Source organism: Gobius niger, assembly GCF_951799975.1.
Source record: "Gobius niger genome assembly, chromosome: 17".
Taxonomy (NCBI): domain Eukaryota; kingdom Metazoa; phylum Chordata; class Actinopteri; order Gobiiformes; family Gobiidae; genus Gobius; species Gobius niger.
This window is the reverse complement of record NC_136868.1, coordinates 21778591-21922769: the sequence shown is the minus strand read 5'-3', so window position 1 is coordinate 21922769 and position 144179 is coordinate 21778591. Positions and strand designations below refer to the sequence as shown.

Sequence of the window (144179 nt, the reverse complement as noted above, 5' to 3'; positions counted from 1 at the left end):
CTTCCATGTTCTGGAGCTTGTGCTGTCATTGCAGCTTGTCAAGCTTTGTCTGCAGTCCGCCTCACCTCAGTCCGCAGAAGTTTGTTTAAATCCATATTTACCCCTGTTTTGTTTTTATCACATCTACGAGGCCAAACGGGACACATGGCTCTCGTGCCCGTCGCCACTTGTGAGAACCTCAATGACCACGGCACAGGTGGGGACGGCCAGCGCGGGGTCGGCCAGGCTTGTTCTTTTCCTCCTCTGAAGCCAGGAGGGCAGAAGTGTTCATTGTATTTTAACCGAGCAGCGATGTTTGCGTTTCACATTCACACACTCTCCGGGATCCGCTTGTTTGAGTGGACGAGTTAAGTTGTTTACAGAGGCTACAGCGACGCACCGCACTTTTCACTCATACGACTCAAGGGTGTCTGGGTAATGTAGTCTCTGCTCACGGTGGGACGAAGTAGGAAGCGTGCATTGTGAAGGGCGCTCTGAAAAGCGGCAGAACAGCCAAAAGATTAAAACAGATGTGCAAATGAACGCACCGGTACGCTAAAGGCACGTTCTTGGTGCACGGAGAGGTGGCGGTACGCTCAAGAGCTATTTTTGGAAGTGGCGGTACTGCGTACCGGCGCGTACCGGCCCACTTAAAGCACTGGGTGAGAGGCTCCGTCAGCAGGGAAAACCTTCCAAACAATTGACCCTGGAGCGTCCTCGAGACCACTGTGATGGAAAGCAAAGGTGCTATGTGGACCACTGCGCCACTACAAAGTCAAACACATAAAAGTTGCACATTGCAGCTTTAAGGCGGGTGGTAAGGGGTTAAACATGTTATATTAATCCTTCATCTCTAAACATCACTTTTTTTTGCCTATAAATTGTGCTCCACAAATAAAACTTGTCTTATCTAAAAGCTAGATCATAAGTGGTAGTAGCTATATGGATTCATCGCTTTAAAGGCACTATAGACGGAACAATAGCATGGCCTTTCCAAGATACGTGAAAGACAGATGAAGCACCAAGCGGCATCAAGAAGAGAGGGGATGGGGGCCGTGGAGGCGTATGATGCGGATCAAAGTGGAGGTGATGCCCAGGGAAGGCAGGGCTGAAAGAAAGGAAAAGGAGGAGGAAAACACCGTGTTTGTGTGCACAGAGCCACAGAAGGAGAAAGGGCCACGATCAAAGGAGCGCTAAGACAGAGGGGGGAGGCAGCGCAGCCCAAGCCAAGAGGCCTCCTCCGTCTGCCAGGCAACTTTTATTGTTCTCTGCACTATCTTTACGGGAATGCTTTTGTTTTATGAGCTCTTTGGCCATTTTTCTTTCTTCCTCTCTTCCTTGGCAGATGCATGCGCGCACACACCCACACGCAAACAAACTGCAGCCACCTTTCATATAAGCCATCACATCTGCCAGGCGGGGGATATCCAACAGCAGTCATATAGTCTTTGTGTTAGCCCCCGGTCCTGGTGAGGAGGGTGATGCCATACTGCCCCGAGCATTACCTCATTTGCCTTGTTCGCCTCGCTAATGAACGCGCACCGACCGCGACCAAAAACCACAGGAACAGCGGGAATGTTAAAATCCACACAGCTCCGGCGCAGCAGATGATGATGTTATTTACATAAAGCCTCCTTGATTATCTGTGTGCCTGCACGCACTTTTATGTGTGGTGGGAAAATAAAGGCACCGAGGAAGAATTTCATGTACTGCTTTGTCCATTGACAGCTAATGAGGTGCAGCCATTGTACCTTGACTTTGATGGTTTGGGGTGAGCGCATCAAAGAGGTCGGTATGTTTGCCATAATGTAAAAAAGAACATTGTGTGACTTTAAAGTTAGTAAGGATGATACGTGTAAATGCAGTTTATCTAATTGGCTGTATTTGCCAGGAAAAAAAATGCATCAGGTCTGGAGATATTTGCATTGAACCCTAGCAATTACACAGCAAAGGGTTGTTTCGACAAGGCCACTGACGACCAACCGACTACATTGCATCCTTGCATGAAAATATTTTTTGGGTAACCTCTGCACACGACAGATTTGTATGTTTTTTAGAATGATTGCGTTGTTTGATGCATCAGTGAGTCTGTGACTTGTGCATTTCTTCGTGAAACGGTTGAATAAAGCTGAATTTTCAAAATATAAAGTTCAGTTTTCTAAGGAGTTAACGGGGACTCGCTCATAGTACGTTATGGTTGCACACATTTGTGGAATGTTTACCTGAAATAATAAACATCATGAACTATGGGAGACTTGGTTATTTTTAAGCAAAATCTTACTAATTATGTTGAAATGTGTTGAATGGGTTGTCTAATCTGTAGGTCAAGTCATTAAGGTTGCAGGCCTTGTGCTTATGCCATGGGGCCTGGTTAAATAGACACATGAACACCATATGCAAAATCATAGAGAGATAGAACATCCAAACGTACCGGGTCAAATCGTCTTTGTTATGCCTGATCCTGTCTGACCTCGGAGGCAGAGCAGGGAAGGGCCTGGCTGCAACTTGGATGGGACACAGTCTGGGAACATCAGGAAGCCTGGGTGACTGTAGTGAATGAGTGGTTGGTGCTGGTCGGAGGGGCCAATGGCGCAGACTGGTAGCCTCACTTCCGTCAGTCTACCCCAGGGCAGCTGTGGCTACAGTAGTAGCTTACCACCACGAAGGATGGAATTAATGAATAACGCAATTTAAATCATCTTTGAGTTTCCAGAAAAGCGCTGTATAATAATAATCATCATAATAATAATAATGTAAAGGTTTTACATGCACAGCCGACAGTGCGGTGGTGGTATATGAAAAAAATATATCATTATTGTTAGTATTAACATCAGCACAAAGTTGTTGTAGAATGAATTCCAGTGGAGACCAGACATAATGGTATCTCATTCATAAGAATTACAGAAACTTAGAATCACCTAGATTTAAATATTAAAAAAGGAAAACCTAAAACTCTAAACGAATGCATTTCACTACAGCTCTTGAAGCTGAAGTTACCGTGTGTCACATTGTTGCAGTATAAGGTAAGACTTAAACCTCTGATTAACTGCAGGGCGTCTCGTTCTCCTGTGGCTCTTCTCCTCTTCTTTATCCCGGCGCTGTGAAGTGAACTGTACTCCCTCTCCTTCCAAGAACAAGTTCAGACCCTACACCTGACCTGCGAGCCCTGCCCCAGGACACCGATCTGTCTCATCACTTCAACTGCAGCCATTCATCTATGTCAGGCCGTGTACTCTGGTCTTTTTAGCTCCACACGTAAGACAGCACTACACCGTCAGCTTGAATTATCTGAAAATGTTGGAAGCTATGGATAAATGTATTTAGATTGAAACCAATCCTGGCGGACATACAATTTTCCTGCTTTGTGTGGCTGTAGAAAATACTATGCTGCATTCCAAGAGCTTGAAATTGTTATTGGACTGTAATGCCATCATTGGAATGCTGTGATCAGTGTTCAATTCATTCAAAGTCATCTCTTAACTGGGTTTTTAATATGCTCAGTTACAGGGAGTACATGCATGATATAAATAGAACTGGGATGTAGAGTTAGAATACACAGTTGCATTATCTGAGTCATGTGAGCTCTGCAACTGCTGAAGATCTGGTTCCTTAAACTTTATACTTGTAGGTTGGTAGTCCAGAGCCTCTACATGAGGATGACATTTCTGCCCGGCAACCGAACACCTTGTCACGTTCACCGCTAGACAGGAACAAACATAACTCACGGAGGGCGCAGAGGGGCCAACCTTGGAGCACGGAGGTTAGAAGGCCTCCACAAGCTGCTGAGCTCCCTTTTACACTGCTTATGAATGATGCATGTCCGCCTGGAGAGGGGTGGAGAGAGACAGCAGCCACACTGGCAAATGAGCATTGATCAAGAGGGCTACAATTACAGCGACCTCAGCCGCTCAGCGCTCTGCGAGCCTCCAGGTGTGGAGGAAGTGGCCTTAACCGGATGGAAACTTTTTGATTAGTGGCATGGTTTGTGCAAGACGATTTTAATAAAACATGTGTTGTCAGAAGTCGGGGCATTGTTGTGGATATGCAGAACATGCTTGTCTATTATTTTATTATTTTATATTATGAAAACCTTCCAAAATTCTAGATTTAATGGTCACAAAGCACTTGAAGTATGTGTTATTATTAGTTTTATAGATGCATCAACTATGCCTATAACTGAAAGGTGCATTATGCAACATTTATGGGGATGCTCCAGGATCAGTTGTTTGGAAGGTTGTCACTGCTGACGGACCCTCTCACCAGAAAACCTACAAATCAATTGATCCTGGATCATCCTAGAGACCACCGTGATCGAACGTAAAGGTGCCATGCTGACCATTCATACAGCTGCTGGGTTACTACAAGGTCAAATACACACACATATTTTTTTTTCACATAAAAAGTTGCATAATGCGCCTTTAAAATTACATATTATGTTTATAATGTTTATAATGAGATGTGAGGCCAAGAAGAGGACATTGGCAGCCATTTTGGTTTATTGGTAGGGATATTGCATGTTAAAGAACACACACACGAGACTCATGCATGTAAACACACCTCGCCGGACTAGCCAATCAGTCAACAGTGGCTCCATTCATAGCACCAGATAGAGTTAATTATAGGAAGCCCGAAGACTGAGCCTTTAGGAAAGTGTGAATACATTATTAATACTATCATTATTCATAGTTCTAATGGGATAAAAATAATAAACCTATTTGAAACAAACGCAACCTTGAACACGTGTTATCTTGCATGTGGCGCAGCTTTTGCGCAGCTTTTACGCTGTGTGCCTGCGCGTCGTTTATTAAAATACTGAGGCGTGGTTTATTACAAGCAGCACTGAGAGCGCTGCTCTTCTTTGGCAGCCTTCACATTATTTTCCTCCTTTACATTGCGCTGCTGTGTGTTCTTCCTTTAGATTCCATGTATCATTTGTTCGTCAAATTGAAAACAAAAACGAATTACCTAGAAAAGTCTGCTTGAATGTAATGAAATCAAATCACTCCAAATGGCTTAATTTTCTTTGTATCGAAAGCTTAAATGCTTAAATTGAAATATGTTGAAAGCACAGGCTGAGGGCGAGATTATGTCATCGATTATGATTTATTCGTTTGCAAGTTGAGGTGTAGCTTCTCGCCTCACGGAGAAGTACAAGTGCTGCTTTAGCAATAACCCCGGGGTTGTGTTCTGGTACAGTGGTCACCGGTCTAATGACAATAACAAGATAAATAAAGTTTATTATAAATGTCCTGTGTGTGTATGGCACATAGGCACAACTACTTTGGCACAGTAGATCAGTGTGCACACGTCTGATGCCAAAACAGCTTCAACAGTTCTCTATAAACACACACACCTTCAAGTGCCACAACACCAGGGAGCTGCACCCCTGTGATAAATGTTGACAGATCACATGATTCCACTTTGGCAAAGTCCTGAAGAAGAGTCCTATATTTCCCAAGTGTAGCGGCGACGCTGAGGTCCCTCGTATCCGAGTCCACCTGTAGTTCTGATCGTATCGAAAACTGTGTGTCCAGTGGTACCAGAGACAGCCTGGTAGCTGCACTGCACCACACATTAGCCACTGCTCCAAAATGTGTCAAACGTCAAAGCGACTTATGACAAAAAAGTTTAGCAAAGGTTCAGCAGCTGAAACACAAGATCGGGCCCAAAATCTATTTCATTTATTCACTATCACTTTAACCTTGATTGAGAAATACTATAAACTTTACTTACACATTGATCTACTAACAAACTGTGTTGCATTCTAATCTTACTCGTATGTTGCAATAAAGATGAGCCATCCCAGTTCAAGGAGAATGGATAGGAGCTCTAAAGAGCGCATGTTAATGAAGAGCTGACTCAATCAGTGTGGTATTTATTTAAAATCAATATTAATAATGACGTGATTAGCTCCACAATTAAGCCATTAAACCTCAACAACACAAAGTCTAACTGCACTGAGATGTTTGGCCACAGGCAAAATGCCACGGTGTCACATTCATGAACGGTAATCACAGAGACAGGCTCATAATCACACATACTTTACCTCCAACTGCCGCACTGTGCTCCCACAGTTACTGCCAAAAAACAGCACAGGATTTTAGAGCGTAGACAAAGCATTTAAAGCAATGTCCTATTTCACCCATAGCATGATTTAATTACACTGTCCAATTTGTTAGTGGTACAGTCAGCATGTAACGAGAAAATGACTCTGTCGCCTTTAGCAAAATGTCCATTGGTTTGTTTCAAATATAGACATTTCCTGTCTTTGAGTAATCAGTGTTACAAGAAAGAAACAGTTTCAAGTTGTCACAACCAATTCCATGCAGGCCAAAGTCACGTTAAGTTCGGGCCACAGAATGAAAATCACTGAAAGATTAGTTGGGTTTGGGTCAAAACAGTGGGTGGAGAGTTTTTGCTCAAGTGGAGGGGTTCACATATATTGGGGTCGTGTTCATGAGTGAGAAACGGATGGAGCATGAGATCTATAGACGGATCGGTGTGGCGGCAGTGAGGCGGGTCGCTGTATCGGACTGTTGTGGTGAAGATGGAGCTGAGTCGGGGGGCAAAGCTCACGATTTACCGATCGATCTACGTTCCCACTCTCATGAGATCTGGGTAGTGACCAAAAGGACGCGATCGCGGAAATGAGTTTCCTTCGCAAGGTGGCTGGGCGCACCCTTCGAGATCAGGTGAGGAGCTCAGTCACCCGGGAGGAGCTCGGAGTAGAGTTGCTGCTCCCCCACGTCAAAAGAAGCCAGCTGAGGTGGCTAGGGCATCTGTTCCGGATACCTCCTGGTACCCTCCCTCAGGAGGTGCTCCAGACATGTCCTACTGGGACAAGGCCTCATGGAAGGCCCAGGGCACACTGGTGGGACTATGCCGCCGAGCTCGCCTGGTGTTGCCTCGGGGTCCCGCCAGAACAGCTGGAGGGGTACGTGGATCGGGAAGTCTGGGCATCTCTGCTCAGACTGCTGCCTCCGCGACCCGGCCCCGGATGAAGTGGAAGAAAATGGATGGATGGAGTTTGTGTATGTGCATATTTATTTATTTATTTATTTATGAGGGACAATACAATCAACATAGTTACAATTAATATTTGCAGCTGATGCCATGCATGAAGAGCTTTTAGCTAGTGCTAATTCGCAGCTCATGTCCCTGGTCATATATGACAAACATGCATATACGTAAATGTGTATAATAGATTTTAAAAACAAATGTACGTCATAATATGATCTCGGTCTTCACATTTTGTTCACTCGTACATGTGCAATGCATGTGTCCAGGTTTTTTGGGACTTAAAGTCACTGCTTGAAAAAAAAAAAGGAGGGGGGAAAAGGAGATAAAAAGTCATGCCACTGAGTTTACCCCACTTCAGAAAAAGCTAAAGAAACTATACTTCACATGATGTTGAGCTGCATGGACAGTACAAAGTGAGCAGGAGCATTTCAATAATTCATTACAATGAAAACACTCATATCATACCTTACTACAGTACTCTAAAATTTCTAAAACAATATTGCAATTCTTCTATGATTTACAACTACAATAAGCTCTCTGCCGTCAGCCTCCATTCTTAAGAGTCGCTGCTTTTCTCTGCTGCAAGAAATGCCTGCACAATATATCCTTCACAAGGCACTTTAACATGGGCGTTTTTGGTCTAACGGCTCTAGGACACTATAATAATGCCTAAAAACGGCCCTGTGAGTAGGTGACAGGGATAAGCCGGGCTATACGCGAGCGAGAGAGCGAGGTGCGAGATAAAAGGAAACGATGGGAGGAATGTTAGGGGAAGAAGAAAGGTGATACACTGGGCCTGGGAGCCGACAGATTGATGGATGACTTCTCTGCGGATGGAATAGAACCAACGCTAGCTACAAAAACACTTCCACATATGCACAACACCGGTTACATGCAATATCTACACAGACACCCAAATCCACATGAAAACAATTACGCTGACACCCCAATCTCAAAGTGGCGCACAGATAGAGACGCTTTAACCTCTAGCACTTCATAGTTTTTCGTTCACACTCCCGTTATTAATGTACGGCATGCTTTCTGCTGAAGAGAGCTGACTAATAACTGTAAACAAGAAGCGCCACAGGGCCTATCATGCGGCTCCGGTAATGGTTATTGCCATCATCATTCATTGTGTGATTATCTAGGTCTGGTGATAGTGTCTGAATGAACACCACACTAGGAATTAATGGAATTTCTTCGATTCATTTATTTATGTATTTTACAAGGCGTCACAGAGTTCAAGTTCAAAAGCAGATTGGCATCACAAAAGCAATGTTCAAACCAGTGTTATGGGGGAGAATGGACCATGCAGACAGAGAATAAGAAGGCGAAATAGCACAATGGCAACATGCACTGGAGGGACTGGGAAATGCTGTCGTTTAAAGTAGGTTGAAAAGGGCTATCAAGCTACGGCTACACGGGGAGAACCGCTGCACCAACGTGCCACCGCGAGGAGCCACTATCGGGTAGTACCTTCCCGGATCCAACTCCCCGAGACCCACACACGCACGCATGCAAATGGGATAACGCGGGAGATACTGCATGTTTTAATGGTTTAAGGCGGTCTGGTGACTCCTGGTGATGTAACAACCCCTAGTGGTGTGCCAAATGAAGAAAAAAAAAGTGCAAAATGTAGTCTACATTTAATTTGTATTTTATTTGTAAAATGCACTGTTGAGTTGCTATATTAGTGTTGTTGAGGTGTAGCTCAAAAAGTGCCTTAAACACCTCTGGCAAACTGCTCCGCCTTAGGGCCTGCTGCACAGATCGAGCTGCGTTGTCAGGCCACACATGATTGACTGCCCGAGTGACTGACAGAATTATCAGCCAATCAGTATTCGACGTGCAATGACAGTGTGTCCCCCAGGCCCTGCTGTGTCTCAGCAGCTACCTCTGTTGTTTCGCCTGAGAAAACCACTAATAGCGCATGAGCAAGATGTTCCAGCCAATCAGAAGGGCAGACTCAACTAAACCAGATACGCTATTCCTCTTGTGAAATGTCCGAACCATGGATCTGGTCTGAACGAGGCAAAATGAAGTGGACTTATTTATCACGGATATTTGGCGCCCCTTCCTCATGAAGAGCTTCAATAGCAAAACAGCGGCACACTGACACTGGGCTCCTCCTGCGTCAGGAATTTGGGCGGGGAACAAGTATGGGACTGCGAGTGCCAAAAGGGCTCCCCACATAGCACCAAACTGTAAGTCTAGTATCTTTTTATGACTTTGGATTTTGTGTTTGGGTTGATCTCTGTTCACGAGTGACAGACGGATGGAGCGTGAGATCGATAGACGGATCGACGGCGTCAGCAGTGACGCAGTCGCTGTATCAGACTGTTGTTGAAGAAGGAGCTGAGTCGAGGGGGCAAAGCTCTCGATTTACCGATTGATCTTTGTTCCCACCCTCACCTACGGTCAAGAGATCTGGGTAATGACCGAAAGTACAAGATACAAGAGAGAGATACAAGCGGCCGAAATTAGCTTCCTTCGCAGCTCGAAGTAGAGTCGCTGCTCCTTCACGTCGTTAGGAGCCAGCTGAGGTGGCTAGGACTGTTTCTGCGGCCTCCTGCTCACCTCCTGTGGGAGGTGTTCCAGGCATTGGGACGAGGCCTCGTGGAAGGCCCAGGGCGCGCTAGTGGAACTATGTTTCTGAGCTGGCCTGGTGTTGCCTCGGGGTCCCCCAGAACAGCTGGAGGAGGTGTGCGTGGATTGGGAAGACACGCCACTGCCTCGAGCCATTCATTATGGAAAATCATAAGGTTAGTACCGCACTTTCTTCCTCCGCATTTGTCTCACGCTAAGCCTTGATAAAAAATAAATTAAAAAAAGATCTATATAATCTACAATTATAAAATCTACATTGAAAACAGTACAGTGTACATTAACATATATTAAAGGCAACCAGCGTAACATTTTGGATTTTACTGTTGTCATCAGTACAAAACATGCTCCTAGTGACCAGCTCAACACAGAAAATACTATTACGACAGTGGGTTATCACAGAATGGATTTGTAGGAGAACCTAACCTGTTTAAATCTCAAATTCTGCAGTCAACATCTCCATGGAGACGAGCTGGAGACGTCCAAACTCCCCGTAAAGTTACAGTCATGTCTTAGGAGAGGAGCTGCTCACAGCAAAAGCACATATTTGTTTGTATTTCAGCTTTATTTATTGGGTAAAAATCTATGCTGTGTGGCTTTCAGGTCTCACCACCACATCGTCCCCAAAAAATTCCAGTTTGTTTGGCACGATAAATCTGTAACAAGAAGCCACTTTTCTGAACGCAAGCGGAAGGCTCCCATCTGTTGATGTGTTGTAGAACACGACGGAGCGAAGTGAGCAAGCTGAGTTGAGCAAACTCACAGAGCAGGGACTTGAGGGTAGGAAATCCCTGTCTGCAGCTAGACTCAACAAGGAGCAACTGGAAGTGCATGTCGGAGATATTGGTTGAACAAGGACGCGCCGTGTTAAGAAAGCTGTTTCCTGGTTATTTTTAAAGAATTTGGGTTAGCTGCACTTCAGGGATTATGCTCTTTGTGCAACATGTATTTAGATAAAAACAAGCCTTTCAATATGTTTCAGGTGTCGGTGAGTTTTCTCTTTCATCAGCCCAAGAGTGCAGTGTATGAAAACATGGCACACACACATATACTGGACGTGTTCTGGGTGAGAATGGACCTTGCAGACACAGAAGAAAGAAAAAAAAAGGTGTGGCGCAATAGCACAACGTCAACATGCACTGGAGGGACTGAAAAAATTAAATATATGCAGTAGATATATAATTTTTTACGTATATGTGTTTGTATATGTGATATGAACGCCGACTGTAACAAGTGAATTTCTCCTTTGTGAGATCAATAAAGGTTTATCTTATCTTATCTTATCTTATCTTATCTTATACAAAAAGTATGTATTTAAAAAGTGGTTAAGTGGCGCCCTTGGACATAAAATATTTATAACATTATTGCAATTTATGCTATTGTTGGAAAGCAGACATCATTGTGGTCTGAATGTGAAACGTCTAAAAGCATAAAAGCAAGTGTGAAAGGAAAATACCACTTACAGAAGACTGATGATTGCATTAAATCAAATAGCAACCTTATCTCTAAATTCTCCATACAATCCTTTTATTAGACATATAGACTGGACTGACTATTGATGTCTCGGTATTTCAGAAGACCTCGATCCTCTAAAGCTTAAGACAATTCAACCTCAAAAGACTCACAGAAACAGAGTGGCGTTGGAAGGTTTTATTGGACATGAATCGTAACTGGGGCTCAGACCTGCCTGGCCTTAGCCATCCATAAACTCCGGTTAATTATCATTTCCCTACATGTACGTCTGGGCTTGATCTCAGTGGCTGCGTCTACATCTACCTACCATTCCGTGAGCGGGGAGGCGGGTTTTGTCGGAGACGTCAAGCATTTGCGCCGATTTGCGGGTTTTGGCGGCAGATACGAAAGTAATGGAAGCTCTTCAATCCGTCCTGGCTCGGCTCTCAAATATCCAGAAATTAAAATTGAAGCCTTGGAATGTGCAAGAAATGTCCCCAAGAGTTAATGACTGCTTCACTCACTCGTGCGCATTACATACGTCACGACCAAACGCTAGCGAAAATCAGATCCAATCGTTTCAAAGGAGTTCACCCCTCCCACCTGATCACGGAGCTCAATTAAGTAAGTACGAAGGTCTAGTAAAAACAGGCTAGCTCAGACCCCGCCGGAAGATTGAATTTACGATATGAAATACTTGGCGATGATGAACGTTAGACAGAATCTTCCCCCAGAGTCCGGACACTGGTGGTGGTAGATGATGAAACCCAGGGCGGCCAGTTGACAACGACGAGCAGAGTTGAGGAGAGGCCAGGCGGAGGAGGGGCGGAGGAGGGTTGCAGCACAGCCGGGAAACGACCGAGCGATGGACGAGGGAGCTTAAGAAGGGGATCCTGGGCGATGAATGGCTGAAGCAGGAATGTGCAGCTGCGGTGATTGGCTGATGCGAAGGTGCGGCTTGAGACGGGACTGTGATTGGATGATTGGTGAAGAGCTGCCGGTGATGAGACGATGAATGAATGTTGCAAGTAGGTCTTCCAGGTCGAATTTGCACATAATGGATAGGTCAGGGCTGGTGTTTGAGCGTGGAAGAGGGAGATGAACTGCTCTGATGAAACAAAACCCCATTCTAGACATAATGTTGATGTAGATGACACAGCACCATGGCTAACGGCACAAAAAAAGTAGATTTTGCATGACAGAGGACGGTTTAACAGTGCTTGTGGCCCATTGCACCGGCACTGAAAAGGCCTGGAGTACGGCGCATATCTATAAAGGGATTATGCGAATGCGGAATGAACCACCTGCCAAAAGTACTTTAGAAGGCAAATCAATAAAAGAGCAAGTTTGCACTGACACCGCCATGTCGTGGACGATGATAAGACATCTCCACATGAAGCTTTGGCACCTGTCCCGGAGTATTTGTTAAAGCGAATGATAAGCCGGCGCACACAGACCTTTCGCACCATATGGACAGCTTATTGCATCAGTGCTCTTTGATTCCTGGCTCCACATAAAAAAAATAGACAGGGATGTGCAATCTTTTACATCAGCTTTATTTGAGCCGTGGAGCAGACTGGCGCTGTTCTCACCACGACCACTGTGAAAAGGCCTCAAGCAAAAATGAGATTTGGGCTTTCAAGACAATAAGACATCAAGGCATTGTTAAATGGAGCCAATTTAGATATCAGGTTAGAAAGTGGCAATGGTGTTAAGTATCATGACACTAAACCAAAGAAAAATAAAGCATATTCGCATTCATAAGCAATAGTGAAGAGCTAACCCATTCAGGCACAACGCATCTGAACAAAAAGGAATGAAGCGCTTGCTTTTATAATGACTTATACTTACCTGTCTTGAGCCTTGTTCAGTGATTCATGTCTAGTCTAAAATGATGAGTGCAGATATTTTCCTCAATTGAGTGAAAGATGACTGCAGACTCACCCAAGTATCACTTATCTCTGCTAACAACATTATGAAACCGCTCACAGCTGGTCCTTTCAAGCAAGTGATATTACAAAGATCAAACCTGTCATCGGCATTTGTCAAACTGATAGATAGCCTGCCTCCGCCCAATAGCTGTTTGTGTTAAATGATAAAAAATTCTCACCTGTATCTACAACTGCTACCTACGTGATTTCTTGATCTCCGCTCCTCATAGCTGACTCAGTTGTAATGGATTAAAGAGCCAAGTGGAACAGAAGTCACACTTAGTCAAAATGATGAATAAGTCTGCTTTGGACTTGACATAAACACACAAGACGAAATTAATTGTTTATTTGAGCAGGTCCCTGGGCGACACAGCAAACAGCATGAAGAATGCAATTGTTCCTGCTTAATGTTCACACATTTATGCTTCCATGTTGTTCCGGTGTGTGTGTGTGTGTGTGTGTGTGTGTGTGTGTGTGTGTGTGTGTGTGTGTGTGTGTGTGTGTGTGTGTGTGTGTGTGTGTGTGTGTGTGTGTGTGCAGTAGGAATGGCTTCTGTTGTAGCCTCACACATACTTACACAAAGTGTTTGTAAAATCTGGCTTTGGGCAACACAAGCTTGATTTAAAATGTGCTGTAATTGTCCAATGTGAGCCTAACCCACGTTTTAGTTTTCTGTTGCCTTTTACAAACATGCTCATACAGATAGAATCCAGACGGCTCAGGTGAGGGCCGTGGCTTGAGGGCTATTTGTCTCGAGGACGGCAGGGTCTGTGACCAGTGGTGACACGCGTAACAGGCACTCCACCACGACATTGTGTTTCACTTTTCCCTGTGTAGCTAGGTTTCTTGTTATGAGGGATATACAGTGAAAATACCACCTTTAAAAATGTTAAAATTATGTATTTCCCTCCCCCTACGTGCAATGTTCTAAGGTGTAGAATGAGCTCAGACTTATTCACCACAACTGCTTCTAAAATCCTGCACTGTCACACAAAAAGTTGTTACTTCAGGTCCGAATTGGCATCATGCACGAGCTTAATATAGAAGGTGCAATTAAATATATGACCTGAGGTGGCAGTAGTGAGTATAAAATGGCCAACTTGCATCTTGCCCCTTTAATTTCTCAATAAACTTTGAGTTGTTAGCCTCAATTTTGCCGTGACATGCAGAGGTTGTTTTGTATAGCCCAATATCACAGCAGGAGTTAGCTGGAAAAGAGTTATTTCGCTTTTTTCTTATATGCCTTTGTGAATAATTGTGGTGAACTCATTGAGACATCTACACACCTTTATGTGTTTGTTTGATTGATCGCTGAGCTCCATTGAAGATCATCCTATCCGTCACTTGTACATGCGTACACGTCTATGTACACACTACTGCACACAAGAGCCAGGCAGGCAGGGGCCCCGCAAACCGAGCATTAGCCACCTGTGGGTTAGCTGAGCGCTGTGTAAATACCCAGGGGAGAGCGGGATGAGCCACAGAGCCTTGTCAGACTTAATCTAGAGAGACACCTAATCCCCACTATTCCCCACGGAGCCTTCCCTTCTGTAAGACCTGGAGTGGTCTGCTACCTGAGGGAAGATCTAAGAATTTCAGATTAAAAAGTCATGAAGATTAAGATTGCTGAGCGTGCTCCTGTGCCTTGAATACAAGTCTAATAGCAGTAACAAACATAGTGAATTTATCCATTGTGACGTCAATAAAGTGTCTTATCTCTAATCTGTTCCATTGTCTATTTTCATTTTTGTTTAGTTATTATTGTGAAATGAAGACATATGCTGTTGTATTTTACAGTGCTGTAATTTCCGGATTAAAAGCCGCTACTTTTTTCACCTGTTCTGAACCATGCGGCCGATAAAACGATGTGGCTAATTTACACATTTTTACGCCGTAGAGTTTAAATCTTATGCCCGAGCCTGACCAGAAAATCCTCCCTGTCCTCCCAGATATCAGATAGAGGAGTTGTACTTCAGCCCTTTTTCCTACTTCGACCGCTCCCAGAGTGTGTTGGTCACGTTTCTAAAGCATGGCGAGGCTAGCGCTTTGACACCGACGTTACATCAAGACCATCGCTTTATGCCCTTTATCTCAGAACTGTTTTTTATCACTCCGTTGGCTTAAAAGGTAGTTTGGCATCCATTTAGTGTTTTGAAAATGCAGCGTGATGTTTGTGAAAAACGACCAAGGAGGAGATGAGAATGAAGTGGCAAAGAGGAGGAACACTTGCCTTGCTCATAACCTGTCCCGAACTGTGCCTCTTGGCCATGCCCGGGTGCAGTGTGTGTGTGTGTGCTCTCATGTTACAACATGGACACACACCTGCAGCTTGTAAACAAGTGCGGCCTATATATGTACTTTATCTTTTTGAATTTTCAATTTAGTGCAGTTTTTATTCAGGTGCGCTCAATAGTCCGGAATTTACAGTACCTTTTTGTGCCTTTTTAAAACATGGACATAGCACCATGACATTGCTACAAATTAGGCGGCTGCATATATGAAAAAAAAACACCTAACCCCAAAAAAATTGCTACAAAAGGTTTTTCAATGGTTTTCTGTAGTATCAGGTGTGCTTATTAACATACTAAAAGTCTACCAAAATCTGACCACTGGAAAGGTCTAATTTTCAAGATGGCGTCCAAGAGGGTGGCGAGATCCTTAAAATGCCCATTACTCCTTTATTATTCATCCTAGACAAGTCCTTTTGGAGTCTAACCCCATGTTTTGGGTGTTTAGGAATCCAATGGGCTTGTTCAAATTGTGGTGACATGATCACATAATTATGATATACAAATCGTGGACAAAGACTCTATATATTAACATTAGCGAGTTGTCATGGCAACGGCACACATTTTCAATGCAACCTTTGCTTCCCAGAGGCTTAGAGGGGCCTGGATGGGCTCGTTTTAAAGCCCCGACCCTCTTCTTCCCAACGCAATAAAAGGTACGTCATTTACTCACGGAGATATTCACTAAAGTCTGCGAGGTGAGCGACCACGTCGGCCCTGACATGGTAGATCTGGAAGGTTAAAACCCTTCCAGGTCCACCATGTCAGGGCCGACGTGGCCTCTCTGTTATCTGAGCATTTTATCAATTAGCATATTTACATTATAGTGAAAGGATTCCAATTACAAAGTGATTACAAATCTTAATTAGAAGAAATACCTTTGATTTACAAATAGTCATTGTCACACTGTTCCTCCCATAAAGGTGGATTATGTGGAGGATTGGCACAATTTTCCACTTGACGTGGTCCACACGCAGGTGTGTATGGTAGTTCACATCCTCTGCAACTACACCGTGGTGGTCGGCAGGTAGTTGTGCATAAATATCTCATTCTTCTGGAACTCTATAACTCCGGGAAGTTATGTCACAACCTGTGAAAGCGTGAATAAACAGTAACTGAGAACACAAGTCACACCCAAAACTTGTTTCATCTCGTTGATATTTTATACTTTAGGAAGTGTGGATTTGTCCAAATGAAAATAGAAGTCCCCGTTTTTCATCTCAGCCTAGTAGAGAAGAAGAATATGTAAGTCTGTATCTTGGTCTATCAAGATCCTGGGCTGATGTTGGGACACCTTGATTGCAGCCTTCACAACGTCCATGTCTGCATCTCCTGTGCTGATAACATTGCAGTTGTTCTTCTGCAGTTCCTCAGTCACAAGACCAATAAGTTCTTGTTTGTTACATGGTCTGCAAAGAAAATCTTCTTTTCCCACAAATTCAATTTTGCACTGAAGGATCTTCGCTGTAGCCATGACAAACTACAGTTGCTTTACCATAATGACGTATCAAGCAAAGAATGTCATAAATGTCATTTGCTCAGAGTGTATTACCAGATTATGGTGTGGATGGGAAAGGCGAGTGACATGAATGTAGTGGATGGGGATGGAAACCTGGTCTCACCATACCCTCATACTCACTTCGTAAAGAGAGTCTTCTTCTTGTGGATTTTCCCAATTGTGCTCCGTTTTCAGGAGGGAGGGGTGAACTCCTTTTAAAGTTTTAAATGATTGGATCTGATTTTACCCAATCGCTAGCGTTTAGTCGTGAAGTAATGAGTGAAGCAAAGCTATCAAATGCTTGACGTCACCTACAACATCTGCCTCCCCCGCCCGCTGAATGGTAGGTTGAAATTTAACCGATGCAACGCGGCCACTGAAATCAGACCCAGACGTTCATGTAGGGAAATTATAATTGACTGGAGATGGCTAAGGACAGGCCAGTTTGTGCCAGTTCTGACTGATGAAACTGCTGCCCTGAAAAGTCTCCTGTAGATGGTCCACTGTAATTGCACAACTACCTGCCGAACACCACGGTGTCGTTGCAGAGGATGTGAACTACCATACACACCTGCGTGTGGACCGCGTGAAGTGGAAAACTGTGCCAATCCACATTTACCACCTTTATGGGAGGAACAGTGTGACAATGACTATTTGTAAATCTGGTGTAAATCAAAGGTATTTCTTCTAATTAAGATTTGTAATCACTTTGTAATTGGAATCCTTTCACTATAATGTAAATATGCTAATTGATAAAATGCTCAGATAACAGAGAGGCCACGTCGGCCCTGACATGGTAGATCTGGAAGGGTTTTAACCTTCCAGATCTACCATGTCAGGGCCGACGTGGTCGCTCACCTCGCAGACTTTAGTGAATATCTCCGTGAGTAAATGACGTACCTTTTATTGCGTTGGGAAGAAGAGGGTCGGGGCTTTAAAATGAGCCCATCCATGCCCCTCTAAGCCTCTGGGAAGCAAAGGTTGCATTGAAAATGTGTGCCGTTGCCATGACAACTCACTAATGTTAATATATAGAGTCTTTGTCCACGATTTGTATATCATAATTATGTGATCATGTCACCACAATTTGAACAAGCCCATTGGATTCCTAAACACCCAAAACATGGGGTTAGACTCCAAAAGGACTTGTCTAGGATAAATAATAAAGGAGTAATGGGCATTTTAAGGATCTCGCCACCCTCTTGGACGCCATCTTGAAAATTAGACCTTTCCAGTGGTCAGATTTTGGTAGACTTTTAGTATGTTAATAAGCACACCTGATACTACAGAAAACCATTGAAAAACCTTTTGTAGCAATTTTTTTGGGGTCAAACCATATATGCAGCCGGCTAAATAGCATGTGATCCACATATTATGTTCAATATTAATATTGTATTTCTATGTATCGATTATACCTTTGTCCTGGAATTGTTAAAAGACGGAGGAGACTTTGAATATCAAGGGCAGAAGAGTTTTATTTATCATCAGTACGGGACCCAAAGACAGGAACACTCAACACATCATGCCTTGTATTGAACAATGACATTTGGTGACATATAAATGGCTGTATGCTTCCACTGTAGAGGTGCGTCTTATATAACAAAATATATCATTTCACACGTTTGTTATTTTCCTACTGACAGCTGCGAGAGGGCGCTCTAGGCTTGTGTATCAGTATCAGCAACTCCTGTACCACCAAGCGAGAAACTTGCGGGGGACCGGCAAAAAGCCAAGGTTACTCTTACTGCAATGAAGAAAACAAACAAAAAAGCTGATCGCGGGCTAAAAGCTAGCCGTTAGAAGAAAGAGTTTGCAAATGAGAGCTTGAACAATGTGCTGCCGGGAGAGGCTTGTCAATGGAGCAGTTACGCCTCGATGCCCAGGTAGTTGCCAAGGCTGGTGCAACTTATACTCCAGAGCAACTTATACTCCAGAGCGACTTATAGTCCGGAAAATACGGTAATTATTTTGTGAGAGAGTGGTCAGTCAGTCTACTCCAGGGCAGCTGTGGCTACTGAGGAAGCTAACCACCACTGACTATGAAGCTTTCCTTTATTTAGGTTTACTAAGGTTTTGTGGTGCAATAAAAAGAGCATTTACCTCTGAACTAGAAGTCTTGCATGTGTAATGACAGTTGGCTTCTTCATCTGGCTTATTCAAACCAACCAACCAAATAGATCCACTTGAGTGATTTAATAAGCAACATTTTTGGTGATTAAAAACAGTAATGGGCCCATGTTTTTGACAGTGTGAGCAAACCTCAGCCCCAATGAATGTTACTAATGGCGTAACCGCACTTCAAAAGACTCTTCAGAGGTGATTGAGGGATGGTAGGTAAAAAGCAACAATGAATTAGTGGTTTTATATGGCTTTCACAGGTTGAGAGCTAATGAATAATCATGTGATCCATTAATCCCCGTCTCTTTCACAGCCGCGTTACCGCAGAGAGCCACTTGAGTTTACATTGCTCCATCAGAAGGACAATGGTACAAATCAACTCAAACTAAACATTGGACCTCTTGAATAAGAAGCCATTGTAAGTCTAGGGCTTTGTGGGTTATGGCCATGAGCCAATGGCCAACGTCACCATGTGATTCACCACTATCTCACCTCTATCAGGATTTTTAAGGCTCGCAAGGTCTGGATAAATCTGGACAACCTTTATTATTATATGCAGCTATCGGACAATAGAGTTGTTACACTTACATTCATCTATCTCACAAATTCATCCGTTTTCTGGCTTTAAAGACACAGAAAATTAACCCTTGCTTAAACTCAGTAATCAAGATTTGAGTGGATTACAAGGAAAACTGTCAATACCAAACACAGAGCAGAGGATACACAGGTTTTTGTGTGGAACAAAAAGGAAAAGAGCATTGACATGTGACCCGTCTCTGACCCTATTAGGTTTCCTTTAGTCCAGAGCCAGATGAAACAAAATAAAGACCGACCAGTAGTTAACACAATTTGTATTTGGTCAATTTGTAATGGTTAAATAGCCTATAGTATTTTATGTTTCTTTCCCACAAGAACGGCTGAAGGACAAGCAAGGTTGTTTTGTCGGGAAACACGAATGAATGCACCTGTTGTTGTGAAATACAAAAGATTAGTGTGTTTTTCTTTCTGGATTGTGCTTACTATCCCAGATGGGAATTTTTGCACATACTAGATATGTTTACAGGGATGCTTTCCAATATTTGTTTATTATTAAAAACCATGCTCTCACAGATGTGACCCAGAATCATGCGAGGATAAATAGTATTGAATGTTACAGGGTTGCAATAAAAATACATGGGTACACAGGGCTAGTACACAGCCCGATATCACAATCCCTGAGTAAAATCTATAGTCGGAGGTGAATCTTTGGGATCCGTTCATTGCAAAAGGCCATTCAAAAGACTGCCTCTGTTTATGCTGATTTTTTTTTAAGACACCAACCAGAAACTTCGAACCTTTAACCCAACCTGACAAGAACTTTGTGCCACTGTTAATGAAGAGGCTACAACTACTCTGCGAAATGATGCTATGTGCTAAAAGCTAAAAGCTGTTCTGCTTTTCTGCTGTTTCTTGAGTTTGTTAAGGTTAAATCTGTGAAAGATGGTTCTTTTAATAAGACAGAAGGTTTGTTTACCTGCTTTTCTACTTTCGATCACCAGGTGACGCTTCTGAGGAAGATCACAGGAAGTGATCGAAACTAGTGAAGCTGGTAAACAAACCTTCAGTCTTACTAAAAGAACCTTTCATGAACCTTTTCCAATGACGATCTGGTTCTTTTCGCAATTGTAAAAAGGTAAGAAAAATATGTCTCAAATTATTGAAATTGTATGTCTCACAAACACTTCCTTGAGGGGCTGGAGTTGACCACAGTTTGGTGACTGCAGGTGGAATCAGAGGGAGGGAAGGCAGAGAAGGGAAGAATCATGAACGTGTTATTGTGCAGATGACGATAAAATGTGGCCATAGTCATATCTTAATAATAACGTTATTAATGGAAAAATTGTAATTGTAACGTATTTAAATACAAGTACTTCAGTTCTAAATGTACAGATGACGCTGAATAAACACCTTGTTTTACAGCTGATGTTGACAGTAAAGGGCTGTCATTGTACCCGTTATGCCCTGCATGTGTCCCCGCCTCACACAGGGAGACAGCCATTTGTGTCAGGCCCATAATAATAATAACAATACACCCGTCACAGGTGGGGACGCCTAATGAGAGCACATACAGGCTGCGCACTGTGGAGACATGCATGATTTATGCTCATGGTCAGGGATTAGGATTAGACCATTATCACTTACTCCATGCCGTTAATGTGCTGTCCATCTTCATTGCACGGTCTGTATGCAACAATAACATATTTAATGACACAAATCCAAGTTAGTAAATTACATGTCCAGATTTAGTCAATTAAAATGTCATCATAATAAAATCAGATAAACAAGAGTTTGTTCCATGCCAGGTCCACCTGACTGGAGAACATATTTAGCAGGCTGGTAGGATACTAATAAACTGATAAACCCCCAAAATAAAGGAATTACTATTATTGATTCACATTAAAAAAGTAGTACTGTGATCCGACGATTTGTGTTTTGGTGATTTGATGAATTTACAAATTCTCTTTTGCCAAATATCTTTCTTGATTCTCCTAATTGGAATGTGTGCTTTCAATGCAGCCCTGTGTCACTCCCACTACAAAATTAAAACAGCATCAGTGTCTGGATGCAAATCGCCCGAGCCCCCCCCCCCCCTTGGCCCTCTGTGGTAAATACTTGAATGAGGTCCCAGTGTAAGCCGTGTGCTGCGCTCCCTTCCAAGTGATGCGCACTCATATGCAAAATGCCAGCCATCTTCTCCGTAGAGACAAAAAGGACGGGACAAAGCAAATGTCACACACAACCGGGACTTTGGGGGTGGAGGGGGAAGCTCAGGTCTGCTGAGGGCTTTGGTGTCCCATGTGTGCCCATGCTTACGTGTGTTTGCCTATGTCATTTGAAGCTTCACTTGGGTCGCTTTAACTCTCTTAGCCAGACATCCAAAGGCACAGACAGGTCTCACAAGATTTGATACTTAAAGCTATGGGGTGGAGGGGGGGGGGGGTGGTGACTGTTGGGGGGTCCTAAGCCGTTTAATGACACCGGGCACCAGAAGCCCCACAGATGGCTAATCTAACCATTGTCTTCGCCTTTACCCATGCTCCTATCTCCACCGGCCTCCCGTGCAGCGTGCTACTGTTTGCCCATTTTCTTACCCATGCTAATCCCGTTTAGCCACAGTTTCTGAACTCTCAATGGCCTCCTGTTCCTATCTCTTTCTCCTTTCTCCGGCACATCTTTTGTTTTTATATTCAAATCTAAAACTGAGCTTCATCTCGCACGGCTCAGGGAACGCAAAAGTAAGAGTTTTTCTCTTCGGAAGTAAGTTGCTTGAGGTGTTTCACAATCCTTCCAGCGATCTTATCCCTCGCTGGTTTGGAGTCACAGGAATACCCCGAAATGTTTGTTTTTAGGTAGTTTGTTAGTAGTCTGTCCTATGTTTGACCTTTGGGGTTTTCACTTTTTCATTGTTTTCTCCGTTGTTTGGTCAGTGATCCCATTGGTTTTTTTTTCCCCCCTGAAAGATGGTCCAAGAATGTATATTAATACGGTGTACTTTACAGTCTGCATTTGAAAAATCCGTCAATGTTTCTTGGGCTTCTTGTCAGGAACAGAGAGCGAGACCTCTCCTTTGATCTCGAAGGTATATGTAACTTTTTATTCATGGTCCGAACTGCCTTCTAACTCTCCTAAAGCTTTTCAACAACATCCCAGTTCTTAAGCACGTTCCAATAACACCCCGCCTGCAAGTTTGCAATCAATACGAACAGCTTTTAATTGAATGCTCCTCGAATATCTGCTTCTACGTTATACTGAAGGACTTATACTATACTTATACTATACTGAAGGAGATATTCCATTAGAAATAATTCAGTCATAGGGCCTGAAGCTGGGACCTTGCTTTGGGAGCTACGGTGCCAACATGTTTTTTTTTTTTTTTGACATTCGGCAACATTTTATCGGCAAATCATTGCGTGACACCAATAACAAGTTGCGTTCCAAAACAACAAGTCAGTTCAGCAGAAAATCAGTGTCTAAAACACAAGGTTGGGGCACGAGGGGGAACTGTAAGTATGGAAGGGGGTTGGAGGGGGGACCATGGAATTTTTCAGCCCTCCTATTGAGACCGAGTTCATGCCCGGGCTAATTAGCGATTATGCTTCTTAGTTCTTGCATTCACTAATATGGAGCCATGATGGATACGCTGCTGACATGTCCGGGCCTCCTGACGGTTGCTCCCGGGGTCTTCCCTCTTCTCCTTTTTTCGTCGCATCATCTGTCATCCCGAAAATCTGTCTGTGGCAATCTGGGGGCCCTTGTCTGCCTCGCTAATACTCCCAGAATTCCTCTCTCTATCCTGTCCCATGGATGGCATTGTCGGAAGAGTATAAAGGTTGGTTCGCTTTAGAGAGGGGTGGTTAGAAGTTGAAGGTGCATCATTTGAGTTGTATTATCAATAACTACATTTAGATTACACTTTTTGGGGGGGGGGGGTCAAAGAAGGAATAGCGTGTGTGAGCTTCCAATTGAACAATTAGGTGGAAAAGAGGACCGTTTTTAGACTGTTTTGGTCCTCCTTTCACAAACATTAGCTTTCTTTGCCCTCTGCCAAAGCTCAAATGTCACAAAGCAAGCCTCGTGAGGATAAGTGGATTGGGGCTTTGCGTCTTTTCACTTTTGTTCCCCCCCCAATATATGAAAGGCATTTTTTCCCCTTTCCTCCTCGGTGTTTATGCTGATTTGAATAACTGGATAAAGGGTGCGCCATGGAGAATAGGAGAAAAAACAGCCGGTGTCCCTCTTTCATCACTCGCGCTGTAAAGGACATTGTTACTGTCCGACATCAGCGCCACCTTGCCCCAGAGAAACACTGAAGAGAACCCCGTGATTACAGGCGACAGAAGAATGCGCTCAACACCTTTTGTTTTGTGTTTCGTGTTATCTCTTTCTTTCTCCTCCTATGTGCTCACTTTTTTTTATTGAAAGGGACTAATTCACAAATGGGGGATTGGTGTCTATCTGTCGCACCCAGGTATTGGCACGTCACGACTTCAAAGGTTACCGGAGAGCTTTGAAGTGAGGCCGGCCGGGGGAAAAGGTGGCTGTTTTGTTTCGGAGATTTTTTTTTTTCTTCTTTCTTTTCTTCATCTCGTAATAATTGTTTGGTGACAGTGACTTAACACCCTGTCGAATGAAGCGCTGACATTCTGCGGACGCAACAATCAGCGCGGCCCGACAAAAGACACGGATCCAGTGACAGCCTGGATACCGCGGGGGCGACTCTTTTTCTGTTTCCAAAAGTCGCCACTGAAGGAACCATTTTGTACTAATACTTGTGTCTTATAACGTCCTCTCCTGGCGAATTGCTATGAGGAATTGATTGAAAAATTGCTCAAAAAGTCTAAAAACACAACAGCTAATACTTTACTTTGTTACTGAAAGCTGAAAAAAGTGTTACTGCAATCACCTCCAATGTCTTCTTTCCAGCGCAACCCAATGGAGCTTGGTTCCAAAGTAATAAACTCTCCGGTGGCTAATATTTAAATTGATTTAAAGCTGCACCTGTAATTGCTTCATTTATGTAGTGCACTAATGCAGTGGCCTGGGACACCTTCTGCGCTGATGGCCTATCATTTCCCCCTCAAAGTCTTATGAAAGCAGTTGGAGTAATTAGGAAAATGTGTCCTGCTCTGCTGCTGTGTGTCCATCTTGTATTTTATTAGTGCTTAAAAATTCAGGATGTCCTCGGGCAGCTTGGTCGTTACCAGCAGCCCGGAGAGAAGAGATGTCCAAACACTCACACACACACACACACACACACACACACATATACAAATCTATGTGACTTCTCAGCCTCAGCCACACAAATATAATAATATGGGCTAATGCGTCTGACCTTAAGCCAAGCGCAAACACCGTCTTGAAACCATAACTTCATATCTAAATGGGTATCACTGTTATAGCAACTGAATAAGGCTTCTTTTTGCCTAACATGAAATAATTGTGAATATTTACAAATTAATTTCTACACAATTGAATGTTAATAATTTGACCTTACAGATTGTATTGTATGCTTTTATGATTTGAATGATCAGAGAGTTCTGCTTTTGTTATTTCCCACACAACCGGCTCAGGGTTTTAGGCAGAGGAGAGCAAACTAAAGCCCAGGGGCAACTTTTATTTCCGTCTTTAAAGCATTTGAGACTGAACACTTACGGTATGTACTATGGGTGGGCCCAGATACAATCACACATCATGAGAACGAGACGAGATTCTGACATCATTTTCAGTTTCCTTTTTATGGAGACATTGTATTGTTTCAAACATATATAGAGATATTTTTTTGGTAACACTTTATAATAACTACACCTTAGCCTTAATAAATTATGAGTTAACACTTAATTCATCATGAATAATTCATTAGTTAACACTACTACTACTACTTCAAAGCTTGATAACTACTTATACCATGGTCTGGGTGAATACTCGAGTTTGATTGGCTGGTGGGTGCTAACAAGCTAACTTCACGGAGTAACTCCGCTGCGCGTCGTGGTGTTCTTAACTCCGCGTCGTGGTGTTCTTAACTCCGCGTCGTGGTGTTCTTAACTCCGCGTCGTGCATTATAACCATCTAATGCACGGCTCCGAGTTGTTTAATCCTTACTTAACTACTACATTTAATGCCTAACTCATAATGAATCGTTTTTCATACTTGACTTATTCCTTTGTTAAGTAGTTAATAAGTGTTAGTCACACTTAACTAATGCGTCATTCATTATTAATTAACTGTTAACTCATCATTTATAAATGCTAAATAATGCGTAGTTTTTATAAAGAAAAAACTAAAAAGGATGGAAATGGCAGATTTTACCAAAATCATGATTCATGCAGGCTCTATTTGTGTGCATAGTATAATCGAACAAGGCTAATACATGTGGCTTTTTTGACAGAAGGTGTATTCTGATCAAATTTCCTTTTGTAATAATGAATAATTAAACAGAATTTGAAGCTTAAAAGGAGGAGACAGGCTATCTAAGCAGTCTGTGTCAGATACTGACGCAGGAGGCTTTAAACAGAGAGTGAGTCTTAGACTGACCTCCATCTTCCTCAAATGGCCGCTGTTAACTTTCCTTTATATTCCGCGTGCTGTACTTTCGGCCTTCCCCATGCTGTCCATGCAGGTGTGACATCCTCATTGTTTTGCTTCTTCCGTGCACAGTACAGTGCACGTGTACAATCGCAAAATAAGAGACAGATCGACCCCGACTCGCCGCGGCGTGAAAGCGGTAAATTGTAGGTTCCAACAGCGGCGCCTTTAGTTCGAAATGAAAGAGAAAGTAACGAGGCACCGGTGTGTATCTGAGACTGTGTATCTGAGGCTGTGTATCTGAGTATCTGAGGCTGTGTATCTGAGGCTGTGTATCTGAGGCTGTGTATCTGAGGCTGTGTATCTGAGGCTGTGTATCTGCCGCGGCTCCAGTCTGCAGGTTGAAACACTGTCCCCTGCGCCTGAACACGAAAACTTATCTAAGTGTTATCTTTTTTTTTAAGTGCTAATCAATATATTAAGAACATACTGTTAGAGAACTATTGCCTAAATATTCCCTTAAACCCTCTAATCAGTCTACAATTAGTAGGTCTATCTATATTGCAGCCCATTAAAAATAAATAAATAAATGAATAAAAATATCGCAAGATTACTTTACACCATGACGAGAAATCTCGTGGTAAGTTTATCTCGCGAGATTTCGAGACGCGAGATCTCGGCCCTTCCGTGCACACCAAATGCATCAACTTGCGCTTCTAGCTGGTCACGTGAACACATTGTAATCGGTCGCTGCATGTGTTGCATGTGTTCTGCTGCTGTACGAATGAGACAAAAAACCTGAGCACAAAGTTGGGAATAAAATGAATGAAGAAGCTGTTCCTGAGTTTCGAAGTTAGTTCGAAGTTAATGCGTTAAAATGATTTGAAAAGGATGTATTCCATTGAGCGGTTTTAAAAGTGATGAGTCCCTGTCTGCTATCGGGTATCGAATGTAGACACCTGTAAAAGATAATGCCCGTCGATGGTCGGCGGGGATCCACAGTTTGATTTCCAAGTGAGGCAGTGTGAGGTGCTCTGGCACAAAGAAAAGTTCTGTTCTCCTCTGATGAGCCAGCACTAACAGCCAGCCCGCTCACTGAATCACTCCCCTGTAAATGTCCTTCACCGCGGGCTTTATACTGCAACGTGCTCCCCTCGCCCAGACTCCAGGCACTGTAAACGCCGGCCAGGGTCAGAGTAATTGAAATCATTAATCGTGTTTTATTCCACTTTGGGGCAGAGTGATCCCCGATTGGAAAGAGGTGGGTAATGGGTTTGGATAATGTAGCACACTTTGACAGATGGAAATGAGATGATATTGAGTAACAGGTTTTTTGAATGGTTTTGAATATGTAAACAAACAACCCGTCACAATGGTCATCGAAATTGACAGAATAAAATTTGCCCTGATGCTTTATATCAATCAAAAAAGCTGAAAAAGCTGCAAAAGCTGGCTTCCTATGCGTATTCATTGACAGATATTACATGCCCACGTGTACTGTTGAAAGTGCTCAAGATGACGCTGTAATCCAAATATGGTGGAGACAACTGCAGCTAAATGAAGCCTAGCCGTTAATTCAACCTGGTAGACTAATTTCAGCATCACCTACCTCCAGCCAATGATCACCTCCAAGTGGGCCACACCTCCACCTCAGCCGTCAGCGTAAGCGCCCCACCTCCTTGGCAGCCCATCATCGCCCTCGGGCCCGCTTTTAAGCCCCAGCAATCATGGTTTGTTCGCTTCCCAGCTGCGCTGCGACCCACCTCCACCCCCTCTCCCAGTGTCCAGGTTCCGGGGGAAGACAGCCCTAACTCCAAGCCGTTCATCCACACTGGCTTTCATACATACATCGATGTCTGCCGCCGGGGTCTGATCGCCAAGACATATATACAATATACATGTCATTAATTCTTGGTAAAGCCTGTCTGTCCAGGTTGAAATGCACATGGACACGTGTTACTAAACCTTAGGGCCGTTTTTCTCAACATTAGGTTTTGTTCCACTCATGCAACAACACCAAACTTTCCAGTCTTGGACATAACAATGTTTGGAAACTTTTTTTTTATCCCAAATCCACTCGGAAAATTCTGTGTAACTAATAAAACCATAGCGTTAAACCTGGGTCAATCCATTATTTAGAGGACAGAAGACTTGTAATACATTTTTTCCCCCTCATATTTCAGCAATGTATCAGTAATCAGTAATGTTCAACAAAAGTTTCAAATTGATATCTCTAAATGATATGTTTTGCAACTGGGACACGCTTGAGACGAAGAATTGCAAAAATTAGACTCGGCTTGCTGAAACAAATGAAATACACATGCAGAAGTTAAAATCATTAGATTGTTGAGCACTTTGCTGTTAACTGCTTGTAAAGGCAAGTGTGTACAGGTCATGACGCCCTAGGTGCCAAAACTTCCTGCTGACTCCTATAATAGCTGGATGCTTCCCCTGACTTTCTTAGTACTGCTAACCCATCTCTGCTCCCCCACCGCCAGAGATGCGCTGTTTGAGCCTTATAAACATGCTCTAAATCGTGGTTAATATTTCTTTTGCTTTCTTTAACCTTGGCAGACTCTTGTGATTAGCATTCCTTGCGTATTCCCAATTGACTGCTGCTTCACATTAATTCCAGAGCATGGCCAGTGTACTAATAATTTTAAAAATGCAGCAAGCTGAACCAGAATACGCTTGAAATTGGCATGAAATTTGCAGGAGGCTGCTTCTTAGCTTTGAATTCTCTGTTATATTTTGCCAGCTTTGGGTGTGTTTTGACTTGTGCAGGGGGAGAGGTAGAGAGTATGACTGGAGCTGATCTAAAACAGGTTTATAGCTTCGGGACAGGGCAGAGATGGTAAAGGGAGCCAAAGCTGACTGGCACGGTTAAGGCAGACCGTAAAATGGAGTTGTAATGCGCGTATTGTTCTGTGTTGGTTTACAAGCAAACACAGCATTACTAATATGTGCATGGAAATTATAGACAAGAATTAGGTTGGAGCGCACGTCAAAACCCACTCCACAGAGTTCTCTTTTCACAATGTGCCGCTGAAAGAAAATTGCGATGTGCTTGCTCCAAGAAATTATATAGTGGTTGTAATTCTGATTTAATCTTTAATATTTAATTTCGACTCCCAACACTTGAACAAGGTCAGCATTTTGTTGTTGGAAGTATAAAGTGCAATGAATAGACGTGTATTGTTGTACCACAGAATGAGAGCTAATAGTAAGCTCAAGGTAAGGTAAGGTTTTGTGAAATGCATTTTCCAACAACTTCTTTCACATTTTGCTGAGAGCCCGGGGATTGACATATTTCATTACATTTTGCCCATGATTAAAAGCAAATCATACTCCATCACTTAATCATAATGTGTCGCGAAAATAGCTTCTCACTTTCAGATTCCAGCAACACAAAATGTTTTTTGCCAAAATTAATTTTCTGTGCCTTTGTTGATGAATACAAATGATCCTAAGCATGTGTTTGAGAAGCAATTTCATCTCGCGCAAGGTTAAATTGTTTCATGCATAACACTGATGAACCCCATCAGATGGTAATGAATGTCCTACAAAGCAATCCATAGCCTTTCTTACCTGCAACAATTATCCTGCTAAGGTCTTTGGGAAAGGTGTGTGAACCCATTTTGTGGCCTGATTGAAAGCTATTCATCATCGTGGGCAACCTTGGCTCCGCACCTCACATGGTATGTTTTGCACCTCCACAGGAATGGCCCCACGACGAAACAGAATGTAAAACGGTAATGGGGGCATCGGCGGCCAGGCATTTAAAGTGCTTTTAGTTGTAAATAAGAATGTTCTTTTCTAATCTCAAAGTTGAATGAATGTTTGTGAGTAAAAGAAAACATAAAAGTGTGTTCTGGCTCAATATGGATGAGTAGCTACAGTGGTACAGCTATGGTATCTACAATGGTACCTACAATGGTACTTCACCGTTAGTTACAGTGATACATCTAAGGTATCTATAATGGTACCTATAATACTACTTCACCGTTAGTTACAGTGATACATCTATGGTATCTATAATGGTACCTATAATATTACTTCACCGTTAGTTACAGTGATACATCTAAGGTATCTATAATGGTACCTATAATAGTACTTCACCGTTAGTTACAGTGATACATCTAAGGTATCTATAATGGTACCTATAATAGTACTTCACCGTTAGTTACAGTGATACATCTAAGGTATCTATAATGGTACCTATAATAGTACTTCACCGTTAGTTACAGTGATACATCTAAGGTATCTATAATGGTACCTATAATGGTAATTCACAGTTAGTTAGTTACAGTGGTACTTCTATGGTACCTATCATGGTACCTATCAGGGTACCTACAGTGGGGGAAAAAGTTTGGTACTTATAATGGTTCTTCACAGTTAGTTACAGTGGTATACATATATGGTATCTATAATGGTATCTATAATGGTATCTATAATGGTACGTCACAGTGAGTTATAATGTTACATCTATGGTATCTATAATGGTATCTATAATGGTACCTATAATGGTACGTCACAGTGAGTTATAATGTTACATCTATGGTATCTATAATGGTACCATAAAACTAAACCACTGTAGATGGGCTGTAATGTAAAGGGTTATTACCCTATAGACCCTATAAGACCCAACTATAAGACCCATAGTTGCCAGAATGTGCTTCAACCACTCGTAACACATACACTCCCATTAATGATGGAAAGAAGTATAAATAAGTGGCTACTGTTGCAGGTATGCCTTGAAGCTGAATCGATAACATAATGATAAAATAATCACCTACACACAACTACACACAGATGGAACATATGGTGCATTTATCACCATTTCTGGGAGTGTAGACTTGGAAAAGCTAGATAATTCCATAAGGAGAGAGCAGCAGTGATGAAGGCCTTGTCCCTCTAGGTCTGGCCAAGGGGGACAGGTTGTTGGCATCAGTGTGGGTCAGAGTGTGATGCTGGAGAAGACTGCAGCAGTAGATGTTAGCCAGGCTGGAGAGACCAACGCAATGCCAAGAAACTTTATGTCAGCCTGAAATTACTTATTCATTATCCAACCTCAGAAGTGGTCAGCTACGTCAGTGGTCAAAGCTGCCCCAGGGCTGACTGACAGAGACTCATTCATTCATTCATTTCACTAATACGAGGAGGGTATCATAACAGAATAGTGAGACTGTTAGATGACCACTCAACAGGTTTCCTTATGAGAACAACAAGGTTTATTCTAAGAGTTAAACCTTTACAAGTAATTCATTGAGGATTAGGTTGGTGGCAACAGTAATGACAAAGACACTTGAGAACAGAAGCACTGCACAGCTTTGTTTGAATGGCAGTGAAATCCATTTTCCAGGCGATTTGAGCAAACATGACCGCTCTTTGACCCTCGGAGCAGGGGGCAGATGGTCATGAAGATTAAAACAAAGGCTCCAGACGAGGGAGGGGGCAGGCGCGCAGCAGATCAAAAACAATAATAGAGAAATTATGGTCTATTTTAAAGTTCGCCTGAGCATGTAAGTGAGATATATTACCATAATCATTGCTTGTCTTCGCAATCGATTCCAACCTGCCTCCGCTGTCCTCTAAGCCCTTTTAGAAATACAGCTCTCTCTCCAAGGTGAATCACTGGGTAACTGTGTGTGTGTGTGTGTTTGCGTTGGATGGCTATGACCGTATGCCTTGTGTGAAAGTAAGCAGGGAATGTGCCCGGGCAAAGCCAATAAAGTCTGGCAGTAATCACTGGTCCAGAGAGAGGATGCATGTCCAGCGGCATCAGACAGCTCTGCCAGCAAACCAGTAACACATCACGATAGTACACGAAACTGTGAATTAATAGTGCAAAAAGTGTGGAACGCACATTAAAAGTGTCGGGAGCAATAAGGTAGGATTTTGATTAAGCTCACAGACATGTAGATTTGGAGAGTTTAGATGTGGATTAAAATAACACCGGATGATTCAAGCGTAAACATCAAAATGATAGTATTTTTGGCCATGTACCAAAGCAAGAAATCATACGTCTGGTTTGTTTAGTGGATATCGTTTTTGCTATATGCCAACGTTTTCTCTTTCCCACTCCCTCCCTTTCTTTTTTTTTGTGATTAGTAAGTATAATGTGGAAAAAAGACACTTGCTGATGCACTTTTCAACACTTAATACACTGTTATTATGGAGAGTTCAGTGAGTCCACATCTCATCCTCATTGAGAATGTTCGGGAAGTGCTGGAGAAGACTCTGCGCAGTGGTCACACACTCTCCCATCGTCAATAGATCTTGGTGAAAAATGAACGCAACACTGGTGACGTCACAGAAGCTTATTCGAGCAATGATGAAAGCTGAAGGCGGTTCAACGAAAAATATCAGAGCATTTGACATTTCTTTCAGTCAGGCAGTGTATCACAACATAATAATGATGATTTAGTACAGATCAGAGTTTGTCACACAGCCAGCGAATTATAAATGACAGTAAATATACAGCATTTCCCCAGCTAAATGCCTCTTTGCACCCTGCTCCATGCCCGTGCGTGTCATGTATCTATCTGGGTGGCGGTGTGTTATCGCATCACCTGGGCCCAATGGTGCGTGTGTTGTGGGAGGCTGTTCTTGTATTGTTGTTGTCGAGCATGTCAGGAATTCTGAGACCTGCTGCTTATCTTCTTCACCGCCAATGTACGGCACGGGTAGTTAGAGCTCGCGTCAACACAGCGCAACCGCATATTCAAATGATTAACGTGATCTCAAATCTGCTTCACTTGACATGTCCTTTTTCAGACTAATAGAAATAATAATGATTTAATGCTTTATGCCCCCCTCCTGGAACCGCCACCTTAACGTGGTGGAGGGGTTTGAGCGCCCGAATGATCCTAGGAGCTCTGTTGTCGGGGGCTTCGTGCCCCTGGTAGGGTCTCCCATGGCAAACAGGTCCTCTAGGTGACGGGTCAGACAAAGAGCGGTTCAGAAGCCCCTTATGAGAGACCAACAGGCCCGGTTAACCGTGAGGCCGTCCTCCCATGGACCCACCACCTGCAGGAGGAGCCATAAGGGGCTGGTGCAATGTGATTTGGGCGGCTCCAACTTCTGCCCCCACGACCCGGCAACGGAAAAGTGGAAGAAAATGGATGGATGGATGGATGGATGGATGGATGGACGGACGGACGGACGGATGGATGGATGGATGGATGGATGGATGGATGGATGCTTTATGCCCATTTCCTTAAAAAGTTGCAGGTAGTTCGCTCGCATTAACCCTTGATGTTGTTTTCAATATCATGCAGTGTTGCCCTAAAGTGGCAACAACAAAAAAATCCTGTAAACAAACTTTCAGGTCTCGGGGGGTTCTGGTATTCAGGAGACATTGTGTTTTGTGATATTGATGAATGATCACACCTGTCATAGGCAAAGGTTTTTGTCATGTGTTTTTTGTCATTGTTACGTGCAGTGGGAGGGGTCATCACCTCCAATATTGTTTGCCTAAAAATGTTGCTAAAAATAACCTTTGGCAACATAAATGCACAGTCCTAGGGTTTATTGGTTCTTTTTGTCAAGAAAATACTGTAAGTATGAAAAATAGGTGCATATGGACAAAACTAGTTAAGTTTAGGTTTAAGTGAACAAGGCGTATGATCAAATATGGTGCCTGTTTTTCATGCTGTAATTTCACTTATTTCACTATATTCTCCAAAAACAACACAGAGATCATCACTTAGCAAAATTATTCACCAATAAAGTGTGTGAGTTTCATCAACTTACCTTAGTTTTCAAGTTATGTAAAGAAATGTACCATGAATTTCGCCAGACTCGGGTCGTTTTCAGACTTCAGAGAAAAACAGGAAGTAGAGAGCGCGACAGGTCTCTGCTGATTGGTCAAATGTAGCAGAGGCGGGATCTGCGATGTAGGGTGATCTCTTCTGATTGGCTGAATGAGGAATACATGCTTCTTTACCTTACACTGATGTGCAGCAGGGAGGCCATGTGCAAAGTGTGAGGAAATTACCAATCACCAACAGTTCCCCCAACTCATTTCTGGCTCTCACAATACCTTCTGCAATTGTTATACAGCACTGATTTAGCCGACCCTACACTGACATAACAGCGCATGTGGATCTTTGAGTGTCACATATTTCTGCTTTTACAACTATCGGCAATTACGGTGATAGAAATGTACTGCTATGAAATAAATCGTTCTCCTCTCTATTCCTTCGGTCGGCCATAAAACTGAATATTACTATCGAAACCGTACTTGCAATTGGAATGGTCTGGAGCTTAAATAAATGTAGGTTTCAGTCCGTGCTTTCAAACTATGCTGTAATTGCACTGTTTGAATGAGCTTTACTTAACTTCCCTCAATGTAATACAATGGTCCAGTGATCTGTAGAAAATTGCCTTTACTAACTAAGCTTCTATGAAATGATTACTGCTCGTTATTGTCTACATTTGCACCAGAATGACTGTCTGCTAAATTAAGGCTGATGCATATCTCTGTTAATGACCAGTAAGCGAGCGCTGTGTGTTTTAGGCTCGTCCCGCTATAGAGCAATTGAACAAAATGCTCGACATTATGGCGCAACGGGCCACTGTGCGTATTAAACACACGAGCGCCTAATTTGTTTGTCTAGTTAAATGAAAAGATGGCTTCGCTCCTCACCAGCTGTCCTATGTGTTTTGCTTTCGCATCTCTATGAAAAAATAGGACACGGTTTACCCAAGATGCAACGCGATGAACCTCGCGTGACCCTGTTTGCCATGATAGCGACGTCTGCGGCGGGCGGGGCTGCCCCAACGCCTGCAGGGTTTTCGTCCAATCGGGGCGAGGACGCCGACCGACGTCATCAGAGGACAAAAAAACAACACGGTCCGGCTGTGAAATCGGACACTCGCGATTCATTCAAGTTTGCGTTCATGCCGGGTCAGATGTTTTAGAGTTTTCCACGACCGCATTTGTTCCGCGACGTCGCAGCCAATTTGCGAAGTTTACAGGCCATTGACGATGCGTGCGATTGAAGCCAAGTTTGTAAAGAGCTGACACTTAGTTCAACATTTTACAAAACTTGCCAGAGATCAGAGCCTTGCAGCTGTGAAACCAAAAAAAGAGAATGCAGCCCATTAAGTGCCGCCCCCCGTTGCCTCACCTTTGTCAGGCTGCCACCCAATATTAGGGGTCTGCACTTCCGCAGTGTTGGAGAGGTTAAGGGCTAAGGCAAGTCACATGGCACATACTGAACACAGAGGTTGATACAGGAAATCAGCTACAGCTTTTCTTTTCTAAGATGTTTGGCTCTGTCTGTAAAGTCAAGCGGCCTGTTACTGTATGTGATATTGTTTGTTAAGTGTTATCAGGCATTTGTGGAACTATCTCTGCCTGGGGCTTATCAACTGGTGAAGCTTTGGGACCATCAATGTATCATGACATCCTGGGACCCAAATAAAAAAATCAGCTTCAACAATAAAAACATTTTGCAGTTTGATCCTGTATTTAATATCCAACTATTCCCTGATAGACACTTGTTTCAAACAGTGTTAATTTCGTCGACTAAAATATTTAGTCTTAATTTTAGTCAAAGTGATATTTTTGACGACTAAAATTGGACTAAATAAAAATGAAAAGGAGAGACTAAAATCATCCAAACTTCTATTGACCGTCTGAAAGAGCCTCATATCATGTCAATTCTCTGTCAAAGGATCAGCTCTGAGCTTTGTTCATGTGGAGCAGCTCCATGAAGTCGAGGACCTGGATTAAAAATGATTATAATGAATATTATAAATGCAGAGTCGACTAAATTAGTCTTAAATTTAGTCCACTAAATTGACATGCAATTTTAGTCGACTAAAACTAGACTAAAATTGAAAAGATTTTTTTCGACTAAATCTCGACTAAAATTAAATTACATTTTAGTCAAAAGACTAAGACTAAAACTAAATTAAAATATGTTGTCAAAATTAACACTGGTTTCAAACATCCCTCTGATGGTTGACTATCAGAACTAATTATCAACTGTCATTTTTAGCAAAGAACTGCGGCCCACCGAATATGACTGTTCTAGGCTGTGTTAGTAATTTTATATGATTACAAGCAAAATGGTCATATGAGCGATCGACAATGCCCATTGCAAATGTCAACCAAATCTCACAAATGATTCAGGTAGGTGCCGCCGACAACAAGCTTCAGTCGTGCTAATTTTGCCCCCACTTTTGAGGTTCCCCAGCCATGACGCACATCCTGAATATCAAGGACAGTGAGATGCACAGCCTTGCCTTCAACGTCCAGGAAGCAATCACAGCGGGCTGCCAGCGCTCTGATTAAGACTGATAAATATCGATGAGCGCCTAATGAGATGTCACCCCGGAACAAGGCCCTTCCGTTTGGGCCGCTTGAAAACGACAGCGATGGAGAGGAAAAATGACCTTGACCTGGCAATGTCTGCATCGACTATACAGGTACGGTCTGTATGATATTCATTATCATAAACTGGAGCGAAAGACAGATGGATTATACGCACAGCGGAGAACTAGAGGTGACAGATGCTACGTATTTCCCCCTCCTACAGTCCGCCTACTACTGCTGAATCAAAATGAACCATATTGGGTTTGGAGAACCTCAGGGAAAGGTTTTCTGCTGGTTCCAGAGTCAGGACTAAACATGTTTTTTAGAGGTCATACCGCCTTTGCGATGCCCAATCCCGTCAGACCTTGGAAGCTAAGCAGGGAAGGGCCTGGTCGGTACTTGGATGGGAGACTGTTTGGTAACACCAGGAAGCCTAGCGAATGTAGTGAGTGAGTGAGTGGTTGGTGGTGGTCGGAGGGGCCGATGGCGCAGACTGGTTGCCTCGCTTCCGTCAGTCTACCCCAGGGCAGCTGTGGCTACAATAGTAGCTTACCACCACCGGGTATGGAGTGAATGAATAATGCAATGTAAAGCGTCTTTGAGTGTCCAGAAAAGCGCTATATAAAACCGATGCATTATTATTATTATTATTATTATGGTTTATTTCAGTTTTACGCCGCTAAAATATAGAACAGACTTCCCTGAAGATCTGAGACAAGATTCAACTCTGGCCATGTTCAAATCTAAGCTATTATGTTATGTATGTTATCTGCTCTCCTCACTTTAATTGATTCATTTATGTTTTATGGATTTTTTTAATCTGCCTTCGTGTATTTTATGTGACGCACTGTGAAGCACTTTGAACATGAATTGTGCTCTTTATATTAAATTGCCCTGCCTTTCTACGATTTGTTTTTTAGGATCTGAATCTGTTTATTCAGAGAGTCTCCCCTCACTTACCTGGGCTACTTTAAGTGGTGCGTATACACAGGCACAAACCCCTTGACAGGTTTCTCTGCAGAGGAGAGGAGACCTGATTGAGGAGCAATGTACTGCACGACTTGGCCTAAAGATGCTAGAGTGCTAAAAAAAATAATAATAATAATTGGGTTCTCTTTAATAGGACTATGTAGATATGCTAACAGCACAAGGGACTGCAACTTTTACTACATCTGAACCTCTAGTGCTACCTCTGCTCACATTAAACAGAATTTCTTTTTTCACCCAAAACATTCCTGTCCTCTGTACTTTTCCTCAAGTTATCCTGACAAAAATATTATGTATATTCTGCGGTTTGGCCAAGGAGTTTGGTCAGCGCAAGGTCGTGAGATCGATTCTTGTTACTTAAAATATGCTGATTGTCTCCCCCCCCATTTCATCCTGCACACAATCCTGCCCTTTTGCTTTGTGTTTGTAGATAACTAGTATTTATTTTCAAATGTCTAGGAGGATGCGACCTTAGCATGAGGTCACACCAAAGCCAGTTTACAATCTCAACAGAGCAGCGACGTCACGTAGATTCCTGCCCCGGTCTTCATTATCCCCTATTTACAGTAAATCAAGGCTTTATCTTGATAACCCCGTACTCATACCTGATGTCTACCACCCTGTGACTCATTCTTCTCCGCTGATACTGTCCAGATCTGAACATGAACTCCGCCTCACCCCATGCAGCGGTCCTCCCAGCGCGGTCCTGTAGAGTACTGTCCCCCTGGCAGAGCCGACCAGCCGACAGAATGAGCCTGCAGCTGCGCCCAAACACCCAACAATAGGCAGCTTGTTCTGTGGCAGAGAAAGGCCCTGGTCCCCTCTTTTTCATGAGACGGGGGGCCCATGTGAGCGGGTGGTCAAATATTTCCAGGCTCTTGAATGGGATAATCCTCTGCGATGTCCCATTGACTAGTTTGTCGTGCTCTCATGGGCTCGGCAGTAATGTGTATTTTACAATTTGCTCTGCTTTTGGAGGAGATTACTGTAAACATCCATACTTTTGAATAATATGAAGGCATGATTTTAAATGACTGGCACACAGCAGTAAAATGCGCTCTGGTTGACTGTTGGTTAAAAACAATGATATGGGAGTTTAGAGTACTAGTAATAGCATTGGAAATCTAAATTAAACCGAAATTATGACATGTATTACAGCCTGTGAATTTTAAATTATTTGAGAAAGATCGACCCTTGAGATCCCTATGTAAAAACCAACACCAATACTTTTGTTCAACACACAAAAGGCGTTCTTCAGAGTGTGCAGGAGCCTTAAAGTGATAGTCTGTAAGTTTGTAAAGTGAGGAAAGATAAAGTGAAATTTGAAAGTGAACAATCAAATGCACCTGAGGCACCAAGAGCCCCACACACCTGCAGCACAGTGGAGGCGTCACAAGAGGCGGAAACAAGGCAGGGACAAAGGAGAACGCAGTCCCTACTATTGTTTTGGCTAATGGACGTTCACTGGAGAATGAAACAGATTAACTTCTAAGCTCTTCCCAGAAGATGGTGAAAGACTGTTGTGGAGCGGAGGGAGCTGTGCAGGAGGTAGAAGATGGAGGAGGTAGAGGAGCAGACCAGTGCAGGACACCACGCTCTGAAACAGGGACAAACCCAGGAGGTGCTGCACCGTTTCAGAGGATCAGAGGAGGACTGAAGGCAGCCAGCCAGGTTTCCTCCGAGTACTATGCGGTTTCCCCTCTACCTCCAAAAACATGCCGGTCAGGTTAGCCCACAGTGGCTCAGTTGCAGCGGCTCAGGACTAACACCTGAACACAATTTCGTTGTACAATGACAAATAAAGCACTTACTTTCTTTAAAAGGTTAGCAAAATTAGGAAAGTAGAAACTTAATTTTCAAAAGTAAATGATCAAGCTCCTCCCCCTCCCTCCTGATTGGACCTGACAGGCTAGTTTACAGAAAAAAGCTCATCTCATTGGTCGACGCGGGAGGATACATGCATCTGATTAGTTGCTGAGATCCGGGAAAGAGGGACTTGACAAAATGTATATATATATATATATATATATATAATCATTTACTTAACATCACAATGTAAGACCTGGTCGGCGATTTTGCACATTTTATGAGATTTGTAAATACATTTAGACTTCCAGACTATCACTTTAACGTGGCTAACCATCAATAGTACTTCCACTACACCCGCTGTCTCTAGCAAATAAGAAATGTTGTAGCAGCAGTACCAAATTCAGCAGCTCTGATAGCCCATTAACTATTTTCTCCCCCATTCGGTGCTTGCTGAAAGTCATTTTCTAAAGACAAGATATAAAGATGCACACGCACACACACACACATGTTGCACACTTCTCTGTTGAAAAAAAAAAAAAAACATCGCCAATTAGTAAGTTGTGAGCGGCGAGTGGTAATTAGGCTTTCCTGTGTACAAGCTTTAAGCCCAGGCAGGTCCGAAAGCTAAACGTCGCGCTTTCTTGTCCCGCAATTATGTCAGGTCTCTGTGTCGCCGTACAGACGTGACCAATTAGCTGTGCCGGGGCGCCAATGTGAAAGACAGGGATTATGGCAGAGGAATGAGACAAGGCCAGCAGAGGAGTGAGCGTGGGGGCAAGTCGGAGCAGCTCTGGTCCAGTGGGAAAAGCAGCAGGAGAGGAGACACTCACAGCTTGAAGAAGAAGAAGAAGAAGAAGAAGAAGAAGAAGAAGAAGAAGAAGAAGAAGAAGAAGAAGAAGAAGAAGAAGAAGAAGAAGAAGAAGAAGAAGAAGAAGAAGAAGAAGAGTTGTGTGCATGTGCTTTTGAGCTGCATGATGAGCCATAAATAATGTGTGTTTGATGTTCAGTCTTCAGGCCAGATCAAATGATTGAAGACAATAGGGGAACTGTCAGTATGAGCTTTCACATTTTTGATCCGTCTGTCATGTGCGGAGAAGCATCCCCTTACACAAATGGAAGCCACCAAATATAGTTAAATAATGTTCAAGTGTGAAGGTAGAGTATTATTATCAGTGTTTGCATGTTTGTGCAAATGGTAAAAAAGAAAATGCTCGGAATGACTGCTGAAAACGTTAGCACTTACTTGTTAGCGAGCATGGTGGGTTTGTTAAATTTAAAAAAAAAAAAAATAGAAGAATAATAAGGTGCAAGAAAGCTAGGATACAGAATAGCAAGAGAGAAAGACCAACACAAGCAAAAAAGAGCATTTTAATTTATCTTTCAACTTGCAAGCTGGCGTTTTTGATGTGAAGTTGACCATGAATTTAGCTTGGTTTAAATCTTCCCCGATGCCTGTGTCCGAGCAGCTCCAATAACCCAGCAGAATTTATCCACACAGGGGCACATTAAAAATAGATGAACTGTGGGCAACTCCTCCCAAGGATCAATATCCACTCATCAGCCGCCTGTAGCTACAAGGATGAGTGCTAACATTCCCAAAAATATATTTACACTTTCAGTGTCCCCAGGCCTCTCTAAGACAGCTCAACCTGTCTGAAGCTACAATGTCGAATCGGAAAACCTTGTTAAAAATGATCTATTTCTAACTGTAAGAGAGCTATATCGAAAAAAACATCACTTTAAACAGAATTTGTTTCTACCGCCATTGATTGAAATGGTTTTTTTTTCACCGAGAAAGGGGCAAGGACTCAGGACAGCCGGGATGTTGCTCCCATCTGTCGACCTTAAAAATCATCACTTTTGAGATGTTATTTTAGCCTGTGAAAGTAGCATCTGAGCTAAAATGCTAAATTTTAACCAACAAGGTTAAAGGATCAGGCCGCCGTTTTTCCATACTGAGATATGGTCTTACCTGAGCTTAGACGAGTAGATACGTACCTGCCTGGTCTGTGTGCGTGCCCGTGGAAGAGCGTGGTCGCTTCTAACTTCACCCCTGTTTGGAGCTATTGGATTATTCTGGGAGAGGCCAAATGCTAACAACATCTTTGGTCGTTTTGCGTGACTGAGCGCACACACAAAGACCCGACAGGCACGCATCAACTCATCTAAGCTCAGGTGAGAACATATCTCAGTATGGAAAAATGGTGGCCTGTTCCTTTAAGTCTAGTGCTGAAGCCACCACTAAACCTCTGTTAATGTGTAAATGATAGAGAGACCATAGACCTATATGAATAAATGTTCAGAAATCAACAAGCCATACTTTTATCTGGACCAGATATATATGCAAAATCCGGATTGAACCTTCAATGACGAATTCCCCGAATCCAATTGCTGTGTTCGAGTTAACTTTTGCATGCCCTAAATGTTCAGAATTTTGTCCAGGAACTGTGTGTAATTTGTTGAAACTTAAATCAGCTTTTTGTTACGTAGCCATACTCCTGTTCCAAACCAAAAGCCAAAATAGCCAATTCCAAATAAGGTAACAACCCCCTTGCCAAACCATGACCATTTAGACAAATTGTGTTTCGTAAGAGTTCCTCAAAATGGCAGCAATAACAAGAAAATGTCATGACTGAAACTCATCCATAGGCCCATAGTGGCTTAATTGTCACTTCTACAGATCCTCACTATTTTCAGCTCTGTTTCCTCCAGCTCTGCCTCCAGTATAGTTTAAAAATAACTTTTATTAACCATACAGCATTGCTTGCACGCTCCTCTTCACCCCTATTCCAAACTCTCTCCAAGGCTCTGAACTATTGACCACAGTACTTTAAATTCTCCACCATTTCCTATTTATTCCACTTGGGTCCATCTCATCCACATATTCTGTCCCTCTTTTTTTAACCTTTACTTATACAGGGATTTCGGTTTCATTTTTTACTGTGCACCCTGCACAATACCATCTGCAAACATCGAAGTTCATGGAGAGTTATGCATACAAAAATCACCATGTTGATATACTCTGGGGAGGTATGTTTGTGAAGGCTCTCAGTCATCCAGGAATTATTCATTGTAGACAGTCAGTCAGCTTTAAATACCAACTGTCGACTGAGTTGAGCTTCAGCTGCCCTGGGTTAAACTGACGGATGTGAGGCTGCCAATCAGCGCCAATGGCGTCTCTGACCACCAGCCACCACGTTCATTCAGGTGTGGTGGGTGAAGTGTCTTGTCCAAGGACACAATGACAATCTACACCTGCGGGATTCAGCAACCTCCATGTTATAAGACGCCTCTCAGTAGGCTGTGTTCACGTTGTACAATTTGATTATATTGTTATCTCAGATGGAAGGCAAGGGCAAGAAATTTGACCAATGTTGTACCTCATCAGTATGTGGTTGTGATTGGATTCACCAATGCGCTGTATTATTTTTATGGAATGTTCTACTGACCAAAATCACGCTCTTGTTTTTTAATGTTGTCACCACTTTTGGACACCTTTCAGAAAAAAATATTAGGCAACACAACAGCCCGCAAGTTCCATGTGTAGGTACAGGTAGCAAGAAAGTAATTAAACAATGTGTAATTACAGGCACTTACACAGTACAGTGTACGATTTACTGATGTCTGTGTACGTCACAAAGGGCTTGTGTAGTTACACATAAGGCATAGTGTTATTTGGTCATTCGCCCTAATTTATGAAACGCCTTGTATAAAGCTGGCATTTCTACAGTATATGACGGCCAAAACACCTGCAACGACATGCTATACCCTTTGTTGCACTTTGCACTCCTTCATTAAGTCTTGCACTTTAATGTGTAATTACCTGTACTTACATGTGTAATTACTTCCTTGTTCCCTGTACCTACACATAGAAGTCGTGGGCTGTAATTCAAAGCGTTACCAAATATTGCACCTTGGTTTATAGTTATGTGCTGACAAAGAAGACAATGAACTTCAAGACACTTTTTTTTTGTTTCATGTGGATTCTCCCAGTAATAACAGAGATATTAGACTATTAGCAGTTTGACTGTAACCATAGTTACCACCATGGACTTTCATTTGCCCACTGCCTCAGTTTTAAACATCGGGTTCTTCAGAATGTTGTGACATTCATGTGAACACAACCTATTATGTTTGATACAGAGACAATGGCTATGACTTTGACCAAGGTTTATGCAGGGGCTTTCTGTTGCCATGGTAACTCTGTACTTTCTAAATCCCATAGTGTACATCTCCCATCATAAATGTGCAAAGAAGTAGTCAAGGCCAGTTCATATTTCTTCAATAATTTAATTGCAAAAGGGTTATTTAAAAATATTTCGTAATTAAAGTGACTTTTTCTGTACCATAATATACATCTGGACCACTGCACTGCTATTACAGATTTTGGTTTCGATTTTTGTCTCTACATGTGCAACAAACGGGGTAAACAAGCTATGAAAATTGACTAAAACACTGGGCTTGTTAGGAACAGAAAACATCCAGCTACTGTAAAAGCATTGAGGAAACGTAGCGGGAGGGTTAAGTGAAGTCATAGCAACGGCATGCCGGATGATTCAAAACACGGGCAGATATAAATAAAGGAATGTTCGAACAAGTTTGTATTGGCACAGAAAGACGTGTTTGGCTAGACCCGGTGATAGCAATTCTCAAACTTTTGACACCACCTCAGGAAACATTTGGATCTCCAAGTATAATCTTGAATGATTGACAAACTCAGATCCAGGGGGAATGAGGATTTTTACTGACATTCATTTTCAAGAACTAAACCTATAGTGGAAGTCTAAACCAAGATCCAGGTTTTAATCAAAAGAACTGTTATAGCCCTATCTTGTTCCCAAAGTACCAGTTCCAGAATATCCCAGGTCAAGCTTTAAAATGAATAGGAACTCTATAAATATAAGCCAGACCTTTAAGAAGCCTGTGTCCACTTTAGAACCTGGGCCAGAGCTTGAGAACCACCGACAGCTTCTAAAAACAAATTGCTTTCTCCCTGTCGGTGCTAAAGTTAAATTTTAAACACTCCCGCGGACGTGTTAGGCGCTCTCACTCCCAAGATGAATTGTTTGCTGTTGATGTGTTGGCAGCATAATCATTTAAAGATGTGCGCCGGTGCCAGTTGAGCTCATCCCTCACGCTCGGCTGGGTTTTTTGGGGGGGGGGGAGTGGAGGCGAAAACAACAGCCGACCATGTGCACTTCATCAATAGTTCAGCAGGGACTCCAAAGTGCTGCCGTTTTTCATAGGCACCTTTACCATATGATCCTGCTTAGCCCCTCTGTGGAGCCATCTTTGTTTCATCGGCTCCGTGATGCATGGTCGGCAGCGGCGGGCGGCTCATGGGTTGCTCCGGGAGTCAGTGGGGAAAGTTGTGTGGTTAATACAGGATGACGTTTCTTGTTATGCTATAGATGTGATGAATGTGGATAAAGCACAATATTTCCCTCATTCGGGCAGAGCTTTGTGCACTCGGTATCAGATTCCATCATTTGTATTTGGATATCCAACCCCCAAAGATCGAAAAGACGAGCTCGAACATTCAACGCCAGAGACTGCATTTTACACACCGCTCAAATAGTCTAGACCTGGATGGATCTTGCCGTCATTTCGGAATGCATACAAATGCCTCGTGCCTCGTAGTTGACTTTCACTGAAAAAAGTACCATGTTGATTTAACACAATTTAATTGTGGACATTGGTTCCACACGTGTAGTTTGTGTAGATGCTACATGATGCAAATTGTGTTGCATCAACATGAAGTAATTCTGAAGAATTGACACTATAGATTTATGTTCAGTATGCAGAACTAAAATGTGTTAAAACTACTCAATTTCAGATGGTTAAATCATGTTACCCTTACATAATTCTAATCATGTTGTTCTTACTTGATATTAATCATGTTGTTCTTACTTGATATTAATCATGTGACTTTTACATGATTCTAATCATGTTGTTCTTACTTGATATTAATCATGTTGTTCTTACTTGATATTAATCATGTGACTTTTACATGATTCTAATCATGTGACTTTAACAAGATACCTCAAATCTATCACACATCCTGTATTCTCATTAACCTTAACTGAAGTAAAATACAATTTACAATAAATTAAGGATGACAATGCAAATGAAATGCATACAAAATGAGAAACAATTTCAATACTTTTTTCAACTTTATTTGATATAAATGTGAAAGAAACATAGTGCCAACAATTGAGCATAAAACTGCACTTATGTACGCTGTAAAATCAGTGTCAGTGAACACACAAAAACACGTTTGCTGTGGGAAGTTGAACGGGAAGCTCTGAAAGGTCCTTGCTGTAGTGACTTTTCCATCAGTTGAAGATAGATTGAAAACGCGTTTGTCTTACCATATGCTATATTGTCCCATTATTCCCCCTTTTGCTATTTTTATTTCTCTATTCAAAATATATAGGAGCCAACAGCATAAACCAGGTTCAGTGAGCCCTGCTGAACACTATGGGGGAAGCCACACAGACTTAGTTCATTGCTATAATACAGTCATGTTTGGAGTCAGGCTGAAGCTAAGCCCCACCCCCTCAGTCCATAAAACACAACTCCCACAAATGCATCAAAAGATACAAATAATATAAAATATAAAACAATGTATAAACTATTACTACGTTTTTGTAGATAAACATTCTGACCATATCCATGAGTGCTTTAGGAATTTAGATTCAAACTTTATTTTTTTTAATAGATGTACCATAGATTTCTCCCTCATCTCCTCACTGTCAAGAACAAGCCAGTCAAGACTTAGTCAAATAACTGTTTTCAGTAAACAATCATTCAATGCACAATTAGTCCCACATGGACAAAGCTCAGACCTGTTGTTTTGAGTGAATTTAAATCATATGAAGTCCACATAATTTTAGTCCCTTTTACTTTTTACTTTTTGAGTCATTTTTGGTCTTATTTTAGTCAGCAAGAATATTACTGACAAATAAAATAGAATTTTAGAAGACAAAATTAACACTGAAGCATTGGCCAAAGTTTAAATGCTATACAATGTTACCAACAACGCAGTACTGAACCACAGCTAATATATCCCTCCAGGAGCCCAAAAAGACAAATGTTCATTTACGTTTTCAGGGCTCAAGTTTTTCTGGACAGCAGAGTTGGCTCCAACTCCATGACGAGTTTATTCTCACTTCAAGGGCCTCGTTGTCCGGGTCATGGAGGACGACTTCACCTCAACACATCAGAATAGTCCAACTTTGGATCTTGCCTGGTGGATCCTCACAGTGGTGGCCTGTTCTGAGCTTCATGTCCATGTTCTAGTGGGAATAAAAATAAAAATAATCAAAATAAAACATGTTGATTTACAATGTTAGAAATTCATAATATATCTTGCATAAACATTGGACAATAATCCGTCTTGGGCCATTTTAATTGGTCATTAATTAATCTCTCGTTGATGTGAGCTTGCATCATGTTGGGACCATCAACCATAATAGACGGTTTAGTTTACATATGAAATGCAAAGTGAAACTGCGTGCTGCTCCACAGTGATGTAGCTTTAGAGCAGTGCTGCTCTAAGTTTGTGACATAAAATAATTTTCTGCTAAAATGTCGACAGAACAAAAGAACACGAGCGGGTTTTGAGGTAGCCTTATAACTACGCAATAAAACAGCACAACAGATCACTGAAATCCACTGACTCCACTAAGTACTTACAGGCATTTTAGCAGCTCGGACTTCGAGCTTTATTCCATGCAGGCTGGAGAGCTTCCTGGACACGTTCAGAAGATTTGAAATCCAATAGTCCCGTTGTGACAGGACTCTTGTTGTACACTTGAACTCTGCATTTATCTGCAAATATACAATATCACACATTTCAACAGCTGAAATTACAATAAGAAGAATAAAAAAGCTTCCAAACATGTACCTGAAATGCACTGCACATGTATCCCATCGCTGAGCGCCTCAGTGGCCGAGCTGCTTCACAGAGAGCAGGTGAGAAGAGGCTGCAGCCCTTCCTCGTTCTCTATAATGAAGATATTTCACAGCCATGAAGGGGATACAGAACACAGAACTATTTCAAAAGGGGTTTTCGTTGACTGGCTGATGTTAAAATTCTCAAAGGACATGTAGCAGTGATCAACTCCAAATGAATCACTAAATATATATTTTCTAAAATGTAAAGCTTAGAATTGTGGAAACTATTACACAATATTGCATAATATTGTTCCAGCACCATGGGCTGACTCTACAAACTACAGCACAATAAATCAAAACGTAAATTATAGCATACAATGGACTAAATATTAAAAATATTGCTATTTATACTTACATAAATGAGGGCATGGCCTGACTCCATCTCCAGTCATCACATGTTGTATCAAACTACAATCAAATAAAAACAAACTTGAGGACAAAACATGACAAATGTAGAGGTTATTGCTTATTCCAACCATACTCCTATACCACATTTTATAAACATGAGATTACAAAGTGCAGTGAAAATAATGAAGTAAAAGCTGGAGGAAGCTGCGGATCGTCAGGTTCAGACTGCAGCCTCCAAAAACCAACCCAGGATAAAGCTCAAGACAATTAATGGTAAAACCACAAATATTTCTTACCACAAAACGTGAGGGAGAGCCATGTTAAGTCAACTTGAGTTAAGCCGCGTGTCACAATCTGCAACAACAAAACTGTCATCGTTCACATAGCAAGTGGCCCTTATCAAACTTTAGATATTGTTTTTAACTTGTGTCGTGACAGGACCGCTTTGCACCAGACACGTAATAGATTTCCATTCTTTCCCAAACTCAGTTCGATATGTAGGAAAGCTAACAAGCTAACATAGCAAAGGACACCAGGAGTAAAGGACTTGACTAAAAAGCGCTTCAAATCCTCTTCGTCCTGATGCATGTCTTTGCGTGGCTGGAGCGAAGCCGCGGCGCGAGCGTCCAGTCGGAGCGGGAGAGATGCAGCACGGGGCTCCGCCCGGAGCGGGGAGGCAACGCGGGGCTGCCCCCGGAGCGGGGATGCAGCACGGGGCGGAGAGCGGGGATGCAGTACGGGGCTCCACCCGGAGCGGGGATGCAGCACGGGGCTCCGCCCGGAGCGGGGATGCAGCACGGGGCTCCGCCCGGAGCGGGGATGCAGCACGGGGCTCCGCCCGGAGCGGGGATGCAGCACGGGGCTCCGCCCGGAGCGTGGAGGCAACGCGGGGCTGCAGTATGGGGCGGCTGGGCAAGCGCGGAGCGGGCAGGGAAAGTGAGAGCCAGCAGGAAGGGGGAAACGCTTTTAAAAACAGTGACAATACGTTCTTGTAAACGCGTGTAAACTCCACAGAGGCAAAGCCAGCGCTCTGTCTAGCTAACATTAGCACTGCTGAAACAGCGGCAGAAAAAGATGTTGCCCCCCCCCCCAAAAAAAAAAAAACGTTGGTCACTGAGACACTAATGTAACAGGCCATTTCCACAATTATGGATATACTTTAAGTACATGTACACTCAGCGGTCAGTGTATCTGTAAGGAGTAACTTTTTAAAAAAGGGTAATGACCACAAACGAAGAAAATGTTAATATGAAATTTTCATTTCAAAATTTTCAGCAATGGCGTATGATGAGTATCATTGGCAGAAGCCATTTTTTCCGGCCGAACGCTTCTTTGACATTAATAATAATAATACAAAAAACACAACATTCCTTTATCTACTAAAAACAAAATTATGTAGCTCTCATAAATGTGTACTTACCAACTTTTGATGGTTATTATTCCTATTTTTTGCTGCTGCTGATTGTCAAGACCGCAGTCTCCGGCTGTCTTCTTCCCATGATGCATTGCAAAAGCCCGCCTCTGTAGTCTTCGGCGGGAAAATGAATTGCGTTACTGTAACATGGACTGTTCATGTTGAGCTCACACGTATCTAAGGTGTATGCGCATTTTATCGCCCTTTGTGTCGGTTCAACACAAAACTAACGTGCTGAAACACAGAACACGTTACAATAGAGTAGACGCAGCAAAATAAAATTTTGTCAATTTAACAGACGGCCTTTCCCATTTCTTTCAGTGTTGGACTGTATACTGATCACGCAGCAGTCTGAGCAGAGACACAGTGATTGCCATGCCAGACAGGAAATTAAGAGAGATAATGATAGGTCAGCCTGTCATTCCGCGTGTCTCTACAGAGCTGGATCCTGACAATGCCTGATCCGTTTCCGCTGTAATCGACCTGACAGGCAGAGACCAAAAGGTTTTCTCCAGGATCCTCCTGGCGAGGCGGAGGAAAGGCGTGGGCCCTGTGACGGAGCTCTGCCTCTGGGCCCTGCTCCCCGTGATTGGCAGGTAAGCTGACAGGTCTGACACAGCACTATGTCAGGGTTTTACAAGACTTTAACAGCTATGGTATGTTAAGACAAGCCGGCAATGTGAGGAATTATGGGAAATATTAGACACGGGGGACACATGATGAATTGCTTGACACGTGTTGAGGCGCCTGAAAGACGATTAGTGAAGACCCGGTGCTTTTGGATATGTTATCGCTATGTTCGGATTAAGGAGGTTTCACTCTGGTTTCAGGAGTCTCTTGGCTGTGTTATGTGCATTCCACCCCAACCCAAACATGTCACAACACCTGTTTTGTCAAAACACAGAATTTCTTTTGTTATTTATCATATTTTTGTTACAAAACATTTACAGGCTGTTTAGAACAACAACAAAAATACAATATCCAATTTATATGTCATTTCTTTAGTTTAATGAGAATCTTCTTGAAATTCCTCTCACTTCTGATTGTTCCACAGTCCCAAATGGCCAGAGGACCACCTGGTTTTGGTGCAGGGGGAGAATGGGTGGGGGAGGTACAAATAAATACATAGGGCAGGAAATTAAAACAAAATTTTTGATTATTCTAAATCCAGGTAATAGTAAGTAGAAAGTAAGGTGTCTGTCATGGTTTCTCTCAGTTTCAGTATGATGCATACATATAATTATATATGTGTGGAAGTCCAACGTTTTTTTTTTTCTCTTAATTCAATAAAAAAGTTTAACAGTTGTCCACAGAATATAGCATAACTTTTGCTCCATGTCACGGTTCAGTTCATGCGGTAACTCTCCACATTGGCAAATAGCGGAAGCTGTATTGTACAGTATAATTGTGTGCCACTAACGCACTCTCAAACCCACGCTTTCACCATTGGTCATTCACTCTCACATGTGCACACTGGGTACAAAACACACACAAAAGGCCAAGTGGTCGGTCACTGTGGTACACAGTCTCTTGTATCATCAGCACATCAAGTGTCCATCAGGGGTTGACTGGGCTTGTTTTGAAGTCATTCATCTCCCAGTTGTGAAAAAAAACGCAAACACAAATGTGTGGACAAATGAAAAGGTGTGATGTTATGAACAGATGACTCCAATGAGGACCTGAGTCAGGTCTTGATGCAGAGGTCATGGTGCAAAGGTCATGTGAGATGTAGCAGCCAAAACAGTCTCCAAAAGTGTGGCCACCATTGTTCACCTGCATCCTCGCCCAGACCGGCTTAAGTTCCTCCTCCCAGCAAGTGCCCTTTTGGATAACACACCTTCAATATGAAGATGGAAAATATCACATACTATGTGCATTTAGAAAAGAAAAAACACCTATCTGGGAAAATGTTGTCCTTTGTGGCTCAAAACACCTCTCCTTTCATTTCCACTGAATGCATGTTATTTTTTTTATAAAGCAGTGTATTGTCTGCCATGTTGACATCTACCACAGATGGGTTTGGATCAGAAGGTTAAGGCCAACCACATGAAACACATGCAAATCCATTAGACACTGGAGGTGATGGTGTGGCATGGGGAAGGTATATTTATCTTAAAAGCAAAACACACAAGTTCTTGATGAATGGAGGGAAAAAAAGTCAATAAAAATAGAAAAAAGCTGAAGCGGTGATGAGAAGGAGAAAAAGACTAGTCAGAGGCACTGCACGCCTGCTTCATTGTGTCTAATTGGAAGAGATGGGTCAGGCAGCTGGGGTTTCCCATGGCTCTCTCTGGCACAGTTCTGCCCCTTGTGTCCGTCTGTCTTTTGACTGCATCAGTCTGTGTGTCCCAGCGCTGCTCACACTTGCACAGGAAGTGTTTGGTTCATCTGTAGTCTCATGTCCTGAATGCTACCAAGAATCTTCTTCTGGTGTCCAGCTAGTGTCACTCCTATCCGCAACAAGTCCCTGCGAGACAAGAGAGAACAGGTGGCTTAGTCAACAAGCTAAGTGACGAAATCACGTTCACCTAGGCAAACATACAGAGGAACACGCGGAAATGGGTGCACATAAAACCCCAGCTATAAAACACACTTCTTGTGGGTAAGTCAACAGACCAGGGACACCGAATATGTTCGTCGCTAGGCAGTTGCCAAAGAGGTTTAATGGATTATATAATGATTAACAGAGCTGTTTGCCACTGTGTAGTATTTGAGCGATACCCCCTTTTTAGTTGCTTGATTTTTAAGTGCAAGAGTCAAGATTTCATGCACATTTAAACCATAATAGTCGGCTAGAAATCTGCGTGTGGGAAAAGAGCAAAACCGTCGACAGACTGTTAACCGTAAAATGTCTTGGGAGAGCGCACCTACGTTGGGAGTCATTAGACAGACTGCACAATCTAATCATCAAGGCTTTGTTTGGTTTAACACCGTGCTTTTCCGCGCACTTGTTTGATTTCCCCAGTTGATAGCTGCGCGCAAAAAAAAAAAGAAGAAGAAAAAAAAAAAAGCGTCTGGCGTCTAGGCCCTGCGATTAACTGATTGCTGGTGCCTTGCCACAGTCTGCGTCCTTCCCATTCACCCACACACGCACACACACACACACACACATACCCTGTACAATCTAATATTACAAATGACTGCCATAGACTGCTTCTCTGTCCGTGTGGGCACTTAACACGCGGGCAAACACAGACCGGCGCAATTCGAGCAAACATTCTCAATCTGCATATTCGCCCTCTCCAAAAAAAAAAAAGCCGCCGATAAATAACAATAAATTGTGTTTTTCTTTTTTAAGCGTGGCCCATCAGTGCGGCAATGGAGGATGAAATGATAATAAATGGGGACTATTAGAGGAATTACTGGCCATTAAGGGGAGCAGAGAGCCACAGTACAGCACACCTGTCAGCCCGCTCAAATTGAAACAAATGACCCTCGCCTCCACCGCCTATTATGCAGCTAACGAGGAAGATTTATTTATCATTATCGTCCTAATTCTTTCATTTGATCATCTCCGGCCCGCAATTTACCCCCCCCGAAGATTCCATTACATCATTTCCTGTTTGTAAAACACGCGGAAGGGGAAAAAAAAACAAAAAACGGCGAAGGTCGAGCACTGACCGCGGTGGAGGAACCCGGCGCGACGATTAGCCGTGATTACCGACTTGTTAGCGCGTACAAGCAGGTGATGTTTAGCGTCATCCTTATTGTGCAATCCCCCATTCCGGTCGCATGCGGGGAATATGATTAGCATGCTACTTGGCGTTTCCACTCTTGTTTTTCTTGGCTGCCAGAGTCGTGTTATTGGAGTTCTTTACAACCTCGTCTGAATAAACATTCGCCGGGTAATGCTCTGTGTAATTACTATGCAAAACCGTTCAATTAAATAACAAGAGATGCTACTGTGCTGCGCGGAAATCATATCGCGCAAACAAATAAAACCTTTTTTGATTGGCCTTTATCCCCCCATAATTGGGGTCACCAAGGCAATTGATCTTTGCCCTAACGGTTGAGTTTTTTGTTTTTTTTTATTGGCAGATGCCCTCCCAGACGCAAGCCTTTTCCTTAAGAAGTGAATTGCAGGCCCTCGTGGCTAGATTCCCTGTATATTAAAATCCCATCACGCTTAATTTAGCCATACACTTTTCTAATTCCCACAAGGTCAATCTATATAAGGCTAATTTGACTCTATCACTCCGGGCCTGATTGCGACTTCGCCCGCTGCGCCCCCCCCCCGCCCCCCTTCTCTCAGACTCACTCTGCTGTCATCTGGGCCACCAGGTCGAAAGACGCAAATCCGGCGTTGACGAAGTTGTCACGGTAGCGGCTCATCTTGATGGCGTCCAGCCAGTCCCCCACAGTGGTGAAAGTGGTATAGTCGGGCACACAGCGGTCAAGCAAGGGCTGAGAGACCCTACAATCGATAAGGGGATTGGGGGGGGGGGGAGGGGAGGGGGAGAAAGAGATAGAGAGGGTTAGGGTCTCGTGTGTCTGCCAGGCCAACCTCGCACCCAAAAAAAACGCCCCAGCTGAGTGCCACCTCTCCCCTTTCCTCTCCCCCTCCCTCCTCTCCTCGTCTCCCCGTGGAAGGAGCTGTGTGCAAGTGGGCAGAGCAGGACGGGGGGGGGCGGGGTCACTGTGGGGACTGGCTGGAGGCTTGGCTGGGTCCCCGTGAAGTGCATCAATTCAGACAGAACGCCAGTTTTGAATTTGACATTCAAGCTTTCACCCAACATCAACATAATGTGTGGTGTTTTAAAAGAGAAAGCAGTTCTCTTTATGGCGGCGGAATGGGACACCATTATGTGTCACATCCTCACAGAGATGGAGAGACATTTGGAAAAAAAAAAATGCTTTATAGAAATGTGAAAATATCTCTGCAGCGTAAACACAGATGCCTGTGTGTGGCTGCCTTATGTGCGGGGAAAATGTTGACTCAGCGACTGTGGAATGATCGCAACAAATGGGCTGAGTCCCCAAGTGTCCACACTCGTCTGTGATTCATGCAATGGTGATCGTGCACTTACTTATATATAGCTGCATACATAAAGACATGCAATCACTATCTAACGTGTTTGGCTTTTTGCACACCTGTTGACAAGCCAAAAGACCTTTCCATAAAACCCTGCTTTGATCAGATAGCGAGGCCACCATGCAAGTTTTAATAAGTCTGCGCTGCACGCAAGAGCAAAAGCGAGTGGGCGAACGTCTTGGAGGCATGCTGGTGACCGGGAGGTGTCTACTGAAGCAGGCAGGAGAAAGAGCACACTGTCTCTCCGCCGTGCTCTGCTGATCCTGTCATCCTTTTTTTTGATGGCATTAGATTCATTAACAATTTAAAGAGAAAAGACGAGGGTAAAAAAGAAAAATCCAGAAAGAGCCCGGAGTTAATAAGTCTGATACAGAGGCTCCATTGAGCAGTGTAGATGGAGTGATTTTTAATATGGGCCCGCGCTGGGGAGACCGAGGCCCCGGGGCTGTTGTTAGCGCACAACTCTGGCTTCTCTTAATAGAGCATTGTTAGGCATCTTTCTATAAAGTTGACTTCAAAAGGGTCCAGACAGTTGCTGGCCACATGTGAGCCTCGAGCGGGAGAGCAGCAGGGAGCGGCGCAGGAAAATGAGGAGAGGCTGCTAGTGTCTGGATTCAAGGTCAAAGCTACTTACTTTTTTTTCCCCTTTATACGACTTAAGTGAATATAGCTTGAATGCATATCTATAGAACTGCAAAAATGATTCATAGTGCTATAGCCTAGCAAACAAAAGAATGCGTAATGATGTGATGCTATCGGCTCTTTTACAGCATGAGCAGTAAAACGAGGAAAAAAGCCAAACCTGGGGCATAAACCTCGCCAAAGACACTATGCATACTTCGCACAAGCAAACACTGTAAATGCTCAACCCCCAAGACTACTAATTCAGGGGCCCATACTATATCAATAGAAATCTAAGTACAGTAGTTATGGAACGCATTACGTAATTTACTGACCCATTTGCCAACAAAACTATGTGAACTTTTTAAAGCTTTCTTAGTCAACTTGCCTTGTCCACACCTCACTGAGGACACGTATGCCGCACTTGCGCACGCACACGCTCCAATGGCAGCCAGGACTTTTCAGCAGGAGGCCATCTCTCTACTGGCCCGTTTAAAATCTTGTTAGAGGCTAATTAAAAGGCGCTGCCGTCTCTTTTTTGCGTCGCCTTAATCGAACTAATTAACTGCAAGCCTAATCTTCTAAGAACGTCACTCCACCGGCCAACCGAGACCCTCGCTTGCCTCCTGAGCCTACGCCAGGATTGTCTGGAGCCCTCCCCGAAGACACAAAAGACCCCGATGGCACGATGGGTAGGTAGGTCAACAGCCTCTAAATCCGTCTGCAACCTCGCCACTTTCCCTGTTCATTAGAAGACACTCGCGCGGAGGAAGATAAGGGCAACATTTAGATGTTATACAGAAGCAATAGGGCACAGCAGCTCCGGCTAAGTACTCCTGTCTACAGCGGAACATTATGAACGCCAAACAAGCAGAACCAGTTGCAAGAAACCGTTTAATTCTGGCCGTTTTCTGTACAAACCAGCATTGACGCAGAGTCAGCAAAAAGAGTCTGTTGTAATTTCTCCATCTGTGAGATCAATAAAGTACCATCTTATCTTATCTTATCTTATCTTGTACTGTACAACATCCTCAATGCTGTTTCTTGAAACTTTCAAGTTATGCACCGATCCAGCTTTTTTGCTTCTGATACCGATACTGGGGATTTGAGTATCTGCCGATATCCGATTTTAACCAATACCGAGAGATTTTTAAGTGGTTTTCGCTGAGTGAAAAAAGTCTCTTATCTCCATTGTGAGATCAATAAAGTCTGATCTTTTCTTGTCATGATGTTACAGATCAAATAGGGTGGGGGTGTCCAAACCTTTTTCACTGAGGGACAAGTACAGAAAAATATACAAATATACAAACAACTGGCCTCTATTCAAGTTAGCAAATTCAATAAAACGTTATCCATGCTTTTTAATTGAATATGCTTAAAGTAAAGTCTTCATCACAGCTTTCTATTAATGGATTTTCATTGGACACCCCTGAATCAGCCAATCAATGACATCTATTAATACACTAATGTAAAAACATCTAACAAGGATCACTGGACTTTCAACATTATCCTAGGTTATTTTATATTAATATAAACAGCTCACATATAGTGATCTGACCCAGTCTCGATTAGTTGCCGCTAGCTTTAGCATGCTGTCGGTAACCGCGGCATTTTATGCGGCGATCAAAAATAAGTTTGCGGTGGCTAAAAGTAACTCAGTGATTGAATTCTCCAGCTCCTTCGCTTAAAAATGATACAGCATGCTCATATTCACTTAGATTTGGGTGGAAGTTGTGTTTTAAAGGCTGCGAGAGCCAAAACTAGTATCGGTTCAGTATCAGATATTGATAGCTCATACCCGATATCATATTTTTTTCAGTATCGGCTCCAAAATCCGATGCCAGTATCAGTATCGGTGCATCCCTGCAAACAAATCCACCTGATTTTGGAAATGCTTTAACTTTTAACTGTCTTGCCTCCGCCACAAATTGCATTTTTATTAAAACTGGAGGTAATTGCACTTCATGTTGTTTTCTATCCAACCACAGCACCTTTACAACGGCCTCTGGGGATTCTAAGACAAACAGCGATGCACCTGAAAAGATCTGGTAATTGTCTAGTCTAATGAAACACGGCGGTTGTTAAGCTTTATTATTCATGGTCTATATTGAGATCTTTTTTTTTTTGGAGGGGGGGGGGGGTCTCTTACCCAGTTGACTGTGTGCTGTTGGTGACCACTTTGAGGCTGGCTGCGTTGCGAATGAGTTTATCCAGTGTGGCCACGATCTGGGTGAACTTGGGCCGTAAGTTCCTTTCTTTGACCCAGCAGTCCAACATGAGCTGGTGCAGCGCCGTGGGGCAGTCCATAGGAGGAGGCAGTCGATAGTCCTGCTCCACTGCATTTATCACCTGGGAGGGAGGACAGGTATCACAATCAATTCCAACGGCTGGGAATAGCGGGGGACAAGGACAAGACCGCATGGTACAGAAAGCAAAGTAGTAGGCAAACAGGCTATGGGCAAGAAAGTGTGAATATCAATGAATCCCCTTTGTTAGCTTCGAGGAAATGCTTCTTGTCTATTTCTGCAGATTAAAGTCAAGGCAGTGCCGCTATTTCTAACTGGTTGGGCTAGTGATTAATCTGCCGGGATATGTTAATTTCCTAGAAGATGTACACACACTATGCAAGAAAAAGTTACTTGCATTAAAAATATTTGACCTTAACTTCTTAACCCCCTCCTGAACTGAGCATGTTTTTCTCCAGTTTGGCTTTACCCAAGTCTAAAAGCTAGCTGAACTAGGGAAAATTCAGACGGGGTAAGAGGTTAATTTGAATACTTTTTGACTTGAATGAAGTGCTTTAATTTGAAGCGCAATGATATGTTTTTTTTTCTCAAGTTAAGGTGAGACACTGCAGGTGAATAGGGAAAAAATGTATATTTACAGATATCAATTTGAAACTTTTGCTGTAGATCACTGGCATAAATGTGAGAAAAAAATACATTGCAAGTTTTTTTTTTTATGTCATTTTATCTTTTCATATAAGAACAAGGTGTTTTATGCCTAAAAATGCCCCAAATTTCCCATCTTTTCAGCAACGAAATCTGAATAATGGATTGAGCTACATCCAAATTTATGGTTTCATTTTATCGATAAATGAGTTGCCAAGACTTTTTCAGAGGGGATTTTGGATTTCTTGTTTTAAAATAAGCTGTTTTTTTAGTGGAAAAATGTGTAAAAACGTAATATTCGCCTTTTTTTTTTGACATTCACAACTCAATAAATAGGGCTAGGGATTAAATAATAAAAAATCCCTCTGAAAAAATCTTCCAAATATTGTTCAGTCCAAGGCTGGAAAATGTGAAGTCTTTAGGTCCTACTGACGTGGACATAGTGTCGCCACAATGACAGAAAAATGTGTTTGGAGAAAAAGGCCTTTGAAATTGCATTCTCCCATATAAGTCTATGGGGGAACATTGAATCAGCGCAATATTTAAACATGTTATTGTGAAGATTAAGCATATTTTCTGTTTCTGGGTGAAAGCTTATATGTTCAGAGACCAATTAGGCCCAAAACCTGAAAACTGAAAAAATTTAGTTTTGCCTGTAGAGTCTCAATGATACTGGCAGATTTGTTTTTACTCAACTCAAATCAAAGGCACTTATGTCTTGATGCCTTTTTTTGTTTTTTGCCGTGTAGACACTTACATCTTGATTGCTCATGTCCCAGTACGGCCGCTCCCCGTACGACATGACCTCCCACATGACGATCCCGTAGCTCCACACGTCGCTGGCCGAGGTGAACTTCCTGTAGGCGATGGCCTCGGGGGCGGTCCAGCGGATGGGGATCTTGCCTCCCTGGGGATATGCGAATGAGTAGGTGAGCATGAAATACTGGAGGGATGGAAGCACGGACACGGGTCACACACACATACGAGAGGGGAAGAGAGAGGGTGAGTCAAGGAGAAACACAAGGGTCCACTCACAAGGTTAGTACGGTTACAAAACATGGTATGAGCGTATGAACAAATACATGGACTACAGCGTCTCTGCGTACAAATAGCACAGTGTGTTTCTGTTTTTTTCGCTCTCTCTAACAAAAGCTCCGTAGTTCCACGAATGCAGCGCCCGGCTTACCAGTGAGCTCGTGTACGTGGGGTCCGTCGGGTCGTCCTCCAGGAAGCGCGACAGGCCGAAGTCGGACACTTTGCACACCAGGTTGCTGTTGACCAGGATGTTGCGGGCGGCCAGGTCTCTGTGCACGTAATTCATGTCCGACAGGTACTTCATGCCTGCTGCTATTCCCCGCAGCATACCCACGAGCTGGATCACCGTGAACTGACCATCGTTCAACTGGGGGGAAGAGGACAAAATCATGTTAGGAATTACGTCTCTTTTTCTTTTTGGTGTGACGACAGGATTCAGAACAGCAATTGAACCACTTAACCTCCACCCACACAAGCACATTTTCTACAGTTATTATCCAGGTGTCCAGGCATTGCCCTAATCTAAAAGCCAAAGTCGAATTAGAGATGAAAACGAGATGTAAATGAGGATGAAAAAGCTACCAAAACGGCAACAAAGACGGCAAAAAAAAGGGATAAAAAAGTTACCCCCCCAAAAAACACAAAATAAAGGAACGATAAAGTGACGACAGCGCAGCAACAGTGCATGGAAACACAAGGAAAAGTCTTCGATCAGTCAGTGTTGTAGGTCTTAGCTTTTAAATGAGGTGTTACACTGGCCTGCAGGCTGAAAGAAGTTTTTAGATCTGGGTAAAGCCAAACTGGAAGGAAAATGTGCTCGGTTACAGTGAGTGTTAGTAAGAGGCTAACATCTTAACCCCCACTTGAACCGGGCATATTTATATACTACAGTTCGGCTTTACCCAAATCTAAAAGCTTCTTGAAAAAAGTGTCAAAATAGTAACAAAAAAGCAACAAAAAAGTGACAATAACGTGACAAAAACATGACAAAAAAGCATCAAAAAACTGTCAAAAAGCGACAAAAAAGTGACAAAAAAACAAACAAAAAAATGACAAAAAAGTGACAAAAAAGGGACAAAGAAGTGACATAAAATCGAAGGAAAAAAAAGTGACGGCAATGTGTGGAAAGAAATTAATTTAGACTTAGGATTTTGCGTAAGCGACATAGGTTTGACAAAAAAGCGTCAAAAAAGTGACAAAAAGCGACAAAAAAGTGACAAAAAAAGCAAAAAAACAAACAAAAAAATTACAAAAAAGTGACAAAAATGTGACAAAGAAGTGACATAAAATCGAAGGGAAAAAAAATCAAAGAAATTGAAAGAAATTAATTTAGACTTTTGAGTTTCCCTAATAAAAAATTACAGTGAATATCAGTATAAGTATGCAAATAATCCTTTCCCATCTTTTTTCCTGTTGAGAGCAAGAACAAGTAACGTGAAGTGCCCGAATGCACAAATTGCTTTATTCTAAATGTTCACTCACCCTCAAGAAAGAGTCAAGCGCTCCGTTCTCCATGAACTCCGTCACGATCATGACCGGCCTGCTCTTGGTCACCACCCCCTCCAGGCGGATGATGTTGGGATGGTCAAACTGGCCCATGATGGAGGCCTCGGACAGGAAGTCCCTCCTCTGCCGGTCGGTGTAGCCCACTTTCAGAGTCTTGATGGCTACGATGATCTCCCTTCGGCCCGGCAGCTTGAGGCGACCGCGGCACACTTCGCCAAACTCCCCTGTGAGACGAGCCCAACGTGGGGGACAGGCCGAGGAGCAATGGACGGACAGACAGAAAATAGAGAGAGAGAAAAGGGGGAGAGGGAGAGAAGCCATGATGGGAAAAAAAAGTGGAGGAGAGTGGGGGGAGGGGGAGGGAGGGGGAGAGAGGGGACAGTTAACTGGTTAGAACCAAGGAGCAAGGGAAGGGCTTAGCATAGGTGGGGTGGCATTTTACTTTATTTAAGGGGGTATAGAGGAAGGGCTGCGAAATAAAGCCAGGACTCTATAGGCCACTGTCAAGGAGATGATGGTGCTTGAGTGGGGGTGGGGTGGGGGAGAGACATACTGTGCATTTGGTGCTGTTAGGCAATGATAAAACACAAAAAAGGCTGGCATGAGGCGTAATGATGGCAGGTGGGAGGATTTAGTGGCGAAAAGCATGGGCGAAGCTAATGACAATGTCTTAAAACAAAAACAAAAAGGAAAGAAAGAAGCAGAAGAAGAAGAAGAAGAAGAAGAAGAAGGGGGGGGAGAGAGGAGCGACTATGCTTCAGGGTGGCCGGAGTAGCGAGCGCATGAGGAGGAGAGAGGAGGAGAGAGCAGCTTGGGCGTCCTGGGAGTCGAGGAGGACATTTTGCCTTTAGAGTCTACCACCAAGCGTGTGCAAAAAGTGCAAAAAAAAGAGAGTAGCAGCGGATTTTTGGGGGGGAGGAAATTGTGATGAAGTGATGATGGAGGGATTGATTGATTAAAGGAGGGGCAGAGCAGAGGGAGGGGGGACACGGGGAAGGGGGGAGGGGGAAGGGGGGAGGACAGGGGGTTGAGGACTTGTCACTTTTTAAGGCGATTGCTGGGAAGCAACGGTTTTCAAGTAGCAGTAGTAGCCTCAGCAGCAGAAGAGACGGGAGGTTGTTGTAGTAGAAGTAGTAGTAGCAGTAGCTTTGGTAGTAGTAGTAGCAGAAGCAGCAGCAGGAGCAGGAGGTTCCCGTCTCTGCCTTCACAACGGCCTCAGATACATTTCTAACAACTCAACGTGACCTTTCCTGCAGCCCATGAGCAGAAATATTATTCAGTAATTGTATACATTTGATATATTTAGTTCTGTATACCAAAAGATCAATCAATCACTACAATCAAATTAACTTTAAAAAGGGACACACCCACATTGTGCACAAAATCAAAGTACTTCAAGTGTTCCCAGTTTGCCACTACTTAGTGGGCAGGGCCAGAGTTCAATCCTGGAAGAGTGTGTATTCCATCTGTTAAAATGGATTGTGTGAGTATTGAGAATAGTCTTGTATTTTCTCCTGTATTTCAACTTTTTTTTCCCTTTATATGGCATTATCTTACATTCATTATTTAACCTCTTAACCCCCACCTGAACCGAGCCCATTTTCTCCAGTTCGGCTTTACCCAAATCTAAATGTCAAAATAGCAAGAAGAAAAAAAATGGGGATAAAAATACAACAAAATAAGCGACAAAAAACACTATTAAAAAGTGATGAAAAAGCACCAAAAAAAAGAGCCACAAAAAAGCAAGAAAGAAGCAACAATAATCGCAACAAAAACGCAATAAAAAACGCGACTAAAAAGCATCAAAAAGCAAGGAGAAAAAGTGATGAAGAAAGCAAAAAAAAGTCTACAAAAAACACGACAAAAAAGAGTCAGATGTGACAAAAAACACTATTAAAAAGTGATGAAAAAGCAAAAAAAAAGAGCCACAAAAAAGTAAGAAAGAAGCAACAATAATCGCAACAAAATCGCAATAAAAACACGACTAAAAAGCATCAAAAAGCAAGGAGAAAAAGCGATGAAGAAAGCAAAAAAAAAGTTGACAAAAACACGACAAAAAAAGAGTCAGATGTGACAAAAACGCCTTTAGATTTGGAGAAAATGCACTCGATTCAGGCGGGGGTACGAGGTTAAAAACAAACATACAATAGGAACACAGATGTATGTTTATTTTTCTTTGCATTGCAGTGAGAAGCTCGTCATTTCATCCTTGGGAAATGACTTTCTTTGTGCTGCCACAAACATTCCACACAGTCCACTTCTCAGTGTTTGTGTCATGAATCTATTCTCTAAATCGATCTGCATACAAACTGTAACTGCTCATTCCAGGATTGAACTCCACTTTAGGGACAGATATAATAATAAAAAAACAGTGTTCCACACAAAAGGAAAAGTTCTACTTACTATGCAAACTGCATAGCATCAAAGGGGTGCTACCACTGGGAGTCAAGCTAACTCAAAAGCTACACAATTTAGCACTCTAATCACAGAACAGTGTCTATTCAAAGGGGGTGCCTAGCAGGGGACAGGTGAAGGGATAGAAGGAAGGGGGGGGGGGGCGGAGATGAGCACGAGCGATGAATTGAATCAAAGTACCGCTTGGTGTGAAGTCCTCTAACGGAATGGCCTGGAGGTGACTAGCAGCCTTCCCCCTGTAGCTCAGGAGCTTGGGTGGGTTACCTGCGCCGATGACCTCCTCGATCTTCACGCAGGAAACATCGATCTCTTTGGCAAACTCGCGCACTGCCTCGTTGGGGTCCTCATAGGTGAAGGGGTCAATGTAGACTTTCATGCCCGGCGTTACTATGGGGGATTCAGTAGCGAGAATTGGGGAAAGTGAATCGATGCGGCCAGAGTAAACTTGATGATCTAACACCAGATATACATCCCAGTTAACATTGTGCGGCAACATTTCCATACAGTTAAAGTCATGAACAGACAATGTCAAGAGGAGGAAAGAAACAGGTACTAACAAAGGCATCCATACTATCGATAGCATCAGTAGTGTTAGTGTTATAAGAAGTATTAGTATTAGTAGCAGTGTTAGTCAAGTAGAAGTTTCCGATTTCGCCTTCCCTCTCTTTACATTGCTGTAGATACAATATAATTAGTGGCATGCACAATGGTAAAGTCCATGCTTGCAGATTATCAAGGCGCCTTTTTCAGCTGAGAGACTTACTATATTGCTGCAGTTTCTCTGTGTACTCTGACTCGGAGCCATTCCTCTGCTTCCTGTAGAGACGTTTGGAAACACAGACTGAGTGACTTTGACTCCACACAGCATGGTGCAAATAAATTTTGAAGACAAAAAAAGACAAAAAGTTGAAGGCTCATCGCCGCATTAACGGAACACAATGTGCCCTGTGCGCGGCGGGTACGTTTCTAGCGCCGTATCAGTGCCCGGCTGCTGAATCATTTATTTAAAGAGACCAAGTGAAATAACAAAGTCAAAGCCATTCTGAGATGAGGTAAAGCAGCACAATGCAGCACAATACGGCATTCTCAGGTCCTCAATAATCATATTCAGTGCGATGAAAAAAAAAAATCGATCAGATCGCGTCCCATTCTCGCATACGGACCGGGCAAGAGTGTGCGGCAACAGTGATATGGGGGGCGGGTTGTAGAAATTACATGTTAATGCGCCGCCTTTGTTGTCTAACCACTATCCAGGGCAATAATACCCGACGGTGCATTTGCATCTCATCTCAAATTCTAATTTAAGTTTCCGGAAAAAAAGAAAAAAAAATATGCCGAATCTGTGTTTTTGTGTTATTGCTGCTTCCTCTATGGCAGTCCAAGAGCGAGCACAGGCTTACGGGACCCGGAGAGAGACACAAGAAATGTAAGGGAAGAGGAAGCAAATTATTATTCAGCGTAGCATGACCGCTGCCCACGCTTGTCAGCCACTGTCTGAACCGGCTCTTGGATGGGACCCAGTGGGCGCTATTGTATATGCATAAGGTGGACGCACACACTAACGCACACACACACAGACACTGCTTGACAATTGAAGGCTATAGCGAAAAAAAAAAAAAAAAAGGAAGTTATTAGCTGATGCGATGTCATTTTTGGAGTTGGGATTTTCTGTCAATTGGCGCGGCGGACAGGGCGGCATCTGGGGTTTCTTTGTGGTCAGGGAAACAGTTGATTGTGAGCACAGGGACATAAGGGCGAGGCTATCAGGCCCAAACATCTGCTCCACCAAGCTGCGACCGCACGGCGAGGGATAAATATTTCTTGGCCCAAGGATGACAACTATTCAAAGATTCAAAGAGCTAATCTGGCATTTAGCGCATTCGCGGAAGACACTGCGGTCCGCCGAGGCATTTTTTGTATGGCGGCTGTAGGACAAATAAACATGACATTTAAATAATCAGGAAATGTTCTTTCTCGCTTTTGCCTGCTCGAAAATCTCATATGTGTTTCCCTGTGGATGGTGTATTTTCGTACCTGAGGCAAACAATGGCAATGACCACCACAGCAATGATAAAGACAAAAGTCGCCGTAATTGATCCGACAATGAGCGGCCACAGCTCTTGCCATGTCTTTGGTGGATCCGCTGAAAAGAGAAGAGAAGGTTGTTTAGAATGAAAAAGGTAATCGCAAAGTAATCGTGGATAAGTAGGCGATAACAAATTTGAAGTTCGATATATTGAGGCAGGAAAGTATCGCGATAAACTATATTATTGACTCTAACGATACTAGATACTGTCAACTCTAAGGCATGAAAATGACAGAAAATACCACACAAGCTGCAATAAACATGAAATAAACTGTAGGAGAAATAGGGGGGAAATGCTAGTAGATGTACAGACGATAAACATCGAGCCCAGAAATATATCGTTTATCTGTTATTTATCAAAAGATGAGTCGATATAGTAATCATCGCATCAGCCCTATGGAGAAGTAGAGGATACTTTGGCCTTATGACGGCGTTAAGCACTTTTTTCTATTCGGTATCATTTCCAAATGTACAAATAGAGATAATTATTCCACTTTTTCCTCCAAACTGTTTCACTCTCTTTGCCTGGCCGCCTATTCCAGAAAATACACTTGCATAATTGAAACCATTGCGCTGCTGAGGCTCCGTATCTGAGTCCTCATCTATTTTAAAATTAATAGATAGATATCTGCTCTTAAATAATGCAATTCGCAAGATGTCTTTGCATAGTAATGAATACAGATAATGAGCTAAACTCAACCTGATCAGAATATTTTCACAACCTTTTTTTTTTTGGGTGGGGGGGGGGGCCAAGCTGTTTTATGATAAAAGGCGCAAAAGTGCGTCTTTGCAAATCCCAAATATCCGGGTATGAATAATGCATACTTTGGAGGTTGGTGCTGAAGTCGGCCGGGATGCTGTATCGGCCGTAGCCTGCCACCGTTCGGGCCCGGACTTGGACCACATAGGGGGTGCCCGCTTTGAGGCCCTCGATGCGGGCGTTGCTCCTCTGCGCGGTCATGGTGTGGGCGATCGCTTCACCTTGATCCTAGGAAAACGCAGAGAGAGAGAGAGAGTGGATGAAAACGCGACATGGGATTGGAGTCTGTGTGCAAGTATTCGTAGAGCTGGTCTTTCCGCAACTAGAGCAGCGACTATACTTTTGTAAGACACAGAGTCCACAGTGCGGATAAGAGGTAAGAAACAAAGGTAGCATTATCAATGGACAAAGCATAATGAAAACATAAAACAGCCAGGGAAGATAGGGTAGCGGAACAGCTAATTAGGGGAATGCGATCACACAAGAGCACAAGAAGAAAAATGCGGGGAATTTCGGCGGGTTTTATCAGCAGAGGCATTGTTTCCGCGCTCTCGGAACAACATAAATAAAACGCGGAGCGAGATCAAATTAGCCAACGACAACAACAACAACAACAACAGCGCTGCGGCTTACCTTTTCATGGTACTTAATCTCATAGTCCAGAATGATCCCGTTGGGCTTCTCTGGGGGCAACCAGGACAGACTCATGGTGCTCGCTGTGGCCGCCATCAGGTGGACTGTGGGTACTGCGGAGGGCGCTGCACGGGACAAAACACAACATCTCGGTCAGAACGCGTTTCCCATGGCGCGGCAGCCCATTCATATTCGATGGCCATTGTCTATATGCATGCGAGCCCAAATCCAGTTTTTGAAGCGATTCCTTGAAAGGATCTATGTCCGATGGTTAGTATGCAGAACCATTCCCCCCACTAATGCTCAGACTGTCCCCTCCCGGAGTCCTTGGGGAGGGAGGGAGGGAGGGAGGGAGGGAGGGAGGGATGTCTAATTCTCCCGCGACGCGAGAATAGAACGGCAAAAGTGACAAACAATCTGCGATACATTCGTTTTTTCCTACAGCCGCGGGCTATACCGCACGCATATAGCAGCAGCAGCTCCAAAATATTCTACTGTGGTATATGAAATAACACAGGCGCTGTAGCTGTACCGCAACACCTACCTATAGGATTTTTGCTCAAAAATGTGCGCGTACTGCATTGAAGTAATTCACAGGATGTACTTGTAAAGACCATGATCTGTGGGCAAACAATTAAACATGATCCTCCCTCAAATTACACAGAGCCTGTTCACTAAAGATGAGATTGGAAGATTATCCCGCTAAAGGTCTGTAAGAAGTCGCCTAATATGCTGCCCGCCCTTGGGTCTTACTTTTCATGACTCAAATATTGCTTATAGGTTTGTTTTGCCTTTTAAAAGGAAATAAATCCGACATTAGTAGTGGTATTGACAACAAATAATAGCAGCAGAAGTATAGTGTAGTTTTAGGCAACTGTACATGCTTGAATAACTTCTTCCACCTTGGTTGCTTGGTGTCATGTCGCCTACTTCTTTACTCTCAACTGTCCAGTGGTGTCTTTACTACTCTTGCTTTCTTTCAAAGTCAGCTTTTCATCTCTCCTCCAGGCCCCCCATCTCCACGAGCCCCCTCCCCACCCCCCCCACCCCTCTCACTCTCACTAGTTTTGTTAAAAGCTTTTTAATCCCCAGTTTTTCCAGTCCTTTTGATCCTCCCTTTGCGTTCCCTTTCCCTGCCTCTCCGCTGCTTAAGTTTGTGGCTCGGCACCCTTCTATCCCGCTCCCTCGGCTTTCGCTGCGCCCCTCATTCTCCCCCCGCTAGACAATGCTCCCCGGGACAAATCCCCTGGTTACTCGAGCCAGGGGATTAGGGGGTTCCTCTGCTGGGACGAGAACTTGTGTTAGCTGTGGTAGGTGGGCCTTGAAGCTTATCACCCCCGTTGTATTTATTTTGCTTCTTAAAAGGTGAGTTTGCATGTCGGAGATGGTCTGCGGACTACAATCACGGGGATAATCTGATCACAGCTGATGCTCCTTTGGCCCCTTCCTCCCAAAGCTAGTTTTTTTTTTTTTTTCAGTGACCTCTCAAGCAGGGATTCTCGGGCTTTTCACACCATGTGCCACCCCGGGAAAAAAAAAAAAAAGCTTTTCAAGTGTAATCTTTATTGGGCGGGTATGAGCCTAAAACTTGACCAAGTCTTTATTTAGAACAAAATGGCAAACAAACAAACTTAAAGGGAGACATTGCATTGGGCCTGTCTCTCTCGAAACATATAAACTTTTACCCGGAAACAAAGAACTCTTCACTATGAGGTGTTTGACTATTGCACTGATTCAATAGAATTGCATGGGAAAATGTAAATTCAAGGGTCATTTTCTCAAAAATACATTTTTCTCAAATAGATTTGCATATTCCCCGTTTAGCAGTGCCTACATACATCAAATTGAACAATATTTTGGAATAAAACTCGATTTACTGAGCAATGAACACCCCAAAACAAGGTGAAATGTGATATTTCTTTGAATAATAGCTAAGCTTGTTCAAATACAAGATATCCAAAACTCCATCTGAGCAATCTTTGTAGCTGTTATAAATCAACAAAATAAAACTATGAATACAAACCCAACTCCATCCATTATCATGATATTTGTTCTTATTCGGTTGTCAAGAATATTGGCAACTTTGGCCTTATTTTGAAACAACAAATTAAAGGAAACTTATAATATTATAGCAAAAGTCTCAAATTGATCTCTCTCAAATGAAATATTTCCCCCCATTCACCTGCAGATTCTCGCCTTAAAGGGACTAGATGCAAGTTCGCCATTTTATACTCACTACTGCCAACTCAGGCCATATGTGTAACTGCACCTTCTATATTAAGCTCGTGCATGACGGCAATTCGGGCCCAAGTGACACATTTTTGAGTGACCGTACAGGATTTTAGAGGCAGTTGTGGTGAACAGGTCTGGGCTCATTCTACACATTAGGACATGGCTGGAACATGTAGGGGGAGGAAAATACATCATTTTAACATTTTTAAACTCCCTATAGTCCCTTTAAATGTGACTCAGGTCTGAATGAGAACGAAACCGAGACTAATGAGGGTCTTTAACCAAACTAGGACTAGAGCAGGTTTCAATCAGGTCTATTCAGAACTAACCTATAGAGCTAAAAACCAGGACTAATCCAGTTACAAATAAACCCACGAGTACCACCAGTGGTCCCTGATCGAGAACCACTGACCTATCGCGCACGCATAGCTCGCTGTCAGCCTCACTGCCAGTCCGCATGAAGCACAAAAGCCCGCAGACCCACATCCTGAGTCCACTATGGGGTCCTAACAGAAGGCGTTTGAAAGAGGCGAGAAGACAGAGAGGGTAAAGGTGAGGCGGACCGGGCCGAGAGGAGACAAGAGAAATGATGGGGGGGGGGGGGGGGGGTTGGTGCAATAGATAATCCTGGTTGTGTGTGTGTGCGTGTGTGCGAGGCAGGCCCAAGAACAAATTTAACTTAGTGACTAAACACATCCATCACAATGTAAGAAACCAGGGAGACCGCCTCAAAAGAACAAAGCCTGTTAAAGTGGGCTGAACAACACCGCAGGCCTTATCTGCTTAAGTGATATTGTATGGAGTCTGCAGCCGTACGGGGTGTTTTGGATCTCTGTTGAGGTGGTTTGGACTCATACAGATAACACCCTTTTCCTAATGTACTTTTTTTACACTACACAGTTGACTTTTACTGCAAACAAACCTCCAAACTGCATCTTACACTACAAAAAGTAAATCTCAAGCATTGGCTTAAATGACTTGAATTGAGGAAATGTATCTTGTTTTGAGCGGTTTTCACTCATTTAGACACTTTTCCTGATCGGAACGAGTTTACTTTGCTTGTTTGAGGACATTTCAGACCAGTTTTAGGGTAAATCTCGCTTGAAATAAGAAAGTAAAATTGCCAATGAGATAAGACCAATTTTCTTACCCCATTGGCAAAGAAAATGACCTGAAATAAGGATGAAATGTATCGAAACGAGTCAGAAACATCTCAGAACAAGTGAAATAATCCAGGACAAATGCCCAAGAACTTGTTAACTAGTCAAAACAACTAAAATTTGGATTATTATGCTCAAATTGAGATGTTTATACTGATCTGGTTAAATACTTTTTGCAGTGTACCTTTCTGTTGAGTATTATGTGCCTTTCTACTTCATTATATCACACATATATCATATATATATCATATTGTTTATGGTTTTGGAACATCAGTTCATTCGGGTCATTTGAAGAATTGGAGAATTGGAGTATTAGAGGTCTGAAAATGCCTTGAGCGATGATTAATGTGTTTAAGTTTGGCAAACACATAAAGACTTGAATTGCATTTTCCAATAATTGGCCTCGTTGCAATAGTTGGTAGCGGTGGGTTGCGGTTAGTGGGCAGCTCTTGGAAGCTTCCTGTATTTGAAGCTAACTATTGGTATTTTCAGTATTGTGTTGGTACCGCAGTGCAGTGTAGGCGTGTGAAAAAAAAGAGTTTTTCGAAGCTCATTCAGAAGAATTTTCTCTATCCATATTCAAAGAGAAACATGAAACACTCTCAACCCACACAGACCAAAACAATGGCCACCGCTTTTCTTTAAGACCTACATACTTTTGATCGCATTGTCCTTGATAATCTCGCGCTCCCGTTTCGCCGCCAGGGAACCTTACCAGCCTGATTGGTCGTGATGTTGACGGTGGAGAACTGCGGCGTGTAGGGACTCTTGTTGGAGACGCCGTTCACCGCCTGGATCTCGAAGCTGTACTGGGTGTGGGCTTGGAGATTGCGGACGGTCACGCGGCGCTGGGTGAGCCCGAGGTGGCGAGGCGAGATGTCCACGTTGTCGTCACAGCGGGTGCACATCCCCCGCTCGGGCAGGCACTTCTTGCAGATGAGATTGTAGAAAATGTCGTCGCGGCCGCCCAAATCGCGCGGGTCGCTCCATTCCAGCACCAGAGAGGTTTCGTTGACGCTGGAGATGACACTGCGCGGCTGGGACGGAACGGCTGTAATTGGAACGAGATTGAATGTAAAATGGCCTTGTACGATAAATGTAAATAACTATGCTTCGGCGATAATAGAGGGATGTGCCAGTTTACATGTAATTATCTAGGCATTCAGTGTCTACGGCTGTCAACATAATACAAGAAATATCGCACACTGACGCGCTAATGCATCTTTTATGCGTTCACTTTTCAGCTTTTCAGATGAGAGCATGAGTTAGAATTTGAATGCCATTGTATGCAGGAAGTTCTCGGGCACAGAGTGACAAACTACTGGCGGAGCTAGGCTAAGTTTTATCCAATTAAAACGGCCTTATCTCCGGATAACCTGCTACAGACACACAAAAAATCCTTTCGAATATTCAATAGTATTTCTGCCTATACACTAAATGTCTTTGAAAAAATGAAAAGTTGCAGAAAAAACGAAGATATTTGAATTACGAAAGAGATAGGCATTCTGGTAGAAGGCAGTTGGGGAAAGGGGTGTAGGTTGATAAGGCTGAAAGGATACCGCTGGGAAAGCTAGCAGATTTGTTTGCTATCTCCACAGCACGGTGAGAACAAACCCCTGAAGGCTGATAAAAGGCTACGGCGGCTACAACTCAAAGAGGGAAGTCTGGCAGGACATGGTTTACTGTAGGAGTTAATTTTTTATGGCAGTCAATGTTGACTCGGGCTTGAGTTGTTAGAGGGCATCATTTCGAAAGAAGAAGGAGAAGTGCATGTAAATGAATTCTTACTGGTGCAGGGAGATTCGGGCGGGTCGGCGTCTGAGCGGTAGTAGCCGTTCCGACAGGAGCATATGCTGGCTGCTCCTGAGGTGGCACGGCTGTTGGCAGGACACGGAAGGCAGAAGCCATCCCCCTGTTTGGATTTGAAGGTTCCAGGACTGCAGGCTAGAGAATGAGATGGAGGGGGAAAAAAAAGCAATAGTGTGAGCTTTCAATGTGTCTCTGAACCAGATGATATGGGCACAGACTGGCATGAGATTTTCACAATGGACGCTCTCAGTTTCTCCGTTTAACACCTGGAAATGAATTCTTCCTTTGTCCACAACCTTTACACATGACTATATACACCGTTCGGCCAATTTTAGTCTGAAAACTTTAGCGCACAAGCTGGGGATGTGTGCACATGCAAATGATGTGTTTTTTCCATCTCCACATGCTCCCTGTGCACTCTCTGCTTCGCACTAATGGCCTGAGCGCTGTGTGCAGAAGTAAAGGGGCTTTAAAGCAGCCTGTCGCTGTTTGCATAAACCAATGCTCATGTGAAACGACTGTCAGCCCACATCATCAGCACAACCTTCAGAGCCACAAGGCTGGCATGAGGCTTTCATCTGGATTCTGCTTTAAGGAAATACATATAAATAAATATACAGCTGCCAAATCAGACACATAAAGACTAATGATCTATGCATATTTATAAACTACACCATTTAAACGTATTTTTCCACATTTCTGCTATTTACTAAGATTATTTTTTTTGCTTGCATGCAACACACAATTATTGTGAGAAGTTGCGGTACTACTAGGTCAAAACCATGGGGTCTCTAACCTTTTTTCTCCCCTATGTTATTTTTCCTCCCTTTTTAAGGTAACAGATTCTGTCCAAAGTGTGAAAGGAAAACTCTATCCAAGCCACTCCTGATTTGTTGACCTACTGGCACATTTAGCCGTGTTTGTCCTTGTGAGTGATATATATTCTCTCTGGTTAAAACGGGTTGGAGGTCACATCCACAGCAGACGGCTTCTGGCTTCTGCTGTTTTCTCCTTTTTTTTCTAAGTTCAATATTAGCACTAGCGCGGTGGCTGACAGCAACGTGTACATTAGCGCGGAGAGTGTTTGCTCGGGCACCATTAATCAGACCCATCCACACCACTGGCTAACAGGAAGGGCGGCTTTATAGACAGATAAGATATCCTTCGGCCTTTAACAGGTGGGAGAATCGCCCCCTTCTCTGCCACAGAGACGTATGGGTTCATTTGAGTTCGTGTCACCGGGGTAAACGGCGAGCTCTGTTTTTGGACGTTTGGCCTTAGTGGAAGACATTGAATAAACTGTTGGGCCATATAGTAGCTGTTTATTTCAGGGACTTGCTTATAAATCACATTGGGCCAGCTACATAGATACAGACGGCATCTTTGGAATTGCCCATATATGGTCACGTTCGAAGCAGGCAGAGGAGGATGACAAAGAAGAGGGGAAAAAAGTAAACTTTCTCCCATTACTCCACCATTACTTAAATAAATGTTTAATTATAAATACATGTTTCAACTACATTAAGACACACGGACATGAGAAAGGAGCGAAGAAGTTCAAAGGTTAAAAAAAACGGACAATGCTAACCAGGAAGCTACAATAGCTGCATGCGACACATGTTAGCGTTAGCAACGGGTGACGTTTCTCGCTTCTACTGAACAATTCCCTGTGAAAATTAATCCACATGGACCCGATTTTGGCTTGACTTTCTTTGTGTGCGATAAATATGTTTATAGTCCGCCAGAAACCGGCTAAAAGGAGTGAAAAATTGTGATTTCCATGAGAGGTTTTCTTCCCGCTTTCTTGTATGACTTGTTGCCATCTGTATCCATACACTGTAATCTATTTTAAGAGCAGTACTAAGTAACTCATGCCCCTACAGGCCATGGGCGGCACTGCAGGTGTCGGAACATGTTGCGTTTTTTTTTTTTTTACTCATTAATTGTCTGTGAGAGTAAATACTACGCTGACAGAAAAGACAAAGGGAGAGAGGGATATTGTACATGCAATTACACAATGGAGATATTTTTTTCACTCAAACTTGGCTGTAAATACTGTTTAAGTGGCGCTAGCCCGCAGTTAGCTTTGCCTGTTAGGTTAGCTTCTTCTTCGTGATTCTTTTAGTATGTATTGTGCCTCCACCTCGGTGGCAGAGAAAGTTGCAATTGTGGTTTCCTGGCCAGAGACACCAGGGGGAGATGAAAGACCCCCCAATCATTAACACTTGTATTACCCCAGTAATATAATTAATGTAGTAAGACAAATGCCATAACAAACACAATGCTTTTGAGATGGAAAACAAACAAAACATCACTCCAGGTATGTTTTTATAATATGGACCTAGTCTATTTTTCTCATTAACTTGGTATCCTCTTTGTTTATTAAGGTAGCGTGTTTTCAGTTTTCTCCTTATGTTACTTGCAGGCGTAACATTAAGGGCCATTACGTTATTGGTGGTTACAGGGTCATTCTACTGCTTTCAGGAACCCCCATAGAGGAACCACTGCCTTTTGAGGGGAGCGTAAAAAAAAAGAAAACAAGAGTCTAAAGTTAAGGCAGGAAGAGGTGGAAAAGGTGGGGGCACGCAAAATGCTAATCCTGCCCCGACCCGCCGCTCCCTCCCCCCGCTCCTCCGTGTCTTCTCCTCTCATGCAGAACATAGAGCTTAAGGAACTGATTAGAATGTATGCTGAAATTGGAAAAGTGTGGAGCAGGGAGGAAAGTCGAGAACATTGGGGCGAAAATGTGCCGCGGTAACGGGTATAAGAGGAAGAATGGTGGCGGTGGTGGTGGGGGGATAACAGGCTCGTCAATTAATATTAATGCAGCCATCCTTACAGTAACTGTGGTGGCGTATTAATGAGAGCAACAGCCTTGAGACATAAGGGAGCGGATGGTGGAGGCAACGCGAAGAGGGGAGGCTGCAATATGCAAAAACAAGGGCGGTAAAGTATAAAAATCTTAGGCATGACTGTGTTATTTATGCTCATGTAGGGTCAATTACACGCGGTGGGCGGTACAAATAACTTGTTTTAGGTGATTCTTTAATGATGACGGCATTTACCACTGACCTATTGAACATCCTTTGATTGCTGTAATAATGGCTGGATAAACTAGGAAAGACAACTAATTGTGATTTTCCTGTCAATCATTTTAATTGCGAATGGATTTGTGATTTGCGTTTTAAATCGAGGTTTAACGGTGCGCATTTTAGACATGTCTAGAGTTCTGAAGGACTGGAATCTGAATTGCATATTGAATAAGTAATGCAAGAAGCATATCAGAAGAGGTTTTTAGACACAGGGCTAGCAGGTTTTATACACAGGAAGTCTCCATGGAGATAGTTGTTTGTTTGGAGAACATCGTAATACAGTACCAAAACAAGTCTGATGTGATCCATGACAAAGATGTTTGCAGAATATGTTTAGCATTGAATGAACCTTTCCTACCACCTATAGTATATTTTAGGATATTACAAAATGTCTTCTCAGAGATTAAAAAAGCCCTAGTTTGTTTTAGAAGAACCAAGTATATTTATCTCAAGAGGTTCCAGTCGAGCCTTGATTAGAGTGCGTTTTATCTGGCGACGGTCATCAGGGCTTTCACCTTGAGCTGTCACTGGCCAAACAAATGACTTTTCAATCGTGTACGCCGTGGTCCTACACTCTTTCACTAAAACACACATCCTGACCGGCCACGGTTCCACCTGCCATTAGACTTATCATCACAAGTCGACCAGATTTCTTTCAAGCAATTTTCTCACGCAAAAGGAATTTATTTTCCTCATCTCAGCCTTGATTCTTTCATCTAATCCCTGTTGGGCCTCATCAGTCTTTTGATTTCCCCCCAGCTAGACATGTAGCATCTTCAGACTTTTTTTCAATTAATTTAATTGATCTCACTGTTTCGAAAAGCGCGTTGAAAATATCGCAATTTTTTTCTCATCGCATCTTGCTTGTTTTTCTAATATCATGTACCCTGCCGACAGTGCAATCCATCCGGGCGATCAATAATCCCCCCCTTCCCCTTTTCTCTCGCCTGTCTTCGTTCCATCTGCACCCAGCGCCTAATTTTACGCCCCCCTGACCCCACACACTCACCCTCTCCCCCCTCGCTGTCACCGCAAACCATTTAAGCCGAGACCTCGCTGTTTAAATTCACCTTGCTCTCAACCTCCGTGAACCCGTCATGTTTTCCCATCTAACCTGAAGCCGTCACGGACCCTCCCAGCGGTGGCTCTCATAAACACAAACCTGCCCGTATTGCCCTTTCCATTTATTTAGCTGGACTAGCTGCCAGGCACACAACAGGTTCAGAAGTGGGAAGATAGGAATGCTGCCAGGTCACCGGGTATTTCACCACGTTGTTACTGGTTTTGTGTGTCAAAGAAAACGGGGGGGGGGGGGGGGGACTCTGTGGCTTGTGACAATGTGTAAGCTGAGGTTTCAAGCGATGGAGGAGATGGACAAAATAATACAGTTACGCCTACAAGTTAGCCATGCAGTTTGCAAGGGTTCAGTTACAGCCCAGGGATCAAGTGTCCTCCACAGTGACTTCACAACTCATTGTTATTCTCTGCTGTCAAGCACAAGTGTACATGAAACGTAAATGCCGTTTTTCAGCTGTAAAATGACAGATTATTGACTGGGCTAAAGCCTAAACAAAAATGGTAATAGTGTGTCTGCTAAAACTTACCTTGACACTGGGTCTCCTTCATGGCAGGTTCAAACCCAGCTGAACAGGTGCATGCCCCCACTGGGACCATCCATTCTCCATCCCCGTTGCAGTACAGCTTGAGTGGTACGGAGACCTCCAAGGCATTTGGAACACACGTACCAGGAGCAATCACCAAAGAGGTGGCCTCGGCTCCCGTCGCCGTCTCCGGGAAAACGGCAAAGTTGGCAATGGTGGTGGAGCACTTCTTATAAAACACCCTGACCGAGATCAAGGACATGCAAGCACCAAGGTCCTGGAAGGCCAAGTAGAAGCCAGCTTTAGATAACGGTCCAAAACTTCGGACTTTCGTGTTCACGCGGCCAGATTCAAGCATTGTAAAGCTCTCATCCGGTGCAATGGTGTCCACTTTGACATAAGGGTTTTCCATCCAGAAGGGGCTGGTGGCTGTGGCAGAGTCTGAGTCGGATTCATAATAGAAGAGGTTGAAGGTCTCTTTGCAGGAGCCGGGGATGTTGGGAATGCTGTTACAGTCACGCACAGTGAACTTCATCTCCACATACACGCGCAGCACATCCTTCCGAGGGATGAAGTCACTCCGCAGCCAGTTATTCTGGTTGAGCTCACGTACATTACACACTTGGTATGTCCGGATGGGGTTCATGGCATCATCGTAGCCGCTGACCTCTTCCCACTGCGAAGAGAGTAACCACAATCAGTAACCTATTCTGACACGCAAAAGAAAACATTTCCAACCCAATACATGTCTAAGTCTGCAATGCTTGTGTTTATCTGTGGTACATCTTGTGCTCAAATTGTATGCACATTACATAATGCAAGAATGTTAAGTAACATGACAGAGGTTGTGACCTGGGGGCAACAACAGTGAAAGAATGTCCTTCTTCTTTCTCCTTGTAAGTAATATCAGATTTGTTCCCTCTCTTGTGCCATTCTACGCCTTTCATCTTGCATGATTGTGGTGAAAAATTGGGAGTGAGGCCAAGGAATTCATCACAATTACAGCAAACTGTCACCATAACATGTTTGCCGTATCTGCGTGGAATTAGCAGATTCACTGCTTCACAAGCAATTACGCATGAGCTGCAGAGCAATGATCACAGCATATTTTAATGAAAGAAGGAAAGGATCCGGTTAACCTTCATGTTTCATGTTTCTCTTTGGTTTTGCTTCTTTTAGCGCAACTACAAAACCCAGGGGATGAATGACAAAGATAAAATTGGGTGTATTTACCAAAAATGATTGCTAGCTTGGTTAGATGGGTGTAAACAATGAAAATTGAAAAAGGTTCAGCAAGCATTATTGCATTAATGCACCTCGCATATTCCTTTAATTTGAGATGCTTCTTCATGTTCCTTTCTTTACCGGAGGCCTTTCCTGACACAATGATTTCCTTGAGCTTCAGAGGTCTACCTATCCTTGATAACAAAATAACGCACAGGTCTTAACAGTTATTCCAATTCAGCTGTGTAAAATGTCTGCAGTTGTCCACTTGGGGATAAAACTTTGTCTTACAGGACATTTTTGCTACACAGAAAAACACAGTTAGTTGTTTTGCTCCGAGCCGTGGGCATCTTAATTAGGCCGGCGATATGGATGTGGCTGAGACAAGGCCATTCATCCAAGACCCTGGAGGCCACAAGGGAGAGAGGGAGAGGCAGGGCTGGCCCCGACAAGAGGCTGAGGGAAGGAGGAAGAAGCAACCACGGGGAATCGATAATCACCAGCCGGGTCAATGCGATAGCTAAAAGCATGGAGTGTCAATGGCTATTTAGTTTGCAGTCATAAATCACCTACTGCAAAAGAGCAATATGGCTATGAATATATGCAGAGCGTATAGCGTGGGTTGTCTGTTGTCGATGTGTTGTTGATGGTGAACTCTAGCAAGAGCTACTCAAGCAACTGTCTGCTTATACACCCTCAATGAATTAAACAGGTCATCTGAGAAAGGTCAAGTTTCTAGTCATTGATTTCTTTGCAGCTAAAATCATTATGCACGATTTGCAGTTTTCTAAATGTTGCCAATCAGTGTTTTCTCCTTAATTGTCTTCAAATGGGATAATCCGGTACATTCTCTCACCTAGATTATGATTATTAATACAAATTAGCAACAATCCTTGAATAATGCCATTCCCTGTAATGTGGATTCTTCAACAACAAAGGACCTCGTTTCCTAGTTATCCAGAGTGCTGTGGATTTCTCGAGATTTTTCTTTCTTTTTTTAATTCATGCAGTCCTTATATTTGAAGAGTTTAGTAGTGCTGGGCTAGTGCATGTCTATGGTAACTAGTAGCCTGCATTAAAAACAGTCTGACCCAAGCACAGTGCACCTGAGGCAAATCACTTACGACACCAGACTACCCATTTAAATGTCTGTGTTGACTGAATCATTTTTACAGTATAACCAATTTGCATTTCAAATAACTTATGTTTGAGCAGCATCAGCTTCCTGGTTGTAAGCTACACAGTAGTTTGTTTACCTGCGGCCGACATTACTACACACGGAATTCACAAAGGAGCTTTCTACAAATCAGATATGGCGACGTTTGGAGGACTACCTGATGATTCCGAAGAGGTTTTTAATGCAGGCTACTAGTTACCATAGACATGCGCTAGCCTGGCACTAGCCTAGCACCACTAACCTGGACTGCATGAATTAAAAAACATATTTATCTCCGGAAATCAACAACACTCTGGATGACTAAAATATCCCTTTAATCAAACGTGTAAAGTGTATTTTTGTTCAGCTGTTTCAAATTTAGAATTATTGCTTCTAGCGTTCCTAGTCATGTAAGATTTTTAAGCAAATTTAAGGCGAGACACTGCAGGTGAATAGGGAAAAAATGTATATTTACAGATATCAATTTGAAACTTTTGCTGTAGATCACTGGCATAAATGTGAGAAAAAAATACATTGCAAGTTTTCTGTCATTTTATCTCTTCATATAAGAACAAGGTGTTTTATGCCTAAAAATGCTCCAAATTTCCCATCTTTTCGGCGACGAAATCTGAATAACGGATAGAGCTACATTCAGATTTATGGTTTCATTTTATTGATAAATGAGTTGCCAAGACTTTTTCAGAGGAGATTTTGTATATCTTGTTTAGTTTTAAAATAAGCTGTTTTTTAGTGGAAAAATTGGTAAAAAATGTAATTTTCGCCTTATTTTTTGACATTCAAAACTCAATAAATGGGGCTTAGGGATTAAATAATAAAAAATCCCTCTGAAAAAATCTTCCAAATATTGTTCAGTCCAAGGCTGGAAAATTTGAAGTCTTTAGGTCCTACTGACGTGGAAGTAGTGTTGCCACAATGACAGAAAAATGTGTTTTGAGAAAAAGGCCCTTGAAATTGCATTGTCCCATATAAGTCTATGGGGGAACATTGAATCAGCGCAATATTTAAACATGTTATTGTGAAATTTAGGCATATTATCTGTTTCCGGGTGAAAGCTTATATGTTCAGAGACCAATTTGGCCCAAAACCTGAAAACTGAAAAAAATGAGTTTTGCCTATAGTGTCTAGTAGTGTAGCATATATAGAAGAAGACTGACAATATTGATTCGTCAAAGACAAGTCTCCTTTTGGTGTATCCCTGCATTTATCCAGGCTTTGGACTGACACCGTGTGGCGTTTGCACTGTTGTGACACATTGCCACTGAATTTACTACTTCTGTCTGAGCACATTGTAAAAAAAATGGTGCACAAAAGGGGCTTAAGCTCTGGCTGTTGCATATTCAACCACAATGAATAAACAAGACCAACTGGCTGTCTTTGAGAAGCGGGGAAACGTGGAGTGTGCTGCGCGCTCCACTGTATGCATATGTCTTCAAAAGGAGCATCTGTTGCTACTTTGGCTGACAGAAGCAGGGAGGGTTTTGTCTTCACGGGACTGGTGGGATCAGAGTTGAATGGCATGGCGGCTTAAACAGGATGGAAGGGCAAAGGAAGATGGACAGATAGGAGGAGGGAAGGGTTAGGAGGCCGTGAAAGGATGTTGCGAAGGGGGTGTAGCACCTCCGATTGTCCCCTCCCCTGGTCTCTGGTGTGTCTGGCTTCATTAGGGCTTAGTTACTCTGAATTAAAGCAAGGGTTAAATAAAGAGGTTGGGTGATTTGGAAGAGCTGGGGTGCAATCCTATTTGGGTGCAATGAGGTAAAAAAAAAAGAAAAAAACAATGCAGAAAAATATAGTGCTCCATCTTTCAAACAAGGCCCAAGTCAGAAGGCCCGCACAAAAGCGGAGAGGAGGAGCGCCTTCCTCATTTGAAGTACTGTCTAGGAAGGGGGTCAAGGCTCTTTAATGTTCCTCTATGGCCCTTTTGTCGGAACCACATGGGAACGCAAGACTGGCCTGTCACTGGCACTTTGTGTGAGCTGGATTTGGATGTCTGTCTACGCAAGAGGTCAAGGCAAAGAGATATTTTAGAGTTTAAATAGTCGGTTCATGGGGACCTTTTCATGTCGTTTCAGTGTCCTAGAGGTAGAGAAACATCTGTGCACTGGGCGGGCCTTGAAATCGGATTGGAGTGTATCGTTTTTCAAGTCTCAAAAGGCACAGCTTGTCGAGTAGAAAAAAGCAAGTAAACGAGTGTCGACTTAGGGCAAGTTTAGATCCGGACGATTGACGAAAAACTTACCCCTGTCTCTGGGTGCGCCGTCCACGCTAATTCCGTCGTGGCCCACTTTGTGTCCATGAGCGTTTCTGTAACAAAAAGGAAGCGAAACAAAACAATTAGGAACAAAGCAGCAGACGCGATCAATACAACTTTCGATAATTTTACAACCTCCGACGCCATAAAACAGTCATAAACAAGATTCTTTGCTTTGATGTGCGTTTATGGCAAGCGGTTTCATCATGTCTTCTTGTTGCGCAGCTGCTTGGATTCCAGAAGGTTTATTGTGACGTTTTATCACCACTTCTTGTCTGGATAATTAGTCTCAATTAGACGCGTTTTTCAAGGAAACCAGGGCGAGTCGTGCGACGGGAAAGGGTTCCCACTGCCTCATGTGTACGCACTCAGAGAGCTGCACACACAGGTTGTAAAACTCAGCGAGATATACAACCCAACATAAGGCTTGAACGGATACGGGGTAATAAAAGTTAGTTGGCACAAAGGGGGAGCTCTTGACCGTTGCAGCGGTTGACACACTGGCTTAACTTTAAAACCACACATAGCGTTTACCTATGCCCCCCTTTTCACACTTTCTACCCTGCGAAAAAAAGGGGCATTTTGTCATTATCTGTACTTTCCACAAAAAATGGACTTCTTTGAAAAGAATTCAGGCAACACTATAAACGTTCGAGTCTTTTACTACCTGGCGCTCTAGGCACAGCAAGCCGCCGCCGTTATTATCTCTACCACGGCGCTGTAGTACAAGACAGTAAAAAGATGATGAAACAGTGGAGCTTGAAACTGAGACCAAACTATCTGTGGGCGTGAAGCAAAATCAGGATTATACCGTTTCTTCTGATCATTTACTTGGGTTGACTTGGGTTAATGGGATTAGCCACGGCGCGTTAGTGTTTGTTACAATTCTCCCATGTCATTTTGATGATTCCTGCAACAAGAAATGTGGCAAAATAGGGTTGAATGGCGTCTTGCACATCATGCAGGAACTTTTGAATATTCTCGCAAAGATCCTTTATAAATTGTTGATTTATAGAGTGTGCGTTCGCCAGAGTTGGGCCATTCAGATATGCAGGTGTGCAATGATAGAGAGGGGCAGTGCTGTTGCAAAAATGAAAACTTTTAGGGTGCTCTTTTTCTGGGGAAGGGACTAAAAAACTCAACTGCACACAAGCAGATTTTAAATGCTGCTCTGGCTTGTTCGCCTCAGGGCAAAAAGGTCTGGAAGCTTCACAGAGCCTGTTCGCGCAATAACACAATGAGAAGTGTCTTTTGGGAGTGGCTCTCGAGGCTTAAGTGAATAGCATGTTGCAGTAGCAAGGGTCAGATTCTGCTCCGAGCCCTTTTCCGCTAACAATTCTACTGCTTGTCTCAAGTGCACAGTAATAATAATCTTTATTTTTTTCTGTATTTGACACTTAGGAGCAAAATTACACCTTTCTCAAGAATGCTACTTTGATATGCATTAGGCAAAAGAAGTCCTGTTGTGAGTATGAATTTACAACCCCATTCTCCTCTTTCCATTGCGCCTCGCACTTCATATAAAAGACAGAAAATGATAGCAGTCGCTGCAAAACGGTATTTATATTTACCAATTGCATACTGTTGAAAAGAGAACCCTTTTTTCTAATATCAGTGCTTTTAAGGAGTGCCATGGTGCTGTAACGAGACCCAATTTCAAATCCGGACCTATCTCTTACACGGATCCTACTCTCAATCTCAACTAAATCGTCAGCAATCACCTCTTTTCCTTTAAAGCTGTATTTTACACTTGAGCAAATACAGCTACTCTTTTCATCTCCGAAATGGTGTCAGCGTGCGTTAGCAGCGGGACCTCCCCTGATTCGTGTTGCGAGCGTGATTTGGGACCTGTTACTGCCAGACACAAGCATAAGCCAGAGTGGTGAAAATGATACACCTCGGCTGCCGTGCTGTTTATTATTATGGCTAGACTCTATGTTCGACCGGCTTGTCATTACGTCTGACCTTGCACAGTGAAACAACAATAAAAACCGGCAACAACCTGTGCCACAGTTTGCCCAGAGTTGTGCTTGTGCAGCAGTATATAGACAGCCCTCTCCCTTCTGGACGCGTCGCCATTGTCTTTAACCTTGGAGAGAAAAAGTGTGCCCATGCATTGGCGCTAAAGCCGCGCATTGTCGTCAAAAGTGGAGCGACGATCCTGAGTCAATGAGGCAGAGGCTGACCTGAGCCTAACCCGGACCGCTCCCCTTTTGTCGCCCCGTGTGCAGCTTTAGGCTTGTTTATTTGTGAGTGTGGACAGCATGGACAAGGCAATAAGGGCGCAACACAAAACTCAAACGCAGAAGCTAAAGCAGAGGCTGTATACTAAATGTACCTCTGCCAGTACAAATAAATAAAGAGCTGTTGTATTTACTGAAAACAATTATTCTCACAATAAAATGCTGCTGATGCTAGTGTTATTGCTGTGCACAAAGTTTTCTGCAAATGCACTTCTATAAACCACTAGAAAGTGCTACATTTATGACTGGTACTATTTAGCATTTGTCACCCAGAGTTTATCTACATGACTTGAAAACATATTCTGTCCATTAACATTCAACAAATGACTCTGATCTATAGGCGTTGTATTGTCCTTTTGACCTCTACGTGCAGTTGCTAGCATCAAATCCAGTTTGCACACAGGTCTGTGTGTGCCAAGCCAATATTACCAATTATATAAATGCTCATAGATCACAGAGAGACAAAGAGGAAAGAAAACAATGGTATTCTAAAAGGTTAATGGATTACAAACGCAAACTAAATAGAACAGAAACCGGATGAACGAGTTAAATGATGCTCTGGCTTGGATTGAATGTGAAACTTTCCCTTCTGGATTTAACTAAAGACATAACCCCATCTGTAAAGATTGTAGGTTGAAGGGGAACATGGCCTAAATGGAGTAAATCAAGCAAATGAACATGCAAATTGGCGTCTGGATTAAAAGCACAGGGTGGAAGTGAAGCGTACGGATGTAGGAGGAGGCATTGGATGAGGATTCACAAATGCACCAAGCTGTTTAATCCAGCTTTCCTTACACGCTTCTACAATCTTCCATTTTCCCTCCATTTCATTCCAGTATGCTCCCCTCTCTCACTACCTTCCTCCTCTAAGGAAGCCATACAGGTCTGACCTCTTTTCAACCGCCATTCCCCTTTTTATCCGTTGCCAATTTTTTCCATATCTGAGGCTTCCCCGCTGCGCCGTGATGGATGTCGCTTGCAACGTGCGACATGAGTGTTTCTCAGCGTCCCCGCCGCTCACAAACACTATTCAATTAGCGATCCGCTGTTTGAATAACCTGCGGATTGCTTTCGTAAAGTGTTATTTATGAAAGAGGTCGCATGCACTTGGGATTAGCATAACAAACGCCAGGAGGGGAGAAGTGGCGGTGACATTTGATTTGTGCGTGCGGAAAAATAAGAAAGAAATACGTGGAGAGATACCGTGCAAGCAAATACATGCCTGCATGCACACGCACACGCATGCACGCACACACACACACACACACACACACACACACACACACACACACACGCACACACACACGCAAACCAAGCCCTATATCTAATCCCGTAATGACAGGGCAGGCCTAATAACAGGGGAGGGCATTGGAGCTTTTGGGCCCATAGCCGCATCCAACACACATGAGCACACAGCAGAGTTGCAAGCCTCTTAACATATTTCTTTGTTCCAGTGGTACTTTAAAAAAAAAAGAAAGGAAAATAACTTGTGAGTGAGGAGAATGCTTGCCTTTTCCCACCCTAAAGGCCGTTGGTCCAAAAACAGTTGAGGCGTTTCATTTGGATTCTACAAGTTAGCGTGGCCTCTCTCTCTGATGACAACAGGAGATAGGCCCGATCCCCTCGGCAGAACAGCGAGATGTGTCTCGACAAACTCTCCCCAAAAAACACAGACCAAGAGAGCAGCTTTTAGAGAAAATCTTGTTGTCACTGTGATGGATACCTATCCGCTTATTGACCTGCTCGGAGAGTTAGCCTTTGATGCTAGCGCGCTAACTCCTGCACAATGATTCACGGTGACAGGAGAATTTCTTGCTTCCAGACATCGAATAAATAATGACAAATACCCCCTCCAAAAGCCCATAATGACTGCTTTCCACCAACATATAAGCTGCTGCACTCTTTTTTTTTTTCTTTTTCTTTTTGCTTTATAGGGTTGGCCTATAGTCAGAACAGCCAAGCATACGGCAGCCGATGGGGCAGCCACTCCATTAAACTCTATGGTTGCCAAACACTTGAGCTTCTATTTAGCCACAGAAACGGTGAAATGTGTCAACAGAGAGCTGAGGACCCCACGCTCGACTTATTAGTGCTATTAGCCCGGTTGCATTGTGGGACTATCTTTGTTGGCCCCTGCTTTTGTCACCGAAGGCACAAAAAAGGGGAAGAGGGACAGAGGAGGAGAGATGTCATTCAAATTCAAATAGTTGGTGCAGCCCTTTTGCCTTCCGTCGGGGGGGGGGGGCCGGAGCGCCACGATAGGAGACCCCCAACCCCTTCTTCTTCTTCTTCTTCTTCTTTTTGTATACCAACGCACACGCATAACACACAGCCACGGTAATTGGTTGCCACGACATGAACGGGCCAAGAAGGTGATTCCTCTGTGGAATTCCTAAGCTTCCATTGACAACCCAAAAAAAAAAAAAAAAAATCTCCACCCCCAAGCAAACACACACACACATGCACACACACTCTTGCACTCCGGCCGTACCACTCACTGTCACTCAGGACACAATGCCTGTCAAACAATAAGTGCATCTAACAGGGTTATGACGTCTGCGGCCGGCAAACGAGCGCTCTTTTCCGCCCTTTGGACCCTTCTCTTGTCTCGCCATCGCCTCCGCTGACTGCTGCGCTTGTCCACGCTGTACTTTTGCGTCGGTGTAATGAACGTCGCCCGGCGCATTTTGTCACCACTGGCTGCCGTGGCCTCAATTATTTTCTACTCATCAAGAAATACCTCCGGGCCGAATACTATTTCTGTGGCACACATTTTCTCTTCCCATTGTCTACACTTTCTCTCAGCGCTGTTGGGGTTTTTTTTGTGCCAAAAGGAGCAGCTCTTACTCAACAATGATTCACACAGTCTGACGATAAGGAAAAGCGGGTCTTTGCGTCGCATCCCCAAGTAACTCGCATTGTCCTCATTTGTAAATAGTCATATAATGTATATCGTAAATACTCATTTGGATCCAACTTGTGCTTTGTTTAGCAATCACTGAATAGTTTCTTTCAAACAAAACTCATTTGGAGAGTAGATTTTGGCTCATCTAATCCCCATCTGTTGACGCGCCGAAAACACAATGGCAAACGGATTCGGAGAAAATGAAAGTGTACGTGTGGCCATTTTGGGAATATTGCTTTTAAAAGGCTTACGAGCCCTTAAAAGTCTAGTCTAGTTCCTGTGCCGTTGAGGGAATGGGCCCCTCTGTCTTGACCCCTCCCTCTGTAGTGCACTCCTCCCTATCCTCTTCTCTCACTAACTCCACTAATTACAAAGCACTGAGCTTTGACGCACAGGTAGGCCTCGGGGCCAGCTGTCGACAGAACCAGGTGTGCCTATCTGTGTGTGCTGTTTAGATGCGCATTTTTTCGTGAATCAGCTCTTAATGGTGACTATGGGTCACTGCTGTAGCGTGAGTCACCCCCTGTACGGCAGCAATAGAAAGTGGTTGCAACCGGACTTCTGCTTTGTTTAATTTTGCTCAGTACATCGCTGCCCTGTCTTTGACCTCTGCGGTTCTTTCATTCATCTTTTGCCAAATCTATTTTATGCCCAGCCCTTTGTGCGTGTGTCAATATGTCCATTTAGCTCCTTCTATTCATCAGATTTTCTAGTTAGCCCTCGCTTGGTCCAGGCCTGCAAGCATTTAGTTTGCATTGTCCCCGGAGTTCATTGACCGGCTCGTTGCTGGCCTGCTATTGACTGAAAAAAAAAGTCAAAACGCCATGATCAACAGTAGTCACGACGCACGCACACACAAAGGCGAAAGGCAGGGCTTCCACCATTACTCCTCGTTTAATTGGCTAATCGCTCTGGGGGAGATTTTGATTTTCTTTCCCATTGCAACTGGTTTTTAATATATACTGCCACTGTGCAAACACTGGTGCAGGTGCCCAACAAGGTTCACCAACCAATCCTAGTACTTGGTGGAGAATTGCATTTTGTTTTCAGTTTCATTCAAACTATTTCAACTATAGGGATTTTTAACACAGGCCATAAGTGCAACTGCAGGTGTCGTAGCAAGTTACGATTTTTTAACTTATTAATTGTCTTGAAGAGTAAATACTACGCTGACAGGAAAGGCGAAGGGACAGAGGGATATTGTACATCCAATTATACAATGGAAATCATTTTTTTCACTCAAACTTGGCTGTAAATACTGTTTAAAGTGACGTTAGCCCACAGTTAGCTTTGCCCGTTAGCATGTTAGCTTCTTCTTCGTGATTCCATTAGTGTGTATTGCTTGCTCCGGTCCGGTGGCAGTCAAGTTGCAAACATGGTTTTCTGGCCAGAGACACCAGGGGGAGAAGACCGTCCAGTCATCCCATAAACACTTGTAGTACCCCCACAGGGACTACGGAAAGGATTTATTTAGGTAAACACGTTACTTAGTACTGCTTTAACAGAAGTACCGGATCTACAATCAATCGGGTCTAGAATGGGACTATAGTGAGTCTAAACTGAGTGAAGGGCAAAACCAGGTCTAAAATATGACTAAACTATGAGTTATAAACAAGAACTGACCACGTCTGAATCAAACTATAGAAATAGTGTTTGAAAGTTTGGTTCAAATGCTACTTCTTGTGGTACTCAGGTTTCTAGAGTACCACCTGAAGCATCTTTCGACCCAAGGTTTTGTTTTTTTTCTTCAAACTAATTCAACTCCAGAGGTGCTATTTACCAGTTGTCATTGGAAACAGTCGAGAAACTATACCCGTATGACATCTCTAAATCATACTGTGCCGAGGTTTCTTAGGATCGTTCGGTTGTTTGCTGCAGCCGAGGGGGCAATCATAACAGATAAAGGAGATTGCCTTAACAACAGGTTCAAACTCAAAGCTCTCTGACAACTTGACTCCCGTGGATTACTTGAGTTACAACTCTGAACCCACAACCTTTCTTAGCTTTTCCGTACAGTGAGTGCTGTACTTTACACATCGCTCTGGGGCTGGAATGCCAAAAGCTCTTTGTTCAGGTTGCATTCCATATTCTCTTTTGTCGTTACATCTTGTTGCCCTTTCTACTTACCAAGAGTGTACTTGTTACTTTAACGAGCCGCTCTTCAAGGAACCGCTTCCATTTTGGCTTTAAATTGCACTTTAGAAACCCCGGTCATTCAGAATAAGCGACTGTCTACGTACTCGGATTGTTTAAACATTCGAGCGTGCCCCACATTCGTCAGACCCAGAGTTATAATCATTTTTGAATTGATTGACTCTTTCCTCATTGAAGATAACAAATGTTCTTGATTTTGGTCAGCTCTGTAGGCGTTTTAAAAACCACCGAGAACGGGCGCCGGACCAGACTTTCGGCGGCGTGTTTATTTCACTCACAGTGGAAACTATTGCCTCAACGTTTCGCTTTAAATGAAGCGTGTCTGACGTTCTGAGCTATTCAGGAAAACCCCATGCATTTTGCGTTTTACATGCCATTTTTCATTCAGATGTGTTTCTAAATATGCAAAAAGGAAAAGAGAGGAGGGAAGAAAAAAAAGTGCGGAGCGAATATATCATCGTATGCCGCTCGCGTGTGCGTATGCGTGAGACGCCGAGATGCCAGCTTCAGATTCCCCCATAAATGACTCAGCCGACTGCGACTGAAAAATGCAAACAAGCGATGGAAGGTTCAGGTTCACCGTTGCGCCGCGCTCCTGCATATGGAAATAGGCAGGAGTTTTTTTTTGCTATGTCTATTGCTATGGGTATTTGTATTAGAAGCGCAAATGGGAAGCCAGGCGTAGTAATCGGGCTGTCTATGTTGTTGGGTTGTGTTTTTTTGCGCGTATACTGCAGTTTGTATTGCAACAGCTGTTCATTTGATTCCGCCTCACCTCATGCTTCCGTGGAGGCAGCAATACCACGGTGCCTGTCAGGTTTATAAATGCAAAACAGCGCAACAGCAAACGGAGCAACCGCCGAGTCATTTCTGATTTGGGGGGGTATTTGGGAGAGAGTTATATAGGACCCCGTGGTGATTAAGGATGTGCCCGTTTGCAATCTTCATAATTAACGTTGTACGGCTTTGCTGGATGAAAGAAGCAGTATCAGATTTCATAAAAGAAAGTTATGCCAAACCTTTCCTTTTGTCAGCTATATAATTATCTTCTTTTTGGTAAGTAAAGCGTATGTGTGCGCGACTGTGCCTGATTCATAATTCAAAGTCGTACCACAATAAAACTTAAGCATTGTATTGAGCGTTTATCGAGATGAAACCCCGGGGTTAGCGGAGGAATTTAAAATTAAAAAAAAGCAGACAAACAGATTGATTCCCAGCGTCGGGCGTGGTTGGCTCGTGACGTGGGCAGTGCATTTACAGCAGCGGTCTCCATAGATTTCCAGCAAAGGGAAGAAAGAGGAGAGGGGACAGAGCGATAGGACAGAATGCATTGAATGGATATAGACAAAAGAAGGACCAAAGGGACGAATACGGGGATAGAAAAGCCACGGGAACAAAGGAGAGGTCAAGGATGGAGAGCTGTATGTGTTTTTCCATGCAAACACATTCTCATCTTTCACCCTCATCGTTCACGGCACTAGAAATAGGAAGACGCTTGGATGGAGTCTTGAACAACTCGGCAATACCTTTTTTGAACTTTTATTCACAGCAACTCGACAGCCCTGATAGCAGAGAGTGACGACAGCAGTCACGCAGCCAAAATACCGTTTTTAAAAATGCGACGTCTTCGGGGAGCCAAGATGACTACATTTTCAAGAAGACACGGCCTTCCGAAAAGTGTGCACAAAATGTCAGTGCTCGGGGAAATTGGTGATTATGTGTAGCCGGCACAAACATTGAGACACTTTGCTCAATGGGAGGTGGACCATTGTGCTGCCGGCTGCTGCTGCTGCTGCTGCTGTGGCTTGTGCAGAGAGAGCGCTTACCTCACTTCTCTAATAGCAGGTTTTCAGACCATTGTGTGCGCCGGCAATGGCTGACTCAACACACGGCAGCCAGTCACATGGGAAACCTACTGTATACTTACATAATGCACACCCATCACGATAAGTATTATTTAAACACACAAAAACATAAGCAAAAGGGGGGCTGGGAAATGACTCAGAAGTTCACACATACACAAATAAAACGTGTTTGTTCACAAGGGGGAGCGGCCTATGAAAGAAAGGGAGCGGGCACTGAATGAAACCCATGGCTTTTTGAATGGGTAAGCTGCATTAGAAAGGGGCTTAGTAGCCAGCTTTCTGTTTGAATAGGCTCGCACTCCGCAAACACACAGTCAATCTAGCAGTATTCTCCCATGAACCCCTATCTCTGTAATACAGTCGCCCAATTAAAACAACATGCGGTTTAATGGACTTGGCTTTAAAGGGGTGGAAATGGAGACGGAGCACTTTGAGATTAGGTCTGTTTGAAGAAGAAAACAGATCATGTTTTAATGCAATATGTGGATGGACAACACGTTCGTTAACATGAATCAAACGTGATGCTGCCAGTAATTAAAACGGTTCTTTCACTCTGCATTGTGGATTGTGTGTGGGGTGACTGGACTGTATCCTGGTTTGGGCCTTGAGCGGGCCAGTGCGGGATACGGTGGTCAGCAAAGACTGGGCGCAAGATTTGAGCAAGTAAAGCCATACTCAGTTTTAAAGGTGCATTGTGGAACTTTTAACGTGGGGAAAAAAAGCATTTCATTAAAGACGTATGAAGGTTTTTAACTAAATGAATATGACTCACTTTATAACCAAAAGATGTTGCTTTTACTGCTTTTTGGTCCATGTAACAACCTGTAGCTGTTGTCTCAGTAAGAGAACTTAACATTACAATAAAAAACATTCAAATTAACTCATCATTTTGACTGTGTTTTTTTTTTAACACCTGCATTTTTGTCGATTTTTTTAAGCTGTTCAAATCCATTTTTAATCACTTTTTGATGAATCGTTACGTCCCTACTTTTGATGAATACCTTTCAGTGACCCAGCGACTGTATGAGTCGTCCGCATGGCGCCTTTACTTTCCATCTCAGTGGCCTCTATGACGCTCCAGGATGATTCATTTTTACAGTTTCTGATTTTCACTGCTGACGGACCCTCTCACCAGCAAACTTACAAACCAATTGATCCCGGAGCGTTGTAGAGACCACCTTATTCATTAGTTCAGCAGTTCATTAGTTCAACTTTCTTTCTGCCCAACTACTAACATATTTACTAAACACTTAAAATGTGTGTATTTAGTTATATTATTAATGTTGCAAGTACCTGCTGACCTCACCGATAGCTCAAAAGAACAAAACTGTCCTCCACATCTTTAAAACCCATAATACATCACCGGACCATTTCTGAGCAGTTCTGTGCACTGAGAGTGTTCATCGCGGCGCCATCAATTTGCAATAGTCTGTGTGCCGTTAGCCAAAAGAGACATGTCATTCTGACTGCATTCCAGGTCCCTCACTCCTCCTCACTGTCTTTTCCTTACATTACAGACATGAGTCCTAATTCTCAAAATGTCAATGCTGAGGCGCACAAAATAATAATGCATATGTCCACTTTACAGGATGCTTGATAGGAAACACACTATATAATTTGAGAATATTAATTGATTTTTCCGATGAGCGACAGTGAGCAGAGAAGCAACACAACGTCTCAACGAAGGAATAAAGGAAGGAAAGCCAGGAAAAAAAAAAAGTTTAATAAGGACCAAACTTGAATCGGAGCAAATAATCCCGTATGTTCCAGGCTTTTAATTACGGCACTTGTTTTTGCGCAGACCTGCATGCTTAAACATACTTGCTAAACCAAGACTTTCCTTACACCTGACCAGTGAGTTATAAAGACATTGCGGGGGTAATTATGAAGTCAATTATCTCCAGCGGTCATGTTCATTTTCGCAGGTATGCCCTCATTTACCTGAGAGGAGGATAACGGGAGGCGTCTCCGAAGGAAGACAAAACGGCATATGGGGAATAGCGCGGGATGGGTAATTACGTCCTACCTCCTCCGCTAACCTCTGTTTAAAGAATAAGGAGGACCAGGTGACTGCGAATCCCCCGCGGGCAAAGGCAGACCGCTTCACATCAGCCTGTCAGGAATGCACAGGGCTTGTTGCACTTTACCTGCTTGCCTGGTCATTAGCCATTGTGGCCTAAGACGAGCTAAGAACAAAAGGGGGAGGCTATAGGGCAACTTTGGAGCCTGGAATGCAACCGGGTCAGAAAGTGTTTTTTTTTTTTTTTTTCTCGGCACGCCCCATTCGTCAACCGCCACGCAAATCACACAGGGATCGCACACAGCAAATATGTCCGCCTTTGTAAGGTGACACGGAAAGCAGGAAGGAGTGGCGTATTTTGAAAAACAATTAAAAATCGGAACATGAGATTCTACAGGACGCCAAGAATAAATGGATAGAGACAAAAAGCCTGCATACCAGCTGTCATTATATCAAACACACAGCGCGATGGGGAGATTAGCCACTTTTGTTGTTTGGCTTTTATTCGCCGAAATTACATGGCAACACAATGACATATAAATTGTACAGTGGCCGCTCCCATTCCTGTCAAATGTATCCCCTTTGCTTTAGCTTTGGATTAAAGATGCTACTTATTTGTTCTTCTTTGCACGGGAAAGATCTGAATTTGTATGATTTTTTTTGCATATGTGTTAAGGCGAGACACTGCAGGTGAATAGGGGAAAAAAATATATTTACAGATATCAATTTGAAACTTTTGCTGTAGATCACTGGCCTAAATGTGAGAAAAAAATACATTGCAAGTTTTCTGTCATTTTATCTTTTCATATAAGAACAAGGTGTTTTATGCTTAAAAATGCCCCAAATTTCCCATCTTTTCGGCGACGAAATCTGAATAGTGGATGGTTTCATTTTATTGACGAATCAGTTGCCAAGACTTTCTAAGAGGGGATTTTGATTTTCTTGTTTAGTTTTAAAACAAGCTGTTTTTTAGTGGAAAATTTTGTAAAAATGTAATTTTCGCCTTATTTTTTGACATTCAAAACTCAATAAATGGGGCTTAGGGATTAAATAATAAAAAATCCCTCTGAAAAAATCTTCCAAATATTGTTCAGTCCCAGGCTGGAAAATGTGAAGTCTTTAGGTCCGACTGACGTGGACATAGTGTCGCCACAATGACAGAACAATGTGTTTTGAGAAAAAGGTCCTTGAAATTGCATTCTCCCATATAAGTCTATGGGGGAACATTGAATCAGTGCAATATTTAAACATGTTGTTGTGAAGATTAGGCATATGTTCTGTTTCTGGGTGAAAGCTTATATGTTCAGAGACCAATTTGGCCCAAAACCTGAAAACTGAAAAAAAATTAGTTTTGCCTGTAGTGTCTCCCCTTAATACGGGGATATTGTTATTATTACCACCAGATCCAACAGAGGGAGGTGTTTTCCTGTGCCGGTAGTTTGAATGAAAAAAAAAAAAGGGTAATTACAAATCATTATCATTCAACATTTGTCCTGCTCCCGCATACTTCTCCACACAAAATCGACCCGGACCAGCATTCCTAATCGGCACCAAGTTAATTAATCTCACACTTGGCTGCGGTAATAACTTGACTTGTTAGACCTCCTCTGTGCAAATGGACTTTGCCTCTTTAGCGGCTGAAAGCAACAGTAATGAAGCAGCAGGCACAGGGGGGGGGAGCGGAGCCATCCATAAAAAGTGACATTGTCTGTGCCCGGATGAATATGCACCTTGTACATTTACAAGATGGGGCTGGCAAAAACTCAAATGAGCCTAATTCGGTATTGAAAGGTCGGAACGCCATGTGGGAAGTGCATTTGCTTGAGTAACTCTTTGAAGTAAGTAAGAGTAGTTTTATCTCATAGCACTAATTTCATTCTGAGGTATCAACACTCTTCCATACCTCAGTAAAAAAGGCTTAAGTTTGTTTCCACTGGGGGTCAATCTAGAGACAAATGCTTAATGTTGACTTGGAAAATAATTAAAGTGATAGTCAGTGAGTTTGCAAAGTGAGTAGAGATAGGGTGAAATTTTAAAGTAAACTTTTCTTTAACCACAAAGCCCTTCTTAGTTTGCAAAATGAGGAGAGCAGGAACAGAATTTTTTAAAAGTAAACGATCAAGCTCCTCCCCCCTCCCTCCTGATTGGACCTGACAGGCTAGTTCACAGGAAAAGCTCGTCTCATTGGTCAACACGGGAGGATGCCAGACTCTGATTATTTGCTGAGATCTGGGAAGGACGGACTTCACAACAACAACAACAAAAAAATCTGTTATTACTTACTTTACAACAAAATGCAAGGCCAGGTGGTCGATTCTGCACATTTGATACAAAAAAAAAGACTTCCAGACTATCACTTTAAAGTTTGCGTTTCTTGTAGCTTTTCTTGAACAATGTTTCTGCTTTTAATGTTGTGCTGATTGGAAATATCTACATTTTCATCTGTCAGTTTGTGTTACTATTCTATTTTACGCTTACGTAGTCACTTAACAATCTTTTACTCATTCAAAAGTAACGCTACTCTCACTGAAATATTTCTACCCACCGTTGGTTTGAACAAAGAAATTTAATGAAAACAGACTAAGTGAGTTGTACTGTTTTACAAATTTCTCTTAGTCAAACAAGAGTATTTGTTGATCGTCTTATCAGCTTTGGCTGCTTCCTGTTGCCTTCGCCAGTGGTAAAGCAGATAAACACCGCTTTCAGACAGTATGGAGACAGAATGAACTTCACAAGAGAAAAATACAGTAACCTTGATCCAAGAAGTGGTTGTCGTAGTGGCAGAAAGGATGATTCTAATCTTTATGTACAATAAATACAATAAAACCCGTGTGTGTTGTTCAGACAGAGCTCTATAGCCAATCTCACACTGTAAATCAATTACCTTTCTCCAGCTCACAACTGGTCAGTCCAACAGGCCAGGGATCAGGGTTGCCCCCCAGCCTTATTAAATATTAATGCGCGTGACCTATGGAGACCCCCGCGCGATACATGGTCGCAGCACACTGTCCCAGCTCCTGCAATTAAAGGAAATTGACGGATGGACGGACAGACACTCTCGGCTGCTAAGGTCCATATGGCGGGAGGCTTTCACGGGCCCACTTCAATTACATAAAGACCTCTGTGCATTGGCATAACACACACAGGGCCCCAGACAGCAACAGCAGAGACAGAAGGAATAAATCATGGCGCGGTTAGCAGCGCTGGCCGACACACAAATGCACCATTACCGCCGCGCGCACACTCTCACACACAACAGCGTACACATGTGGACTTTTATCTTTATATCTAGCCCACAGAGAAGCCTGGGCCAGTTTTATTCCCCTAAGTAGAATGTCTCACTAACCTTAATCAGTATGTTTACATGCGGAGTATATTTGGACTATACTCAAGGCTTGACTAATCCTTTGCACAAAAAAAACATATTCTGCTTTGGGTGCAAAAACAAGAAAAGGAAAACAAACTATTAAGCCGTGTTGGTGTGCAGTTTACGCCAAACGTCAGCTGACAAGTAGACTATCCAAATGACCTGCATGTATTTGGTGACACATATCTGAATTGTTGATATCTAGTCATCTGTTGCTTCATTGTCCCCATGTCATTCTTGCGGGACACGTAGGAGGACTATGGGCCAACCCTGGCTAATGTTTTATTCACTCTCTTCATTGATGTGTAACTAATGCCGGCAGTTAGAAGGGAGCAGGGTGTCACCAATTACCCCCTCCTTCACCACAACCACCTCCACACATCCAGGAGCTCTGGCCACGCCGCCGCCGGGCACCTATTGATTTATGTCCTGACAAGGTGTGCTGCTGCCCCGGTACATCTGCACATGCATTCGCTCCTTATGAGACTGGGAGTTATGGGTCTGAGCAGTCTCGCATCTGTGTTGAGACAAAGGACACCACATGGGCATTTCACCAGGGCTTCAAGAGTACGGGCGAGGTGACAAATTAGCACTAGCGAACTCCAGCGGTGTTTACATGCGTTTGTAGGTGGGCTCCCGGATTTCACACTTTGGGGTTAGACTATGCTACTACACGGGAACTTCAACACCTAGCTTTCGAAATGGAGAAATTGCACACGGCATACGATGTTGATTAAGCATAGCAACAGGTTAGGAAATGTTGCACGAGTTAAAGTAACAGGAAAGGAACTGGCACTCAGAGCACCGTACACCCAGACACACATTCAAATACCGGGACTGTGTAAACATGGGAAATGAGGTGGGTTAAGGACACAACATAAGTAAGCACTGGTGGGAGTACCCTGCCCCCTTGCCGTTTGAAGTTGCTAAGACAAAAATTGATGATCGAAGGGAAATAAATCGAAGGCACTGAGGTTTGTTTGCACGGATCTTTTTAAGGGTCAGTGGTTAAAAAGGTCAGACAGTGAGAAGTCAATAGTAGATCTATAGATTAACCACGGTTCATTTCACTTGCAATGTAAATTAGAATTCATAACGGCGCAACCAAAGCAACGTGAATGATTTTGAGGAATGTGTGAATGATTTTTTCTTTTAAGAAAGAAAATAGAAGGGATAATGTTTAACTTTTCCAAGACTGACTCAAAGTTCTCACCCTCCACCTGGCTTATTCTGATCCTTGTGACATAGCTCGCAGCCAACGTAGTTAAAAAATAACAATCCCAATGTTTATGCCTAAACTCAACCATTAGCAAACGGATCGGTTTCGGGCCCGTGGCAAGGAAGTCTGGGGAAGAAAAACAACAACTTTTCATCTGGAAGATCCAAAAATACTAGATACGCCCCATATATCCTTAGCGTTGAAATACATCCCATAAAAAATTGCCCCTGACCTCCAGGAGCCAGGTGGTCCGGGCGAGCAGGTGGGGTCAGTAATGCTGTAGCCAGGATTAATTCTGACCTGGTTACTCCTTAGCCCTGACCCTGAAACAGCACAAGTGTGTAGGAATACAACGAATCCCCACGGGCTTCGGCATTGGTGAATCTGACTCTGGATCAGTGTTTATGGGATTCAAAACTGCACTCGCACAAGGCCACGGGGATGAGCAGCGCGGCCCTGAACAGTGACTTCATGAGCGAGTGGGTGTTTGCTCACTGGTTGGTAGTTAAAAAAGAAACCTTCTAACTTTTTCCCCCACCCAATCCATCTCAAACGTAGATTACACTGTTGCCAGGAAGCTAAATCCAGCTTTCCTCTCTGTGAGCGTTTCATTCATTACTAATAAGTGCCGGGACTTAAAAACATCCATGGTGCTCTATTTTGGTCTTTAATGAACAGGTGAGGAATTACTTAGACAGACGCAGATGGAAATTGATTTTTTCAAAGTGTTGTCTCATTACCCCACGCGGGCCACTTTATCCCGCGCCACAGAAAGGCAACACCGTGCGACGCGGCTTGTGTAACGCCAAGGTCAAGTGGGCGTCGCCGGTCCGCGGGCGCACTGGGAGGATATATAGGGAAACCCGAATTTGGATTATCTCGAAAGCAAGGCCGGTTAGCTGGGGACTAATTAGAGAGGGGGCCGAGACACCGGGCTCTGGTATCGGCTAAAGCCAAGATTCATAAATAAGTGAGTGCGAGGGGGCAGCTTGGGCGCTTAATTAACAAAGCGTGAAAAAAAGGGTGCGAATCTCCAGAGGCCCGAGCCCAATCCGATTTCCAAAAGGGGATGGGCTATCCGCCGCAGTCCTGTCCATCGCCGCGGCATTGATTGATGGCAGGCCAAATTGATTCTCTAATCATCGGCGTCCTTTTAGTTTCGGCATCCCCGGAGATTTGAAGAGGCCAAAAGTGGCATGGCGGCGGGGGAGGGGGGGGGGGGGGGGGGGGGGGGTTGGGGGTCCGGCCTCCCCTTCCTGACATTAGCGCCTTGAACATTGCCCCCAGACACCACCACCACCCCTCTCTCTCCCCTATAAGTTGCCGCTGCGTGCGCTCCCATCTGCCTTGAGGTTATCCGACACCGCCGATGCGTTGTGTCCTCGCGCTTTTGTGTATCTGCCAATTGTTTTCACACTTGAAGCTGCGCGTCTCAGGTATTTCAAACCGCGACACCTCAAGTTTCTCTCACTTAGGGATCCCTCTGCCGTCCAAAGCGGGGGATCGGGTAGCACAGCCTCCTCGCCGACTTTGATCTCCGGCATAAATCATTTAGTGTATTTTCAACACTAAACGCCACTGACGATTACGGTCTTTTTCCTCCTCTTTTGTTGTGGGAGGCGAATGGACTTGTGTCTAACATGGGAAGACATCCTAGGCGGAGGAAATGATGCCCGATTTTCCTGGCGCGCCACTGTGAGAAACAGTACACTCTCGACAGTCATTGTGGCAGTCAAGGCCTTATCAAGTGGTAGGCAACAACAAAGAGTCTCCACGGCAAATAGCATCTGTCCTTCCTTTTTTTGAATGGGTGTCGAGGTTTTCCTATCAAAAGGGCGCAAGATAACAAGGACAGGGGAAACAAAAAAAATGCCTCAATTAGTGGCGAGCGTAATGGTGATAAACCGGGGTTACGAGGGACGAGAGGAGGCTGGAGAGCAGAATGCTAAACAAAATATGGTGATGAAAGGAGAGAAGGCGGCGGCTTTGCAGATACGGCGGGAAAGATTATTGCAGAAACAGACAAGGCCAAGGAGACTCCTGCGGTGGAGTGGAAGTCAGAGCAAACAGCGTATAAATGGCGTCTTTGTTCGCCGACCTATTATTTTAAAAAGTGGTTCATTTTAACCGTCGAATTATGTCGCGAAAGGCAAATGGCACACTGCTGCTCCGCAACCCAGGCAACCCCAAGCTGGCCAGCAAATATGGCAGTGAATTCTTGAAAATTCCAAAAGGCATCGGCGTCTACACTGACTATCCTCTTATATGCAAATTAGCCGGATGCATGTTTTCGTCTGTCGCTTTATTAACTCTTCACAGCCCGTGTGAAGAAAAAATGCAGCAGTAAGGTATTTCTCTTTCTCTCTGCGCAGCAAAAACTCAAATGTCGTCAAACACCACTTTAACAGCCGATCTCCTCTTTGACTTTGACACAGTGGGCGTCGGGAAGTTGCATAGCGAGGTTTGGACACGAGAAGTGCACCGCTCACCTAAAGCCAAATGTGGAGGGAGAAACTGCAGAGTCGGTCGATGCATCATGGAAAGATGTGCATTTCCTAGTTCTTTTTTTTTTTTTTTTTACTTGGCTGAAAGTCAGTTTAATCGGATTTCCATCTCCAAATTATTCTATCTCCTATTGATGCGGCGTTCATCTTTTTAGTGGCTCTTTACCTTGAGGTTTACTCTTTTGGTGCAATTTTACACATACATACACTGAATAAACACCACCAATAGCTGAACAGCTCAGTAGGCAACGCGAGTTAAAGTATTTTGCACAAAAGATAACATAGCATGGCAGCTGTTGAGCGTTTTCTTTTGCAGCGGCACAAAGTTTAATTAACATATTTCTTGTGTAAAGTGTAAAACATTTCTCGGCGCCTACTGTATGTCTCAGATATTTTTTTTCACTGTAGCATTCCAAAAAATTAGCCAGTCTCTTGATCATCTCTCCGAAATCAGCAGATCCCGGTGATCCGGCCCTACATCCCTGCACCAAGTCTCGTAAAAGGTAACGGCAAGGTCAGACCCCGTGCACAAACTCCACGCAGGAGACGTCTTTCCTTCTTGATCTATTTTTTAATCCTTTCTGCTCTTTCATTTCAGCCCTCATACATGCGCCGTGCTACTCGCAATATTTCTCCGCGGGCTAAGGCAGATAAGACATGTCTTTGAACTGTTGTGGACGTGGCAGGACCCTTCTCCTGTTCTCTGTCTCTAAGCCCCCCGCTGCTCTGCTGGGACCCCGGCTGATCGATTGGCCCTGACAGCAGCCAACTGAATGGAACCAGCTTGATTGATTCATTAGCAGAGCAGCGTTAGAAGTTGAGAGTGGCTATTTTGTATGGGGAAGAGGTGATATGCGTGTGTGTGTGTGTGTGTGTGTGTGTGTGTGTGTGTGTGTGTGCGTGTGTGTGTGGGTGCAATAAGCAGCCTTCATGTGTGTGGGAGTAGAGTTGAGAGGTCAGAATGGAATTTCCATAGGGCGTTACAGGGGAGCTGGGGGGGGGCTGTTTATGGCCTGACTTGGCACGGAGGGAGGGGGTCAGCTGCTTATATTGTCATGGCACTTTTCATCTGACTTGCTGCAATTAGTCTTCCGTTGGGGCTTTTTTTGCCGAGTGCCTGTTAAATCACGGCGAACAATTGCCATCTCGCCAGCGCAGATGTAAGGATAAGCGGTTTTAACATGCTCCACGGGGTAGAGTCATTGAGGGATTTGGCCATCAAAGTAACTCGTATCAATTATAGTTGCAGGTAAGTGGGGTAGTTTAAAGGGGGCAATTCACAGAACTCACTGAAAGCCGTCTTGTCGGATCTCTTGCAGAGATGGTTCAAAAAAATAAATTAAAGATATAAAAAAAACGCAAGAATGCCGCTGTACTGTGCTCATGTAAACGTAAATAAAAATGAAATGCAACAAAAGGGAGTGGTTCTAGTGGTCCCATTCGTGTTGTGCTGTTTTACCCTCACCCACTCCACAAATACGCCACGTGAAGCACCTCCCCTCCGCAAATATTTCCGACGCTTGCTCGTAACCTCTTGTGAAAACAGCCACACATGTGCCTCTTCGCACCTCTCCAAAGTTCCCAAAAGCACAGGTGTCTCGAAAAAGCCGTAAATACCAGCGCGCACCTTCACATTTGGCCGGCCTCACTCTACCCCCCCCCCCGACTCCCTTGTCATTGTTGTCATCATCCGCTAAGTATTGCACTCAATTAGACATTAAAGTCACGACAATGTCATTTTTTATTTATTTATTTTTTCCGCTCAGACTTTCTTCCAAACAAGTGCTCCACACACAGCTGGTGGTATCTCCCGGAGGCTGTCGCATCCAACCGCGGGGAATGTGTAAATATCAGGACAAAAGGTCATGTGTGATTGGAACTGCTGCCACTGGAGATGCTATGATGGATTCACTCTATTCACTCCACTAGCTGGTTCAAAGAAGAAGACGACTGGAGAGAGAACTTTCTTAACTTCGACACAAGATAGCGCAAAAGTCAAATTTGGTAATGTGATTTTTTTTTACTTTTTTTATTATGGTGTGGAACTCAAGTGGTTTGGCACCGTGTGGGCAAGGTAAAGTCTTTTATGTATTTGAATATTTTGTATCCAGTAAAATCCCACTGAGATCGGGAATCTTTTTTTTTTTCCATGGGAATCCTGGCTCCAAACGGGACTCTATTGCACATCTTTTTAGTCAAAGGGTAAACCAGGACACGGATATCTTTGTCACTATCTTAGACTCTGTTGGTTAGAATATTGATCTAAAACGTCTGCAACAAAAATATCCAGCCGTTTCACTTCCTGATCTTCCGAGTGAGCTCAAATAAGCCCCTCCTACGCCCCTCCTCTTGCTCCCTTTCGCTGCAAAGCTGTCGCAACGAGCAGAAACAGAGAAAAGGGATTGAGAAGCGACGCGTAGGACCTCAGGAGGCGCTTTTTGGGAGCTGTCGCCACTGGAGAAGATCCAAAGATTACTCAAAGATGCATGAGGAATGTTTTTGATTAGAGAACAACAAAGTCAATTTTGCACGATAACCCCCACCTTAAAAATGGTGCTAAAACCACACACTGAACAAGATAAAGCTCGAAGGGGTCTTTTCATTCCCAGATCGTAGAAATATCAAGAAGTGGTAAGAAATGTTATAGTCTAAAAAGAAATCTATCAATACGGCTCTACAAAGGAAACTCCCTTTCCATTTCCCCCCTATGGCCCCTTCTATTTTCTCCCTTTAACAAGACCCGGACTGAAAACCAGGTGATACCACTGTTCTTTCCCCTCCAGGCACACTGTTTTACAGCAGCATCCAATCACAGGGCAGTTGTAACTGGCCATTTCCTAGCAGACAAATATCAAAGAGCTCTTTCTGCCCCATCAGCACTAGGCGTGTTACAGGAATCTGCGGCTTATAAAGAAGATGGTGGCGGGATCAAAAGTAACTCAGGCCCCCTTGCAAATTCCGCCGGTCCAAAACTTTTTTCAACTCCAGAGACATAAAGACCGTTGCAGACCAATTAGAGCTTTTACTGTCGATGTAAAAAAAAACATGTCGCTAACCATGTCTGGCACTGTTTTTGGACAAGCCCTATTGGTGTTTATGCATTTCAATGAGCCTTGGAGAGTCACACAGTTGGACCCGCATACTATACACATCCTCAAATTGCTTGTATTTGCCACAGGAATAGCATAATCCCTGGAGTTTTATTGTGTCCGAAAAGCCTTTGTTAAAAAAGGGAAACGGCTGGCCTTGGTGGAGTTCTGCGCAACACAATTATATTAACATGGACTTTTCACCATTTGGTTTTAGATTCACTATTATAGCCCTTAATTATTTTGTGACTTTTTGTAGTTTCTTTGTTTTTCAAGTCGGTTCCGTGAAGCGCTGACAAATCGAATGGCGCTTGGGAGTGAATCTATGAGAAATAAGTACAATAAGGTAATACTGTAAATAATAACTCCTTCAGGCCGAAAACCACTTCCTGTATTCCATTTTAAGTCGTATTCCCTCTCTGCCTCCGTCCTTTCAGGCTGGCTGGCTTCAGACAGCGGCAGCATGTGTGCAGCAGGGGGCAGGTCCAGACACATCGGCTTTTCTCCCTCCCGCTTCCCCTTCTCCACTCCTCCGCGAGCCCCGGACCTGCCATCTCACAAGAACCCTCTGTCAGACGCCGAGCTGACCTGTGCGCACACACGGGCCCGTGTGTACTGAAAACATGCCACGCAGACACACTGGAAACCTGCGGCTACGGGACTCTTCCCAATGGCCCGCTGCATTTTTGATTGTGAGGTCACGAGCGAGTTTGTAAAAGTTTTATAAAGTGTGTGGGAGGGGATTTTAAGCTTCGGTGGTGTTTACTACGAAGATATTAACTTTTCTTGGGTTGCTACAGGAAGTAACTTTACACCACAAAGCTCTCCATTTACGGAAGTGAGGCTTAAGGAGAGACAAAAGCACATAGGATTTAAAAAACTAGATGAATCAATGTGCTGAATTGTTTTTGTAACTTTAAAGATTGGTTATTTTGTTTGTTTTATTTACAAAGGTGCAGCATAGGATTGTCTCCATAGGACTGTCTGTGTGCTGTTTGTCTCTGCACATCAATAAAATACTGTACATTTGGATTTTGAATGCTCATTTTGAAAATACCATATGTTTTCTCTCATTCAAAGGTTCAAACTGATGCTTGCTGGCACTGGTCTGGCTGGGCGGACACTACTGCTGCTTGCCCTTATGTGAAATTCCAGCTCAGTGAATATTTCTGTGCCACCATTTGTCCCTAAGTGCCGGAGAGCCGTTCCTGCTACTGCATGTCAGTGAAGCCCGTCAACTGTTCCCGGCCCTCTTTCACACAACTTCAACCACCACTATATCAAAGTTTCGCCTCACTTTATCGGGAAGATATCGCCACAATGCAGACAACCCCTGACGTTTCATGTCGAGGCACTCGGCGTCTTCATTCCCATGTCCGTAACCAGGCTATCCGAAGTCGCAGTGCATCTGTTCAAAATGGCTGTCTAGTGTATAGTCACTGTAGCCTAGACTTGAGGTCAACAAACTCACATCGGTGCAGGCTAAGAAATAAAAAAGTACAGTTTTACAGTCCTATAGAGTCAGCATTTAAAAATAAATAAATGAACTGCTTTATGGCTAAATAACAGTATCTAAATCAGAATTTTTAAAAAAAGAAGAAATTGCCCAACATACTGGATTTTATACAGTGAGTCAGTATTTTTTTTGTCGAATTAGATAGGCCTTTAGGCAATTCTTCTTTACCATATTTTACCCCTAAAGCGGTGATTTTAATGCTGAAATAAAAGTCTATTCATATGGTTATGCTACTTTATTCATTCTAACAATTGGAAATAATTTAAAAAACGGAAACAAATTAGCCTGTACAACCCAGCGTGCTTTTGCCGACCTCAGCGACTTCCATTTGCACCATGACTTCGCTTTTCTATTGCAAATTGAGCGTCTCTTTGGCGCGGGGTTCCCCTCCCTCCTCAACGCTCGAGCGTAATTGCCGCCATAGGATCACTGATGGCGTCTTTTGTCACCGCGATTGTGACCTTAAGTACATTTGCTCAGTGATTTGCCTGCGAATTTATGCAGAGAGAGAGGGGGAGCTCCCGGAGTTAACTTTATGTACGCGCGGTTCTGTGAGGGCGGCATTGTGGAGCGGCTGTGGGGCTCGGGGCCACACACAGGCTTCGCTGCCGCTGCGCTCATAAATAACGCCTGGCACATGAAGGCCTGCAGCCCGGACCGAGCGGACACATGGCCCCGGCGACGAGTTACAAGAATTCTGCGAGACTTGACGGAGGGAGGGCCAGAGCCACGGGGATTTAAAGCAGGCGAGTGTACGGGAAAAATAATGCGTAAAGAGCAGAGGGCATTTACCTTTACGCACGCAGTGTTGTCAAATCTGTCCAAAAGATTGTGGACGAAATCGTGCGCGGTTGTTGTTGTTGTTGTTGTATTCAAAACGAAACGCGTCACCAAACTTGATCAGTGTATGAAAATAATAGAGAATCCTTTGCACAACTCCAAGTCTACAGGGCGAAGGACAGGAAAACAACTATGACCTCACACGCAGAGGGGGGAAAAGCGTACACATGCGCGCTTCAAATCCTAAAGGAAATCGGGATTATTATTTGATTTATTTATTATGGGAAAACTTGTAGCCTACATATGTCTATGAGTTTGGGATATGACCAAAAAAACTATAATTATGCGAAAGCGTAATATCTAGAGCCTGTAAGACTATGGGGTCAATATAGTCTTCGTCCTATCGTATAATATGTGGGCAAACTTTTTTTAATTATTATTATTTATTTTAAATCTGAGGCTCGTAGAAGTACCGGTGGCCACTGTCATCAAATCAATTTGTCGTTTGCCACTGGGACCAGCTGCAAGTTCAAGGCCTCTGTTCATGTTGGCCACGTACTGTATTTCAACTGTGACATGTCCACGCAATTATGCGCATAACTGGATACAAACATGATGTCTGACTAAAGTCACTCTGTTTCAGTGGGCCGAAGTCTCAAAAGTGCTTTAATATTCAGTCCCAGTTTCATGGGTGCGTAATATCTTCTTAAATCAATGTAAAAGCATACAGTGTCCACAACGCAGTATTTGTATTATGTATAGGCCCAGTAGATATAGTATATAATTAATATAAATAAATAATTATTAAAAGGAACGGAGAAATAGGCTACAGACTAAAGACTTCGTCAGGAGTTTCTCTGGAGCCACTGTCACCAGGGAGGGGGCAGACGCCAAAGCGGAGAAAGGCTCTGAAACAAGACGCTCATCCACTTCTGAAACATCAAGCTAAAATACAAAAGTTCTTCAAAGTGGAGTCCGACTCGGGGCACTCTTTTTAGACTCCTCAGCTAGACTGACTTTTTGGATAAGTTTTCTGTGGGAGCCAATGAGACCGTGCCCACTCGTAGCACAAAAACACGGGCTTCTATTGAACGTTCCTCGGCCCTGCGTCGCAGCAAATCTGCAATGCTTCTTTTCAACTCGTTTTTTTGTCGCTGGTTTCAGGCTGAGGGGCGAGCGCTCACCTTTGGGGGCAAAGCGATGCCTCCACCGGTTCTCAGGCTGTAGAGTTTTGAAATGAATGCGCAGTGCAATGTCTGTTAAAGTACAGTGCATCTGTTGTGGAGGTTTCCAAGGTCATCAGAAGTGGATAAATTGGTCAAGTTCTAATCTGTGGCTTTGTTATCTCGAGATAAAGATAAAACAAGCCGTTTGATTAGATAAGGACACGATTATTTTAACTTCCAGCGGGAGTGTGTGTTTTGACACCCCAGAGCAGACAGAGGAAGCGACAGTGCGGTTTGAGTGAAAAACAATTCAAACCAAAATGTTGATTCAGGACCTCACGAAGCCACGAGAGCTCCTGTGTCCCCGAGGAAAGGCGCACAACTCCAAGTGCCGTCTCACTTTTAAGTTCCCACATCTAAACTACAGCACCGACCACTGTTCACCAGAAAGTACGTAAATAAATAACTGTCTGTCTCCAAAAAACAAGGAAAGTAATGATCATATTATATGATTATACTAACAGCCTAATGGTAGGATAACTCTAATAACTTTGGCTATTCAGGTTACATTAAACTGTTCAAATCTACGATGATTTTACATTAAGTCCAAACGCAATGAAACCTTTCTTCTTGTATGACAGACACATGAAACAACAACAATCAAACTGTATAAAGTACTCGCTCCGTGAAAACGCACAATGAAACAGTTCTGGGCCATTGGCACATTTGTCCTAGTTTCCGACTGGCATCATTATTCTGAACTCAGCAGAGACAGTCAAGTTAATCTCCATGCGCACCGCCATTTGTACTATTTCAAATACATGCGAATTCAAGTGTATTTTGAAGAAAAGGCTAGAGAGAACTTTAAATATACTAATTCTTTACGGTTTAGTAAACTATACATAACAGGAATCAGACCGCTTCAAAAGAACACTTAAGGCTTCGACAGATTCTATTCAAGCTGTGTATAAAAGTAAATCAGGAATGATACATACATAGATTACTGGGGGAAGTTGTAAATAATCTATCTTTATTCACTGTAAAATGTATTAAAATAATTCTTTTTTACTTTTGAATAAAGTAATGTTTAAAAGACTGGTTCAACTGTAAGTAGAACATGACCAAAGGCCACGCAGTCGCGTGGGACTAAAATACACTAGGCCGAGCTGCTGCGTAAGGGCTAGTAGCTTTGTGGGCTCCGGAGTCGGGACTCCCTGATGAGCCTCGGACAATGTTTCACTAATTTCCTCCAGAGTATCAGAAAAGCGATGGTAGGCAGCAGAAGAACGCGATTCCACACGTACCTTTGAAATGTGGGCTATTGCGCGCACTACGATGTGCGCCTGTTGGCTATAACCTACAATATGTATTGACATCGTCAGTCAGTAGACAAACCTGATCATGTAATAGCCTATTCTGAAACTAAAGAGGTACAAAATACTTCTCTAGGTTTATCGAAAATACAGCAAGTTTTTGTGTGTGCGCCTCACCCTAAGCGCTCGTTCTTGTTATTGTGTTAAAATCCTGCAAAGAAAATTGTGAAAGCGCCTCTTACCTTCTACAGCGGACACCACGGGCAGCAAGACGCTGCATAGAAGCAGAAAGTAATCCATTGTCATAAAGCGAGCAGCTCGGACATGTAAATGGAGCCAGGTCATAAGAGTACAGGGAATACAATCCTCAGGACGATCCGTCTCCCCAAACAGTGTACAAGCGCTGCCCGAGTCCCGCTGGTGCGTCCCACCGCTGTGTCAGGCTCCCAGCTCCAGCTCCAGCCCCATTCACTACGCCGCGAGTGTCCCAGGTGAAAATAAAACCCGACAGCGCGAAAAGAAGCTGCCTCTCCACCTTTTCACTGGGCTCCAATGTGTCCGTCTAAAAGCACACTACACTGTGTGGGACGAAGGAAGGGCTTCCAGTCCAGTTCATGCAGCTGTAGTCCAGGTTGTGGTTACCATCCAGGAGAATATTCCCAGTCTGTGTCTGTGAGGAAGATCCGTCAGAGTTTGTGGTCAGTGCGCACACAGAGACGGTCGCGTATGACAGACCATGCTGTAGTCCGAATGGAGCAAGTTATTCCAGAAAAGCAGCACGAGCCATGCGTGGTTCAGATAGTATTCAAGTACAGATAGATGTTATTCCCTGAGCGAATGAGTCCTATAAGGGTATGTCTTCTGTTTCTGATGTGCAGAGACGTCCGCTCCGCTCGGCGTAGTGCGTTGGAATGAAGTCCGCGGCGGCGCAGCGAGAATCGAGCAGAGGAGAGGATAGAGAGAGAGAGCGAGCACAGCCATGGGAGGAGGAGGAGGGGTTACCCCGGAGCAGCTGCTATGCAAAACATGTCCACCTTGACTGTCATTTAGACACACGTTCATGATTAAAATAAAACATATGCCTTCGTTTACATAAGACGGGAATGAAACCAGTGGTCTGTTATTTTGATGGGCTGTTTTGGAACCACCTCACCGTTTTTGTTTTCGTATAGTCTTCTTGACTTAGTGACAAAACCACACCGAAACCCTTTATATATTTGGTGTATTTTTATCTCATATATCCTGGCATTAAACAAAACATCAATACATTGTAGCGAAGTTATTTTCAGTGTAATTGCTCGCAGGCGTGCAGCTCTCCACTACTCACATGAGCGCTGAGTCCACGCGCACTGATGGACACACAGCGCCTCCTTGCGGATCTATTCTAATTCAAAGCGCGGTAGTTTGTTTGGATTTTTTTTTTTTTTCGTTTTCTTTTTTTTTTGACTACAGAGAAATCGATTTACAGTTTTTTGAAACATCAATGTATTGGGTTAATTATGCCTCTGCACTAAGTGCATGGGACTGGTTTTCCTGACGCGCAGATTGAAATGGAAAGGCTCTTTCTATTTGAGCATTTACGGCTATTGACTTGAAGTGGTCATATCCCCAACCACTTCCTTAAATGATCTCAGAGGTGAGCATCTGTCACGACTCTCAGCCTTTCTTCTTGCTTTGGTGTGCACGGTGTTGTTCTGAACACATGCCATTCACATGAGCTGTCCGTTTGCTCCGGAAAATATAAGAAATACAATTCCGTTGTAGAGCATAGTTTGGAGAAAAGTAAAACTATATAGTTGTCATTTGCAAAGCTTAGGCTATATTTTATTATTCAAGTCAGCTAATTCTAAAATGGTCGGATGTGGACACATGCTACAGATAACAAATATTATCTACATTTTGTCAATCAGACAATTGGGAGTCGAACTATAGTTTTAAAAGCTGAGAGAGGGATCGTTTCCTGTCGACGGAAATGTGTAAACACATAGTCTCGTGCACGCACCTGTGTCACGTATGGCCCCACCGGCTGATGGGCGCAATAAAACTTTACAGTCCCCATTTGGCTATTTCTTTTGTCTTTTTTGTTTGTTTGTTTTTTTAGCAAGGCAGTTTCTGCAAATTGATCTATTGTATTAATCAAGAGCGATCTGTCTGTTAACTTGTTGAACAGTCATGCAAGAAAATATTATGGAAGTGCTGAATTTTTAGAGTAAAAATACTACTAATAATATAATAATAATAATGTCACTAGGAGCAGCAAATGTAAAACAGAATTGTATATGTACATATATTTTTTTTAAATTAATGTATTAATTTATTATTTATTTATTTATTTGAATTTTTTTCTTTACTTATTTAATTATTATATCTTATCTTATTTTAAATATATTAGCCATATATATATATATATATATATATATATACAATAATAATAATAATAATAATAATAATAATAATAATAATAATAATAATAATAATAATAATAACATATTTCTTTCCAGCGAAACAAAACCCGAAACATCCAGTAGAACACTTAAAGGTGCGTTATGGAACTTTTATGTGAACATTAAAAAAAATAATGGTGCGTGCTTGACCTTTCAGTGACGCAGAGGCTGTATTAGCACCTTTACTTTCCATCATCACAGTGGCCTCTTTCAATTGATCAGTTGTTTTTAGAGTTAGGATGGTTTTCACCACTGACGGACCCTCTCCTTAAAAAAAACCCTATAAAACAATTGGTCCTGGAGCGCCGAGGCCACCGTGAAACGTTAAAGTGCCACGCTAACCAGTCACACAGCCATTGGGCCACAAAAAGATCAACTACTTTGTTTGTTTTTTCGCATAAAAAGTTCAATAATGCACCTGTGAAATTACTTGAATGGTAATATAAATAATTTATTCTCAGGCATGGCTGGTTTTCTATATATACCGGTATATAACTTGAATCGTCAACATAAATATTGTACAAAAGCGAGTTTTACAGCTGCGGTTGGTTTTCTACAAAACCTATAGCACGGGTTTATTTTCCTTTCCTGTTGTTTTATAGTGCGAGTCATTCGGGTCCTGTTTGACGGGTGAGCGTTTCCTGTCCATGAATGGCACCAGTAAAACCGTATAGCCATGTTGTAATGACTGTCGTGAGTTAGTTGAGACTTTGAGAACACAAAGGTTTAACTCAAATCAATTTTTGTAAAGAAACTGACTAATGCAATGACCCGGACAAACCAGTTCACTTCGTATACGTGTTGTGCACATTTCATCTTTAAGCACTTTTCTGTTCTAGACTGACTTTTATTTGGTTCCCAATACAGGCTAAAATAAACACACATATACACATTCCACACAGAGAATGAGCAGTGTTCACGAGAGCGTCCCAGCGGCACATGGCACATATTAAAAACATAATAAGTAAAGTGGCAGACATTTTACTGCCCCGTGGAAATTTCTCAAGCTTATACCATTTCGGGAAGAGCCAGACCTTTGCTAACCTCATTTGTCCTTTGTCTGAGACCAGCTCATCTGAAGCCAGGACTCCGTTGGGACATCCTCCTGAATTTAGGAAGTCATTTTAAATTTGAGTCTATATTTGACGAATTTCACACAAAAAAAAAATACATATTAAGTTCTCCAAAGCAACTGCATTTTTGTAATCACTAAAGATGGAGGAACCCATTGCAGATTACAGATGGCTTTCTTTCCCATTTTTGTTGGTGTTTTATATCCTGTCCATTTTCCTTTTAAACCAAAAATATAGTAAGAGTATGGTATAAATAAGTATAATTTGGGTACATTTACATATAATATACTTTTGGCATGAAATAAATAAAAGCGTTGACAGAGGTATTAAGCACAATAACTAATACTGTATAATTATCCTGGACCAAAACGAAAGGTCCCACTCATCCATCACTGTTGGAGACGCACTACATGACAAATGGACCTGCCGCTGACCTGGAAAAACACGTTGCTTCTCATACGTTCTCACATACGAGTCGCAACAGAAGACCTGTTTCCACTGCCAGTGAGAGGTGAGGCTGAGCTGTGGGCCCGACTGGACACATACTTGACTGTGGGCTTGCGTTGGAGTCGTGCAGACCCGGAGCACCGCTGTGGCCCGGGCTGAGGGGAGGGAGGAGGAGGATGTGCTGGAGGGTGGCTCTGGAGAATCTCAGCCGGTCGGTCTCAGATGGATTCCAGGCCCAGGGAGGTGTGCGAGTGTGTGGGAGAGCAGGCCTGTTCTCAGGAGGGCCGTGGGGTTGGAGGGGGTCTAATCCTCCAGGCATTTGCCATAACACAAGTTTATATGTAGAGTGCGCTTCAAGCATGCTCCAGCCCGTCTGTCGAAGGATTTCAGAGAGGCAACTCCCGCCTATGTGTGTGATCAAGTGCTAACTAATAGTTACTTTAACAATACTTTAAGCTACTGTATAGGGCTGCTCGCTCATGGGAAACAAACAAAACACAATTATTCTAGCCATAATTGAAATCACACATTGACTATGCTTTTGCATTTATTTATTCATTATGTGAACAAATATGCTGCAGCTTACTATAGAACTCTACAGACTTGAACTTTCTCAATCATAATATATTTGTAATTGTTGGTTGTAGTGCTCACTATTATTGAAAAGAATGATTAATAGCACTTTAAATATTTAATTATAGGTTTTAATATTGGTGACTTTACACCAGCTTAGTTTCTCTCGTCTCATATAACCTGTAATAATAATATGCTGTATGGCTTTAAATAGTATTAACATGTTGCAATGGCAACAATAGGATAAAAGTGTGAAAACAGGTTTTCCATACTGAGATATGTTCTTACCTGAGCGTGCACTCAGTCACGCGAAAACAACAAACATGTTTTTAGAATTTTAGTATGTCTGCGTAGGTTTCCTCCTGGTGCTCCGACTTCCTTTACGGCTAAAAACATGTACAATGGCCATGATGAATGAGAGTATGTTTGCGAGGGTGAGTGTGAGTGCAAGTGTGGGACAATTTAAGCCATGGATACAATCAGGTGAAGCGTGTTTACATGCATGAGTCGCAACCAAATAAACAATAAAGAACATTGATTCACAGGTGACAAAAACATGCAAAGTAGGAGATCTTGCACACTACACTGGTCGACACAGACACATTTCGAGAACCAACAGGCACAAAATCAGTCAGTCCAAAAGTAAGTTTTTCCATGACTAAATGTTAAACTTCTGGACGAAGACATTTGATTGGTTTACTTGCCACTGCTTGTAAACACAGACCCAGCATTTTTGCGCAAGAACTCACTGAAAACACCTTCCGACCAGCACAGCACACCCCACCCCTCCCTCGAACACAACTTTCTATTTCTTCCCCAGAGCTCGGTTCCTGTCCTGTAACCCTACGCCTCCTTCTCCCCCCCATCTCGCTCCTCACGTCACGGCCACCAGACCCCCACTCCGCCCGCCTCTGTCACCCCCGCTGCTACTGTCTGTGCGCCGCGGCGATCCACCATCTTCTCGCACTTCAAAACCTGAATGTCAGCTTCAGGCGTGGATTTATGACTCAGCCTAATGCGAGCGGAGTGAGCCGGGACAAACGGCGGTGGAGCAGACAGCCAGTCATCCGCGGTAACACTCACAGGGGTATAGACCAAGGAGTGACAACAGGTCGCGCACAGACACAAATGAAAGGTAATGGCCCATTGACATCACTGACAAGGGTATCAGGGTATCAAAATATGTGGAGTATACGAAGAGAAATATGGACGTTTAGTATGAATTTCTTGAAATATGGCTATAACAAATGGGGGAATTTGACCACAGAAGGCTGGGTATGTAAAGTAACGCTCACTCAGTCTCTTTAACATTTCAGTTTGAATATATATTAGCTTGTTTACTCTGGGCCTTTGCTTGGTGTGTGCACAGATGGGACATTTATGATGCTAGAGGATCTTTGAGGTCTTCCTTTTTCGAAATGAGTCTCATTATATGCATGAGTTGAATATTCTTCTTAACCGCTTAACCCCCGCCTGAACCGAGTGCATCTTCTCTAGTTTAGCTTAACCCAAATCTAAAAGGTTACAGCCTATTAGGCCAGTGAAATGCCTCATTTGAAAGCTATAAGACCCACAAAACTCATCTAAACATCTACATCTTTTTCATTGTGTTGCTACCGTGTTGTCGTAACCTTTTTTTATTGCTTTTTCGGTCACTTATTTGTTGCGCTTTTGTTGCATTTTCATAACTTTTTTTGCCACTTTTTCCACCCATGTTTGTCACTTTTCTGTCACTCTTTTGCTGCACTTTTTGTTGCGTCTTCGTTGCTTTTTTTGTCACTTTCTCATCACTCTTTTGTTGCGTTTTGGTCACTTTTCTGTTGCCATTTTCTGGCTTTTTCGTCACACATTTTTGTCCCTTTTTCCATCGCTTTTTTGGTCACATTTTTGTCGCTCTTTTGTTGCGTTTTCATCCTCGATTTCATCCAATTTTTGTCACAATTTTGACACATTTTTCAAGCTTTTCGTTTTGGTAAAGCCAAAATGGGCCCGGTGAGTGAAAGCTATTTGCACACAGAAGTGATCTAACCTGTCTTTATTTTTTTTCCTTTTAAAACTTGACTGCCACCGGACCAGAGCAACCAATACACACTAATGGAATCACGAAGAAGAAGCTAACAGGCTAACGGGCAAAGCTAACTGCGTGCTAGCGCCAATTTAAACAGTATTTACAGGCAAGTTTGAATGAAAAAAAATATTTCCATTGTGTAATTGGATGTGCAATATCCCTCTCTTCCTTCACCTTTTCTGTCAGCGTAGTATTTACTCTCACGGACAATTAATAAGTTAAAAAAATCGCAACTTCCTATGACACCAGCAGTTGCGCTTATGGCCGCTAAGCGCAACTGCTTTAAATTACGTTATATTGGAAGAAGCTACAGTATATCCCAAAATGACTTCAAAATGAGCAGCTTTATTCATGATTATACTCATTTAGTTCAACTTTAGCTTTGCGATATCAAATGACCTACTGTCTGTCTCTACTCTTTGTCTTCTTAATATTATTACTGACACTTCTTCAGTCAAAGTAACAGCTGGAATGTCGGGCTTGAATCGTAAGCAGACGCACTGACAATTATGCTTTTAACGGCTACACAATAGGAAGAATGGAATGTGTCTTTTCTGTTGTTCTCTCGTCATGTCAAAACCTCACAGTGTAACCTATAGCCACACACCCTTCAATTATTTCCCTCACTCGGCCAAATACAGTACACGCTTTGAAGCAAATACACGTGTGACAAATTCCCCAAGCTAGTGGTTCATTTGAGGTATGACGACGAGGGGGGAAAACAACGGGGGCTATAGCACGAGATGCATTTGACAGGGGCTAATATCAAAGGTCTGCGATGAAAAATCACCGGAGCTGGCCCAGTAACAGAATGATTGATTGGCTTCGAACCCCCTCACTGTCTGAGATAACATTGTTCAAAGTGTCCCCGATGCAGTGTCAACAAAGCGTCTCCCCTCGCGGGCTTCGCTCTCTTCCTCCTTACCCAGAAATCCTGCCGTTGAACTGTGACCCCGCTCGCATGTCCAGCTGCGGGGATTTTTCAGCGGCCCGTAAAGAGTTTGCCCCCGGAGGTTCGGAAAACAGTGGCGAACGGTGGCAGATGGTTTGTAATGTGGGTTCGCGGTGGTCAAATCGGGGGAAATGGAGCCGCAAAATGGAGTAGCTTGTGTGTTAAGTGCAGGTCAACAGCAGCCTGATTCTTGTTGAGCGTCGAGATAAACATTGTCTACGTCTGGCCGCCACCAGTTTAGCCTTTGCTTGTTGTTGGAATCATGATGATGAATCAGTTAATAATAGCAGCAAATGCCTTGGTGGAAACGTGATTTTCATCTTAAAGGGATATTTCAGGATTTTTGACGTGCCTCATTTCCTAGTTATCCAGAGTGTTATTGATTTCTGGATGCAGCCCTTATATTTGAAGAGTTTAGTGGTCCTTGGCTACTGTTAGGCTAGCGCATGTCTATGGTAACTAGTAGCCTGCGTTAAAAACCTCTTCAAAATCATCGGGTAGTTCTCCAAACGTTGCCATATCTGATTTGTAGAAAGCTCCTTTGTGAATTCCACGTTTAGTAATGCTGGCCGCAGGTAAACAAACTACAGTAGATCCGGTAAGCTAGCAGATCACTCCACCGCTGCGTAGCTTACAACCAGGAAGCTGATGCTGCTCAAATATAAGTTATTTTAAATGCAAAACTGTTATATTTCAAAAATTGTTCAGTCAACACAAACATTTATATGGGTAGTCTGGTGTTATAAGTGATGCACAGGTGCACTGTACTTGAGTCAGACTGTTTTTAATGCAGGCTACTAGTTACCATAGACATGCGCTAGCCTAGCACTAACCTAGCACCACAACAACACTCTGGATAACTAGGAAATGAGGCCCTATGTCAAAAATCCTGAAATATCCCTTCAACATCTTTTATATGATAATAACAGAGTAAAATACAGAGAGGATAGACTCATCTTGAAGCTAGCTTGTTTCCGTGCGCTAAGCAAAAGGTCAATAGCTGCGTCGCTAGCGTTTTATGAGCATCAAATTGCTACAAATCATCCCCGTCTAGTCACTGTCGGCGGAGTTAAAAGGCTTCTTTTCTTCCCTCTTACTGTCCGGCGCTGCTTTAGCACTTCCTGACGCAGTTAGTCATGACAAAGGCCTCACCGCAGAGGCACATGGTTCCAGTTTGGCCTACGGAGCTACCATTCCAATATGGCTTTGATTCCTGCTTCTCGCTGGGTTGCAGGATCACACCACTCATGTACGACACACCGCGGCCCTTAGTGCGGTGTAACAAGACGCAGAGCGGCCTAACCACTATTGAATCATCCTGATGTTAACTAGTGAGTGTTCCGTCATATGGTTTGGGTGTGGACGTTGATGTCTTAGTTGTAGCAAGGACCTTATGGCAAAGCACAAAACCAAAAAAAAAAAAGAAATAATGTAATGTAATGTTTACTGGATGAATATATATTTCGTAAACAGCACTCATTGTTACTGTTTTCAAACTGGTTGAAATAAAGGAGATAGTTCATTTATAATTGTTACTTCTATGCTCCAGATGTAACTTTACAAACATCACAAATCTTTGCCTGACTTTATGTTTCAGATCTTTCAGAATATTTACAGATTTAGCCTCCTTTCAGCTAATTGTTTTTAGCATTGGCCCGACTTCCGCTCATAATATGCTTATATTGACGCCTTTATTGTGATGGTACAAACTGCCTCAAACTCAAATCCTATGAATTACGGTAAGAAATGAACCAAGGGCATTTTCAACAGTTCGGCTTTACCCAAATCTAAAAGCTTCTTGATTGGTAAGCAACTGATCCTAACTTTTCTGTCACGTTTTGCCGCGTTTTTGTCATATTTTTGAAGCGTGTTTGTTTTGATGTAGTTTCTTGAGTCACTTTTTTGTCGTATTATTGTTGCTTTTCTGGCACGTTTTTGTCGCTCTTTTGTTGCCTTTTAATCGTTTTTTTCGTAGCTTTTTTGTGGAGGTTGAGAGATTTAGAAAATAAATGTGTCCTTGGCCTACTGTAAAATGGACTATTCCCCACATGCCTCACATGTTTTGCTCAATATAGGCTAAAGTAATATACAGTGTGTGTTTGGCAACTTATATGCACAAAGCGCCACTTTTGAATGTCCTTCCCACTTTCATTCTTGTCATTTTAATTGAAATTTTCCCATATAAATGTCAGCGCAGTAAGTTTGAGTGAACAGTCTCTCCTTGTATCCCGGGCCAAGCCGTCTCCTGCTTACCTCATCTCTGCGGGTAAGGAGGTGGTCTGTGTTTGTGCATGCCACCTCCCTATTACCTTATGCGTAATGCAGGCAGCTCTGTAATTTTCCCGACACGCTAGGGTGAATGCGTTCGTCCTTAAAGCGGGTTCCCTTTAACCAGACGATGCAGAGTAAGTACTAGGTTAAGCGGAGGAGCGGAATGCCCCCGGTGCAAAGAACAGGCATCACTCATCCTCCTACAGGTGTGTAAATGTCAGAAAACGCACTCAGACGTGAAATAGGGCTTTAATTTTTCACGCAACATTTGATTCGGAGATATTAACGTCCTGTAAACAACGCCTTAAATCACATTGGAAAACGTCTCTCAGCCTGGGGCAAGGAGAAGGTAATCATTATTTGACAAATGATTGGGACGGAGACTTAAAGTGGCATTTTACTAACATTATTGGAAAAAAAACACACCTTGGCGCAAACCAGTGTGCGAGTATAAGTATATGTATAGATACAACCGCCATCAGTGTTGGGGGTAACGTATTACTAAAGTAACGAGTTACAAAAATATATTACTTTTTTCAGTAACTAAGGAATATAACATATTACTTACACAAAATATGGGAATATATTAGTCATTACATCTCACCGCCTTTGCTGTGCCTGATCCCGTCAGACCTTGGAAGCTAAGCAGGGAAGGGCCTGGTCGGTACTTGGATGGGAGACCGTTTGGTAACACCAGGAAGCCAAGTGAGTGGTTGGTGGTGGTCGGAGGGGCCGTTTGCGCAGACTGTTTGCCTTGCTTCCATCAGTCTACCCCAGGGCAGCTGTGGCTACAATAGTAGCTTACCATCACCAAGTATGGAGTGAATGAATAGTGCAATGTAAAGCGTCTTTGAGTGTCCAAAAAAGCGCTTTGTAAAAACCGATGCATTAAAAGTAACTCAGCTACATTTTTGAAACAGTAATATGTAATACAAATACAAACATATTACAGTTTTAAAGCTGTAATCACTAATATAGAATACAACTATTTTTAAGTAACGTGCCCAACACTGACCACCACTGATATCAAGTGTGACACTCTTCAACTCGCATTCAAAAAAATACGATATGGCATTATTTTGTCACGTTATTTTTGACACTGTGATTTTTAATAACTTCAAATGTATAAATAATAAAAAAGAACACGATAAATAAATGTTCAGCCATATTTAAAGTTTGGGATTGACTTTTGCAATTCAGTGACTCATCCGTAAACACACACACGCACACAGATTGTTTCCCAGTTTCTATCAAACTTTTACAGTGGCATCATTCATTAATTGGCATCCTGTCAATCTATAAAAGCGGAGCTCTCGATGAAGAACATTATCCACAGAGCTCCACAATGCAATATTCTGCCTTTGCCTGGAGCCTGCTGCATGTTTGCGCTCTTACCCACGATTACATCAGGTTTTATTGGAGCAACAAGTCAAACCGCCGCTGCCATGGCTCCCATCTTCACCTACTGTCGCTGACTGGCAACAGTCCGGGCTGCCATGGATACAGGTGCTTTTTTATACAGGCTATTTTCTATACGAACAGGACACTGCAATGCAAAGTGCATTGCGTACAGTTACCTACAAGATGCGATCCCGTGGTATATGATCTCAAGTATGAATTTCAAACAGTACTGTAAACCACGCTTGACTCTCAAACGCGGTTTTGTTTTTTGCTTTATGGCTCCATGTACCGTGTAAATGCCACACACACGAAAAAAAATCAAAGTTGCGCTAAATGGGGACTACAGCTGGTGGAAGGGGGTTTACAGTCATTCTGAAGCATGCGAGTCTGTCTTTTTCATTCTGTGATCAACCGGGCAGAACGAGAGAAAAAAAAAAAAAAAAAAAGAAGCAGCGTCTCTGGTAAAAGAATGTAATTTGGTAATATGTAATTTAAGAAGGTACCGCCATGCACAGACAGGCCTGCACAGTTACACGGCAGACACGCTGAATGCATGCGGCGGTGGTGGCGGTGGTGGGGGGGAAAGGAATAGGAGCCTGCGCTGTATACGCTTTGACGGACAGCGACATGCAGAAAGTACGTGGTCAAGTTCCATTGTCCCGTTTTTGTGCGTACAGTATTCGAAAGGCAAGTTCATGGGGTCATTTGTAGGTCATATAACAGAGTCTTTGTAACGATAGGACTGCTTCCATGTGTGAATTGTAAGACTGTCCGATATATCGCGAAATTATTATTAGTAGTAGTATTAATATTGTACAAATGCGGCAGTGATGCTGTGTAATGGCTAAAAAGGTTTCACATAAATGGTAAAAAAAAAAAAAAAACTATTGACGGTTTCACTGTCTGATATCAGATTAAGGATGTCATTTGCCACGTCAATAGACAATATGTAATTTCTATTCACTACCTTTTTTTTATGAGCCGATGAGACACTCCGTGGATACCGTCATGTAGAGCAACACACTGCACAGTCACACGTCGTGTCCGCCGCCAGACAAACATGTGCCAAAAAGACATCACGGAGCCTCGTGATTTCTTATGAGCAGGTGCTGGAGGGGGAAAAAAATGACAGTGAATGTAGCAGAGCAAATCTTATTGCGGGTAAATTGACAGTGTATATAATGGATGTGCAGAAAGAAGTTGGGGCAAGAGTGAGCAGACAATGTGAGCAGTCAAGCTGAACAACACAAAGATTCCCAACCATGAATTTACTTGTAAAATTAATCAAAGCCAAATAAACAGAACAAGTAGCCACAGGTCATAGTGGAAAGTCATTTTTTTTTTAAACATAAATACTTATATAGTTTCTGTTCATCAACTACTTCCACCCGGCCAATTCTGAGCATTGGTGCATTATATCATACTACAAGTCGTCACTGGGTGTTCAGTGACTTTGGCCAGCGCCCCCACATCCTTTTCCCCCTGTTGCATAAAAGCCAGTCGCACGCCCTGACTCCCTCTCCCACAGTTGTGTCACCCGTGGCGATGTGACTGATCTCTATATGTGGACGCCCATGAGCTGCTCGAGGGGGCATCTGGTCTTTTTCCCCTCTCAGTCAGTGAAATGTAAACACCCCGGTCGCCTGGATTTGCCAAATGAGCACCTGGTATTTCAAAGTGGCCTCCGAGCTGTGACTTTTTCATGTTGTGGAGTAAAAAGACCTGGACTGGTCTTCATTACTGATGCATAAGCGCTGCACGCATATTCCCCAAAGCATTGGCTGGACCAGAGACCAGAAGATGAGACAGCGTTCCTTGGAAAAAAAAAAAAAAAAAGCCACCAATACACACTAATGGAATAACGAAGGAGAAGCTAACAGGCTAACGGGCTAAGCTACCTGCGGGCTAGCGCTACTTAAACAGTATTTACAGCCAAGTTTGAGTGAAAAAAATGATCTCCACCATGTAATTGGATGTACAATATCCCTCTGCCCCCTTGTCTTTTCTGTCAGCGTAGTATTCACTCTCATGGACAATTAATACTGCTTTAATTCATGCTTTTGGTCTGAAATGATATTGCACTTTTACCCAAAGCGCTTTACATCAGGGAACCAGTCACCCATACACTTTCATACACCAATGTCGTTCATACACTAATGTCGTTCATACACCAATGTCGTTCATACACCAATGTCATTAATACACCAATGTCATTAATACACCAATGTCATTAATACACCAATGTCATTAATACACCAATGTCATTAATACACCAATGTCGTTAATACACCAATGTCATTAATACACCAATGTCGTTAATACACCAATGTCATTCATAAAACAATGTCGTTCATACACCAATGTCGTTAATACACCAATGTCGTTAATACACCAATGTCGTTAATACACCAATGTCGTTAATACACCAATGTCATTCATACACCAATGTCATTCATACACCAATGTCGTTAATACACCAATGTCATTAATACACCAATGTCATTATGTCGTTAATACACCAATGTCGTTAATACACCAATGTCATTCATACACCAATGTCATTCATACACCAATGTCATTAATACACCAATGTCATTATGTCGTTAATACACCAATGTCGTTAATACACCAATGTCATTAATACGCCAATGTCATTATGTCGTTAATACACCAATGTCATTAATACACCAATGTCATTATGTCGTTAATACACCAATGTCATTCATACACCAATGTCATTAATACACCAATGTCATTAATACACCAATGTCATTATGTCGTTAATACACCAATGTCATTAATACACCAATGTCATTAATACACCAATGTCATTATGTCGTTAATACACCAATGTCGTTAATACACCAATGTCATTATACACCAATGTCGTTCATACACCAATGCGCATAAGATGGCTATTCCAAAATTGCAGAAAAGTAGCTGCCGTTGCCAGAATCTTTTAACATTTTGCTGGTAATATAAAAATGTATCTTGGACATTGCAACTATAAGAAAATAAAAGAAAACTAGTTATGGGAAACACTTCACACAACTTTAGCTTAGATTATACAGCACTTTGTTAAAATGACAGTAAGGTTTTGTGAACTTAAAGGCCGCCAATCACTATGAAGTCTCGGATCAGGGGTGATTTCGTAGAAGTGTGATTGACAAGCATATTAATCAATCAGAGAAAAGCTGGATACGACACAAGCGGCATGCGTATTGTGTAAACAAGGCAGTTAGTGGTTTTACAGTGGCATCAGCCAGTAGAACGGAGACAAATGTGAACGATCTATGTCGTTTTTGCCACAAAAACTTGAAGAGTCATTAACAACACTTGCTTGAAGAGAATTCAACATGAATGCTTTTTTTCAATCCATGTACTATGTATGTATTTGCAACAGGACACAAATACTTTCAATAGATAGCAACAAGAATAAAATACTCTTAGAGAAGATGAAGCCTCAACATCTAGGCAGGTAAACATTCTAAATATTTTACTAGTGGTTAATTCTGTCTTGTCATGACAACGTGGTCTGTGATTGGTTTGATATAAACATTTTCGAGATTTGATTGGCTGTTACTGGAGTTCCAGACGGTCAAAAGCAGTAGTGGGTATAGCTGGTCAGGCAACTCACCCCATACTGACTGGAGCAAGTAGATGCACATTGCAGTAGTACTCCGTCATCCTCTCACCTGGCTGCGTGTTTAGTCTATTCACAGTGTAATGGTATACGCGTGGATTACCACAGGCCTCTGAGGTGGCGCAGTCCAGTGGCATGGACAGTGTCAAAGACTGTCTCTCCTTGTCCCAGCGGTGCGCTGTAAGCTGTCATCAGTATAGTGGCCCGTATAGAGCTAAAGCAGAGGCCAAGCACTAATATTGTTAATCTGCGGAGAGAAGAGAGGGTCGCCCCGGGAAAGTCTACTGTGATAAGAGAAAGTGTGTCGTCTGCGGCTTTGTGTTAAAGTGGGATTTTAGAAAGGACATTTGTCATCTAGTGTAAGATTATGTTTCAAAGGGAGAATTTAAGTTAAGTGTCGAACGAGACAGGCAGCAGAACATTTACTCATGAGAATGGCATGAAAGGTTTCAGTCTGATGAGTGAAAATTCCTACTATAAATTCCCCCAAAGAAGTTGGCACTTGCTCAATGAAATTGCAAAAATATATGTGGAATACCAGAAAGAATACATGCATAACATACACTAAACATAAACGTTCAAGTACTGTAACCAAAAGTGTGGCAAAAATTAACCTGTTACTTGCCGTCCCCCCTCGGCTTTCAAATTAGGCATCACACTGGCATATAGGCTGTAAACTCTCCAGTCAAAACACTTTGAGATTTGGATGTAAATAATTGTTAACCCTAATCCTAACCCTAACGTGGCAGTTAAGTGGTAAATCATTTAATATAGTTTATAGTTTTAACTGGTTGCAACACACGGCAAAAAAGTAGACAAAGAAAACATGGCATGGAGATTCTTATCTCACACAAATGCAAATTACATGGAAAGTAATGCAGTAATACATTAAGTTTTTTTCAATTCAATTCAATTACACTGTATATATAATGTCATTGGACAAGCATCAAGTGACAAGTGTCAAGTATTTTTGAGTTTCCGTTGATTCAGCAAGAAAAATATAGTGACGAAACCGACTGTGTGCCAGCTTTCATATTGTGAAACATCCTCATTCTTTTTGTCCAAACCCGACAGACTGTTTTATCCAGATCCTATTGAATTATACAAGTCTGAACCTCCACAACCGCGCCGCTAAAACTATTAAAAAAACGATCAGATTGTAAGTCGTTTCACTTGGTCAAACATGAAGGGCTGCGCGGGGGATGCAAAAACCCTCTGAGTTTGGCCTGAGGGCCTTTTGACTCATCCCTGCAGCCACTTCCCCAAACACTGTCTGGTCGCTGTGTGTCTTGGCTGAATCACACCTGCGTGATAAAAGACTGTCGTGTTAGTGCATGCCTTCACACTGACAGGGTATAGGCCCGGCGCTGTCTGTCATCGAGCCACACTGACACATTCTGCGCTCCCCATTCACACACCACTGAAGCTTTTGCTGAACTGTCGTTTATAGGCTTCCCCGGTTCATTCCATTGCCATTAATCATCGACGGCACTCTGTATTATTTATGCCGTTGAAACTCATAGGCAAATGTTCCAGTTTTTGTTTTGTTTTTTCGTGGGACAGCGGCGGATCAAAGCGTGCTTTTATGTCGTGCGTTGCATTCTTCAAACTGAGGTGTTGATATTGGGGGATTCCTGCACTTCTCTCGCGTTGCCGGGAACAATTCACTGGGGAGTGCGATACCTTTCTACCGACCCATACTTTTTACAGTAAAACAGCGCCGGTTCCTTTGAAGCAAATCCCTGTTTTCGACACCGCCTTCCATCGGGGAACGCACGCTACCGACAAGACTGAGAAACATCCTGACAAAACCGAGTACAAACGTGGAGCGCGCCAACAGAAACGCTGATAACGTCATTCTTGTTATTTTCTGCTTCCCGCTTCCCCCCGTCTCCCCTCGGTGCTATCTGTCACTGTTTGTCATCTTGTTTCGGGCATTTCTGCTGCTCTCTGTCGACACTTACGGGTTTCCCAAGAGGGCTGATGGGAAACGGATACGAGACCTTGAAAGCTCTTCGATGAACTCTTAGTTTGGCCTTTTAATAAGAAAAGCAAACAGGGGTTCCGTAGACACCTCCTCTATGCTGGGGGCTAAGGTGTTGAAGATTAAAAAGAAGCTGGAAAATTGGGTTCACACTTGATGAAACAAACAGATTTGCATGTGTCTATCGGGGTGAAACAGTGTGGCCAGCTCGAGGCAAAGGCCGGGCCCACCTCTGAACAGTGGGAAATAAACTCATTAATGGAATGTTCTGGAAGAAAAAATAGGCTCGCAGGGTTGAGGTGGAGATGCGCACGGGGATGTGACCCCGGCCTAATAAAAGCCAAGGGTTATGATGATGAATATGAAGCAGGTCAGAGCAGGGTCAGGAACCGGTCTCGTACGAGGGGATTACCTGCGCCATCTTCCAGGAGATGTATGGTCCTTGTGTAGAAAGGCTGTTCTCAGGCTATTTTGTTCATTATCGTCTCAATAAAAAAAAATCATTGACATAGAATTTTGAATGATTTTGTTTCAAGAAATAAAAAATCCTCTAGGCAGTCTGGAGAGGATTGTCAGGAAAAGGCCATTCAAAAGTGTGGGGGAAAAGGTGTCATATTCCTCTTGAAGCATTCTGGTCTTCCATATCACCTCAGCCAGGGGTGTCCAAAGTGCGGCCCGGGGGCCAAATGCCGCCCTCAGACCAATTTTTGGTGGCCCTCTGCCTTCTTGCTGAATCGGGACACATCATCAGAGATAGTCCTTTTTATTTGAAATGCAATAATTCTACACATCTCTAACCAAACAACTAACCTTTTACTGTGAGACAGAGCTGGCATGAAGGTTTTGAGCAGAAATAAAGGTGTGGGGCGCAATTTAAACCTCTGCTAGTCAAAGGTTATGCGGCACTAACCACCGATCTATGGCCCTTCACCCTGTGTACGCTTCAGTATGTGGCCCCCCATGAAAAAAGTTTGGACACCCCTGACCTCTGCAGTGCCACAGGCTGATAGCATCCATGCCACCCAACCGCATTAAGTAAAAGGGCCCAAACCAAGGACAAAGTTTAAGGTTTTCTCTGTTTAAAATCTATTTTTTAATTGATTTCATGTAATATTCTAATCTTCTGTGATTTTCAATTTGGGGTTTTTACAAGCTGTGAGTCAAAATGATCAAAACAAACAAAGGCTTGACATTATGTCACTTTGCAGTCTTTATCATATATTTGTTTCACATTTTAAGTTGTATACAGAAATAAATGAACTTTTTTCACAATATTCTAATTTCCCGAGTTTAACCTGTATATGTAAAAGCCATTCATTTAGTGTGTTACTCAGTATGATCAATGGAACTTAAGTTGGGTGGATGTGATTCAAAACATGTAAATAGCCTGGCCATCTGTAAACTCCGGTCAATTATAATTTCCCTAAATGTACATCTGGGTTTGATCTCAGTGGCCGCGTTACAGCAGTTGAACTTCAACCTACCATTCAGCGAGTGGGGGAGGCGGGTGTTGTAGGTGACATCAAGCATTTGCTGGTTGTAGTTTGGCAAAAGCGGCGGATACGAAAGTAATAGAAGCTCTTCAATCCGTTCTGGCTCGGCTCCCAAATATCCATAAGTTAAACGTGAAGCCTTGGAATTTGGAAGGAATGCTCCCAAGAGTTATGATAGAGTTATGATAGCTGCTTCAATCACTCAGGTGCATTACATACGTTACGACCAAACGCTAGCGAAAATCAGATCCAATCGTTTCAAAGGAGTTCACCCCTCCCACCTGATAACGGAGCTCAATTGTGAAGATACAGACCCTTGTACGAAACGCAATGAGTACGAGGGTCTGGTAAAAGCAGGCTAATGTTTTGATAATTAAACTAGATTTGGCTCCACTTATGTGCTACAATGGCACTTATCTGCTGGAAAATCTGCCATATCTCGTTGGTTCATATGTAAAATACCAATACCCGAAGCACCATGGGTTGTTTTTTTGGCACATACATGTATTAGAGCAGCATACAACTTAGAGCAGCATGTACAGCAGCCACATTTCAGCCGGGTGCACTTTTTGTGAAGGGCTTCTGACTTGGAAAAACCATGGACCGCCAATTAAAGTAAAAAAAAAAAAAACAATGTTCAGCTTTCTTGGCAAATTGTACATGTACGTGATTGCCCATAACCTTATCAAAGTCAGATGCGCTGGGAGTGCATCGCTGATAATACTGCCTCTCTTCTTGTTTGCCTTTGACCTCACCCCACAACATCTCTGGCAGAGCTACGCTGCTTCTCTATCAACGTCCAAGTCGAAATCTCGGCGGTGCGTTGCCATTCATTGCCGCGCTCCCTGCTGGTTGCCTTCAGAGGTGAGCTGGGAGATTGGTCGGGCATGGCTGACCACAGATAAACCCTCTCTCTTCTTGAGCGTGATGGAGGCACTCGCGGGAGCAGACGTGGGCAGACAGACTGACGCTTTTCTCCACCTCCTCCGTGTCCCTTTGGCTACTTTACCACTCGGAGGTCCCCGTCCTGGCAGGAATTTCACACCCTATTGACAATGTGGCTTCTGTCAGCTGCTGCTCCGGCCCCTATTAACGAGAACTCATCCTTCCGTCCTCACCTCGGTCTCCGTCGCGCTCCCAACTATTACTCCTCAGAGGTCTTCAATCTTGTAAGCCGCTGAAAGAAGAGCGCTACAGAAACTAGATGAGTTGATCAGGAAGAATAGGCAAATGCTGCAGGGGTGGCGATGAGCTTTGAGGTAGTCAATGTGCGGCTAATGTCACAGACCCCCAACTGAAGGGCCTGTTTATAAGGCACTTGTGAAATGCCTCAATCTCTGTGCTTCCTGGCTATCTCCACAGCTTTGTTTACACAGGAGGCTTTTCACGGCAAAGAGTAAGTTTGGCAGAGAGGTGTTAGGGTCAGATAGTACTTCCTTTGCGACTGCCAATAATCCGTCTTAGTAGTTGTTATTTCTTGAATGCCCTTTGAGACATAACGTTTAATTTTCGAGATTACAAATTATCTATGTAAGTCCAATGCAAGAGATTTAAAGGTGCATTATGCAACTTTTTATGTGAAAATAAAGTTGATATTTGCACGTGTTTGACCTTGCAGTGACCCAGCGGCTGTGTGAGCGGTCAGCATGGCGCCTTTATTTTTGATGACAGTGGTCTCTACAGTGCTTCAGGATCAATTGTTTTGAAGGTTTTCTGGTGGGAGGGTCCGTCAACAGTGAAAACTTCCAGATAGTTGATCCTGGAGCGGGCCTAGAGGCCACTGCGATGGAAAGTGAAGGCGCCATGCTGACCACTCACACAGCCGGTCAAATACGTGCAAATATCAACTTTATTTCCACATAAAAAGTTGCATAATGCACCTTTAAGCACCACGTCATGGAAATAAATAGTTGTTTGCTCGAAGCTGAAATGTCAGACTTTTGCAACAATTTGTGGGGGAAAAAACCCCCACAGTGAGCACATCTCAACAGTAGATGACATAGTGGTGTCTAATCTATGTGTTCCTGCCCCACCCTAAACGTTTGTAGACACACTAAATAAAGCAAATGGAGATGTGCTGCAATGTTATTCCACAAATATCTTCACGGACAAACAAAAAATATTCAGTTTAAGAGACGTGGTTGGATAAAAGTCCGACACCCACACATTGGATCTGATAACACTATAAACGCTTTAATTGCCGTAACGATAAGCAGGACAAGTTCATCCGTTTTTACCAGTGAAGTTTCTTTCCCTCACAGATAGAGGTCACTTCCTGTGTCAGACAGTGGACGGTCAGACTTTCGCTAATGGATCTTTGGAGAAAAAAAAAAAAGACTGCGATATGGACTTAAAAAATCTTGTTTGAACTGTTTGGTTCAGACATCACAACCTCAAAAGAGCGCTCTCCATTTGGCCTCGGCTCCTGCATCTTTCACAGCAACTAACTTCTTGTCCTTCTTGTGTTTGGTTAGCTCTCAGTCACTGCAGGCCGGTATTCTCCATCTATATTCCTCCCTGCCTCCTACCTACAGATGTAAACTCTGCTTCTTTCTACCAATATAATTACCATTCCCCCTCTACATTGTATATAACGCTGGTCCGACTCCGACTATGCGCTCGTTGTCCGTCTAAAGCCTGATTTCTCCAGAGAATATGTCCGACGACCACTCAAAAGTCTCTTTATTCACTTATTGATTTTTAGTCTTGAATTACTGTGAAAAGAGGCTGCCATCAATTCTACCTTTGCTGATCTAAAATGCATGAATTCACTTCTAAACACCAGATTAATAGTGCCTGACATAGGAACTCCTGAACTTATACCACAATTGCATCGTCTAAACAACAGGATCAACAGTGGGAAACTGGATATTTTTTCTGTTTGCAAGTGATATTGTACTGCTTATAAAACTGCAGTCTCTGTGATTTGCTTCTTAGATTAATTGCAATAAATAATAAATAAAGTCTCATGTAAACCGTCGTCTCGCATACTTTTCCTTTCACTATGGCTGCTTTTCACACATCCACATGCTCACACACAAAACTTATAAAGCAATCCCACAAAAATATCTATATTGGGATATGCTCATTTCATATTTCTGGTCCTTTCATTGCATGAGAAATAGTCAAATTTGAAACACTCACACGCTATGCTTTTTGAAGCTTCACTAATACCGTATCGCCATGGAAACTGCACATTTTGGTCTCACGGAGTCTTAAATAAATATAGCCAATGTACAGTTTGAAAAATACTTTTACTACAGTTAGGCGCATTACTCCTTTACGTGAAAAGTGATTAAAGACTAGATTGCGGATGGCACGGGCAACGACAATGGAATTGGTGATGGGGGGGGTGAAGAGTTAATTAGCTTAATAAGATTTGGAAAACAGGGGAGCAGAGGAGCTCAGGTGGAGGCGGGGGGAGGATCCAGAGATGCTTCCTGTCTCCAGAACATGCCAAGGGTACAATAGGGCAACTAATCTGGCAAATTGAAAGGTCCACGGGGGGGAAGGAGGAAGGGAACCGCGGTGCCACTGCGGAGGTCCCATCCCCAAAATGAGAAAAACAAATTAAACCCTCATAGCGTTCGAACAGCTCCCCCAACACCTTGCACTCCCCTGATTGAATTCCAGTCCCGGGCACAGGGGTGGTTGTGTTTTTTACGACACAGACAGAGCGGTAAAGGATGCTGTCAGTCTGTGAGGTACATTAGACCATTGTTTGGCCGCTCCTTGTTTCTTGCGAGGCCAATGATTTGGGCGTTTTTTTTTGTGTTCATGTCAGATGCCCTTTCTACGATAAACAGCCATGTTAACCCTTTATAGGGCAAGTGACTGTGGTTATTTCCGCACACTTTACATATGGCCTCCCTGCTGCACATCAGTATAAGGTAAAGAAGCATGTAGTCCTCACTCAGCCAATCAGAAGAGATCACCCTACCTACATCACAGATACTGTAGCATTTGACCAATCAGCAGAGACCGGTCGCGCTCTCAACTTCCTGTTTTCTCTGAAGTGTGAAATTCATGGTACATTTCTTTACATAACTAAGTGATGATATACTGTATGTGTTGGTTTTAGAGGGCGTTGTGAAATAAATACAACTAGAAATGCAATGGCTGCGCCATTGCGATTGACTGCGGAAATGCGGGAAGCGAATGCAGAAATTGCATAAACTGTTCAAATTGCTTAAATTGCTTAATTTGCATAAACTGGTAAAATGCATAAAATGTCATGTTGCATAAACTGCATAAAGTGGTAAAATGCATGAATGGGTTAATTTGCATAAATTATGTAAATTGCATTAACTCTTTAAAATTCATAAATCCTAAATGGCATAAACTCTTAAGTTGCATAAACGCTTTAAAATGCATAAACTGGTTAAATCCCATGAAGTGGTTACTTTGCATACATTATTAATGTTGCATAAACTTTTATATTCCATAAACTGGTCAAACTGTTGAAATGGCCTCAGTGCTTGATTGGCAGAAGCTGCACAAATGGCTGAAAGTCCTGGAGTCTCCCCATTGGCTGGATTCCCCCATACACACCAATGCATAAATTTCAAACTCTCATATAAAAAAACTGGAAAACTGCAGAAGGACAATTTTTTCTCAAAACCCACAAGTTGCAGAAGCTGAACATGCACAAAGTGCAGAAATTGCATAAAATGCAGAAAAAAGTGCAGAAAAGCATGGATTTGCGGAAGCCCCATTATAAGTCAATGGGAAAAATCTCCGACATTTTGGCCGATTGCGGAAAAACCGTAAGGTGCAGAAGTCCCAAAAGTAATAGCACCCTTCTCCTCAACATGCGGAACGTTTTGATGCATAACTTGCATAAATTGCACAAAGCATGAAGGTGCTGAAAGCTGGAGAAAATCGGGAAAAAGATGGAAGAGGAATAATAATAAAGAACATGAAAACCAATAATTGACTGCGGAAGAATTCCGCAGTCAATCAATAATAATAAAGAACATGAAAACCAATAATTGACTGCGGAAGAATTCCGCAGTCAATCAATTACAGCATGAAAAAGGCAGGCACCATATTTGATCATACGCCCTGTTTACTTAAACCTAAAGTTAATTAGTTTTATCCATATTTGGACATGCCCGTTATTCATACTTAAAGAGGGGGTATTATGCTTTTTTCAATCACATAGCACAGGTCTATATCACACTACAATGATGACGAAACCTTCTGTTGGTCTGTAAATGCAGTAAATTAAAATAACTGCCTTGTATAAAATGTCTCTCTCAAAATGGCTGTTTAAGCACCTCTGACCCTTTCCGACACGCCCCCTCCACAGCTGTCTGTGGCATCAGTGGGGAGGGGCTTCTGCTGAGGAGCAGTGGTTGGTTACTCGGCTGGTGACAAAAGCTTGGAGGCGTCTCCAGGAGGTGGGGGCGTTCCTAGGAGGACTCAGGCAAACCTAAAATGGCCGCCATCAGAGTTTTTACAGATTACATTTCAAAAATACGTGAATGTGACAAGGCAACACTTCAGGCATGTTTTTAATGAGGGAATGACATAATAACATGATGTAAATCTTGAAAAAGTCGATTTTGCATAATACCCCCCCCCCCTTTAAAGTATTTTCTTGACAAAAGAACCAAATAATCCTAGGACTATGTTTTTATGTTGCCAGAGGTTATTTTCAGTCAAATCTATGCAGACAATATTGGAGGTGACTGACCCCGCCCACAGCACGTAAAGCACAATCACATTACAAAAACTCCTGCCTATGACATGTGTGAGTGTTCAAACATCAATATCACAAAACACAACGTCTCCTGAATACACCGAGACCTGCAAGTCATTTTTTGCATGTTTTATATATAAACCTTTGTATTGTTTTACCCCTTAAAGGGCAATGAACCAAATATGCTAACTTCGCTCACATTGATTTTCTGCACGATGATGAAACATTTCGAAAAATGTTACAACAGAACTAAACTTGTGTTATGTCCCCCAATAAATTATTATTAATTTGGGTAGAGCTGACCGAGAGAAAATATGTTTGGTTAAGACGGGTGGTAAGAGGTTAAAAGAGCAAACAGTGAGTGTATTTTTAAAGTAATAGCAATGTTTTTAGGATGTTTTTGGACACTCCCGAATGAAAAACAACTGGGCACAATGGAGCATCCACCTCCAAATTTCCTGTCGTTGCCCTAAACCAAAAGCCATTCAAAAGTGGTTCTTTCAGTATAATTGGTGCATATTTGTTAATTTAATAGGGCAATGGTCCAAATTTTTCATCACTTATGATCCATGAAAAAAAAGAATGAAACTATAATTAAAACCCGTGTGATAATCTTTCTTTCCACCACAGATACAGCTGTGCTGAGCTGAATCTGATGACTTTGAAAAAAAAAAACATGGGTTGCTTCACTTTTGCCCCGCGGCCATCATCAAATTAGTTACATTTGTCCACTTGTTCTACAGATTAGACATACAGAATGAAGTCGCGTCGCCTCAGAGGCAGCCGGATGATGGAGATGAATGAAAAGTCACTTTCACAAGCTCAATGGTGGAGTCCCTGATGGATGGACTTTGATGAGAATCGCTGATGAATAAGAAAAAGAACTGCAGTGTTGCAAGTGTGTCCCTGTTTTAGTTTTGTTAGAATACATTTTGTCTTGTGATTAGTTATTAAAATGAAACACCACCATCGGTCCATAGTTCCCTGTTTAACCTCTCAACCCCCACCGGAACCCAGCACATTTTCTCCAGTTTCCAAATCTGACAACTTCTTGAAGAAAGCGTTAAAAAAAAAACGACGATGAAAATGCGACAAAAGAACGTCAAAAGCAAAGAAATTGAGCAAGATAGAACTTACAAAAACGCACAAAAAATGACAAAAATGTGTGACGAAAACACAAACGCAAAAAGTCAAAAAAGTGGCAACAATAATGATGGCAACAATACGAGGGAAATGATCCGTTTGGAAGAGTTGTGTCGATTTGGGTAAAGTTGAAGTGGAGAAAAAGTGCTTGGTTAAGGTGGGGGTTAAAGCCCCATACGCTGACTTGACATTATTTTTTTCTTGCTTCCGTCTAAAAACATATACCTCGAGTTGTGCTTGGTTTCATCCATGCATTCGGCACGTCTCCTTCTAAAAAGCAGAACACGTATGCAGCCCCCCCCCCCCACCTGCTGATGTCAAGAGGTGGCGCTCCATAATGTTTCCGAAGAGCAGACACCTTCTCCAAACTCATTCTGATCCCCTTTTTTTTTGTGCTAAAATTGCCTCCCCTATAAAGCATTGTTCACAAATAGCTGGCAGTGGCAACAATTGCTTTTATCTTTATTTATCAGCCAATCACAACCTTTTGCCGCTCCATTTATTCACACACATCCTGCTCCCTCTGCTATGCGCCACCATTCCTCCTCCACCCCATCGAGCCCCCTCACCCCTCCATCTCTTCCTGGCCGCCGCCGTTGCCTTGGACTCGGAGAGCCCTTTCCAACAGCATTACATTAGAGACGCCATTTGCCTGTCCGTCTGCTGGTTGAAATGAGGAACCGGTGGGACTTCTTCTGAGGAAAAAGAATGAACACGCACCGAACCCAACAAAGTGCAGCTCGATATATCAGTCACTCCTGTCGCTAAGTCCCATTGAATAAACAGGCGAGCGCATGGCATAACAACACTAATCTTTCTGTCGTGATGGCACCACTTCATCTTTCTGTCTCCACTCTTGTGACGCTACAATCTGTTGCCCCAGAAAGAAAAAAAAATGTGAATAAATAATACATAGTCTGATTAAATTACAATTTCCATTTTAAATGTCCTGACGTCAATATGAAAAGTGACTTGTTGGCAGGAAATTAAAAGAGATAGGTCCATTTTATTACATGGAGATTCATGCCATGGAATAAAAAAAGGACGAGGAATCTGCAAAGATCCGATGTTGTAGAGTTTAATGTTGTTAGCGCTGATTGAGTTTTGCTCCATTTTCCAATCCCGCAATAATTTAAGCAAGACATTACTGACTAGCTATCGTCACGTAGCATCTCTGTCTGTGCTCTTTGGACTGCGGGAATGCATTTCTTTTTTTTGCGTGTCTCTTGATGAGATTATCAGTTCCCCAGCGAATCTTTTTTCTGTACAAGCAGAGTGGTAAAAACTCGCACGCTAAAGACGCCGCACACCCACATCATGATGCGCGCACAGAGAGAGTGGGTGCCAGTCAAAAGATGAGTTTGAAGCAAAAAAAATCTCCAAACTGAAAGTGTCAACTTTTAGATTTAAATGCCTGAGTGTGGATTTTCATTGAAATGCAAACAATTGTGCCCAGCTCTGTATATGTGGGATTGAAATTAACATAAATTTAGGAGAGTAATTCAAGCCAACCTGGATGAATCCAATTTATTCACCTGATAGTCATTCATAATTCATGTTCTGGTGCACTTGTTGAGGCCGTATTGAAAGTTAGCGACCATTTGGGGCAACAGAGGATCCGTGTCCTCATATGCAAGACATTTCCCCCATGCGTATTGCCAGTGTAAAGGTAGGGTGAGTGACAAAGAAGCCATGGGTGTAGAATAACCAAGTCTTTGCCCGGGGACAAATGTGTGTTATTATCTTGCAACATAGAATTTATTCCTGCGAGCAAATGTGTCCTTTATTGTTTTTATCAACCAGTGCCTCAGAGAAACCTGTCAGGAGCAGTTAACCACCACAGTGCAGTGCTGTGTCCAGATCCTGAGCCAGGATCTTGGTTTGGAGTACCTGACTCAAAGGTTTCAGCCTGCAGTTCATGTTTGAGGTCGGTGAGAGACTGAGTGCGTGGAAGAAACAGCGAGAGCATGTACTAATCTAGAAGGCCCCGCCCGACCCAGGAATGAAAAGCGATACTGAACACTCAAAGAAAGAAAAAAAACGTATCCGAAAATAGTCACAAGAAATTCACACAGTATTATAGATATTGCAGATATTGTTGTGAACATAAGATCAGGCTTGTTTCTGGATTAGGGTCCAACCACACACACCTGAGAACAAATAGTTGGATATATAAATACAACTGGACTGAAATAAGCAATAGATTGTTGAAACAACTGTTTGGTAATTAATGCCAAATCCAGTCCTTTGAGTCAGACAGGACGTCCCGTGGCCAAGTAGCTTGGGCTTCCTGCCTCATCTGTCACCTTCTGCTCTACGACTCCACACTCTGCCCTTCGGTACAAAGAGCTGTCAAACCACCATTTGCTAGAAGCCACATTTAGCATAATCACATGGTCTAGTGTTTTAAAGTAAATGGTCTTGATTTGATTCCTATGGCTTGGAATCAAACATGAGAACGATTGATCCAATGTGATATTGTGGTCTCCCTTCAGGGATTGGTCATATTTATATTTATATCCAAGTCTCGGTAGTACGCCAGATGCTCTTTCTGACAAAATCTTCATGCATATATCCAGGTTTTGTGAAAGCTATCAACTCTCACTAAAAGTTATCCACTATTAAGCAGACATTGGTTGTGAATTTAATCCTAGGCGAAAATTAGGACAATTCTCACATGAAACAGGGGGAGGGAGAATCGCCATGGTTATTACTTTCCATTGAAGTTCACTTAGCATTTCAAAGGCAAGGTCTGACCAAATTGTCACACTCTGGTTAACGGTTTAATCCCCGTACCGGGAAGCAGAGAATTCTCCTTTGTGGCTGGGCTCCTGAGTGTCCAATGCCTGAACAGTAGCAGTGATGAAATTGCCAGGATGGAGAGCAAGAGAGAGGAGGAAATGAGGGACAGTTAAATCTGTCAGAAGTCACGCCAAGAATTAGCCGCAAGTAGGTAAGAGGTTCTGGACGAGCGGCAGGGCTTATTCAGGGGAGAGCGAGTGAAAGATCAGAGGGCAGGAATTCCAAGGCAGGTGTGTCCAAGCAAGACAAAAAAGTGGATAGAAATAGCATAGAAACTGTTTTTACTGTAAAGCTGCTATGGGCTTATTGAATCCATCCAACAGCTGACGACTAAGAGTGTAAACAAAACAAAACAAAAAAAAAGCTGGAGTGGTTCACTGACTTTATGTCTGACCAGACCGTACTGTTGTTGTGCAAATGAGCACAACTGGTGCATGAATGAGTGTGTAGCAAGTGCGACTGCGGGCCAAATGCAAATTAGGCGTTGGCCGCATTCTGGAGCGGCGTGTTTATGGCTTCATTTCCCTCTTTTTCTGTATTTTATTACACCTCAAGCAAACAGAATATTCAAATGGATGTAACCAGTGGAAACAAAGGAAAACATCCACATAACCTCTGTATTAATGACTTCCTGACGCTCAGATAAAGTCTCCTTTTGCTTGTGCGTTCAAAATAAAACAAATCTGCATCGGCGTGCTCGTGTGACTGAGACAGGAAGGAAGTCATAACAGTAAAGACACATAACATTGTTGGGACACACTAATTATTGTTGACAGAGTGGCACTTTAAACGGCTGGGACAAAACTCTAGCTGTCCACTTTTCTGGAAGTGGACTTGACCCAGCCACCTTTAACCCCTCACCCCCACTGGTCACATGACGGGCCGGGCTGTGACCCCCGGCGACCTCGTTGGTTAACGGGCTGACAGCTGTGCAGGGGAGGTCAGAGGGAGCGACTACTGCTAATAACACTTTGCACACCTTCAACACAAGAGCGGCCGAGCGAGTGAAGCAAGGCCTGAGTAATCACCACAGGTGCACGGGGATTAAGAATGACATGTCTCAATATTCATTTCGCATGTGTGGACATTACTTTAGTGACTTCAATACAATTTTATGTTGGTACTTGGAAGGTCTACAGTATGCATGGTCTGCATCCTGGCTTTCATCACTCCATACATCAAGTGCACTGCAGTCATTCCACACTCTCAGTCCCACGCATAGTGATATTTGGACATTATAGAGAGTTTAAAACTTCATTGGATCTGAGGGAGTCAGCGGGCCAAAATGAGCCAAATGTTGAACTGAGGCGTTGACCCATGAACATGCAGTGTGTTCATGCAAATAATCACATTTATTTCGAATTCGACTAGTGTTAAAGGAATAATTTGGCATCCGCACAGTAAAGTGAAGATTACTGCGCAGTAAAGTGAAGATTACTGCGCGGATTTCGAACTACTCCTGGTATTATTACGCCTTACAATATAGGTCCCCCTTTTATCCGCTTAGAAAATCCACATTGTTTAATTTTGTGTAATTATACTTTGTAGTGTAACACTTCATGTAACCATATTTAAATAGGGAAAACGTGGAAGAGCTTGGTAGCTTCTATCTTGACCTGTTTTGGAGCTATAGAGGAGAGGGGGAGAAGCTAAATGCTAACGCCGTCTGCGCTGTGTTTACGTGACTGAAGGCACAGGGGAAGACCAGACAGGTCCTAAAGAACTCGTCAAAGCTAAGGTAAGAACATATCTCAGTATGTAAAAACGGTGGCCTATTCCTTTAACAGCCACCAATGTTTTTTGTAATTTTATTATCTTTGTTAAAATCCATGGCAGGTAATTTTGCAGATTTACAAGAAATCTTGGGCTTTACCACAGTCGTCTGTAACAGTCAGCGTTACAGCAGACTATTACAGCACATGCAGTACTAAGTAGCTTGTTTACCTGAATAAATCCTTTCCGTAGTAGACCCTCTGGGGGTGATACAAGTGTTAATGATATGATTCATCTCCCCCTGGTGTCTGGGGGAATTACGAAGAATAAGCTAACAGGCTAACGGGCAAAGCTAACTGTGGGCTAGCACCACTTAAACAGTATTTACAGGCAAGTTTGAGTGAAAAAAAATGATCTCCATTGTGTAAGTGGATGTACAATATCCCTCTCTCCCTTTGTCTTTTCTGCCAGCGTAGTATTTCCTCTCAAAGACAATTAATGAGTAAAAAAACGTAATATGCTACGACACCTGCAGTGGCGATTGTGGCCTCTAGGGGCATCAGCTAGCCTACTTAGTACTGCTTTTAAAGTACTGTATTTTGGCCGGTGCAATCATCAGTACAAATTGTTTGACATAACCACAGATAGGCTACTCAGTATGGAGAGAGGGATTTCTCATGGCACTTATAGAAAATCCTAATTTATCACCCGTAATCCACGATGAAGCCGATGTTCAACGGCTCACAATGTTTCCCCAGTGGAAGGGCACGTCTTTCTCTTAAATGAGGGTAGAGCCAAAAACACTTTCAAAATGCATCATTTTTAGAGATAGCGACCGAGATTCACCTGCATGAAGGATAAATGGCTTTGCTTAATAGTTTGTTTTGGCAATGTCTAAGCACGGGTGAGACTGCTATGGCCCAGAATGTGCGCAGTGGAGCCGATTACTTTTCAGAGAATGAATATGGTGTGATATTGGGGTCAGTGCCATTGGCTGTCTCATGCAGTTCTGTGTTCTGAAAACGTACTGTATTTGTTTTTCTCTGCAATTAGCCCTGTCGTCTCCATCATTCTGCCCCTGCGGCCCGGCCAACACAAATGTGCAGTAAATTGGAAGTGGGTACAGAGAAGTTGAATTTTGGATTGGGAAATATCGTGTTGCGACCCAAATGCTCTATGAAAGAGAGAAAAGAGGAAACTAAAAGGCAAGGCAGGGAAAACAGATCGTGTTAAAATACAATGGGCAAAGGCACTTGATTTTATTTAAGTTAAGTTGCTTTATTAAAATTTCCAGTTCAGTTCATTGTATTTCATCATAGTTTCAGGTTAAAGCAGAACTAAGCAACTCATGCTCCTAGAGGCCATAAGCGCCACTGCAGGTGTCGTAGCATGTTGCGTTTTTTCTAGCTCATTAATTGTCCGTGAGAGTAAATACTATGCTGACAGAAAAGACAAAGAGAGAGAGGGATATTGTACATCCAATTACACAATGGAGATATTTTTTTTCACTCAGACTTGGCTGTAAATACTATTTAAATGGCGCTAGACTGCAGTTTGCTTTGCCCGTTAACCTGTTAGCTTCTTCTTCGTGATTCTATTAGTGTGTATTGGGGCCTCCGGGTCGGAGCAGGGTAAGCTGCAATTGTGGTTTTCTGGCCAGAGACACCAGGGGGAGATGGGACCCCCAATAATCCAATTAAGACTACGGAAAGGATTTATTAAGGTAAACAAGTTACTTTAAAAGTCAGTTCACAGAGTCATTGTTTCAAAATGTAAGAGTCCATGATTTCAACTCAAGTTATCTGCTTCTTGCTCTCCAGCCGATTTCAGTTACGCACCCGCAGAACCATCGTCAGCAGAAGCAGCAGTCGGCAATTAGCGGTCTTAAGTGTATAAGAGGGGGCATGGTGGTGCCACAAGGACTTATAACGATGATAATACAATGAACACAAATACAAGAGCAATTTATTTATTTATTTGTTTGTTTATTTGGGCAGGACGGTGCACGTTAATGAACACACATGGGATGCATGTGACTCACGGGATGTACGTAAACACGCCACGCCGGATTGAAGCCATGGGCTAATTTCCATTCGTTGTCCCCTAGTCACACTCTCAAACACACTCTCACTCAACCTGGCCTATTGCACATGCTTTCAGTGGAAAATAGAGCACCCAGAGGAAACCTACACAGACACAGGGAGAACATATAAACTCCACACTGAAAGGCCGCCCGTCCAGACCCTCGTCCCGGACCAGCGACTTCTCGGCATTCAATTCGTACAATGTTCTATAGAGTAGATGTCCGAGTTTCATCGTTCAAAGACACAGCAGAAACATGAGAGGTGCCCACTGGGTGTGATTCCTTGTGTGCTGTCAGCGGGAGGGTACAGGGATGAGTGGGTGGCCTGAAGGAAGCCACACAAATCACATGCTTGTTTATTCTGCTTTGGATGCTAATGAGCAGCTGAGGTCAGCAACATACCCAAGACAAAAAGGAGTCCCACAATCCAGCCAGTGTCTTTTGAGATTTTTTTTTTTTCTTCCCTATTTTATTTATTTTCTTTTGCTCAGAGGTTCAACTCTACTCCCTAAAGGGCTCGCGTTTGATCTGGCCCCTCCTCCTTCCTTCGGCCTGCTTCTGTTATGGCGCCGTATCTTCTTTTCCCCCCGCTTGGCTCGGCATCGTTACAAATTCTGATTTTGAAAAAGTTCAAACAGGCGTTTCCCCCCGAGGAGCACGGCTGATTTCGGAACAGAGCCGAGATACGGAGGGGCACCCCGCTGAGACTTCCCCGGCTCGGCTCAAAAAGTCGGGAAGAAGAGCGTGGAGAAAGGGAGGGACTTGGGATGGGAAGGCGAGGGAATAACTGAGGGGTTGATCAGCCTCCCTGTCTACATCTGTGCTGCAGGGTGAACCGCAGTCTGGATGTGTCTCGTAATGTCAGTCGGCAAAAAACCCCAAAACAGACGCTTATGTTATTTTGAGAAAGGATTGATCTGGGTTTGAATCTGAAATGCTTACAGACAGGTGAAGTGAGAAACAGACTGAGCCATATTAGACAAGCTTAGAAGAATATTCGAAGACACTTTTGATGGAAAAGAAGTCGTAGTACAAACGTGAACAGATTTGGATAAATGTTAACTGTTTTTGGAAATGTCATATAGCTCCGGATTTAACATTAGGTCCTGATTTGAGCTTTTTGTTCTTCCTGTGCGTTTCCCATTTGTTCAGTGTTTTAAGAGGTTTAAGAGGAAGTCAAGACAAAAAAGAACTGGAAACTAAGGTCTGTGTGTGTGTGTGTGTCATCCATTCTGCCCTGCCTGTGTGGCCCTTGACCCATCTATCACAAAATAAACATCTTACTCCGATTGGGGGGGAAGTCATTCCAATCTCTATTAATCACTTAGACACCTGCAGAATGGTGATTATGGTCAGGAGTCAACACGCACAGCTTTGAATCAAGAGGTAGGGTTAGAGAGCTTTTTTTTCAATGGCTTGAGTCAAAGGTATAAATGTTAGTATTATAGTTCAAGTTTAAAAGGCAAGAATTTATTTTTAAGAAAAAATGCTTTAAGACATCATGAGTGGGATACTAAGGCATACTTTGTGAAACGTAAGAAAATAATTTGCCATTAGCCAGAACAAAAGTAAGGATAGAAGACATGTGTGGCTTAGCTGTGAGTCTTGCCCGGATACCTCCTCGTTTGTCCCTACCTTGTTTCCTGTAACGCCTCTTGTGCTGCCTCCACTGCGCTGCAGGTGCGTGGGGCTCTTGGTGCCTCTTCATTGTTTCTGAAGAAGAAATGTGTAGGTCAAATGTCTTTAGCTCATAAGCTAGCTGTTTGTTTACTTTTAAAACGCTGCTTTCTTCAGGACCATTATGGACGCTCAACAGCAAAAAATTACACGGAACCCCACAAAAACACGGCAAAGACGTACAAAAGCATCCAGTAAAACAATGTGGAACACAGAAACCACGAATACAGTTTGCAGAAAAAGACAAAAAAACGCAGCTTTACCAAGAGAGAGGGAGGTTGTTTTACATCAATGAAGCATTTTCTTTCTACCAAAGTGTAAGACAGTGATAAAGATGTGTTTGAGATTACTATCAAATACCTGCACAAAGTATAATACCCCTCCTTTAAAATGCCATATAACATAATGAAATAAAGTCACCATAACATTATCTGTAAGGGGCTTCATATTGTATATGTAAACCTGATCAATGTGAGAAAGTTGAAAGGATTGTTTCTTAAAGCTTTCCATTTAAACTAACTGCTTGTATGCTTCCATTACACCTGGGAGTTGCAAAGGCTTCTGGGATAACACCACACACGGCACACTCCCAAGGGTAAAGCCCTAGTGCATTAAATAGACTGACAATCTATGGGACGGTGTGTGGCATTTGGAGCTCCTATGTTAATGGATCTTTTATTTGTGGGACCTGCCATTGTTAGCTTTTTGCAGATGATGAGAAGACAGGAAGGAGGAGGGGTTAAAGAAGTGGGTAACAGAGAGAGCCAGTGGAGGGGGTCCGGTCCCCAGGAGACTGTGGCCGGGCATTAATCTTCTGCTTCTGACAGCTCGCCGAAAGTTTCTCAAGAAGGCCCATTTCCTTCAGCTATAATAATGCCTCAGTCAAGAACAGACCAGTGCGGGACATTTAGAAGATCGCGGAAGAGTTACTGCGGAACATTCCAGGGGTATGTGGCGAGAATTGTCCAGCTTCAGATACTATTTGATACATGCTCCTAAGCTTCAATATGACTGGGTCCCGTTCATGTTTTTTCATACTATTACTTTATGTTGTAGTATGTTGTAGTTTGTCTTTAGGTTAAAAGACCGATACCTGAGCGATATTATTATTATTACCCATACTACATGACGTTTCATCTAGATCAGTGGTTCCCAACAGTTTTTTGTCTTGAGTATTTAATTTCGACTCAAAGTAGCCTTTAACTCTAAGGTGCAGCCAATTATTTACAAAATGATGCGCTAACACTCATTCACTGGTGTTTAGTTGCGTATTGTAATAAAAAATAAAGCAAAAACATTGTCAACCTTTGACTGCAAATTACCATTGAAAAGAACTTTTGTTTCAAAAATAATATTGAAATACGGTTCAGTTCACCTTCTTTTTAGATCTGACATATTTCTAAACACCCCCTGCTAAGTGCTCGCGTTCTCCATGAGGTCCCCTGGTTGGGAAACACTGACCTCGATCATAATACAGAATAATAATGTTCATTTGTTTTTAAAAATGACCATTTCTTTTAATTCTCCCATCATTTATGAGCTGAAACAACCAACAAGAAACGTCCTTTAGTGCTGTCTCAGAACTTGCAGACACAAAACTTGGTAATTATTATGATTATTATTATTTTGGTACCATATTCTTTTTAATATTATATGCCTTTTTGGTATCACTTTAGATTAAGGTGTGCTCATTAAGTATTGATAAGCATTAGTAATCATTTTAGGGTAAGGGTTAAGCTTAGGTTAAGGGGTTGGCTATGAATAAGCGTATTATTAATGGCCTATGTTAACAGATAAAACTAAAAAAAGCAGTGTGTTAATACTTTACAAGCATATTATTAATGCTTATTAGTACCTTATTAATACTTGATGAGCACGCCTTAATATAAAGTGTTACCGCCTTTTTATTCAGTCTATGCCATACTGGTATTGTTTAACGATACTCTGCCCGAGATAAAAAACAAATCATTTGGAGAATGGCTGTCAAAGCATAGTGGCGACATCTCCATGTGGGTAAAAAGTTATGCAGTCTGGCTTTAAAGAGTTGGCCTGTTTATAATGTTATAATGTCAGTGCCTCATCCCCAAAAACATACCTGGAGTTGTGCTACGTCATCTGAGTAACCTGATATTCTCCGGTGATGCCTTTCTGAGGCCTAACACCTGGCTCCATGATCGATGCAGGCAGTAAATGAGCTGCCATGAGCCACCTGTTCTGTTCCAAAGTAACGGCACTTTACTAACTCAACAACTTTATCTAGATTGTTGATGTGAGGAGACATTTGAAAACTATGTGCAAACATGTACCAAATAACGCAGACTCGGGACCAAAACCGTTTTGCTAAAATAGAAGCCAAAAAGCATAACTACACTTCCTTTTGCAACCATCAGTGAAATACTATTTATAAAGCAGAAAGTATAACCTGTAGAAGCAATGAGAAATAAGACATAACTCCAGAAAGGCTTGCTACAACTGTAATATCTACATTTGAGACACTTGGTTTAATTAGCTGCTTAGACGTCTGACCCTTTGTGTAAAAGACTGCCTCCGCCTCTTTTCTCCACAGCTAAAACAAACTCATTAATTCACAAACACCAGCTGATGAATATCCACAAAGCCCTGTGCAAACAACACAACTCAGGTTTATCTCAGCGCTGCAGAGGGGTCCTTCTGACTTATGGAGAGCCTGTGTCTGACACCAATATGCAGCAGCAGTCTATGAGCTCACTCCATCTTTAGTTACTCTGGCACATCGTATACAAACAGTAGGAGGCGCTTTGCACACAGTACAATAAAACACAGTACAATAAAACAGTCATTAGAAGATTTGTTTCCTGTGTTTCTTACAGCTCATCCAATCATATAATTAGTTTTGGTAATACTTTGGGTACATGAATTCATGCATAAATTAATTCATCATGAATTCATGTGAGGTCATAAGGCTTTATGATGAAATACTCATGAATTTGACACAGTTAATGAGTGCATTGAGTTCAAAGAGTTCAATGCCTGAATTAACACGGTTAATTCAGGCAATGAACTCATTATTGATAATAATTAATTCATCCTTGCCATCATCATGATGGCAAGGACCAAACTTTGAATAAACTTACATCTAAAAATGATCTGATGATTAGTTCTTTAAGAGTTCATTGTGATTTAATACAACTCTTCAATACCACAATCAATATTTCTGAAACTCAACAGAGAGTTACTGAACATACTTATTTCTCAGACTCATTATCCAAAAATGCTGTACCTACTGCTTAAAACGTAATATTTACTAATGCTGCTACTCCCGGGCTTAGTGGAGCTGCTGAGCCTCAGACTTTAGCATTTTTCTCTGCTAAACCCGGAGGTAGCGATTTTGGTAAATATTGCTTTTATAGCAGTAGGTACAGCATTTTTGGCTAATGGGCCTGATAAATAAGTATGTTCAGTAACTCTCTTCCAGAAGTATTGAGGTATTGAAGAGTTTTATTGTACTTTCTCGTCTAACGGTCTATGCGAACCCAGACATAGAGCTGTGACGTCACCACTTATCAAACGTATATAGGCTCACAGCTGGTGAGCACGAACATACAGATCGTGATCTACCAGTAGATTTCAGAGGACTTGAACTGTAAAAGGTCAATCAAATCATAATCAGCAACATTGATCGAATTTTTTTTTTTTATAAATATGACAATATATGTTTCTGTAAATTACACCAGCTAGTATGTTTATACAAGTTTTTAAAGCTGCAATGCTCCAGTTTAAAGGGCGCAGGTTAATTCATTAAGCCTTATGGCCTCACATGAATTCATCATAAATGATGTACCCTTTCATGTACCCTTATTATGAAGTGTTCCCTTTGCTTTCTTGTGTTATACCTGAATGTGTAGCTGTTTGAGTTCTTTATGTTCATGGCTACCTGTCCATGATGTTTTGACACTTTCCAATAATGTCATTGTGAGCGTCTTTTATGGCGCACAAGTCCGACAATCATAAGTTCGTAGAGTTCAGGTCTATGCAAGGTTACTTTGTGTCGCTGCTACACATTTACAATGAGACTTTTGTGTCCATTCTTTATAGTTTCAATAGATCGTACAAGAATGAGCTTGTAAAGGGTGACTGCTTCAATAACAGTAAAATGACTGTTTCCTCTTTCATTTGGATTCATTGGCTCTAAACTGGAATGTGTGCAAAGGCATGTTGCTTTACGCCAATTCTCTCTTGATGGGATGAAAACACAACCCCAAGCCAA

The 144179-nt window shown here is 42.9% G+C and overlaps 1 protein-coding gene across 8 annotated transcripts; it reads right to left on the bottom strand.

Annotated features, from left to right (window-relative positions):
- Nucleotides 1–49125: 49125 nt before the first annotated feature.
- ephb3b (eph receptor B3b) lies at nt 49126–107363 on the bottom strand. 8 transcript variants are annotated; one of them, XM_079575514.1, is made up of 16 exons: nt 106705–107363; nt 80310–80374; nt 75673–76345; nt 70956–71111; nt 69883–70218; nt 65776–65900; nt 65208–65370; nt 64331–64439; nt 63060–63112; nt 62477–62749; nt 59858–60105; nt 58527–58742; nt 58098–58283; nt 56599–56798; nt 53055–53210; nt 49126–51263 (listed from the first exon to the last, which is right to left on the bottom strand). In XM_079575514.1, the coding sequence occupies exons 1-16, from the start codon at nt 106805–106807 to the stop codon at nt 51155–51157; spliced, it is 3171 nt and encodes a 1056-aa protein (XP_079431640.1). In that variant the 5' UTR covers nt 106808–107363; the 3' UTR covers nt 49126–51154. The 8 variants fall into 8 exon arrangements, with proteins under 8 accessions (XP_079431640.1, XP_079431641.1, XP_079431643.1 ...); XM_079575515.1 differs by having other exon boundaries at nt 58098–58247; XM_079575517.1 differs by having other exon boundaries at nt 62561–62749.
- Nucleotides 107364–144179: the final 36816 nt, after the last annotated feature.

Excerpts from the sequence above, each read along its gene's own strand:
- ephb3b (XM_079575514.1), bottom strand. The coding sequence starts at position 106,807 with ATGACCTGGCTCCATTTACATGTCCGAGCTGCTCGCTTTATGACAATG. Across the intron at positions 58,284-58,526 it reads CCACGTACACGAGCTCACTG|TATTTCATGCTCACCTACTC; the intron begins GTAAGCCGGGCG and ends CCATCCCTCCAG. Across the intron at positions 53,211-56,598 it reads AACAGCACACAGTCAACTGG|GGTCTCTCAGCCCTTGCTTG; the intron begins GTAAGAGACCCC and ends TATCGATTGTAG.